Source organism: Stegostoma tigrinum, chromosome 18, assembly GCF_030684315.1.
Source record: "Stegostoma tigrinum isolate sSteTig4 chromosome 18, sSteTig4.hap1, whole genome shotgun sequence".
Lineage (NCBI taxonomy): Eukaryota > Metazoa > Chordata > Chondrichthyes > Orectolobiformes > Stegostomatidae > Stegostoma > Stegostoma tigrinum.
In genome coordinates this window covers 37,197,465-37,338,323 of record NC_081371.1, presented here as the reverse complement: position 1 = coordinate 37,338,323, position 140,859 = coordinate 37,197,465, and the positions used below count along the sequence as shown (strand labels likewise).

The following is a 140,859-nucleotide window of genomic DNA, read 5'->3' as shown; positions in this document are numbered from 1 at the left end:
CAAAATAACAAGATGTTTGGAAAATCAAAACTCCATCTATTAGAGTCATAATGGTATTATGAAGAATAAATCATGTTTGACTAATTTCTTAGAGTTCTTCAAAGATGTAACAAGAAGGTGGGTAATGCAGATCTTGTAAATGTCACACATCTGAACCTCCAGAAGGTATATGATAGGGTGCTGCACAAAAGGTAAAATCACGTGAGGTTAGGGATATTTTATTATCTTGGATAGAGGCTAACCAACAGAAACCGGAAATCTAGATGGCAAGATCTAACAAGTGAGGTGTCACAAAGTTTGGTGCTCGGGGCCCCAACTATTTGCAATTGATATTATTGACTTGGATGTGGGGATAGAAAGTACTATAGCCAAATTTGCAGATGACCCAAAAATAGATGGGAAAGTAAGTTGCAATGAAGAAAGAAATTTGCAAATGGATATAGATAGGCTAGGTAAATGGACCACAGTTTGGTAGATGAAGTTTAATGTGGATAAGTATGAGATTATCCATTTTGGTCCAAGGAAAAGGAAGGCAATTATTTGAAACTAGAGAGAAGTTTAAGAGTACATCAGGTCAGAGGAATCTGCATGTTTTTGTGCATGAATCACAGACAATTAGTATAAAGATATGATAGATAACAAGGAAGCCAAATGGAATTTTGGCATTTACTGCTGAAGGTGAAGAATGTAAAAGTCGGTAAGTGTTGCTGCAACTGGATATGGTATTGGTGAGGGAACATTTTCCTGTGTTTGCCTCCTGTCTTCCTCCTAGATTGTCTTCCTTCTGCCTGGTGAAAATTGTTTAATGAAGAATGCTGTCTGGAGACTGCCTGATGAGAACTACCCTCTAAGAATTACCCTAAGCTTTTTGCACATCACATTTCTCAGTGGCAGGTTATTTTCTGTTTTCTGAACCCTTTTGGCTAATGGCCATGGCAGAGTTACGCATGCCATTGGATGGCCATTGTCCACCTACATCTGAGGGTTCGTTTTCCACTCTTGCTAGGGACAAATACTACTAATGCTCAAAAAGAACACGTAATAAAATACACTTGGTGCTAGATAAATTATTGATGCTAGTTCAACGGGCATCATGACCTCTATTTTTCAGAATTCTTTTCTTTCATTTCCATATGCTGAATTCTGGAAAGTTAAGTACCTTAGTAAAAGCTGGTAACATTAAATCTCATGCTACCTGGTAAATACCGGGAAAATTTAGTTATTACAGCTCCCTAATATTCAGCAAATGGTAGCAGATTTAAAACCAATGAAGAAATGTTACTCCTGAAACGGTCATGAATCTGTGGAATTCATTACTGCACATAGTGGTGAATGCTGTGACATTGAGTAGATTCGAGGAGGAAGTAATTACATTTTTAATGAATAATGGTTTGAAGGGTTATGGAGAGTGAGCAGGAAAGTGAATATCTGATGAGATAAGCCATATTAGTATATGAAATGGTAGAGTAAGCTTGAGGGGTTGAACTGTGTACATCTGCTGCTAGTTCATTTTGTTTGTGGGGGAAGGAAGAGTGGTTAAGGCATAGTCCAGTTGCATCTTTGCAAATACTTTAGCCTCGTACATTGTTTTCTTCTGGGGTTCCAACACAGTCATCAAGACTTTATTCTTTTATTTGTTACCTGTTTGTCTTTCCCACTCCCAGCTTAACTATAGGACTCTAAACCTAGAAATTACAGCATTGTATGAAAGCATTTGGTCCATTATAACAGTGTGGAGCTACAGGAACACAGCAGGCCAGGCAGCATCAGAGGAGCAGGAAAACTAACTTTTTGGTTCAGGTCCCTTCTTCAGAAATCCAGACCCTAAACGTTAGTTTTCTTGCTCTTGCTCCCTGGCCTGCTGTGTTCCTCCAGCTCTCCACTGTATTATCTCTGACTGCAGCATCAGCAGTTCGTACTATCTTATTTGTTCAGTTATATCTGTGCCAGATGGAAAAGAGTTATTGGGCTTAATTTCAAATTTCAGCTTTTGGTCCACTATTATCGAGTAAATACACTGAGACTTTTTGAGTCGTTATTTTCAGGCAGTCAGCTGCACGCACCTAATACCCTCTGAATGCAAATATTTCTCCAGTCCTCTTTAATCCTTCTATCAGTTATTTCAAATCCATTCCTGTCTGCTTAGTGACCCTTCTGCTAAAGGTATTTGGCCAATCAATTTTATACATCTCAATTAACTTTCCCCTCAGCCACCTCTCTTGAAAAGAAAACAAACCAACAATTTTCCTTCAAAATTAAAGTTCTTTAGCCTGGCAAAATCCTAAAATCTCATTCTGTACTGTTTCTGTGCATTCAAATCCTTACTGTAATGGTGACCCAAAGCTGTAAACAGTACTGCAGTTGTAGTGCAACCAGTTCTAATATTGTTATAGCACAACCTCTTGTATATTCCAGGCTCAGCCAGATTTACCTACCTGTCATTCAGGGATCTGTGTATATGTATTTCAAGGCCCTCTGTATCTTTCAGTATTCAGCCACTTAGTGTATAATCCTTTGTTTTGACTTCCCAAAAACATTATCTCTTACTTATCTGGATTGAATTCCAGCTTCTGCCCATTTTACCATACTTTAATATTTTAGCCAATAACATTATTTCTCATTACAAAGCACAAGGGTGAATTTTGTATTGTCAAATGTCATTGACGTCTAAATTATTGAGCTATACCAGGCAGATAAGGCTTTGTGTTCTTGGATCTGAAGTCCTGTGGGAAACTGCCTTACAGTCACAAAAACACCATCCTAAGCATTGCTTTCTGCAAATGAGCCATTTGCGAATGTAACTTGCTACTTCCTTTTGGATCCCATAGGGATCTGATCTTCCGACCAACTTGCCATTTGGAACCTTGTCAAAGCCTCTTCTAAAATCTGTAGACCATATCAATCATGCCATTTCAGTGCATTAGAGCAAACGTAAGTTTCAATGTTCATCAGTAAGAGTACTTTGGCAGTTCTACTACTGAATGAACTCGTCAAGTCCTACAGAACATGATTGCTGGGTCTCCACGTGAGTGAACCAACAAGAGGGAAAACTTACTTGACCTCTTCGTCTCTAATCTGCCAGTTGCTGCCGTGCTTGTCTGTGACAGTATTTGTAAGAGTGAACATCTCATCTCCCATCTTCACTTTGAGGCGACGTCATGCAGAATGGACTATCACTGTATTAAATGATTTCAAATAGATCTGGAAATTCAGGACTGGGCATTCATGAGACACTGTGGGTCATCAGGAGCAGTATCATATTCCAGCACAATCTGCAAAGCCATTCTTCCATTATCATTGAATCAGGGTCAATCTCCAGGTTTAATGAATAGTGCAGGTGAGCATGGCAAGAGCAGCACTAGGCTCACCTAAAAATGAGATATCAACCTGGTGAAGCTACAACACAGGAACGTTTGTGTGCCAAACAGCACAAGCAACAAATCATAGACAGAACTAAGCAAATTCAAAATAAACAGATTAGAACTAAGGTCACACCCTATCAGGAATAACTGGGCAATTAAGCAACTCACTAGAAGATGATGATCCACAAATGATTCCATCCTTGATGGTAGGGCCCAGCACATAAAGAAAAGACTAAAGCATTTCCAACAATCCAACCAGAAAGCTAAGTGGATAATCCATCTTGGCCATCTCTAGATGTCCCCAGCAGCACAGATTCTTGTCTTCAGCCAATTCAAGTCACCCTACGTGACATCAAGAAATGGCTGGAGATGCTGGATACTGCAAAAGCAATGGACCTGATAATATTTTGGCAATAGTACTGAAAATGTTCTCCAGAACTCACCACACCTCTAGCCAAGGTAATAAAATGTGAGGCTGGATGAACACAGCAGGTCAAGCAGCATCTCAGGAGCACAAAAGCTGACGTTTCGGGCCTGGACCCTTCATCAGAGAGCCAATCTGTTTCAATATATTTACAAGACTGGTATTCCCTCGACAATATGGAAAATTGCTCAGGTATGTCCAGCACAGAAAAAGTTGGTCAAATTCAACGCACCCAATTGTCACCCCATCAGTCCACGCTGAATCATCAGTAAAGTGACGGAAGGTGTCGTCCACAGTGCTACCAAAAAGTGCTTAACAATGAATTGCTCACTGACAGTGAGTATGGGTCCTCCAAGGGCCATTCTGTCCCTGACCTCATAATGATCTTGGTTCAAAGGTGGAAATAAATTTGATTCCCAGAGGTGAGGAGACAATAACAGCCCTTGATATCAGTGGTACATGTGACTGAGTGTACTGCCAAGGAGCCCTAGCAAAAGTAGAGTCAATGGAAATCAGGAGGAAAACTCTTTGCAGATTAGAATTGTACCTGCCACATAAGAAGATGGTTGTGATCATTGGAGAGCAGTCATCAAAGTTCTGGGTCATCCCTACAGGTGTTCTTCAGGATAGTGTCCTTAACCTAATCGTCATTAACTTCATCAATGATCTTCCCTCCATCATAAAGTCAGAAGTAGGGATATTCACTGATGATAACATAATTTCCAATACATTTGCGACGCCCTCAGATAATGAAGCAGTCCGTGAAACAAGGTCTGAATGATATCCAGCTCTGGACTGACAAATGGTAAGTAATATTCACTGCAATGACTATCTCCAACAAGGGAAAATTTAACCATTGCCCCTTCACATTCTAGTGGCATTACTGCTGTTGGATACCCCACTAACCACATTCTAGGGGTTACTATTGACCAGAAACTGATCTGGACTAGCCATATAAATAAAGTGGTTACAAGATCAGGTCAGAAACTAGGAATCTTTCAGCAAGTAACATCTCCTGACTCCCCAAACCCTGCCCATCACCTACAAGCTACAAGTCAGGAGTGTGATGGAGTACTACCCACTTGCCTGGATGACTACAGTTCATTAAGGTTGACACTGTCCAAGGCAAAGCAACCCATTCAACTGGTACCTCATCTATAGCAGCCAGTCCTCCCAAGACCGATGCTCAGCAGCAGTGTTTAACATGTAGAAGATATACTGCAGAAATTCACCAAACCACCTTACACAGCACCATCCAATCCCACAACCACTAACATCTCGAAGAACAAGGGCAGCAGATACATGGTAACATTGCCATCTACAAGTTCCTCTTCCAAGCCACTCACTATACTGATTTAGAAATATATCATTAGTCTCTCAGTGTTGAAAGATTCCTTTGCAGGCCAGAAATTTTATATTATTGGGCTCCTCAAGGGTCAGAAGGAGAACCGTTGCTTTTCTTGATATGTAGTATCTACTGAGTGCAGTATATTCCAAACATTTCCAAATTGTGCCCTCATTTTGCTACTTCCATGTTGCCAAGAATGAGTTGGGAGGTGGATGGGAGTGGGAGTGGGCAGTGGGGGAAGGAGGTGTGTATGTCTGTGTGTATGCGTGCCTGTCTAATGCCGTCAAAATTGACCTTCCTCCAATTTAGAACTTCAACTTTTTGATCAGTTCTGTCCTTTACCGTAACTATTTTAAAATTAATTGAATTATGATCACTTGCCGCAAAGTACTCCCCCACTGACACCTCCTTAACTTGCCCTGCCTTATTTCACAACAAGTCAAGTATTTTTCTGGTAGATACATATTGAAAGAGAAAGTTGTTACTTCTACATACTTAACAAATTCCTCCCTTAACACTACAACAGTCCCAGTCTTTGGAAATTTAAAATTCCCTACCATTATCAATGTCGAAATGTGCACTCTGGGACCAGGTGTCAGATCACTGGCCACGTTTTACCACAACAGTACAGTTTCCCAAGGTTTCTATTTGGTCTGATCCCTTCTGAATGTGCTAAACTTTATCCTATTTCACCTTGAATCAAATGGTTCACTTATTCACACAAACAAATCCCAGATGGTAAAAACTGAAAGAACTGAGGATGCTGTAAATTAGAAACAAGAACAGAAATTGCTGGAAAAACTCAGCAGGTCAGGCAGCATCTGTGGAGAGAAATCAGAGTTAATGTTCGGGGTCGGGTGACCCTTTCTCAGTTCTGAGGATCCCAGATGATGTTCCATGAGAAGACGAACACAGATCTAATAAAGCTTATTTTTAAAAACAGAGCAGTTTAAAAATTGACTTTGAAGGGTGAATTCAAATTTAGAATTCTTAGATTCTGGAAAAGTTCCAGATAAAATAATGAGGGATATAGATAGGGTTAATGGTAGTTGTCTTTTTTCCTGGGTTGGGAGATTTCAAGACCTGGGGTACATTTTTAAGATGAGAGAAGAGAGATTTTAAAATAAACGTGAAGGGCAAATTTTTTACACAGAGCGTTGGTCGCGTGTGGAATGAACTTCCTGAGGAAGTGGTGAATGTGGTACAATTACAACGTTCAAAAGACTTTTGGATAAGTACATGATTATGAAGGATTTGCAGGGATCTTGGCAAGGAGCAGGCAGGTGGGGCTTGTTTAGCTTGGAATTAAGTTCAGCATGGATTAGTTGGACTAAAGGGTCTGTTTCTGTGCTAAATGGCACTGTAACTCTATAACATTGGAAAACCGTCAATGTAACACTTCTATTTGAAAAGAGAAGGAGATATAAAACAGGTAACTAAAAGCCAATTAACTTAATTCTCTTATTAGGAAAATGTTAGAGTCTCTTATAAAGAATGCAATAGCAGAGCATTTAGAAATAAATAGTATGATCAAGCATAATCAGCTTGGCTTCATGTAGGGAAAGTCATGCCTGACAAAATTTACTAGCATTCTTTGAGGAGATAGCAAGTAGGGTAGATGCAGTGGAATCAGTGGATTTAATATGTTTCAATTTTCAGAAAGCACTTGACTTGGTACACTAGGCTACTTAATAAAATAAGATTAATCCTGAAGTGTTGAGGTTTGATTAGATTTTCCATGAAACTTTGAAACATGAGACTTCCCAATTCAGGTCAGTTACCAGGTTCCACTTGGTGTTGTATGAATCAACCAAATCGTGTACCATCAACAGTTGAGACTTGTCATTATGTAGAGTGCAGAGTATATTTTGTTAGGAACTACAGGATTTCAGATGGAATACTGTGAATAGTTCTGAGTCCTTCATCTAAGGAAAGATATACTGACATTGGACGCAATCCAAAGAAAGTTCATTGGGTTTATACCAGGTATGGAGGGACTGTGAGGAGAGGTTGAGTAATTTGGAACAGTATTCATTTCAGTTTAGAAGAGTAAGAGACAATTGTATTGAAACATGTAAGATTCTTAGGGGATTTAACAGGGTAATCACAGACAGATTATTTCTCTTTTCTGGGGGTGGGGGGGTGTCCTCTCAAAATAAAAGGTTGTACATGAGGAGGAGTTACTTCTTTTGGAGGTTAGTACATCTATTGAATCCTTTACCACAGAGGGCTGTTGATGCTGGGTTGTAATGCATATTCAAGGCAGAGATAAAAAATATTTTAAATTAGTAAAAGAATCAAGGATTAATAGAAAAAGGCAGGAAAGTAGAGTTGAGGATTATCAAATCAGCCATGATCTCAATGAATGGCAGAGCAGAATCAATGTGCTGCTCCTACATCTTATGGTCTTTTGATCTTGAAGGGAGAATACTGCAAAATCATTTCAATGGCAAAAATTTAGCTATTGAGAATTTAGAGAAGGTGGGTATGTACTTTAGAAATTTTGAGATATATTTAAATATTTGGTGTTTGGTTTTATTTGCACCACTGGAGAGGCACTTATATTTGAAGTCAAGATGAACAATCCACTCACTAGCTTCAGCAAATGCTGTGTGAATGGTTATGCTGTACTGGGACTGGATTTCTCAGGGCAGGAGTTCAGTAAATGAGTGATGGTTCAACTTGGATGACAAATTTTAGCTGTTCCTCATATTCCAATGATAGATCAAGTGTCAAAATGTTCTTTGGTCTTCCTCAAGTGGTAAAGGAATGACCAAATTTTCCATGAAACTTTGAAACCTGGCTCATCACAATTCAGGTCAGTTACCAGGTTCCATTTGGTGTTGTTGGAATCAATCAGATGGTGTGCCATCAAGAGTTGGGACTCGGTGTGTGTGTGTGTGTGTGTGTATGTGTGTGTGTGTATGTGTGTGTGCGCGTGTGTGTGTGTGTGTGTATGTGTGTGTATGCGTGTGTGCGTGTATTGTATGCTTCACTAGCTGTCAGCCAGTGGTGTTCTTTGAGGAGGATGTATTTCCTGTGGGTATCAGGAGGTTATTAAATGTGCGCTTGCACAGGAAGACACTCAAACTGTGTTGGCTTCAACATCCCATTAATAATCATCATGACTTGACGCCAGAAAACAGTGCAGAAAATTGACTGCATAAACTCAAGCTGAAAGGCATGGAAACTGCTATGTCACCTGGAAGCAGTCCACCAACAAATACACCCGTATCCCAAAATCAATTCTGATGCTATTGTTTCACAGCTCCTAATAAACTTAAAGATACCGGGCAATAGGGAAGGTAAGTAGCTAATTTAAAAACATTGCAGATGCCATCTCTCAAGACTACACCACAGCAGACAGATTTTTCAAATCTTACACACAAGAGGAAGTAGTGTCCCAACAGTAACCAAGTCAGGCAAGGAACCAGACGTTGATTGGATTTACCCAGAATTCCTGAAGAACACTGGCTCACAGAGAAGGAAGTGGTTAGAAGAGCTACATATTAACATACACAGCACAGGAACCCTTACAAACATTCAGCAGCAATTCAGGACAGCAACCATTAGCAAACCAGGGAAGCCGCTCAATAAGCCACACTGAAATCACTCCACAGAGGCCAGTATCCCATCATCAAATCAGCATGTATTTACATGCGGAAAATCCTTGACACTGATCCAACTTCCTCAGAGCCAGCTCTCAGAGTGAACGGGATGCCTGACACTCCTTACCTGTCAGCCAGGCCTCTCTGAATGGACCAGGTTAACAGCCCTAATCAGGAAACTCATAATCTATAAGGTTAACCCCGCTGATCTCATCTCAGCTACCACTTCATCATCTTTGTCTCAATATTGTAAAACATCCTGGACTTCGTCCTGCCAAACAGGCAGAATTCCTCCCATATAGGAATGCCTCCCAGACAGGTTTTTGCACAGAATACAATTGCTCCAAGCAGGTCCTAATGCTGCCAGAAAATGGAAACTTTGATTTTGCTAAACATTGCCAAACCTATTGTTTCAGCCTTCTTACCTAAAACAAACTCAAAGGTCAGGCATGGGGAGGCAAAGGCCTAGTGGTATTAATGCAAGGCTATTAACCCAGAAACTCAGCTAATGTTCTGGGGACCTGGGCTCACATCCCATCATGGCAGATGGTGGAAGTTGAATTCAATAGGGATCTGAAATTATGAATTAATCTAATGATGACCATGAAACCATTGTCAGACAAACCCATCTGTTCACGAACATCCCTTAGGGAAGGAAAGTGCCCTCCTTACCTGGTCTGGCCTACATATGACTCCAGATCCACGTCAATGTGGTTGACTCTTAACTACCCTCTGGGAAATTAGGAATGGGCAAGGAATATTGTTCTGGCCAGAGATGCCCATATCCCGTGAGTAAACGTTTTAAAAAATTCATTTGGTGGTCGAGTAGCGATAACAATGTGGCATTAGTGCCGATAGTTGGCCCAGTCCATTTTTTTGACCAAGAAACAATCCAAAAACAACCAAAAGCAAATAGAATGTTGAACTAAAGTCAGAATATTATAGTACAATAAGCTGCAGTGCTCTGATTATGTTGTACCTTGAATGTAGCATACAACCTTCATCTCAACAAAAATAAGAGAAGTCTTCAAGTGCTGGAGGCAGTGGAGCAAACCCAAATGTGGGGGACCTGAGTTACAAGGGAAGGTGAGAGACCACTTGATCACACAGGACAAAAAGAAGTGCCTGAGCAATGATTTTATAGGAGTACATACCGAGTTGAGAAATTAACCAAAATAATTAAATCTAGGTGTAAGATACAATGAAAAAAAATGAACCTAGTAAAAGCTAATTTTAGATTCTCAGAATTCTTCTTGACACAGTGTTTTTAACACTCGGCACAGGCTTTTAGGTGGAGGAGAAAGCTCTGGAATATTTTGCCCAAAAAAAGTGCAGCAATGGATGAGGGCTGTTTTGATGAGAAAGCTAAAATTGGCTCATTGACTATGCTCACCCTGTCTTAAATGCTCTTTTGAATTAATGTAAAGTAATTTGCAGGAGACATTCCCAAACTTTCAAACTGTGGAATTCAAACTGTAGGAACCAGTGGAACAGTCAATTAGTTTAAATAGAGACCATGTTGACACATTGGTTATGCACATGGGAGATTGATGATCAAGTTTGGAGTAATTTTGAAACATCAGTTAAATTGGTAGCAATGAAGGTTACTGCAAAGGGTTAAAGCTATCACAGGACCATTGCATTTAAAAGAACAAATTTATTTCATAGTTGAACTAAATAGATAACAGGATGAATTTGATATTAGTACTGAAATGTGCTAATAGCTTTCTTTGAACTAACTACCCTGCAATAATGTCCTCAGTCAATCTGAATAGTAAACTGAGGGAATGTTGATATCTTGACACTGAAACATCAAGTTGCACTTTACTTTGTATTTAATTATTTTCACAGATGGAAAATTATAGACAATAATATGTAATTACTAATCAATTGCATATGGTTGCCGCTATTTTTTTAAAAAACATACCTATATGGAATTGAGCAATTTTGACAGGCATATTCCATAAATTATGCAATACCTAATGACAAGTGAATGGCATTATAGGGATTTATTTCACAAATCCACTGCTGGGGCATACAAAATCGGGGTACATTTAATCCTGATTTTCAATGTCTACTCAAATATCTTATGTTACTGAGTAGGACTCCCCGACAGCAGCACAGACTTGCATTTCTTTGTAAAGAACTGAATGATTTTACAATCAGACATAAGAACATGGCACAGTTTACTTGCTACAAAAATGGCATTTATTTGGGTGGGTTGTTGTAGGGGACTGAATGTTATGAGATATGGCAAGATTTGGTGCAGAATCAGATAAGAAGTCTTGCAAAGCCTTTCTTGGTGATGTGAGGAATTAGCTCCATCCTTTATGCTGTTTGCCAAGCCGCGTTACAAGTTTCCGATTAAGGGAAATTTAGCTTGTTAAATGCCTTATTAATGCCATAACTCACCTCATTAATATAAACCTTGCATTCTTTGCAAACACACCGAACAAGTTAGACATTGGCAATTCTCAATATTCGACATTTTCCAATACCTCACTAGTATCATGGAACTTCTCCAATCGATTGCAATGCATGCCAGCAACTTGCATTAAAGGCTGCTATAAGGAAACTTTGTGCACAAAGACTGGCATCCAATGGACAGATTAGATCAGTCTGCATCTCAAGGCTGCTCACTTGCCCTCTTAGCACCTACCCGCATGCTCACAGCACCCAGCCTGACTTGTCTGGCCATGTCCTGGTTGTTAACATTGATAATGCCAATGCACCATTAGTAACGCAGTATTGATATGTTCTTTGATGCAGGTGCAGAGCCAAGCTGCCTGTAGGGATCTGTTGGTGAGAAGTGGGGGCAGGGGTGGGTAACATCTTGCTTTACAGCACATCAAGATGCTGAGATGTCGATCTAACACCTGCAGCAAGTGCCAGTCGCCTGTGTAGCAAACACATGGCACATTTATTCAAACAATTGGCAATGCTGTAACTACTCTAACTGTTTCTGAGTGGAGGCCGGTTCTCTACCTAGTGAAGAGGAGGGCACTGCCTATACGTTCAGTCCAGGGCCTGGGCCACAGTCAATTGCCTGCTCAGACCACTCACAGACAGGAGATATTTCAGACTACAGTCTGGGGAGTTTTGCTTTATTCACCCGTGGGATGTGTGAGTTGCTGTGGCTAACACTTAATGCTCATTCCGAGTTGCCTTGGGAAGGTGGTGGTGAGCTGCCTCCCGGCCAATTTCCGTCCATCCCCTTCCCATCCACATCCTACCATGTGGAAGTCCATCATTTTGAACTTCACCTCCAACTGTGCTCCCTGCCTCTTGAGCACGGACATTTTACTTTAATGATGCCCAATCATCTGTTTCATAATCCTCCTGTGGAGGTCAGAATTCTGGTCACTGCCTAGAACCTCCCCATCTGTCCGTGTGCTATAAGTAGACCCACAAATGCTGTTACAGTAAGAGTTGCAGCATTTTGACCCAGAGACACTCAAGAAACAGCAATATACATCCAAGTCTGGATGATGAGTGGCTTGGAGGGCAACTTGCAGGTGGTGTTGTTCTCATCTATCTGCTGCCTTTGTCCTTCAAGATGGAAATGGTCATGGGTTTGTAAGGTGCTGTCTTAGAAGTCTTGGTGAATTTCTGTTTTGCACATTGCAAATAGTACATATTGTTGCTACTGAGCGTCAGTGGTGGAGTGAGTGAAAGTTTGCGGATGTGGTGCCAATCAAGTGTGCTGCTTTGTCCTGGATGGTGCCAAGCTTCTTGAATATTGTTGGATCTGCACCCATCCAGGCAAGTGGATTCCATCACACACTTGACTTGTGCCTTGTATATGGTGAAGAAGCTTTGGGGAGTCGGGAGGTGAGTTACTCATTGTAAGATTCCCCGCCTCTGACATGCTGTTATAGCCACTGTATTTATATGGTGAGACCAACTGAGGACGGATAAGTAAAGCTGTGAGATGCAGTTGAAAAGGTGGGGAAAAGGATAGTAATGGACATGTGATCTTAAGGTATATGGGGAATGTGTCCAACAGCATCAAAGGGCATGATAAGCAACATATGGGGGGGTTGCTGGAAATGGCCAGCACTATAAAGGAGATGGGTGCATGTCATTAAGGTATAACATCAGTGTTCAGGAGGCAGGGAGGAAATTTGGTAGCGTTTGATGTATTGGATCTCCTCATTGGTGAGAGTGTGGGAGGTGTGTTGGAGATTGGTGGTAACTTGTTGGGGTAGTGTAATGTTAAAGGAGACATGGAAGCTCTAGGGGTAGGGTGGGTACCTGGCAGCCATGCAAAACAGGGTGCTGATGGTGATGAGCTGCCTTCCCTGCCATCCACTTGCCATTCTCTAGATGTGAAATGCAACTGCAGAGTGACTGGGACATGGCACAGGATGGGTGAAGTGCTGTCCGTTTGATGGATGAAAGCACAGGATCCATGTCTCCTGCTCTCCAGCACTTGAAGTGGCAAATACATGAAGGAGGTGATTGCAAACTTCACCTACATTTAATTTGCAATTGCTTCTTTAACCAATGCAATGTCTGACGAATGAACATGCCTGGGCTTCAAATGCTGGTCAAAAGTGATTTGTGCCTCGCTATTGGTCCTTGCAAATGGAATATTGATGTCCTAGTGATGCAGAAGACAGCAGCAATGACTTCAGATAGAGGTCAATATTATGCAAGGTGAACCATTAATTGTGCAATTTCCAAACAACTTTCCTACTAAGCTGCATGGCTACATTAACATGTGCAGGGTCTGTGCACGCAGACTGCTGTGCTGGACATGTTAACTTCTGGTTTTGGTAGTTGCTGCCATTCACAGACCTTGGAAGTTTGTGCAACAAACAAATGTATTACATGGGAATATATATGCGATTCTTTGATAGGCACATGGAGGATAAAAAATGTAGGGTATGCAGGGTAATTTGATCTTAGTAGGATAATAGGTCGGCAAAACATCGTGGGCCAAAGAGCCTGTACTGTGCTGTACTGTTCTATGTTCTATATCTTCCAAAGGTTTAGTGGGAGGTACAGGCCCATCATCTATCAAATAAGTTTAATGATCATCCAAACTAGTGCAATGAAAAGTTGAATGGATGATGTGGGTCTGAGATGGGAAGAGGGTCAGAGCACATCCAGTGATCCCTTTTGTTGTAATGTGGCCACTCAACCATCTTTCATCAAGTTGAGGCTGAAGCTGAATGAATAATTGGGGAGCATCATGTCTCACTGTATCGAGAAGTATTTTCAGCCCTTCTTTGCAGGGTATGCCATAAATGGCTCTTGTGTTCCAAAACTAGGTCATTTCCTCTGAGTGTCCTGCGCTATGCGGTTTGTAGATTTCGGTCACTGTGGCTACGTTCCTAAGAAAGTGAAGGAGGATGCAGAAGGACCAGGGCCAACAGTGAACCTAGAAATAGCAGCAGGCCCCTGCAGTAAATGAGGAGCACCCAGCTTGGTGAAAGGTTATAGTAACAGAACCCCTTAGGATGCATGGGATTCATAGGCCTTGACACCTTTTCATGTGAATAATTGAGGCACAGTAATCACACAGGCTCTATATGTCCCGGGCTCACTGCTAGAGTGAGATCTGAGAGCTGCAGAAAGCCATCTTCTCCTGGTGAAAGTGACAGTCAATTTGAATTTCGGTATGACCTATTTGGGATATCTCAGTCGTGCAGCCACAAATGCATCAGAACATTGATGCCATCTGTGCAAGGTCACACCAGTTCATTTTGTTTCCTCATGATGAGGTTGGCGCTGCAGTCTGGGCAGTAAAATAATGGGAACACAGCTGCCTTCCCACGGGTGTCAGTGACTACACACATGTGGCACTGAGGGTCATGTAACAATATTTTGGAATTCATAAACAAGAATGGCTTCCACCTGATTAATGTTCAGGTTATCTATGATTACTGTTACCACTTCTGCAGGTGTTTATCCACTACTCTGGTAGCAGCCATAACTCCTACATCCTGGGGTACTCTCATGCACTTGGCATGTTTGAAGTTAGGTACATTACAAGTCTGGTTACTGGGGGGCAATGGATAGCCACTGTGACCATGGTTCATGGCACCTTTAGTTAAACTCCTGTCTGACGTGGAGCACAGATATAAAGCTTCAATCATGGCCATACTGGAACTGTCAACAGGGTTGTTCAAGATGAGATTCCACTGCTTGGACTGGTCTTGGGAAGAATGGGGTGGAATCCTGCAGTACAGTCCCAGCAGAGTGTGTCGCATCACCTAGTTATGCTGTGCTCTGCACAGCTGTAGCAGGCAATGAGGTGATGTGATAGAAGCTGAGGAACTGGAAGAATGGACCCAGCCTTCCAAGAAGGAAGATGAAGACAGCAGAGAGAAGAAAGCTGTCTTTGTCCATGACTTAACTTGGTATGTCAAGCACTACAAGCCCCACAGGACCTTTGACACCAGGTTTCAAGCGATGCGAGCTAAATGCAGAAGGACATCATTGATTGTAAATTAGTCATTGGTTATCATGTCAACATTTGGTTGTCATTGTTGAGATAAAACACAGTCTCTATTGGTGTTGGCTGTGTTTGCTCTTGCTGGCTGTAAATAAAAGCTCATCTTTGAAATTGTCAGATTGCTTGCCTGTATGTGATGTTCCCATATTGGATAATGACAAGAAGCAGGTTTCAAGTGGCCACTGGGGACCGAGTAGCAGTGACATAGAGAGAGAGTTAGATGAGATATAGCTACAGTCTAACTTTGTGACATGGGGTAGTTAAACTGGACAAGTACCACCAGCAGTGCTTTCACAAGATTCTGCAAACTGAGTGGCAAGAAAGACATAATGATAGCAGCATTGTCTCCCAAGCTAACATGCCCAGAATTAAGATGTTAATAATTCAAAAACAGCCCTGCTGAGCAGCAGAAATCATTGTATGCCTGACACGAGGCTCTCGAAGCAACTACTCTACTCATAACATGGTTGAGACATGAGAATCTCAGGAGGGAAATGGAATTTCTCTCTTCTTTAGAGACATCCTCAGAGCATCCCTGAAGAGGTCAAAAAACCTGAGCCTCATTTAAATCCCTGACTTGTAATTGACCAATGTGGAGAAGCTTTTGGAAGGTACAACTTACATCAGTAGACTTTATTGGGAACACAGACCCAAAGTTGAGGTCTTGGAGAGAGCATAGCACACAAACCTCCCAAATAAAAACTATTTATTCAACCCTCCAAACACAATCTGCCTCTTCAATAAGAGGTCTGAGTATTGGATTGGTGAATTTTGGAACTTATTTTAAGAGGACTAGACCGTAAAAGCAGGGATTTACTTCTGAGCCTATAAAGCTTTGGTCAGACCACGTTTAGACTATTGTGAGCAATTTTGGGCCCCATACTTCAGGAAGGATGTACTGGCCCTGGAGTAGGTCCAGAGAAAATTCACGAGAATGATCCCAAGAATAAGAGGTTTAACACATAAGGAATATTTGAGGACTGTGGGTCTATACTCGATGGTGTTCAGAAGGATGGAGGGAAGGTTCTAATTGAAATTGGGGTGTCATGGTGGCGGCTGCCTCACAGTGCCAGGAGCCTGGGTTTGATTCCAGCCTCGGGTGACTGCCTGTGTGGCGTTTGTACATTTTCCCCATGTCTGCGTGGGTTTCCTCCCATGGTCCAAAGATGTGTGGGTTAGGTTGATTGTCCATGCCTGTAGTGTTCAGGGAGGTGTCGATTAGGTGGGTTATAGGGGGATGGGTCTAAGTGGGATGATCTGAGGTTCAATGTGGACTTGTTGGGCTGAAGGGCCTGTTTCCATACTGTAGGGATTCTGGAGGAATACTGAATGGCCTGGACAGAATAAACAGTGGGAAGATGTTTCCATTATCCAGAGAGACAAGGACACAGCTCGAGAGTAAAGGGAAGACCTTTTGGAACGGAGATAAACAGAAACTTCTTCAGCCAGAGAGTTGTGAATCTATGGAATTCATTGCCACAGAAGGCCAGGACGGAGATAGATAGGTTCTTGATTGTCAAGGTGATCAAGGGTTATGGGGAGAAAGCAGGAGAATGGGGTTGAGAAATTTATCCGCCATGATTGAATTGCGGAACAGACTCAATGGGCCGAATGGCCTAATTCCTGCTCTTTCCGGTCTATGTAATGAAACGCTTGTTGAGTGTATGTCAATTTGCTCGCCAACCACAGGGGGCGCCCGAAGCGGCGCTGAGATCCGGAGGGAATCTGTTACCTCTTGACTGCGAAGGACGCGGCCGTTGAAGCGCGCGCCGATGAAAGTGGAGGTGTAGTTTTGGTGCTTTTACGGATCAACAGGCGGTAGTTTGTCGGCACTCAACATGTCGCAAGTATGGCAGGAATCACTGGACAGGTAGGAAGATCGACCTTTGTTTCAGCGCCCACGTGAGATGTGCTTCTATCAGAATTATGTCCAGGGCCTTGTGTAAGAGAGAGAGAGAGAGGAATCGGGGAAGATGGATGGGGGTGAAGGTGGACAGGGAAAGGAGGCGAAGGCGAGAAGAAGGGGAGGGAGAGTGGGTGTTGGAGGAGGAGGAAGGGACGGAGAAGAATATTGGAGAAGTGAGGGGAGGAATAGGAGGTAGAGACTGCAGGGGTCAGGAGTGAAGGGGGTGGTGAGAGAATGGAAGGGGTAGTGAAGAGGTTGTAGGTGGAGGGAAGGGATGAAAAGGTGTTTCTTGAGCTACTGAGCGAAATCTCAGACCCTGGCCTGGTGATTAGGAGAGTTAGATGTGTGGTTGAGGGCAAATACAACGTAGCAGGAAGATTTCATTTGAGGTCTTGTGGAATTTAAAGAATGTTTTAGATGGAGGTGCAATATATTTGTTATATGTATATTTTAAAATATTTAACTTGAATTTGATCTTTATTTTTCAGCTAAAAAAGCAAGTAACAAATCAATGGTTTAATTTCAGTCATGTTTAGAAGGAAGTTATTGAACAATAACATTAGTTTGAATTGTGTATTAATATGAGGTTTTGTAGCTACCTTTAAAATCTTAGCATTGGTTTCTAAACTTTTGGATCTTCTTATTTCAGACGGACAAGTGGAGATTTCCCATCTCCTGAAGTCCGGAGCTCTGAAACTAGTAGAACTTCTCTGAGGCGCAGTGCTACAAAAAAAGGTTCTGACAGTATCCTTTTCACTTTATGCCATTCTGACCAACGGGTCTCCAATGGTAACATTTAACCTATATTTTTATGTGAAATATTGTGTTTCCTTTGTTTTCTGCATTCTCTTGTAAGTTTACTAAGTTGTCTTTGTGACTCAGGAATATTGCTATTTTTAAAGAATGAAGTATGGAAACTATCTTTTTCATTGGACAAGAGCATTATGGTCTGATGTTTATTAGGGAAGGACTTGAAGATAATGATCAATATTTCAAAAAGAATAAACCCACCAAGAAGCCGCCTTTGGAACATGGAGCTGGACGCATCTTGTTCAAAGGATTTTTTTTAAAACGATGGCAGAGGGATGATCAAGGGCAAGGAGATCTTTCCCTCCCTGCTGTGAATTGAAAGACATAAATAGGCATTTTTTTCTTCCATGTATTCCAGACATTTATTTCTGTATTTTTGCAAAGATCAGCATAATGCACAATCGGTATCTCTGAGTCTACTTGTGGCAGAGTAAGCTTTATTGTAATCTATAACTTACTTTGGGGCTTTCATAAATCATTTTGTCCATGAGTGCACTCTTCATGGCAGTACCTCAACCAATTACAGTCCACTTGTCAATCACTCCCCACTCTCCTCAATATAGTATGAAAGTTGTTTTTTTTTCCTCATCTTTCTTGCTACATTCAAGGTAAAAGCTTTGACTAAATTTTTGTAGGCAATTCTCAAGTTCTGTACATATAATTAACTTAATTACTACTGAAGGAAGGAAAGACAGGAGTGATAAAGAAGAAAAGAGAATAGACAGTTTCTTGAATACACTGCCAGCAACAGTGAAAATTCATTATCACGTTTGAAGACATTCTTGGCTCCATGACAGAAAGGTTGGGGCTCATGGAGGTAAAATCCTCTGGTCATGTAACCACATGAAAGACTCAGAATGAAGCTGTTTTTGAGGAATCAGAAGAAATGAGAATTTGTTTGTTTTAGTAAATGGGATGGCTGACATTGGATTGATCCATGGCACTGCAAGAAAACAGGATATTGTAAATGCTGAACATGTGATCTGAAGGAAGTTGAATGAAAGATGGACAGAATCATTTCGTATAGAAACAAAAACTGGGGCAAAGAATAGAGCTTTGAGGAACCTCAAAGGCAAAGGCTAGAGGATGATCAAAACTGTTAATATAGCACGAACAGAGCACTTCTGTTTATGGGGGTAAGAATCTGCATAAAAGGATCTGTTTCTATGAACATAGTGTTGGAGGGTGACTTTTAAGAGAGAATGTTGGACTTGGAGAGAGTCTATTGAAATGACATTGTACCTACCCCTAATCTGTATGGTTGAATGACACGTTCGTAAAGTTGAAGAGCACATCTTCAAATGTGGGCAAGGTTTCCAGTGAAAAGACCATGCTGCTTTCATAGTTAAGGAAAATAGGAACAAGTCAAGGAAAATATAAACAAAAAATAATGGCCTTTTTACTTAAAGACACAAGTCATGTACAATCCAGAAGGAGAAGAGTTACAACATGTTAGGCAAAAATATCATTAAACCCATTGAATCCTTTGAAGGAAGAGTAACAGGTAACTCGGTGGATATATAAAGTTTGCAACAGACCTTAATTAAGATACTGCACGATATATTCTGACCTTAGTCACGAGTCTTTGAAATTGAGGTAGTTGGAAAAATAGATAGTAAGCTAGCTGTAAGTCAGGAAACGCTGAACAGGATTCATATCAGATTCAAAATAGTAACTCTAATTTTCCTTCTACAGATGCTGTCAGCTGTGCTGGGGTTTTCCGTATTCTGTTCGTTTCAGTTTTTCAGCATCCACTGTATTTTACTTGTACTTGAGGGCTTGTTTCTGTGCTTCAGTCTCAGTTAACTATTTGAGGTGATTAATAATTATGTCATGGTCGACCGCTTTTGAAAGTATTGATGCAAGGGCAGTGCAGCAGTTTTGAAGAATAGCAGTTTGAATATCACTTGTGTTTTAATTTGGGCAAACTGGTACTAATGTAGAACAAGTACTAATAAAGATTTGCTGGAAAGAAGTGATGACTGTTTGTGAACTATCAGATCCAACTTCACTTAACTTATTCTCTCAAAGTACTGAAGCACGCTAAAGGCCCTTCCAGCTTACATCTGCTATCAGCTACTCGAGCTACAGCTCATATATTCCAAGACTTCTGTAAGTATTGACTAAGATAACTAACCTTTGAACCAGTAAGACTGCTTATTGCCACTCTGTAACATCACTCGTTTCCACCCTTTTCTGAGTACATCTGCTGAAGCCTTGATGTGCCTCTAGACCTGACTATGCCAAGGGTCTCCTTGTTGGCCTCCCTCAGTATAGACTCTGTCAACCTGGGTTATCCAAAGCTTTCTAACTCATACCCCTCTCTAAACTCTCTGTACATTGGCCCTGTGCTTGCTAATCTAACAGTTCAAAAAACCTGAAAATTCAAAAATTTTCATTTTCTTTTCAAATTCCTTTATCCCTTACCCCTTCCCTGTCTTTGCAAACTCCTTCTATTCTGATCTCTTGTGCGGTCCTAATTTTAATTTCTCCATCACAATATTACTTAAATTTGTATATTCTCAAATTAAGATACAGATATTCGTGCTAGTTATTGAAGTTAATTTCTGGTTTGTATTTCAGACACACCACAGACTCGTATCTGTCCTCTAAAACAATCCGATGTGTCATCAATTTTAGGATCAGTTAAACCATCTCTGCTTGTACCTACAATACCAGAAACACATTTGGTAAGAATAAAACAATAACTCCAAAATTTATTCATTGTTTAGCCTCTTTGAAGCCAAATCAAAAATATAAATGGTTGTAGTAGCAAAGATTAGAATATGCAGATGGGATTGAAAGAGAGAGAATGAGAAAGCTAAAGTATATATTTTGCTATTTGTCAACTTGAATTTTCTATTGATGGAATAAACCTTGACACTTAAAACATTGATTTTAGGACTGAAATGATCACTAATATGTCATGTCATTAAAAGTTGACTTGTATCAGAATTCATGAGTCATTACATAGAACATAGAACTGTATAGCACAGTACAGGGCCTTCAGCCCATGATGTTGTGCCGAATTTTTACCCTAAACTTAACCTCCACCCCTAATTTCTACTATTGTCCATATGCTTATCTAATAGCTGCTTAAATGCTCTAACAAGGCCACCTCCACTACCCTCTCCAGCAATGCATTCCATGCCCTACCATTCTGAGTAAAGAACCTACCGCTGACATCTCCCGTATATCTACTTGCACTCACTTTAAAACTATGCCCCCTCGTACTTGCTGTCTTCACCCTAGGAAAATGTCTCTGGCTGCCCACTCTATCTATACCTCTGATTTTGTACACCTCTCTCTGGTGACCTGTCATCCTTCGTCGTTCTAAAGAGAAAAGCTCTAGCTCTCTCAACCTTTCCTCGTAAGACCTTCCCTCCATTCCAGGCAACATCCTGTTAAATCTCCTCTGCACCTTTTCCAACGCTTCCACATCTTTCTTGTAATGAGGCAATCAGAATTGGACTCAATTCTCCAGGTGTGGCTGAACCAGGGTTTTGTATAGCTGGAGCACGACTTCATGGCTCTTGAACTCAGTCCCTCTATTAATGAGAGCTAACACACCAAACGCCACCTTAGCAATTCTCTCCACCTGGGTGGCAGCTTTCAGGGAACTGTGGACATGAACCCCAAGATCCCTCTGCTCCTCCACACTGCCAAGAATCTTTCTGTTAACCTTGTTTTCTGCTTTCAAATTTGTCCTTTCAAAATAATCGCACTCACTTTTCAGGGTTAAACTCCACCTGTCACTTCCCAGCCCAGCTGCACATCCTATCAATGTCCCTTTGTAACCTAGAACAGCCCCCCGCACTATCTGCAAGTTGACCCACCTTTTGTATCATCCGTGAACTTGCTAATCCACCCTTCCACTCCTACATTTCAAATCATTTACAAAAATCACAATTAGAAGAGGACCCAGAACAGATCCTTGTACTATACCACTCGTAACTGAGCATCATGCTGAATATTTTCCATCCACTACCACCCTTTGTCTTCTAAGGGTCAGCCAATTCTGAATCCAATCTGCCACATTTCCTGCTATCCCATGCCTCCTTACTTTCTGCATGAGCCTTCCATGGGGAACCTTATCAAACACCTTATTTAAACCCATGTATACCACATTCACTGCTCTATGTTCATCCAGGTGTTTGGTCACCTCTTCAAACAATTCAGTAAGGTTTGCGGGGCATGATCTACCCCTCACAAATCCATCCAGTGCACATTGGAGTGGTGAAATGCAGTTTACTTTCTTTTTGATGTCTGTTAAATGAAACTGGAATGATAATATCCTTTACTTAGTAGTTAAAGTTCTGAATTATCATTAATGGCCAAAAAGAAAGATGATTTAAAAATTGCTTTCTGCTTTTTGATTCTTTAAACGTTTTATGTAGCAATATATCCCAGAAGATGCAGAGGACACTACTTCATCTATTCTCACTCAGCAGAGGACTGGCATGAAAGCCACAGCTGAATCAATGAGAAGTTTTTCAGAAGACTTGACTCTTAGTGCAGTCATGTTAAGGGAGGATGATCCAGGATTAACTGGTGAGAAATAGGCTTGATCTCATAAACTTGTACGTACCATTGATGCAGCAAATGGGGATGGGTAGCCTAGGAAATATAAATCTCCAACAAAAACGAAGTTGTTGGAAAAGCCCAGCAGGTCTGGCAGCATCTGTGCAGGAAGAAATAGAGTTAACTTTTCAGGTCCGGTGACCGTTCCTCAGCTTTTCCAGGGCTTTTCCAGCAACTTTGTTTTTGTTCCTGATTTACAGCATCTGCAGTTCTTTTGGTTTTCATTTAATACAAATCTCCTTTCTATTTGAAGGGACCTTGAGAGGAATCACTTTCACAGTGTCAGTCCACCATTGGTGTGGTATAGAATCAATATTTCTTTTCTTGAGCATTACATCTCAACTTAGTGAAATGGGGATAAGCGTATCAAGACCACTTTGTGCCTCTGTGTGAAATCCTTGCAAAGCACTTGCATTATGGCTATGCATTCTATAATATAATAAACATTTCAGTGATTTAGTTGAAATGCTTTGATTCTTGGCAGGTCCTGAGAATGTTTTTGTGAAAATTCAATTGAGATTATATATTGTTACTGTTTTACCAAGTTACCCTGCTTAGATAAAAACTGAAAGAACTGCAGATGCTGTAAAACAGAAGTTGTGGAAAAGCTCAGCTGGTCTGGCAGCATCTGTGAAGAAAACATCAGAGTTAATGTTTTGGGTCTGGTGACCCTTCCTAAGAACAGATGATAGCTGGGAAAATGTTGGCTTATGTGCAGAAAATAGGGGGTATTTGGGGTAGGGAGTAAATGATAGCATAAATGATAGAACTGGAAGGGAGAGAAGAACAGTTGAATAGACAAAGGAGTTGATAACAATCTGGCTGGGAGGGTGATAAACTCTTAATAGGGACTGTTCGTGACTAACAATAGGTAGTGTGTAATGGCAGACAAAGTGATAACAAGACCTGGTGTGTGGGGTAGGGGGCTAGGACACAGGAGAGTTTAGGCCCTAAAATTATTGAACTCGACATTGAGCCCGGAAGGCAGCAGGGTCCCCAAGCAGAAAATAAGGTGTTCTTTCAGCTTGCATTGAGCTTCGCTGGAACACTGCTGTAAGCCGGAGATACAGATGTTGGCCAGGGATCAGGGTGAGGTGTTAAACTGGCAGGCAACTGGAAGTTTGTGATTTTTTTTTCAGGTAGAACGTAGATGTTCTGTGAAGCGGTCTGTCAGTCTATGTTTCGTTTCCCCAATATAGAGGAGACTACATTGTGAGCAGCGAATGCAGTAGACTAGATTCTGGGATGTGCAGGTGAAGTGTTGCTTCACCTGGAAGGTTTGTTAAGGCCTTTGGATACTGGGGAAGGAGTAGGTAAACGTGTAGGCGTTGCACCTTTGCCGGTTGCAGGGCAAGATGCCGTGGGACTGTGGGAGCTGTTGGGCGTGAAGGAAGAGGGTGCCCTGAAGGGAACTGTACCTGCAGAGGGTTTGATTATATTAATTGCTTTTCTAAGGCAGTATAATTATCAATGGTTAGAAGGCTGGGTTGCATAATGGACTGGGCTGTATTTCATGACTTTGCGGTCTTGGGAAGAGTAGAAGGTAGCAAGTGTACTCTGGTGGGGACTTCACTATACATCAGTGAGATTGGTTCAGTTACATCACTGTTGATCTGAGCTGTTCAAGACTGACCAGGGCAAGTGGTGAGGGAGAAACTGACTTGACCACGTCCTTATCAGTCTCCTTGTTGGAGCAGTGATTCTCCATGATTGCATTGGATGAATGCTGTTGCACAGTCCTTGCAGAGATGAGGTCCTGCCTTCACGCTGTATTGTGATGCTATCATCATGCTGAATGAGGTGTGTTCAGAAATGGCAAAGGAACTCAAAACGGAGTTGTTGATGTGCTAACTTTTATCAGCAGCAGAATTATATTCCACTGTATTCTGTAACCTCATTGCTCAAGATATCCTTACTATCATTGCCATCAAGCTAGGGGAGCAAGTGTGATTCAATTTGGTGCATACCAGGTACACCAGCAAACAACTAACAATGAGATATTAATTTGGTTCTGCTATAACACAAGATTGTATACATATTAAACAGCAGAAACAGCATGCTGTGAAAGAGTAAGTAAAACCATAAAAAGCTGATCATGTAAAAACGCTTCAGTCTTGCCACATCTAGTTATGCATGGTGGTATATAATTACATAAGTAACTGAAAACTGAAATTCAGTGACCGTTCTCAGAAATCAGCATTTGCATGCGTGAGACCAGGCAGAATTGTTTCTCAGCATCCTCAGTGAGAAATTCCGAATGAATGAACCTCTCTGTGTCCTCATGAGGTCATTGGCAGTATAGATCTTAGTCTTCAGTGAATTTAGTTAGTTCAGCATAATACCAAGAAACAATTTGTGTGTATTAGATATACTAGATCCTGCCAATATCCTGGCTGATGTACTGAAGACAGTACTATACTGAAACCTGCCAAACCATGCTGGAAATTGGTCCATTATGTTCTGTCCATTAAAAACAGCTGCATACAAATAGCAGGACCAATCCAACCTATCTAATAATCGACACTTGATCATTAGAAAAGTGATGGATAGTGTCATAGACAGTATTATGAGCACTTTTGCAACAATAATCTTCAGTTTTGTCAGGCCTTAACAAAATTGAAATGATGGGAATCTGGGGGGATCTCTCCATTCGTTGATGTAATTCCCAGCAGAAAGGGAAATGGTTGTTTCTTACAGGCCACTTAGCCCGAGGACAATTCTGTGGTAGTTTCTCAGGATAGTGTCCCACCCTGACTACCTTGAGCTGATTCAGAAATGGATTTTCCTTTATCAGAAGGTTAGAAGAGGACACGTTCCATATAACTAACGTTCCCCGAAGAATTTAGTTGCTGTGTGCAGTTTCTGCAATTTTTGTTTTGGCACAGCTGAGCATACATATATATCCTGGAACAAGATCAGTGCGACATCTATTGGATTGACTCCACAGTTTAATGTTAGCATTTTTCACAACTCCTTAAATAATAAAGCAATCTTTGCCTACATGTCAGTAAAACTTGATACCCTTCAGGCTTGTGTTAATAAGTAACAAGTAATTACCCACTACTAGAAGGAAAAGGTGTGTCATTGCCTTTGAATAGAAACAACTGGACCAGCCATATATACTATTGAAGCCACCATATCGATCAGGAGCTTGAAATTCAGTGGGTATTAGCTCTGTCCTCTACAAGAGGGGATGTCAGAGGCAGGTTCTTTACGCAGAGAGTTGTGAGAGCATGGAATGCGTTGCCAGCAGCAGTTGTGGAAGCAAGGTCATTGGGGTCATTTAAGAGACTGCTGGACATGCATATGGTCACAGAAATTTGAGGGTGCATCCATGAGGATCAATGGTCGGCACAACATTGTGGGCTGAAGGGCCTGTTCTGTGCTGTACTGTTCTATGTTCTATGTTCTAAGTCAGGAATGTGATGGAATCCTTTTTATTTGCCTGGATGAGTGTAGCTCCAACAACCTGCAAGAAACTTGGTACTATTCAGGTCACTGATCTCTCACCCCAAAAACCATTCAAGCATTCGCTTCCTCCACTACCAGAACACATTGGCAGTAATGCTTCCCATGTACTAAATGCACAATTTTGATAAGTCTGCTTTTACAGAACGTGTGACCCGCAACAGAGATGTGGGAATTTCACTGTTGAGTGCTCCCTGCCAAGTTTTGTGCTGTCCTGTCTTTGAGCTATATTGCCATAGCTTCACTGACACATGGATTACATGTAGTGTAGGTACACCCATAATATCACTGGGAGGGAGTTTTAAGGTTATGGCCTGGTGTCAGTGAGGGTATGGCAATGTAGTTGAAGAAAGCAATGCACCATCAACACTCCCAGGAAAAAATGATGAAGAATAAGGTTGCCTGTGCCTGTCCATAAACAAATATTTTGAAAATATGTTGTAAAGACTGAATTCAATATCCTGATTTCTGTTTCCTTCAAATTACCACATAAACGCAATCCATCAGTTTTATTTAAATAGAAACATAGAAAATAGGTGCAGGAGTAGGCCATTCAACCCTTCAAGCCTGTGCCATCTTTCAGTATTGATCGTGGCTGATCATTCAATTTCAGTATCCCATTCTCAATTTCTCTCCATACCCCTTGATCCCTTTAGTCGCAAGGGCACTTCCAGCTCCCTTTTGAATATATCTAACAAACTGGTACCAATAACTTTCTGTGGGAGAGAATTCCACAAGTTCACAACTGAGTGAAGAAATTCTTCTTTATCTCAGTTCTGAATCGCTTGCATGTTATTCCTAAACTGTGAACCCCTAGTCTGGGACTTGCCCAACATCGGGAGCATTCTTCCTGCATCAGAATTTTATATGTTTCAGTGAGATCCCCCCCCCCCCCTTTATTCTTCTAAATTCCAGTAAGTACCAACAGAGTTTGTACAATCCAGTCTTTCCTCATATGTCAGTTTTGCCATCCAGAGAATCAGTCTGGTCTGCCTTCACTGGACTCCCTCAAAAACAAGAATGTCCTTCCTCAGACCAAAACTGCACACAATACTCAAGGTGTTGCCTCATCCTGTATGATGTTCCTGCTCCTATACTCAAATCTTCTCAGTACAAAGGCCAGCATGCATTCGCTTTCCTCACTGCCTGCTGCACCTGCACGCCAACCTTCAGCGACTGTTCCATGACACACAGGCCTCAATGCACCTCACCTTTTCCTAAACTGTCACCATTCAAATAATAATATTAGCCTTCTTGATTTTGCGACTGAAGTGGATAGTCTCTTGTTTATCCACATTCACCAGCCTGTTCAAGTCACCCTGCAGCCAGTTAGCATCTGCCTTACAGCACACATTGCTACTCAGCTTAGTGTTATTTGCAAATAATTTAAAAGTAGTTCAGTATTTGTAAAACAAGGCAATGTGAGAAGTTCCAGTGGTATTTTACAACTAAAATGAGTCTGCAGAATTGAATATAAAAGTCTGAACACACTTGGTGACAGCAACCATGTAATTTGCATGTATAGTGCATTATATTTCAAAGTCCAGTAACTGCTTTCCACATTTTGTACCTTTGATTTTGACAGCTTCAGCCAGCTTGTTTCCAAAGTTTTTGGAATCTTTCTTAGCACATTCATCTACTGCTATCTTTGATTTGATCGCACTTTATGAAGCTGAATGCAGGGAGCAGGTAAGATTTTTAAAACCTGGCTTTCGCAACTAGTTTATGGTAGAGTAGAAGCTTCTGTATTATGAATTGCAGCAAATAACGTGGTTTGTCTTTGTTTTTGAGAGTGCTATGTGTCATCTGAAGCCATAAGGTCTCTAATGCTGTTTGAAATCTTGGCAATGTTACTAGCTGAGCAGGTTATGGAGAAGTGGATAGTGTAGCCTGAGGTGAAAACAAAAATGCTAAGCAGGTCAGGCAGCGTCCATGGAAAAGGAACAGTGCTAACAGGGGAATTGCTGGCTAGGCCGTCATTTATTGCCCAGAGGCCAGTTAAGTGTCAACCACATTGCTGTGGGTCTGGAGTCATATGGAGGCCAGACCAGGTAGTGAACCCAGATGGGTTTTTCCAATAATGGTTTCATGGTCATCTTTGGTCTCTAATTGATATTTTTATTGAATTCAAATTCCACCACCTGGCATGGTGGGAACCAAAATGTTTCACAGGAACAATTGCCAAATAAAATTTAACACTGAGCCACTTGAGATACTAAAACCAGTGACCAAATACTTGATTACCTGTACTCGGGGCATTTCTAGAAAAGATGAGACATTGAAAAGGATGGTCAAACCAAGGAGGAATTTTGTAGATTTACATGGTTGAAGAGTTGATACACTAGGTTTTATGTTTAAGGTGTTTTGCAAAACAACTGAAAATGACCAGGAGTGTTCTGAGTAAAAGCTTTCATTATTTACATGAGAAGTTTGGATTCAGAGAGTTTTATCTAACAGGGTGATGCATTCAATTGTAGCTTTCTAAAGCAAAGTGGATAATATCTGAAAGAGAAAGAAATGCAAAGGAATTGAAAGAGAACCACAGAGTGGAATTATTTATTACCTTGCAAGGATCTGGTACAATCTTAATGGACTAAGTACCTTCTTCTACTCCTTTACAATTGTGAGACTCCAGATTGGCAGATGCTGGCTGACCTACACAGCATTTCCAGTATTTTCTGTTTTTATTTTGGATTTTCAGCATCCATTATATTTTGGTTCTGTCAAACTGAATTATCGGGCTGATAGTTTATTTTTGTTTCCTGTCAAACCACTCATGATCTTTGGCCACTTATGTTCAAAAATTGTTTAAAGTAGTGGTAATAAAATAATTACTAAATTTTCATAATCATAATTAAGTTGGACAAGAGGGGCTTCACATAGAAGACTGATATATACTGTTTGATTGATGAGAATTGTTAACTCCTGGGTTATTGTCAACTTAGTTAATTTATGAATAGCTTGAATTATTCATACTCTTCTAATTTTTCAAAACATTTAACTGTTAGGCAGATTAAGTATAATTTGTGGAAGAAAGTGTGCAAGTTGCTCTAGAGCTTGCCGTTTTATGGATGGATTTAAGATTTGATATCTCCCTTTTGAGACATTTTCCATGTTTTGTAAGTGATCTGAACTGACAATTGCGATTTTAATAAGTGGTAAACTACTGCAATATGCAATTGAACTAAAACAAACCTCATCATTGAATTTTCCCCAAAATGTATGTAGCAGTTCTTAACTCTTCAGAAAATGAATTAATAGTATACTTCAAACCATATGTATGCTACAACTACAAAATGAATTTATAGGAAATAAACAAGTAAAATTATTTCTTCTAAAATTAATTTATTAATAGCAATTATTAACACATTTGGGTGCCTTTTAAACTGTTTCAGAAACCACTGTGGTAAAATGTCGGCATTTGTAGCCATTTAACTGAATCTTTCATCATCCTGTGGGGTGAACTGAACAATCTAGGTGTATCTTTCAGAGAATTTCTCACTTTAGTGAATGTATAAGGCAGGATCATTGAAGGGTCTTCCCAGTCAAAGCAGCACTTTCCTACTGGACTTGTATGCACGTTGCTGATCATTATTTTATCAACAGGGCATTGGTGTTGGAATGGGATTTTCATCTTGTAATCATGGTCTTAATTATCCATTACCCTTTTGGAGTTTAAAAAAAACACTTGCTGTATTAATATTTCACAACCCTGGGATTCTTAATCAAACATTCTCAACCTGTCAGGCCCAAACTGCAAACGTAGAGGCAAATTGCTTTCACTTAAATGTAGGATATTGGTTTTCTGGAAATGATAGATACATTAATTTTATATCCTGCTTATGTGCAGCCCGTAATCCAAGTTTAATAAATTTACAGTATTTATCTTTGCTAATAACTCCAATTGAATTAACTGGTATGAGAATTCTGTGTCTTTGTAACTTTACTCCAGTTGCCTCTTATACTTTTCTTTACCAACATTGCTGGGTGGTGTGAACTGCTTGTTATAATTTTAAGACAGGTTGATTTCTCAGTAAAGAATACTGCATGTGTTCTGAGTAAGCATCACCGAAGCCGAAGCATTAATTCTGATTTCACTTCACAGATGCTGCTCGACCTGCTGAACTTTTCCAGCAACTTCTGTTTCTGATTTATAACAGCTGCAGTTCTTTCGGTTTTTGAGCAATGGTTAACTTTTAGCTCTTTATGGTCTCCAGACAACAATTGTGAATAGGTGATTTGTTATTCAAGGAACATGTAGCTTTGGAACTGGATAAAGAAAAGTAGCAACATTGTGATTGATTTGATTATTCCAACTAGGTAGTAGTTCAAGTTCTTAAAAATGTGACATGCAAGGAGAAACCTAACCTTGCATAACTGTATACATTCTACTTTGATTAAAGCAGTTGGGTAGATGTAAATATACAGAGATGAACAGTGCACATTTGAAAAATAAAGCACTTCTTAATGTTCAATTGTTTTAGGTAAATATACTTAAGAAGATTGTAAACCGTGCAACTCCCGGGCAACAGAAATTTTCAAAAACAGCTAGTGTTCTCTGGTTCCTTCAGCAAGAAATGGTTACCTGGCGTTTAATTGGATCTCTTTACAGGTACAACATTCAATGTTGATACAAAACTGTTATGAACAGAATGAATTGCATTTTCATATTGCTGCATCGTATTTCTCGTTGACTACTTAAGCTCATGTTACCCTCTTGCATTTATGATTTGCAGCCTTTTGCCTTGCTTGGTTGCACACAATTTGCATTTATGGAATAGGTATATATTTCTATCTTACTGCGCAGGATGCTAACAACCAATTAAATTCTGACAATGAAGATAAAACTGATAGTTCAGTCAGTTATCCTCCAAGGTCTGTCATTAAGGATTCTAATTTTTTAAATATTGTTTTTAGAGTTTCGGGATAAAAGCAGGAACAGTTACTTTTGCTGTGGTTTGTTGTACTGCACTTCAACTGGCATAATGCATTTTATTTTAACTGTCATGGATATCTCTATAATTTGTGCATGTATTTTGAATAGTTGTGTGATGGATTTCTGCCATGATGTTCGGTCTCTAATCAGGTTGTGCAATGAGAATCAAAAGCAAACTGCTTCAAAACCAGAAATAAATGCAATGGTAGAAATTTCACTTGCTTGAGAATCATGTAGTCTTTGGTTTGTTTAATCAAAAGTGAATAACAACCTTGTTTGCTCTAATGGATGATTATAATCATGGGAAACATGGTAGAGTGTGAGGTCATGCATTTTGTTGGGAAGAAGAGGGGCATAGACAATTTCCTAAATGTGGAGAAAATTCAGAAATCTGAAGTGCAGAGGGACTTGGGAGTCCTAGAGCAGAATTCTCTTGTGATTAACTTGCACATTGAGTCAGTAGTTAGAAAGGCAAAAACAATATTAGCATTTATTTCCGAGAGGACTGGAATATAAAAGCAGGGATGTACTTTTGAGGATGTATAAGGCTCCGGTCAGTATTTAAATATTGAGAGTAATTTTGGGCCTCACGTCTCAGGAAGGATGACTAGCCCTGATGCGCATCCAGAGGAGCTTCATTCAAATGATCCAACCCCAGGAATGAAAGGTTTAACGTATGAGGAAAGTTTGAGGACTGTGGGTCTGTATTTGATGGGAATTTAGAAGGATGAGGGAGGATCCAGTTGAAATGAACAGAATCTTGAAAGGCTTGGATAGAATGAATGTTGGGAAGATGTTTCTGTTAGTGGAGGAGACAAGCACCCAAGGGCACAGCCTTAGAGTAAAGGGAAGACCCTTTAGAACGGAGGTGAGGAGGAACCTGTTCAGCCAGAAAGTGGTGAATGTATGGAATTCATTGCCACAGAAGGCTGTGGAGGTCAGGTCTTTGAGTATACTTACGACTGAGATAAGGAGGTCCTTGATTGTCAAGGAGATTAAAGGTTACAGGGAGAAGGCAGGAGAATGGGGTTGAGAAACTTATCAGCCATGATTGAATGGCGGAGCAGACTCGACGGGCTGAATGTCATAATTTCTGCTCCTCTGTATTACGATCTTAGCACTTCTGACATTCCTAGCCATATTTAAACATGTTTTCTGCATATTTTCATGAAATTTACAAGATCTGCGTATTTCATATGGAATGACAAGGCCTCTAGATTCGTTCTCCATGCTTCAGATTTTATCTGCCCTCCAAACTAGAAAGAGAATTTTTTACTTCACCTTTCTATTTTAAATAGTCAGAAACTTGCATTTAAAAGAAAACTGCCAGATTGGCCTGCGTTTACAAGGCACTCTTTAGCATCTGTGTCCATTTATAAAGTCAGAATTCACATGACACCAGGGTATAGTCCAACAGGTTTATTTGAAATCACAAGCTTTTGTAGCAACTTCACCTGACCAAGGAGCAGTGTTCCAAAATATTGTGATTTCAAATAAATGTGTTGGACTATGACCTGGTGCCATGTGACTTCTGACTTTGTCCACCCCACTCCGACGTGGGCATCTCCACACCACACTTATAAAATGGCAGAAGTGGTTTGAGCAATGAATGAAATATTACCATGTCCAAGCTATACTACTTGCCTGCATTTAAATCAATAAACATTTTGCTGTCTAATTGTGAGCAATCTTTATATTTTTAAGAAATTGCTTTCATGTTCCGATGACCCCATTTCCCATTATCAGCTACTATTGATTGGAAAATTGTCCTACAAATTTCATTACTTATGGGGCAGATATTTTCACACAATAACAAATGAAAGAACTTTATTTGCACAGTGCCTTTGCAAGTGTTACAGAAGTACTTGACTGCTTCTGAAGTGTAGCGATTATTGTCATGCAGGAAATACATGTTTGTTGCCTTTTGCTGTGGAGGGTGTCAGTTAGCTCAGTTGGCTGAACGCATGGTTTGTGAATATACAGCTTGGGTTCAGATCCCACTGAGGTTATTATGGCTGACCTTCCTTCTCAATCTCTGTCCTCATCTGAGACCTGGTGACCCTCGAATTAAAACCACCACCCCTCTCTGATTCGGGAGCAGTCCTGGTAAGACTATGGCAACTTTACCTTTTTGTCTTATGTTTGTATGATGTAGTTCATTTTGGTAGTACTCTTGTCTCTGACTCAGTGATCGAGAGTTCAGGTCTACTTCAGGATTGTGAATGTTAACCTAGGTTACCACGGTGTAGTACCATTAGAGCTGCCGTGTCTTCCTGATGAGACATTTAACTGAGAAACTGTCTTTCGCTTTGGGTGCATGTAAAAGATCCAGTAACACTGTTTTGAAGAAGATTAGGGGAAGTATTCCTGCCGTCTTGGCCAGTATTTATCCTTAAATCAACATCTCAAAAAACAGATATTTTCATTTCTTTTGTAACGTGCAAATTAACTGATTTGTTTCCTTTGTCAAATCAGTAATTACTGCTTCAGAAGTAATTAATTGGCTGATAAGAGCTCTGAGACATTGATATTGTGCAAGGCACTATATAAATGCAGATAACAAGGTGCAGAACTGGATGAACACAGCAGGCCGAGCAGGAAAGCTGATGTTTCGGGCCTAGGCCCTTCTTCAGAAATTAGGAAGGGAAAGGGGTTTCTGAAATAAATAGGGTGAGAGGGGGAGGCAGATAGAAGATGGATAGAGGAGAAGATAGGAGGAGAGGCGACCGAAAGGTCAAAGAGGCAGGGATGGAGCCAGTAAAGGTGGGTAGTAAGGGAGAGGATAGGTCAGTCCAGGGAGGATGGACAGGAGAAGGGGGCGGGATGAAGTTAGTAGGTAGGAGATGGGGGTGGTGCTTGAGGTCGGAGGAGGGGAAAGGTGGGACGAAGGACAGGTTAGGGAGGCAGAGACGAGCTGGGCTGGTTTTGGGATGCGTTAGCGGGAGGGGAGATTTTGAAGTTTGTGAAGTTCATACTGATACCAGTGGGCTGCAGGATTCCCAAGCGGAATATGAGGTGCTGTTCCTGCAACCTTTGGGTAGCATCGTTGTGGCACTGCAGGAGGTTCAGGATGGACATGCCATCTGAGGAGTGGAATGCCTCATCCTGGGAGCAGATGTGGCGGAGGTGAAGGAATTGGCAATAAGGGATGGCATTTTTGCAGGAAGGTGGGTGGGAGGAGGAGGAGGTGAGGCATTCTACTCCTGAACATCTCAGATGTCGTCATTATTGAGGGACCGCAACCGCACCCCCCCCACCGCACCCTCAGTGGTCGAGAATGCCCTCGATCGTGTCTCCTGCATTTCACGCAACACATTCCTCACACCCCCTCCCCACAATAACAACCAAAACAGAATCCCCCTCATCCTCGCATACTACCCCACCAACCTCCGGATTCAACGCATCATCCTCTGACACTTGCGCCATTTACAATCAGACCCCACCACAAAAGATGTTTTTCCCTCCCCACCCTTCCCTGCTTTCCAGAGGGACCACTCTCTCCGTGACGCCGTTGTCCACTCCACACTCCCCTCTGGCCCCACCTCACCCGGCACTTTTCCCTACAACTGCAGGAAGTGCTACATTTGCCTCTACACCTCCCCCGTCACCCCATTCCAGGCCCCAAGAAGACTTTACACATCAAGCTGATGTTCACCTACACATCTGCTGATGTTGTATACTGTATCCGCCGTTCCCGTCGTGGCCTCCTCTACATCGTGGAAACCAAGCGGAGGCTTGGGGACCACTTTGCAGAACACCTACGCTCGGTTTGCACGAAACAATTGCACTTCTCAGTTACAAACCATTTCAACTCCCCCTCCCATTCCTCAGACGACATGTCCATTTTGAGCCTCCTGCAGTGCCACAGTGATGCCTCCCGAAGGTTACAGGAACAGCACCTCGTATTTCGCTTGGGAACCCTGTAACCCAATGTGGACTGCACAAGCTTCAAAATCTGCTCTCTCGGAACCGCATCCGAAAACCAGCCCAGCTTGTCCCTGCCTCCCCAAACTGTCCTTCCTCCCACATATTCCCTCCTCCCACCTCAAGCCCCACCCCCATCTCCTACTTCCTAACCATATCCTGCCCCCTTGACCTGTCCGTCCTTCCAGGACTGACCTATCTCCTCCCTAACTCACCTCTACTGGCTCCATCCCGCCTCTGACCTTTCTGTCTCCTCTCCTCCTATCTTATTCTCTATCCATCTTCAATCCGCCTCCCCTCTCTCCCTATTTATTTCAGAACCCCTTTCTCCTCCCCCATTTTTGAAGAAGGGTCTAGGCCCGAAATGTCAGCTTTCCTGCTCCGCTGATGCTGCTTGGCCTGCTGTGTTCATCCAGCTCTGCATCTTGTTATCTCAGATTCTTCAGCATCTGCAGTTCCTACTATCTCTGAAACTATATAAATGCAAGTAGCTTCCCTACCTCTGAGCTGGAAGAGCTGTGTTCAGATTAAACCAACTTCAGGTGTGCCATCACACATTTGAACAGGTTGATTTAAAAAAAATCTGTAACTGCAACAATTTATTTCTTTTATTATTGCCCATAAATGCAATGCTGTATATGTACCAATGAACAATTTAATGGCAAGTTCAGGGGTACACCTGTTTCCAATCACTCAGAAGGCTTTGACTCCTTTAGGGTGGTAGAAAAGATTTGAGAAAATGTAGAGTGAACGTATAGAACAAGAAATGTTAAAAAGAATGGTGAAATAATATAGCTTAAATCCACGTGTTTTTGATTGCGTTTGCTTTTGATTTCTGGGCTGGATCAGTAATACATGGAAATAATTTTAGTTTAATATTCAGTATGTATAATGGCTGTAGGAGGTTGCTGCACTTTAAAAAGAAATGATCTATATTTTCCCTAACTGACTTTGTTTGCTATGTTATTTCCAGGGACAGAATTGAATCCAGTGTGGAAGAAGGCATGATGTTTGAAGTAGCTGTAAGTATTAGTTGAGACATGATGTGAAAGTGCTGGTGTTGAACTGGGGTGGACATGGCCAGAAGTCACAACACGAAGTTATAGCCCAACAGGTTTATTTGAAGATACAAGCTTTCGGAGCGTCAAAGTGAAACAACCCTGTCATGGTAACGTCTGCAAGACATGTCAGATCTCTGACACAGGCACGATCCATCACATGTGGGAACACCACTCACCACATTCACAGCAGCTACTCATGTTGTCTATCTCATATGCTGCTGGCAAGAATGCCCTGAGGCATGGTATATTGGCAAAACCATACAGACGCTATGACAAAGATGAATGGGCACTGCGCAACAATTGTCAGACAGGGATATTCCCTCCCAATGGAAGACCACTCCCAACAGTCAAGGACATTTGGCCTCGGATCTTCGGATATATTTCCTCTAAGGCAGACTTCGGAATTCGCAACAACTCAGTTGCCGAACAGAGACTTATCGCCAATTTTGATACCCATGAAGAAAGCCTCAACCAGGATCTTGCGTTCACGTACCACTACAGGTGACCCCACTGCACTATACAACCTTTCTCACACGTGTGTGTGTGTGTGTGTGTGTGTGTGTGTGAGTGAGTATATATATGCTCGCTCGCACGCTTGCGCTCTCTCTCTGTCCACACGCACACTTTCTTCTTTCACCCATACACATGTGCGAGTGTACGCACACCCACACACACGTGAATGTATGGGGTGAATTTGTATTTGTAGATATATTCTATTTTGTTCAAAAAGCGCATAATTTATAGCTGGTCAGTTAAAATTCCTACTTTAGAAGCAAAACCAGCCTGACTCCAAACCAGAACGCAAACAAGTTCTGAACAAGGCCTCACACCTAACATACATTGTCTGACCTAAGACATAATCACTTTACACTGATAAAACCTCTAGTTCTCTCAGAACAGTGACTTAAAAGGAATCCAGGGATTTACATATACCTATTAATCAATTAAAACCTTCTAACTGATTAAAGATTTAACATCATCTCAGATTTGTTTAATACATACTGATCAGTGGTGTGAGCCTGTGATCGTTTACTTACAAATTCTATGTCTGATAAAGGAGGAGTGAGCGTCCGAAAGCTTGTATTATCAAATGAACCTGTTCACTATAACCTGGTATTGTGTGATGGTTGAGACATGTAATGAAGGTATTCATTGTTGACCATCAAACCATATTGATTGTATCGAAGCCAGTTACGTTTTGGGTTGCCTGTTTTCTCCCATGCCATAATTTACAAAAAGGACAATGCAGGCAAATGATAAAATTCTCAGCTTGACGTCTGATCTCTGCCTAAATAGTGGTTAGGTTGTTGGAGATTCTTCCCTCTCTGATATGGTTTTGGTTTTCATGGCCTACTAATTTAAATGGCCAGGTTCTTTAAATGGTTTCACATGACCATATTTGTGTGGTAACTTAAACGGGCCAACTTGTGCTCTGCACGCATGAGAAGATTGAGGTTGCCATCAATTTGGAGAAAGCATGGTTTTCAATCGTGTTCCATCTAAGCTGCATGGGTGCTTGATCACATAGCAATGATGAAGTTACCATAAAAGTCATTTATGAGCAGCCTTTCTAAAATACATCGTGTAGCAATTTCTGCTTTTGAATTCCGGCGTCTGTAGTTCTTTGGTTTGATTTTTTAAATGTCCAAGCCATGCACAATGAAGAAAATTAAAAGGGACTGGTTCTGTTAAATTATGTCACTTTTTTTGTACTTTTCTTCATTTGGAGCAGAAATATTAAACAAATTGCTGAAGAACCAGTCTAATACAGTCAGTATGTGCTATGCTGGAGATTGCCTTGGTCTTAGAATTGGACAGGAATTGATTCTAGCGAGTTTTGAGAAGATTTGTAGCTCAGGTTGAGGTTCTGGATGTGAGTTTGCTCCCTGAGCTGGAAGGTTCGTTTTCAGACGTTTCGTCACCATTCTAGGTAACATCATCAGTAAGCCTCCGACGAAGCGCTGGTGTTATGTCCCGCTTTCTATTTATCTGGTTAGGTTTCCTTGGTTGGTGATGTCATTTCCTGTTCTTTTTCTCAGGGGATGGTAGATTGATTTGGAGCCAATGTGTTTGTTGAAGGAGTTCCGGTTGGAATGCCATGCTTCTAGGAATTCTCCTGCGTGTCTCTGTTTGGCTTGTCCTAGGATGGATGTGTTGTCCCAATCAAAGCGGTGTCCTTCCTCATCTGTATGTAAGGATACGAGTGATAGTGGGTCATGTCGTTTTGTGGCTAGTTGATGTTCATGTATCCTGGTGGCTAGCTTTCTGCCTGTTTGTCCAATGTATTGTTGGTCTAATTGGAGAATTAAACAAGAGAGACTTTCAAAAAATGAAACCAGCTGGATCCAACACACCACGCTTCTACGGACTACCAAAAATTCACAAACCAGGCGCCCCCCCTCAGACCCATAGTGTCGCTACCTGGAACACCACCCTACAGATTAGCCAAGCAACCACACCAAAGACTAAAACACCTAGTAGAAGACTCCCACCACTCCATTCGCTCCACCCAAGAATTCCTGAACACCAAAGACACCAAGATAGAAGAGGATGAAATAATGGCCTCCTTTGATGTAACAGCCCTGTTCACATCCATCAACATCAACCTGGCCAAAGAAACACTGATGACACTGTTAGAAGAACAGAAGACACGTACACCAGACACCACCAACCTCATCAGCAAGGACAACATCATCAAGCTAGTGGACCTATGCCTCACCACCCACTTCACTTTCAATAACAAAACCTACAGACAAACCAATGGTACACCCATGGGATCTCCAATATCAGGGTCCTTAGCAGAGGCAGTAATGCAGAGACTCGAACAAACAGGTCTGCCAATCATCCAACCCAAACTTTGGGTCCGCTATGTGGATGACACCTTTGTCATCACTAAACAAAACAAATTAGAGGAGACCTTCAAGACCATCAATAATACCCTTTACTGGCATAACATTCACAAAAGAGGAGGAAAACAACAACAAACTGCCATTTCTAGATGTCACAGTAGAGCGAACAGCCAACGGGGAACTTCAAACCAGCGTCTACAGGAAAACAACACATACGGACCAAATACTGAATTACAGGAGCAACCATCCCAACACCCACAAACGAAGCTGCATTAGAACATTATTCCAACGAGCCACCACACACTGCAGCACAGAGGAACTACGCAGAGCAGAGGAAAATCACCTATACAGCGTATTCAAAAAGAATGGATACCCTATGAACACAGTCCGCCGATTCCTCAGCAATAAACCCAAACAAACAGACAAAACGGGCTCAGAAACTATAACCACTGTCCCCCCTACATCAAAGACATTTCTGAAATGACTGCCAGACTACTTGGACCCCTTGGCATCAGGGTAGCCCACAAACCCACCAACACACTAAAACAGCAGCTAATGAACTTAAAAGACCCTGTACAGACAACAAATAAAACAAACGTCATCTACAAAATACCTTGCAAGAACTGTGACAAACACTACATTGGACAAACAGGCAGAAAGCTAGCCACCAGGATACGTGAACATCAACTAGCCACAAAACGACATGACCCACTATCACTTGTATCCTTACATACAGATGAGGAAGGACACCGCTTTGATTGGGACAACACATCCATCCTAGGACAAGCTAAACAGAGACACGCAGAAGAATTCCTAGAAGCATGGCATTCCAACCGGAACTCCATCAACAAGCACATTGATTTGGAGCCAATCTACCATCCCCTGAGAAAAAGAACAGGAAATGACATCACCAACACAGGAAATGACATCACCAACCCAAGGAAACCTAACCAGATAAATAGAAAGCGGGACATAACACCAGCGCTTCGTCGGAGGCTCACTGATGATGTTACCTAGAATGGTGATGAAACGTCTGAAAACGAACCTTCCAGCTGAGCGAGCAAACTCACATCCAGGAATTGACTCTTTTAAACCTTGAGCCCATGCTCTGTACAAAAAGTGTTTATAAACTAAATTTTCCTTGTTATTTCTCAGTTAACTACTTTCTCCCATGTACTAATATTCAAAAAAGGGAGCATAGGAAAACCATAAAACTTGAGGCCTGTTGTCTTGACTTATGATCTCTGCTAGCAATCTGTCTATTAGAGGATGAGATGGGGTTATTGGAGACTTTCAACTAATATCCAACTGAGTTTTTTTATTCCAATTGCTGAAGCTGATCTTTTTAAATGATTTTCATGGCCACATCTATGTGGTGCCTTTCCTGAGCTGCTCAACTCAGGTTCTTTCTTGGCATATGCACAAGAAATTAAGAGGAGTATACACCATGTAAGTTTCAAGTTTCAGCAGTTTTTTGTACAGTGGCCTGACATGTTTCTTACTATGAACCATAGAGGCCCAGGAGCTGAGATACACCATTTAAAATGTGCAGGAACAGAACTCTTCTTCACATTATATAATTCAAACCAATTTTAATTTGAGGGAGTCACAAAAGATGCCTAAATGTATTGAACAGATATGACTGTGGCCATCCCACCAGTGCAGATCGGGTACAGAATCTCATTTGAGAAAAGGAACACATGACACAGTTTGTCATTCCTCACTGGGATAATGTGTTGGAAATCAACTCCTACTCTTCCTGAAGTCATCATAAAATTTAGATTTTATCAAAAGGTGCAAAATTCTCCAATTACCTGTAGTTTTCGATGCTGGTTAACAGAATGCATGGAGTGGTTTTTTGTATTTAATAAGAACTACTACTTATTACAATAATTGTTTACCCTGGTTAGAAGTCTTTACTTCTATTTACATTGTTAAACTTATGATGAAATCTATTTTAGGTTAGAAAGATTTACAGATTATTGCTGATAGGTTAATTTAAGAGTAATATTAATAAAAACTTAATTGTAACGAGATGCCAGTATCAACATTTGCTTGAACTAAGTAATACAAGTTCACTGCATAAAACAATTGAACCAAGCTCTATGAGAATGAATAAAATGTTCAATAGTAGAAGATTTATTTATTAGTTTTGTACATCATGCATGATATTTTTACTGACTACTTTGAAATCCTCATATGATTAGGACAATCAAATGTTGTGTCCTGTAGTAATTCAGACTCCTGGGGAAACATACAGCTGTGTTGTAGGTGAAATAATCCAATATGCAGAATGTTTAGTATTTTTTAAAATGTGAACTAATTTACGTTTCATAAAATACTTCTTGCAGGCTCCAAATGCCACTGAAAAGACCATCGTAGAAATGCTTTTCCAACGCGATTCACTGATACGACAGTGTCAGGTACTGCTGTTCTATTTACAAACCAGAAATGTTGTATCACTTGTGAATATGTGAAAAACTTATCCTTTAATTTAGAGCTTTTTAGAAAATATGAAAATATTTTGCACTGAATTATGAAAATAGTTAATGAGGTATTTAGGGATTGGAGTATTTTCATCAAGTTGAGTAAAATGTGCCTAAATACTTGCATCTGAGTAATGGTGCAGCTGTGACGTCCATCACTCTTACGTATAGGTCACAGTGTCTATGGCATGAGTGTTTTGTAATATACGTACTGTGATTTGCTGGGATTTCTGTGCTACTTCACCATTATCTCTTGGTAAGGAAAACAGCAACTGCTAATGCTGATGGTGTCCCTGAAGGTTCTTTTGCAAATCAGATGGAAATACTGCAGATAACTGAGTTTTGGCCAAGTTGCTGGCTTGGAATTTTGTCTCTGTTTTTTCTCTGCCTCTAACTTACACTTGCTTTTCAAAGAGGCAGCACCATTTTTTGGTTACAATAGGTATAGCAATCCTGCACAAACTTCTCCCATGACTCAAAGCTGATCATTCTAATTGAAGCCTTCTAGAACAGTGTGACCTTGTGGAACTTTTGATTGCCATGTTGGTGCACTTAACAATTGGACTGTCGAAAGAAGATGTTCTTTGGTGAGTATAATGCAATATAGGCTGTGTGATCTGCCTGTCTTCATATCATATGAATGCTTGACATGCCAGTTCAAATGAGCACCTCTCTCTTTTCCTGTATAATCTTCAGAAGCTTTTGAAGTCGGCTCAGATGGAATTAGTTGAGCTTCTTGACCTGATCCTGGTACACAGTTTCATGTTGCATACAACAAGTAGTATGGGTAGGACCGTCAGTATATGGATTTTCAGTTTAGAAGGTAGATTTCTTTTCTTGCCAGACTGATGTTTAAATTTTACCAAAGGTTGTACTTGCTTTGCCAATTCTTGCATTTGTTTCATCGTCAGTATAGACAATTTGAGATGGATTTATCTTCTGCTGTTAGGTTCTTGCTGTTCATGGGTTGCAAGTTTTGGCATGAGGTGAAGCTTTTCTGAAGCAAACTGGTATATAACTTCAGTTTTCCTGTTAAGACTGATATTGTTGCATGTTTTGGAGAGCAAGTCCATGCTGCATTGTCCATCCAGCACTAAAATGATGACTAGTGCACAGCCATTGGGAAGCACAGAAATGTGCAACATTGCATTGAAGATTTAGCCTTTTCCCAGGGACCCTCAAATTGAGCAACTTCAGTGGTATGAGTTTGATTCCAGGTTCACCATTGTGGCAGTCTGTATTAATAATTGTTGCGAGACAACCTTGACAATCCAGTTTCCACACTTAACTGACTTTGGAATCTGCCTGATACTATCTATGAGCTCAGCCTTTTTATAAAGTCGATAGAGGTCATTCTTTGCAAGTGGCACTTTAAAACTCTGCCCTTAAACAAATTTGTTACATGTCCCCATGCACAACTTGAGCTGTGAACTAGATAACTATCTAGGCCCTGATGTGGTATAGTTTGACACTATGTAACATACGTCATTGAAGTCCTGACTAGAAATGTCTCTTTTGTTGACAGTATAAATGTAGTGAGAAAAGGACCCAGTGGTCATAAAGATCTGTCAGAAAGAGTCTCTTGCAATTTACTGCCTTACTTTTCCAAATGCTTGTTTATTTTTGATGGGATTCTGGTTTACAAAATATTATTTAAAGCTTAAACATGTTGTCAATAACTTGACCTTATTACATTGCACTGTTGCTAGATTTGATAATTTGAATTTATAAATAGAGAATGGAGTCTCTGCTGAGGACTGCACCAAAACTTGATCGGTTATTAAAATTAGAATAATCTTAAAATTGAAATTGTGGATTAATACAAATTATTGTAGAAGCTAATGGGATAAGGCTACCTGAATCACAGTGGGATACTTCAACAATCCCTTTTTTTCGTTTGTAGTTATTTGTCCGTCTTGATTACAAAGACACAAATTATATTTAAACGGAATTCACACACCATCTAAATAGACATAGCAGAAGTAGGCTGTTCAGCCCATTGGGTCTGCATCGCCATTCAGTAGCATTATGGCTGGCCTGACAATCCTCAATTTGATTTTCATGTCTTTCCTCGTAATCCTTGATTCTCTTTTGTTTTATTTAAATGATGAATTCCAACCTCAATAGTCTGCTATGATAAAGAACTCAACAGATTCTTTACCCTTTCTTAAATGGTGATCCATTTTCTGTGATTATGCCTTCTGGTCCTTTTTTTTTCTTGATACGTGGGATGTGGATGTTGCTGGTTGGCCAACATTTCTTGCCCATCCCTGATTGCCCTTGAGAAGCTGCTGGTGAGCTGCCTTCTTGAACTGCTGCACTTCTCTTGCTGTAGGTTGACCCACAGTGCTATTAGGGAGGAAATTCCAGGATTTGAATGCAGCGACAGTGAAGGAATGGCAATATATTTATTTCCAAGTCAGATTGATGAGTGGCTTTCAGGGGAACTTGGAAGTGGTGGTGTACCTATGTGTCTGATGCCCTTGTCCTTCTAGCTGGAAGTGGTTGTGGGTTTGGAAGGTGCTGTTTGAGGATCTTTGGTGAATTTCTGTGTGCATTTTTCAGATAGTACACACTGCTGCTACTGAGCATCGGTGGTAGAGGAAGTGGAAGCTTGTTGATGCAGTGTCAATCAGGCAGTCTTCTTGAGTATTGTTGGGGCTGGACTCATGCAGGCAAGTGGGGAGTATTCCATCACACTCCTGACTTTTGCCTTGTAGTTGGTGGACAGGCTTTGAGGAATCAGAAGGTGAGTTACTTGCTGCAGTATTCCTAGCTTCTGGCATGCTGTTGTATCCACTCTGTTTATGTGGTGAGTCCAGTTGAGCTTCTGGTCAACAATAACCCCCAAGATGTTGATAGTGGAGGATTCAGTGATGGTAACACCATTGAGTCTAAAGCGACGGTGGTTAGATTGTCTCTTTTGGTGATGGTCTAAGCCTGACATTTGTGTGGCATGAATGTCACTTGCAACTTGTCAGCCCAAGCCTGGATGTTGTTCAGATCTTGTTGCATTTGAACATGGACTGCTTCAGTATCTGAGGAGTCAGGAATGGTGCTGAACATTGTGCAATCATCTGTGAACATCCCTATTTCTGACTTTATGATGGAGGGAAGGTCACTGATGAAGATGTTGGGCCTAGGACATTACCTTGGGGAACTCCGCAAATGTGGAGCGTTTGCCCCTGATACCCGTTGATTCCAGTTTTGTTTGGGCTCCTTGATGCACAGGTGGCCAAATGCAGCCTTGATATCAAGGGCTCTCACTCTTAGCTCATCTTTTGACTTCTGCTCTTTTGTCCCTGTTTGAACCAAGGCTGTGATGAGATCAGGAGCTGAGTGGCCCTGGTAAACCCAAACTGGGCATTGCTGAGCAGGTGCGGCTTGATAGCCCTGTTGACATCTTCCATCATTTTACTGATGTTTGTGAGTAGACTGATGCGGTGGTAATTGGCTGGGTTGGATTAGCTTTGCTTTTTGTGTACAGGGCATACTTTGGCAATTTTCGACATTGCTGGGTAGATACCAGTATTGTAACTATACCGGAACAGCTTGGCTAGTGGAGTGGCAAGTTCTGGAGCACAAGTCTTCAGTACTACGGCTGGAATGTTGTCAGGCCCTGTAGCTTTTGCCGTAACTAGTGTCTCCAACTGTTTCTTGGTGTCACGTGGAGTGAATCGATTTGGCTGAAGACTGGTATCTGTAATGCTGGGGACCACTGGGGGAGGTTGAGATGGATCATCCACTCGACACTTCTGGCTGAAGATTGCTGTGAATGCTTCGGCCTTATTGTTAGCACTGATAGGTTGGGCTGTTCCCTCATTGAGGTTAAGAATATCTGTGGAGCCGTCTCCTCCAGTGAGTTGTTTAATTGACCTCCTCCACTCATGACTGGATGTGGTAGGACTGTAGAGCTTAGATCTGATCCGTTGGTTGTGGGATGGCTTAGCTCGATCACTTGCTGCTTTCTCTGTTGACGTGCAAGTAGTCCTGTTTGTTGCCTTCACCACGTTGATACCTCGTCTTCTGGTATGCCTGTTGTTGCTCCTGGCATGCCCTCTTTCAGTCTCTATTGAACCAGGGTTGATCCCCAGGCTTGATGGTAGTGGTAGTGTAGGGGGTGTGCTGGAGTACAATTCTGCAGCTATTAATGGCCCACAGCGTCTGCACAATCTTGAATTGCTAGATCAGTGCGAAGTCTTTCCCATATAGCACAGTGAGAGTGCCACGCAACACAAGCAAGTTATTTTCAACGTGAAGGTGGGACTTCGTCTTCACAAAGACTTGTGATGGCCACTTTTACTGATACTGTCATGGACAGGTGCAACTGCACCTGGCAGATTAGTTAGAATGAGTTCAAGTATGTTTTTCCCCTCTTGTTGGTTCCCTCACCATCTGCTGCAGACCCAGTCTAACAGCAATATCCTTTAGGACCCACCGAGTTCAAACTGCAGTACTGTTGCCGAGCCTCTCTTGGTGGTGGACGTTGAAGTCCCCCACCCAGAATAAATTTTGTGCTCTTGCTATTCTCAGTGCTTTTTCTAAATGTTGCGCAGCAATGAGGAGTACTGATTCATCAGATGAGGGAAGCCAGTATGTGTAATCAATTGGGGGTTTCCTTGCCCATTTTTAACCTGAAACCGTTCGACTTCATGGGGTCCGTAATAAATGTTAAGCACTCTTACAGGAATGCCCTTCCTACTTTTTAACCACTGTGCCACCATCTCTGCTGGGTCTGTCCTGCCAGTGGGGTAGGACATATCCAGGGATGGTGATGATGGTGTCTGGGCATTGTCTGTAAAATATGATTCTGTGAGCATGACTGTGTCAGGCTGTTGCTTAACTAGTCTGTGAGACACCTCTCCCAATTTTGGCGAGGAGGAGTTTGCGGGGTCGAAAGGGGTTTTTCTACCATGTAATTTCCAGTGCTTTAGTCGATGCTGTGTGATCCATCCAGTTTCATTCCTTTGAGACTTCGTCGCGACTAGCACAGCTGAGCAGCTTTCTAGGCCATTTCAGAGAGCAATTGAGAGTCAACCACATTGCTGTGGCTCTGGAGTCACATGTAGGCCACATCAGGTGAGGGAGCAGATTTCATCCCCTGAGAACATTAGTGAACCAGATGGGTTTTGCTGACAATCAGCAGTGATTTCATGGTAATTTGTAGATTCTTAATTACAGACTTTTTTCTGTTTAATTATTGAATTCAAATTCGGCCATCTGTCCTGGTGGGATGTTAACCTGGATCCCTAGAACATTAGCTGGGTTTCTGGATTAATAGTCTAGCGATAATACCACTACGCCATCACCTACAACTTTTCTACATCTACCCTCTCATGTCCCATTAAAATATTATGTTTTATTCTTCTAAATTCCAATCAGCACAGGCCAAACCTGTTCAACTATTCCTCATAAGGCAATCTCTCCATACGAAGGATCAACTTAGTGAGCCTTCTCTGGACTGTGTCCAATGCCAACGTGTCTTTCCTTAGATAAAGATGCCAAAATGACCCACAGATTCCAACTGTGGTCAGGAATTCATTGACCAATAGTTAGGAGCCATCTGCTTAAAGTCACTACCTTGTACAAATGTATATGCAGATCTGTGATTTTTATTAAAAATTCATGGGATGTGGGTATTGCTGTCTGGGCTGGCATTTATTGACCATTTGTGGTGATGTATGGATGTTACTTGCTGAGTATAAGACCTAATCTGGATGTTGTCCAGTTCTTGCTGTATTTGGACAGGGACAGCATAGGTACCTGAGAAGTCAAGAATGGTTCTGAACATTGTGCAGTCATCCCCACTTCTGGCCTTTATGATGAAGGGAATGTCATTGAACCATCTTCAGCTGCTACATCAATCTAAGACACTACCCTAAGGAACTCCAGCAGAGATGTCCTGGAGCTAAGCTGACTGACCCCCAACAACTACAACCGTTGTACCAGCTATGACTCCAACCAGCAGAGAATTTTTCCTGATTACCCTACACTCCAGTTTTGCTCTGGTTCCTTGATGCTATGCTCTTGCCTCACCCCTCGATTTAGTTCCTTTTGTCTACATTTGAACCAAGGCTGTAATGAGGTCAACAGCTGAGTGGCCCTGGCAGAACCCAATCTGTGTCAGTGAGCAGGCTATTGCTGTTTGATAGCTCGTTGATGGCAATTGGCTTGATTGAGCTTGTCTAGCTTTTTGTGTACATGAGATAGACAACTTTCCATGTTGATAGATGTCAACAACATTGTAGCTGTGTTGGAAAAGCTTCATTAGGAAAGCAGCGCATTCTGAAGCACATCTTCAGTACTATTGCTGGGATGTTGTCAGGACCCATCACCTTTGCAGCATCCAGTGCATCCAACTATTTCTTGATCTGATAGAGTGAATGGAATTAGCCAAAGGCTAGAATCTGTGCTGATAACTTCTGGAGGAGGCTGAGATTTATTATCCACTTGACACTTCTGGCTGAAGATTATTTCAAATGCTTCAATCTTAACTTTTACATAAGGGATCAGATCATTGGATGTTAACCTATTACATTTGCTGTAAATCAGCATGCTGCATGTTATGCTTTTCTAGGGGATAACCAGAAAATACAACCATCTACAAGTTATTTGTAGTGAAATTCCATAGAAGATTTACATTGTCTTAAGTATGCTGCAGCTGTACAAAACTCTGGTGCGGCCGCACTTGGAGTACTGCGTACAGTTCTGGTCACCGCATTATAATAAAGGTGTGGAAGCTTTGGAAAGGGTGCAGAGGAGATTTACTAGGATGTTGCCTGGTATGGAGGGAAGGTCTTACGAGGAAAGGCTGAGGGACTTGAAGCTGTTTTCATGAGTGAGAAAAAGGTTGAGAGGTGACTTATTTGAAACATATAAAATAATCAGAGGGTTAGATAGGGTGGATAGGGAGAGCCTTTTTCCTAGGATGGTGCCAGCGAGCACAAGGGGGCATAGCTTTAAATTGAGGGGTGAAAGATATAGGACAGATGTCAGAGGTAGTTTCTTTACTCGGAGAGTAGAAAGGGAATGGAACGCTTTGCCTGCAACGGTAGTAGATTCGCCAACTTTAGGTACATTTAAGTCGTCATTGGATAAGCATATGGACGTACATGGAATAGTGTAGGTTAGATGGGCTTGAGATCGGTATGACAGGTCAGCACAACATCGAGGGTCGAAGGGCCTGTACTGTGCTGTAATGTTCTATGTTCTAAGTATGCATAGTATTTATCAACATATTATTCTGGTTTCATTTGCTTCTCTTAATAATTATTGGCTTCAGGTCCAGTGATCCTCCTTCAGAACTGACCGTAGGTGGGAAGAGACCAGTGTAAATGCTAAGGATAGAGGAGGTGGAAGGAGATCCACCTATCTTCGCTAATCATTTACTCCCTGCTCCCGTCCTCCCTCACTGCCCATCCTCAGCATATAAACTAACCTTTTTCTAGCTACAGTCAGTTGTGAAGAAAGGTCACTGGTCCCAAAACTTTAACTGCTTTCTCTCCACAGATGCTGCCAGACCTGCTGAGTTTTTTTCAGCAATTTCTGATTTTGTTTCTAATTTAAAGAATTTGCAGATCTTTGGCATTTTGTAAAATTGGAAATGTGCTCTATAGGTTTTCACCTCCTTTGTGGTAGTGTTTCAATCCATTATCTTACACTGACCAAGAAAAATGCAAGAATATTATATTTCAATGGGAACAAGTACTACCAACCAGTCAATATTGTTTTTCTTGTGCAGTCTAATTTGTTATTCTCTTTAAATTTAAATATTTATATGTCTGCCCTGGTGAATCAAGATGAATAGTTTTGACAGAATGTCCCTTTGTCCACCATATGCAGGTTCTGTATTGCCAAGTGGCCAGCCATGATTTCTGTTCAGGCATTTGCCCCATAACCAGCAAATGAAGGATTTACTTTCATTAACAAGCGCATTAACATTTTTTATTTTTAACTCCATAGATCGTTGTAGATTGGTTAGAGAGTACTGCCAAAGATGAAGCTGGAAGTTTTGCAGAAAACATTGAATTTTATGCAAAATCTGTGTACTGGTAAGAACCAGAGATTTTTGATTTTTTTTGAGGGTCGGTGAGTTGTAAAGAATGGGATAAAAGTTAGATGGCTAGAAAGGTCAAAATCTTTGTCTCGTATTTGAACATTAGTTGGATTTGTGTTACTCACCTCCTTTTGTTACTTCCCTATTAACTTAGGATGTTTGACATCAGTCAGTTTGCAAATATATTTATGATAACAAACGCACATGATAGCCAGCAGTGCGAACCTTGCATCATATTTACAGCACAGACAGAGACCATTCAGCCTGACAGGTCCTTGCCAATGCTTTTGATCCACGAGTTTTGGAGATCAGCATATGAAATATTTTCAACAGCAGGTTAACCTCTTTCTTGCTAAGATGCAACTGCATCTGCCTTGTCAAAAGTTGTACCAGTTTCCTTTTCCTCTGTTTTGTCACATGCTTTTGAAATTATTTCAACACTATTCTGGTTCAAGTACATACCAAATCATTGGACAGGCTAGATCGTTTCTTGGATTGTATTGGTGGGATGGATGTATTTGACAGAAATAATTGTTCACAGGTGTCTGGGCATCAGTGGCTATGGGAATGTGGATCACTGTGGAGAATAACCAATTTTGAGTCTTCTAGCAAAGGAAAGTGATGTATGCTTAAATAGCCTTTGGTGATAAATACAGAGAAACCCCAAATGCTTACTGTGTGTTTCCTAAACCCCATTTGCAGGGAAAATACACTACATGTGTTAACACAGCAGCGATCAGGCATTGCTGGATTTTCAAGGCAACTTGTGACTGAGCTGGTAATGTAGTTTTGTTCTGTTTTTGTTGAAATTGACACATATTTAGTGGAAGAAATTAATTCTGATTAACATATTGATTAACATGTTAAACAGATTTGTAGTATTAGTGGAACGAGATTTTCTGATGAGTTTTGAGTCATTCTGGCTTTGAGTGGACGAAAGCATTTGGAAATATAAAGAAACTAACCATCTCTAGTATGCCTAAACCTGTGTTTGAAATTCGTGGAAGTAAAAGCACAATTTTGACTAAACTTTTCTTCCCAATTTCTTCAAGGATCCAGATGCTCCTATCAGACAGAAAATGCCTCTTGCCGATTTGGATAGAGAAGATGATGCTAGATTTATGAAATATCTCTTTGCTCTTATACGAGCTGGGATGACTGATGAGGTAAAACAATTCTTTTCTTTCAGCCGATACTTCATAAATACAAACACATCCAGTGATTACAGGAAGGCTATGTACTTGGTAAATATTATTTAATACCCTCAGGCTCAGAGATTGTGCAAACGTTGTGGTCAGGCTTGGAGAGCTGCAACTCTGGAGGGCTGGAAATTGTATCATGATCCAAATCTTAATGGTGGTGAGTATTATTCTGGACTAATGTATACTGGCTATTCAAATCAATAGGAAATGGTTGTCTAATTTGTTGAAATTCCCATTTTGTCTGATTTTCAGGAACAGTTCTTGAACCTGTGGAAGGGAACCCAAACAGAAGTGTTTGGAAGGCTTGTTGCTGGAGGATGGCTGAAGATGTAAGCTACAACAGTATTGAAAACATTAGTGTAAAAGAAATCTTTTATGATGTGTTTCTGAGCATTACACCTCCAACTTTGTTTGAAAAGTTTAACTGCTTTTCAGTAATATATGCAGTAATATATTTTGCTTAATTAAAAATGATTTTTCTGCATAGAAAATTAGAGCTTTGTAGTAAATCTAATTTTGAGTTGCAGATAAGATATAATGGATTGGTCAGAATTTCCACTTGGAGTAATGTAATTTTATGTAAAAATGAAATGCTAATTGGGTAGCTTATATCTTTGGATCCACTATCTGCATTGTTCAGCATTAACGTGACATTAATCATAATCATTAGTGGCCAATTAATTTAAATTGACCAATTCCTGTTCTATCATTTAATACCTTATATAGACCAATGGAGAACACTAAAAACAAAATACTGCAGATGCTGGGTATCTGAAATAAAAACAAAAAGTACTGGAGAGGCCCATTTGTAGACAGTGAAAAAGAGTTAGTATTTTGAGACAAAGACACTTTGGAACAGAAAGGGTCCAGAAAATAGTATTTTCTTTATGCTGTTGACCAAGAGGAAGAGGAGCAAATGAATATATGATATGGGTACCCAATGTAAATGACAAAGGAAGTGCTAATTGTGGTAAAAGAGATTGAGATGTCGGTATAACGTAGGTGTTAATGGTAGGTTTGAATAGGAGAACATAAATGAGCTTTGCTGAGAGCAAAGACAGTAGGACACAAATTGAAATGATGGAACCAAAATGGAGGACAGTGCTTATGATCTGAAGTTGTTAAACTCATTGTTATGCCCTGAAGGGTATAAACTGCCTAACCTGAACTTGTGTTGACCTTCACTGCAACAGTGCAGCAAGCCTGGAATGTAAATGTTGGTAAGGGAGCAAGGTGGTTTAATGAAATATGGTAGGTTGAGTAGCCAAGGTCATTTTCTGAGCGTAGGGGAGTCCAAAACTAGAGGGCTAAGGTTTAAGCTGAGACTGGAAAGGTATAAAAGGAATCTTTTAAAACCTTATAAAAGGGTCAGCGTTTTCATGCAGAGGGTGGTGCATATATGGAATGAACTGCCAGAGGAGGTGGTGGACTCTCATGCAATTATCACATTTTAAAGGCATCTGAGTGGATGCATGAATAGGAAGGGTTTAAAGGAATATGGGCCAAATGCTGACAAATAGGTTTAGATTAATTTAGGATATGTAGCCACAATGGATAAGTTGGACTGAAGGGTCTGTTTTCGTACTGTGCAATTCTTTGAGTCTAAATAGATAGGGGCCATTCTTACGGACAGCGCTGGTGTTTTGTGAAACGGTCACCTGATCTGCATGTAGTTTCACCAGTCTAAAGGACCACATTGTGAGCAATGATAGAGAAAATCAGTCAAAATTGTGAAGACAGTTAGTTGGGGTTGCTGAAGAACTTCAATAACTTCAGCTGAGAATCATGCTTTGACAGTTACGGATTTATTATTCATTATTTCTTGCAAAACACTGTAAGGTGCTAATAATTATATACAGACAAAAACAATTGTAACCGTATTTAAATAGTAATGTTTGTTTTTGAAAGTGTTGTCCTATTGGCAGTATGTTGCTGTACTGTTGATCAGTAATTCATATTATCGCGAGGGAAGTATGATTGTTTCCTCCTGCAATATCACCACCCTCCCCCACCCCGCCCACCACTACCAGGCAAATCACGCAGTGCCCACCCCAGGAAAATTCGCACTTTAATTGAACCCAAAACAGAAAGTCACACATTGACCTTTGTCTGTTCAAATGTCACCTGGACCTTGGCTCTGGTCCCTTCCAGATTCCTCCTGCTGTCCCAGTGCAAGGCCCAGGCCAGTTGCCCCCGCTTACCATACCCTAAGGATGGTCTTGCCCCGGTATTCTGTACGCAAGACATTATAAGGCAAGTTTATGCAACCTATCAGCGTCATTTACCACTTAGGTGATAACTTTGAAGATGTAGCCTTAGTTTTGAATTGCTCCAATTCTTGCTGTAGAAGTTCACAAAGGTCACTGTTAAACTTGGAATTAAGTCGCAATGTGTCACCAGAAGGGAATGTAATGGATTTATTCACCCTGTATGTTGCCTCACATTGTTTCAGATTGACGTGTTTATGTTCCATATTCCAATGTTCTGAGCAAGTTCACTGGAAAACCTAAATACTTTTCGAAATGATCTTGTGTCTTGTACGTTTTCTTTTAAAGAAAATGTTCACAAGATCTGGGCTTTGTGAGGGGTAGGTCATGCCTTACAAACCTTATCGAGTTTTTTGAGGATGTGACTAGAAAAGTTGATGAGGGTCGAGCTGTGGATGTGGTGTATATAGACTTCAGTAAGGCATTTGATAAGGTTCCCCATGGTAGGCTCATTCAGAAGGTCAGGAGGAATGGGATACAGGGGAACTTAGCTGCTTGGATACAGAATTGGCTGGCCAACAGAAGACAGCGAGTGGTAGTAGAAGGAAGATATTCTGCCTGGAAGTCAGTGGTGAGTGGAGTTCCACAGGGCTCTGTCCTTGGGCCTCTACTGTTTGTAATTTTTATTAATGACTTGGACGAGGGAATTGAAGGATGGGTCAGCAAGTTTGCAGACGACACAAAGGTCGGAGGTGTCGTTGACAGTGTAGAGGGCTGTTGTAGGCTGCAGCGGGACATTGACAGGATGCAGAGATGGGCTGAGAGGTGGCAGATGGAGTTCAACCTGGATAAATGCGAGGTGATGCATTTTGGAAGGTCGAGTTTGAAAGCTGAGTACAGGATTAAGGATAGGATTCTTGGCAGCGTGGAGGAACAGAGGGATCTTGGTGTGCAGATACATAGATCCCTTAAAATGGCCACCCAAGTGGACAGGGTTGTTAAGAAAGCATATGGTGTTTTGGCTTTCATTAACAGGGGGATTGAGTTTAAGAGTCGTGAGATCTTGTTGCAGCTCTATAAAACTTTGGTTAGACCGCACTTGGAATACTGCATCCAGTTCTGGTCGCCCTATTATAGGAAAGATGTGGATGCTTTGGAGAGGGTTCAGAGGAGGTTTACCAGGATGCTGCCTGGACTGGAGGGCTTATCTTATGAAGAGAGGTTGACTGAGTTCGGACTGTTTTCATTGGAGAAAAGGAGGAGGAGAGGGGACCTAATTGAGGTATACAAGATAATGAGAGGCATAGATAGAGTTGATAGCCAGAGACTATTTCCCAGGGCAGAAATGGCTAGCACGAGGGGTCATAGTTTTAAGCTGGTTGGTGGAAAGTATAGAGGGGATGTCAGAGGCAGGTTCTTTACGCAGAGAGTTGTGAGAGCATGGAATGCGTTGCCAGCAGCAGTTGTGGAAGCAAGGTCATTGGGGTCATTTAAGAGACTGCTGGACATGTATATAGTCACAGAAATTTGAGGGTGCATACATGAGGATCAATGGTCGGCACAACATTGTGGGCTGAAGGGCCTGTTCTGTGCTGTACTGTTCTATGTTCTATGTTCTAATATACTGCAGGCAGCATGCTGTCATGTATGTATAGTAACTTTTTTGTGTGTTTTTTGTCTGAAACATTTTTCGTCTCTGCTGTCCATTCTACTTGCTTTTTAGTCATTCTATCCATTATTAAGCCAATTGCTCTATGAAATGTATTTAGAGGAAAAAATAATGAGCAAGCTTGATAATGTAGCCTCTGACTTGCCATGGTTGTAAAAACTTGAATGAATAGTCTAATAGGTATAGAGTTGTACAGCATGGAAACAGACCCTTCGGTCCAACTTGTCCATGCCGACCAGATATCCTGAATTGATCTAGTCCCATTTGCCAGCTTTTGGCCTATATTCTTCTAAACCCTTCATATTCATGTACCTATCCGGTTGCCTTTTAAATGTTGTGATTGCATCCGCCACTTCCTGTCATAATTTAAAAATAGAATGGACTCCATTTAGGCCAGAGAGTAGTAAGGGAATGGAACGCTTTGCCTGCAACGGTAGTAGATTCGCTAACTTTAGGTACATTTAAGTCGTCATTGGACAAGCATATGGACGTACATGGAATAGTGTAGTTTAGATGGGCTTGAGATCGATATGACAGGTCGGCACAACATCGAGGGCTGAAGGGCCTGTACTGTGCTGTAATGTTCTATGATCTATGAGGAGAAAGTCCTTCCATTCCATGCCAGAGGGCATTAGGTCCCCAATCTCTGCACATCTAAAGCAGAGGTCAACAAATTTCCAACCATTCATGGTACAAAGGGCAGTGTGGGAAAGGACACCGAGCTGTTCAATCAGCCATCTATGCAATAGATAGTGGAGTACAGCTGGTGGGCTGAATGGCTATTCCCACTTCCATGCTGCCACATTCCCGTGCACCTCTTCAATTCTTTTAAAAGTGGATGGGCAAACATCTTGAACCCTTAAGCAGACTCTTTGATTGTAAGAGATAGTAGGAACTGGAGATGCTGGAGAACCTGAGATAACAAGGTGTAGAGCTGGATGAACGCAGCAGGCCGAGCAGGAAGGCTGACATTTCGGGCCGAGACCCTTCTTCAGAAATGGGGGAGGGGAAGGGGATTTTGAAATTAATAAGGAGAGAGGGCAAGGCGGATAGAAGATGGATACAGGAGAAGATAGGTGGAGAGGAGACAGATAGGTCAAAGAGGCGGGGACGGAGCCAGTGAGTGTAGGTGGGGAAGTAGGGAGGAGATAGGTCAGTCCACCCACCTCCCTTGACATGTCCGTCCTTCCTGGACTGACCTATCAAGGGAGTTGGGTGGACTGACCTATTTCCTCCCTACCTCCCCACCTACACTCACCCTTACTGGCTCCATCTCCACCTCTTTGACCTGTCTGTCTCCTCCCCACCTATCTTCTCCTGTATCCATCTTCTATGCGCCTCGCCTTCTCGCCCTATACAATTCAGAACCCCCTTCTCCTCCCCCATTTCTGAAGAACAGTCTAGGCCCAAAATGTCAGCCTTCCTGCTCCTCTATTGCTGCTTGGCCTGCTGTGTTCATCCAGCTCTACACCTTGTTATCTTTGAAAGTTTTTGTTCTGCTTATTTCAATTAATGTACTATGTGCTGCCTTGATAATGATAAAATCTGATGGGTCTAGGCCCGAAACGTCAGCTTTTGTGCTCCTGAGATGCTGCTTGGTCTGCTGTGTTCATCCAGCTTCACACTTTGTTATCTTGGATTCTCCAGCATCTGCAGTTCCCATTATCACTTATTAATGATAAAATCTGTTGCTTTGAAAAATTTTCTATTTGATGATAATTTTATAAAGAGGGATCTTTACGTAAAGATTTATGTTAATGAGGGCCATAAACATTGAAGCAATTTACTACTAATGTTATTAATGCAATAGTTTTGAATTTTCAAATTTGGGTTTTATAGGAGCAGTTTAACAGATATGAACGAGCAATCTATGCAGCCTTAAGTGGAAATCTTAAACAGGTAAAATATCCAAACTTTCATCTCCTTTTTCTTATAATTCCAGTTCTTAAGAGAATCCTTAGAGTAATATCCTTACGGAGATGTTGAAAAAGTCTCTTACTGCACAGTTGTGATATTAGTTATGTTTTGTAGCTCCTTTCAGTGTGTGATACTTGGGAAGACTGTGTTTGGGCATACTTCAGGGTCATGGTGGATAGTCTTGTTGAACAAGAAATCCGTGCATTGAGTACTCCTGTGAGTGAATTAGAAGAATTGCCTAAAGAGTATACTGAAGCAAAGTAAGTTGAAACTCCCAAATTTTCTTTTAGAACTTGTGCAAAACAAATGAAATGCGTTGAATGATGTTTCTTCAGTCAAGTAAATGTGAATCTTGTACATTTTCAGTTGGACTTTAGAGGCAATATTTGAAGAGCTGCAGGCAACAGACAAAAAAGTAAGAGAAAACATTAATATAAAATGTTATTTTCCTGAATCAAATGTTCTGACATATTACTTCTGCCTTGGCATGTTCAGCAGCTAAGTATTTGTACAATCATCTTTCTCCATGCATTGTTCAAATAAATTTTAATCAAATTTTTTTTCCTTGTGCAAGTTAATAGGTGTCCCATAGGATTTCCTTTTATGTACAATTTAATATCTGAACTTTTCTTCTATCATTTTAATCTAAGAAAAAATATCCTGTGGAACTAGACTGAAAAGAGAAATTTAGTATGTTTGAAAGCTTGCTCAAAAGAAGTAGTTTAGAAGAGGCCTTTTACAAAAGTGGAGGGATATTTGAAGGAATTATGAAGTGTTGGACTCCGGCAGATATTTCTACCTCTTGTGATGGAATGAAAGCAGCCAAATCTTTGAATAGCACAGTCACTCAGTGGTTAGCACATCTGCCTCAGCGCCAGAGACCCAGGTTCGATTCCAGCCTCGGGTGGCTGCCTGGGTGGAGTTTGCATGTTCTCCGTGTCTGAGTGGGTTTTCTCCAGGTACCTGGTTTTGTCCCACAGTCCAGAGATGTGCAGGCTATGTGGATCGGCCATGCTAAATTGGCTGTAGTGTTCAGGGAGATGTAGATTAGGTTGGTTACATGGGAATAGATCTGGTCAGTGTGGACTTGTTGGGCTGAAGGACCTGTTTCCACACTGTAGAGCTTCTATGATTCTATGAAATGCAATTAAGGTTTAATTGGCAGTGTTATAGGATATCAAATTTAAGATTGCAGCAATAAAGTGTGCCATAATTTGTAGATGACTATAGGTTTTTTGAATTTATTTGGAAAGCAGGGAATGGCTACGTGAAGGTGTAACATGGTATGACATGGAGTATTGAGTCATTAGAAATGGTTGGTGCTGTTTTAGCTGTGCCATAATGTGGACTTAACGGATGTCCATTTGTTCTCCAACTTCAAGCAAAAACCCAAAGTGAAAAGTAGAGATTGTTCTAGTGGCTACCAACAGCTGATTGTTAACAGAAGTTGGGGGAAGGTCCTATGTCGGTTTAAATTGCTTAGTGAGACTTAAAGGAAAATAAGTTGTACCAACTTGATGAGGTGAAACCTCGCTGGAATCATGAGAAAACGCTTGCAATTTGGAACTTCTTTTTATTGCAATCTTTTAAAACCTGATCATTAAGCTTACTCATTTACGTGTGAGGACTCTCAATCTAAAAATAATGTAATTCTGAATATATTTTTGTTAGCTCTACATGAGACTATGTTTTGGGATGACCTTTTGACAGTAGAAACCTGTCATTGAAAGTAAACTTAAAGCCCAATTTTGTAAGTATGAAGGCAGGGCAGTTGTTGCTCGTTCTTAACTCTAAAATGGTAAAGGAAAAAGTTTAAAAATAGTTAGAAAAGGAAGATTGAGCAAAGACAAAATAAAATGGAATCAACAGATGTAGGTGTTTTAAACATAGGCATACACTAAGGCTTAATATCTTTGGTTATATTCAAATGAAAAACATACGTCAAAGTGTTCATCACTTACGTAGGTTTTGTATTTTTTTTAATCACAAGAGGGAAATTTTAGGTTTCCTTTTATTTTTAGGCTCTCTAACAGCACCTTCCAAACTCAGGCCCTCTACCATCTAGAAGAAGGGCAACAGATGCATGGGAACAACACACCACTTCCAAGTCACTACTTCCATTCAGACTTGGTGTTCTGCTGCTGCCTCACAGTCCTGGAACTTTCTTCCCAGCAGTACTGTGGATGTCCCTATGTCTTGAAGACTGCAGCAGCTCACCATTGCCTTCTGCAGGGCAGTTGGGGATGGACAAGAAATGTTGACCCAGTCAGCAATGTCCACATGCAATGAGCAAATTTTTAAAAATTCATTGTTGATAACGCTATTAAGAATGATACTGATATTTTACAGGAGGTCTTTCAAACTACTCTATCAGGGCCAACTCTATAAGTTATTTCTCTTGATTAGTCTCACAGAATATTATAACTGGTCATTGTTTTTCCTATAATATATAAACTATTGTTTATCCTCAGACTGGGTTGAGAGAGAATATTTGCTGGAGACATTACTATTCTCCCTGGATTGGTATATTTTTGTTGATCGACAAGACTTTTAGTGACGTTTGTGCAACTGCCTAATGTCAGACAATACATATATACATTATGTATATGACTGAGCTACTTGGAGGGGCAAGGATGGTCTGACAGTCTGTCAGAGGAAGATTGTGTCGAACAAATTTAATTTAAGTTTTGAAGAAGTGACAAGGTGTGTAGATGAGGTTAGTGCTGTTCGTTTGGACTTCAGTAAGCCTTTTGACATGGAGTCAAATGGGAGACTGGGCAAGAAGGTAAGAGTCAGTGAGATCCAATATTGGCTCAGTGGCGGGAGGCAGAGGTGTGGTCGAATGTGGGTTTTGTGAATGGAAGCCTGTGTCCAGTGAAACACTGCAAGGTTTGCTGCTGGATCCCTTGCTATTGATCTAGACTTGATTGTTGGAAGTTTGACCAGTAAGCTCACTGGCGACGAAATATTGGTGGGGTAAACCGCGTGGAGAAAAGCCTTTGACTACATGACAAAATAGACAAGCTGATCAGTTAAGCAGTGCAGTCACAAATGAAATTTAAGCCTCAAAAGTGTTAACGTGTTGCCTTTTGGGATGCTAAATGAGGCAAAGGAGTACTGAGGCTTGGAGGGACTTGGGTTTCCTTGAAAGCAACAGGACAATTGGTATGGTGGTTGATCAAGCATATTGGGTACCTGACTTTATTAATCGAGGCATTTAATATCAGACCAGATAGGTTGTGCTGGAAATATATAAGATGTTGGGTAAACCACAGATGAATTGCTGTGTGCAGTTCTGGTCACCATGTTATAAGAAGGAGCAATTGCATTAGAGGAAGGTGGATCAGATTCACAGGATATTGCCTGGGTTGGAGCATTTCACCTATGAAGAAAGACTGAATTTTTTGAAGGGGAAAGTCTGGTGGGAGACCTGATTGGGATATTTAGGCATGATTAAACATTTGTGCAATTATTAAAATTGTTTTTATTTAATATTTGCAGCAAGTGTTGGAGGAGAATAAAGCTCATTACCATCTAATCCAGAAGTTCATAATCTTGGGAGACATTGATGGTAAGATTTTTTTTTGTTTTTATTTTAAACTGAATGGAAGTATTCAAATATGTGTATTGTGAAATTCTGGCGTACATTCAGTAAATTGTACAATTCTGGAAAACAAAACTGCGGTACCTTGTTCATCTGATGCATTAGTCTTTTTGTTTGTGAATACTAGGTTTAATGGATGAATTTCAGGATTGGCTAGAAAAATGCAGATCTCTCCTTCCAGCACACCTCCTTCGATTCATGACTCACCTTGTGTTGTTTTTGTGGAGTTTGGGCCTACAAACAAAGGTAACCCTGTTTATTGCAACTGAATGTTGCCATATGCAGAAAATTCAAATCCGTACATGAGTTCAGCACGTTCGTAAACATAAAACAGCATTTCAGTTTATTTTGGATTACAAGTTCTGTGAAGCTTAGCACTAGATTTTGGATTAATTCCGTCTGGTTAATTGTCTACTAAACAGACAGTAAATCCCACTACTTCTCCTTGGTTTTTCATCAAACAGACACAAAAGTTGATGAAATTGTTCTGAGAGAATTAATTTGTTCATAGAAAATGAGAAGAGCTATTCGTAGCACCAACGTACTACCATTAGACATCCTTATTTCTTTTACTTGACTTGAATGAGAGAGCTGTAAATGTAATTGTTATCCTAAAACAAATCTGGATCAAAATTAAAGAGAACTGCCTTTTTTCTGTCAAATCCAGGTTGAAGCTGAAAACTCCCCTTTCCCCTGTCTGCTTCTCGACCAGACAAGTTAAAATCTGCTACAAATATCTTTAATAAATCATGTTTTTTTTAGGTGGATGTTTGTACAGACATTTTAAAAACTTATATAGAGGTAAGATAAATAAATTGAAATTTTCGTAAAAATAATATTTTTAAACAAACAAAATAATACATCACGTTTTTGTTTTAATGCTCATTCTTTGACAAGGTACTGTACAGGAGGTTGTGCAATAAGATAGGACCCCATGGTGTTCAGGGAAAGTTACTGGCATAATTAGAGGATTGGATGATTAGCAGAAGGCAGAGAGTGGTGATGAGTTTTTTTTCAGGATGGCAGCCGCTAACTAGTGGAGTTCCCCAGGGGTTGGTCTTGCGACCACAGTTATTCTCAATAACGATCTGGCTGAAGGAACAGAGGGCATTGTTGCTGAGCTTGCAGATGACTCAAAGATAGGTGGAAGTAGAGGTAGTGTTGAGGAAGTGGGGAAGCTGTAGAAAGACTTGGACGGGCTAGGAGAGTGGGCGACAAGATAGCAGATGGAGCACGATGAAGGAAAGTGTGAAGTTATATGCAGTTTGAATAATAGAGGCAAAGACTTTGGAAATCTGCAGTACAAAGGGAATTGGGAATTGAGTTCAGAATTCTTTTCAAGTTAACATGCAGTTTCACTTGCCTCTTGGGCAAACAAATGCATAGCATTTGTTTTGAGAGGCTAGAATGCAACTGCAGTGATTTACTGCTGAGGCTTTATAAGGCTCTGGTCACTGCATTTGGAATATTGTGAGCAGTTTTGTGCCCCATATCTAAGAAAGAATGTGCTAACGTTGGAGGGGGTCCAGAGGAGGCTTACAGGAATGATCCCAGGGATGAAGGACTTGTCATATGAGACTTGGTTGTGGTCTCTAGGTCTGCACTTGATGAAGCTTAGAAGGATGAAGGGGAACCTCACTGAAATTTACAGAATACTCAGAGGCCTAGTAGGAGAGACTAGGACTGGAGAGCACAGCTCAGTGAATGTGCAACCCTTTAGAACTGAGATGATGAAGAATTTCTTCAGCCAGAGGGTGGTGATTCTGTGAGATTCATTGCTACAGAAGGTTGTGGAGGCCAAGTCATTGAATGTAGTTAAGACTGAGATAGATAGGTTATAGATTAATAAGGGGATGACCCAGTTTCAGGGAGAAGGCTCGAGAAATGGGGTTGAGAAATGTGTCAGCCACGATCAAATAGTGGGGTGGACTTGAATGGCCAAATAGACTAATTCTGCTGTTATACCTTCTGGTATTGCTGATATATTGAGACATGTTTATATCATAAATGACGTGGCCTAACAGATTAATTTAAGTGCGCTAATTTTTTTCTTTTTTCATTTTATAAAAGCCTGTAAGATTGTCTACTAAATAATAATTTCACTGTTGTAATTTAACACAAGTAACTTGAGAACTGTTCAGATGCCTGCCTAGATATATACTACCATGTGCTTTCTTTAAACCATGGAGGTAATTTAACTTCTTTCTTTACTGCGGTATAATGAAATGTACCCTAAAGCATTATTAGCTTTGAACATTATTTTTTACAGCTTTTAATCCAAGCTAAGCACACACATTTAATAGCATTTTATGTAAGCCATTTGCCTCCGGAGCTGGCTGTCACTCAATATTCTGCATTTTTGGAAACTGTCACAGAGACGGAGCAACGGAAACTATGTCTAGATCTGGCGAGAGAAGCTGGTAAGGAGACAATCTCAGATGTTATCTCATAATGGTTGCTTGCCGTTAGCGAGGATGCTTTCTAAATCCCAAAATAACAATTGATCCTATTGGAATACTGTGTACAATTCTGGACTCCCTGCTATAGGAAGGATGTTGTGAAACTTAAAAGGGTTCAGAAAAGCTTCACAAGGATGTTGTCAGCGTTGGAGGGTTTGATCTATAGGGAGAGACTGAATAGACTTAGGCTATTTTCCTTGGACCGTCACAGGCTCAGGGGTGAACTTTATAGAAGTTTACAAATCATGAGGGGCACAGGTAGGGTAAATAGATGAGGTCTTTTCCCTGAGGTGGAACAGTCCAAAACTAGAGGGCTTAGGTTTAAAATGAGAGGGGAAAAGTTTATAAGTGACCTAAGAGGCAACTTTTTCAAGCAGAAGATGACGTGTGTATGAAATGAGCTGTCAGAGGAAGTGATGGAGGCTGGTACAATTACAACATTTAAAAAGCATCTGGACAGGTATATAAATAGGAAGGACTTAGAGGGATATGGACCGAATGTTGGCAAATGAAACTAGATTAATTTAGGATATCTGGTCAGCCTGGATGAGTTGAACTGATAGTCTGTTTCCGCACTGTACATTTCTCTGACTCTGAATCTAATATGGTTTTTATTTTAAGAAATATGTAATCCTGTCTGTAACACGTTCCTTTATGAATATTTCCAAAATATCTTGTAGGCCTTGATGTGGCAGCTGTGACCAAGTGTGTTGTGGAAAACATCCGGAAAAAGGATGCTGACGAGTTTACTCATCATGATCTATCTCCATCTCTGGATACTGCGACTACAGAAGTAAGTATGTATTTGTACATGGATCTGCTGCCATCTTAAATGACAAAATAATGATAAAAGACACTTCAGTTCATTGAATCTCTCTCCCACACACACACCTACATAGACACACACACCTCAACAGGCAGGCTAATGTTTGCACTCGCGCAATAACAAAATAGGATTTTGTGATGGCCTTGCACGACTGTCCAACGTTACTTGTTTATTTGCTTTCATGTGCTTTCTTTTATATAATTGTATTAGTATGATTTCTTCACTTGGTGAAGGAGTCCGGTTAATGCTGATGAGATATTAATTTCTGAAATATGTTGCTTTCAAGATATTGGATTGACTATAGTACACATTAGTATTGAAGAAAAGATTTTACAGAACCAAATTGCCTTATTTTGAATGTTATATGTTGAGTCAAATGAAAGATGACTTTTGCAGGAAGACCGTATGAAGATCAATGTAATTGAGTGGTTGGTATTTGATCCTACACAAAGAGCAGAGACACTGAAACAGAGCAATGCCATAATGAGAAAATTCTTGGGTATGTGGTTTTGTTTCCTCTTACAAAATTTTAAAAACTCAAACATTGTAATTATTTAGCTTTCTTTAGATGTGGAATTTGTTTTCATGATAGATGAAATTGAGACGATTTCTATTGTCTAGCGTCTATTAGATAGGCCTAACTAAATTATAAATAGCCATACATATTCTCTGGCTTATAAATTAAGCTCTGCCGTGCCCAGTTTTTTCAGGCAGTAACCAGCCTTCCAAAATGGCTGATGAGAGGCACACACTTATCACAAGTTAATAGTATGCTACATTTCAAGTTAGTGAAGGCAGATGCAGTGACAGGGTTGAACAAGTCTACTCTATGCATAATTATAGTTGAGATATTTTTCCTGTTCTCTGGCTGTGTTGTATATCCAAACATGTGCGACAATACCAACTTCTGACAATAATTTATTCTTGATGTGTTCCTTACCCGGTCTGACTTTCTCATGCTTGTCAGTTGCTGTATTAAGATGAGACTATTCATATTTTGCATTTCACATTTACACTTTGTTTTTGATAATCCTTTGATTAATTAAATTGTGAACTATGCTGAAATATAACTTCTTACAGAATACTGTTGCAAGTGTTAGTACATCAGTAATATTGACCAAGCATTAACATTATTAAAATCAGCTTTTAATAATTCTGAATTGCTTTTCCATAACAGGTTTGAATGATAAAATTCCATCAACTCATATTTTTTTTTACTTTTAAATGTTAAGCACTGTCTTCTAGTTACTGCAGCATCTGCTGTCCCTTAAATTAATTTGAAATCCCCAAGTACCCCTTTTAGTCCTTGTTCCTGCTATTGGTCATTCCATGTAAAGGCATACTTTGAGTTTGCTATGATTTGTTCGTAACTGAAAGTACTGTTTCAGGTTTACTTTCATTCCATTTTGTATGTACATTTTTAAAAAAAAAATCCTCTGAGGAAATTGTTGTAGAGGCTGAGGAGCTCTTAACTATAGCATCATATCTTGTAGACATGGATCCAGTAAGACATAAGTGATTCTTTGGTCTGTGGTGAAATAAGCAATTGCAGAATGCTACTTGTGTTCTGTAAATTAAATGCTTTAATTTTGTTTTTCAGCTTCAAAAAAACATGAAGCTGCAAAAGAAGTGTTCAGCAAAATTCCACATGATTCTGTAATTGAAGTGTACGCGAGCTGGAAAGAATACGGAATGAATTTCATGCCTCCAGCAGAGGAGGAAAATGCTATCCGGGAACATTTGTGCATAAGGGCTTATCTGGTAAGGTTACAAGAGGAAATTCCACAGTTTCAGCTGTGAAACTGTGGTTAGTGGAATTCGAACAGATATTTGGTTAGATTAATGGACTTTCAGTCCCATGTTCTCAGTGAGTGTAGCATTGCCGCTGCAGTTTTGGAGGAAAGTTCATCTTAAATCATCATAAATTAGAGTTATATGAATATTTAATTAAAGGTTAAATTTATGGTTTTTAAAATAGAACCTGCTGGGCGTTTTTGTATTCTGATGAATGTTTCTTCCTGCTTTCTTCTGTAATTGAATTAAATGAATGCACGTCAGCTATTTTTCAGATGTAACACCAATTGTCTCTCACCTGTGAAAATGTCCTGTTTCACCTTTTCAATTGTGTTAAAGAGGATGTGGTTTTCTGTATATTCTTGATCTTCTGTTCCTAAAAAAATTAAACTTTATAACTTATGCTGTTCTCCAGGAAGCTCATGAGACGTTCAGTGATTGGTTTAAATGGATGCAGTTAGCACCTCAGGAACCCACCATATCCGCAAGCGCAAGTTTCACAGAGACAGTGGCTCATGAACACAAACAGAAGAAATTCCAGGTTCAAAGTCTATACAATTTCAGCTGTTGCAATGTGTTTTACTATGCATTTGGTGTAAATGATTTCCTTTTCCCAACAGAGTGATTATGAGAGCTGGAGTGATGAATTGCAAAGTCTCACAAAAGGTGTGAAAGAGAAGATCTGTAATGTCTTGCTTTTTGTGAATGGAGGATGGTTGGTTGACATCAGAGAGGTAAATTCTAAATGGAATGATTGTTAATCAAAACTTCTGAAGAGCATTAATTAGTGAAGGTCAAAAAGAAAAAAGATTTTTCATCTGAACTTTCAGGCGTCCGTTAATAATCGATGGGTTTTGTTACTGTCACAATTTTTGTAGACAGTTAATTTTGCATATAGCACATAAGTAGTTAAGCAGCATTCAAGGTTGTAATAGCTGACTTCTGCATGACTGAATCTTGACATGCAAATAGTAAATGAAATTAATTGAATTAGAATAAGGAGCAGTCAAATTGATAGGTTGCAGCCTCATCCCATCTCGCCCTATTGAGCTTTTTTTTTTCAAAAACAGAAATTGGCATGAGCCATTAACATATGCAGATCAGGTTTTCATTGTATTTGCCAATGTTGTATGGCTTTAGTAGAATATTTTGAAAGCATATTTTTTTCTGGCTGCCTATACATTCTCACTGTAATACTGCTACTGGCAAAACCTTAATCTAGAGCTGATTTAGAAATAATGACTTCCCAAGTTTTGAGAGAAACCATACAGAAGTACTTCCCTACCAGAACTCCTCTGGTGAAGTGAATGGGGAAATGTCTAATTTAAAGGTCTCCATTAGAAACAATCCGAGAAATGACCTTTAAGTTTGATGGCTTCAGAGGATGGTGTGAATCAGGTAATTGGGTTATGCCTCAGAAGTATTCACACTTCTGCTGTACAGCCCACTTGTGATAATTTTGTACATTTTTCACTGTATACCTGTATTTACACGTGACAGTAGAACTTAATTCCTATTCCTAATTGCAATACTTGCAGGGAACCTACAAAATAATACTAAAAGTTTCTGTAGGTCTGGGAAGAGAAAAAGTATAGTGAAGTCAAATGCATGTCTCTTACAGTTAGAAACAGGGTAAATTAGAATGAGGAACAAAAAATGACAGACCAATTAAATTCATATCTTTGTTCCATCTTCGTTAAAGGGGAAACAATTATTGTCCTAAAAATTGTTGGGAAGCACAGCTTGAAGTGAGGGGGAAGATTTAAAGGATATCAGTATTAGTAAAGAAATGGTTTTGAGGAATCATGGGATTAAGGGCTGAAAATCTCCAGGTTCTAATAATCTACATCTCAGTATACTTTAAGAAAGTGGCTGTAGAAATAGTGGATGTAGTTGTACATATTTTTGGGATTTTATACAGTTTCTATGACTTGGAGGGTAGCTAAGGTACCCCACTATTTAAAAAAGAATGTAGAAAAAAACCCAGCAAATTAGAGACTGTTTAGTCCGACATTATAAAAGATTTAGTAACAGAGAACTTGGAAAATGTGACAGGATCTGACAGTCAGCATGGATTTACAAAAGAGAAGTCATGCTTAACAAATCTATTGGAATTTTTCAAGGATGTGATTATTAGCGTTGATTGGGGGGATGCCAGTGGAGGTCGTTTTATTTAGGCTTTTCAGAAGGCTTTTGGTAAGGTACCACAGAAGAAATTAGCACGTAAAATTAAAGTGCATAGCTTGGGATGTGGATGGAGAGCTGGTTGGTGGACAGGAAGCTGATTAGGAATAAAGAGCGCTTTTTCAGACTGACAGGCAGTATTTCATAGTTCCCACAGGGATTAGTGCTTGGACCCAAGCTTTTCAGAACAAGTATTAATACTATAGGTCAGGAAACTATATATAATATCTTCAAGTTTGCAGATAACACTGCTGGGTAGGAGGGTGAACTGTGGGGAAGAGGCGCAGAGATTCTTCAGTTTGATATTTGACAGGCCGAATGAGGGGCAGATGCACCCTAATTTGAGGTTTTCCTGTTCAGAAGGTAAAAAACAGGAAGGCAGACTATTATTTGGTGATATTTTGGGAAAGGGGAGATGTCATGAGTCCTGGGTGTGCTTGTACACTAGTTACTGAAAGTAGGTATGCAGATGTGGCAGGCAGTGAAAAAGGCAAATGTATGTTGGCTTTAGTAGTGAGAAGATTCGGATACGACTGACTTGAGTAATTTTTACCTTGATTGGACAGGACATTCAGTATAGGAGTTGAGAAACCATGTTGTAGCTGTGTAAGACATTGAGGCTTTTTTGGAGTTTTGTGTTCAGTTCTGGTCGCCCTGCAATAGGAACGATGTTGTTAAACTGGAAAGGATGCAGAAAAGGTTTACGAAGGTGTTGCCAGGACAAGAAATCTGAGTTTGCTAAGGAGAGGCAGGGACGCTTTTTAGTGGACCATCGGAGACTGAGCAGTGAGTGACCTTAGATTTACAAAATCATAAAGGTCATTAAGATGACTCACAGAAAAAAAAATTGTGGTGAAGTAGGGCTTTTGAACCAGGGGCTTGTTCACTCTGTCCACTCTTCGTTTCTATTTTTTTCCTCTTTTTTTATTTTCCTTTTTTTTATTGTACTTGCTTGGTGAAAATCTCTGACCATGGCAACAGCATCAGTGGCATGAGAAGGCCCAGCAAGGAAGACTTGTGGTTATGATGTCGGAGGTGAGCTTTGTGTTCCTGTTGGGATCTACGCCCAGTGCAGATTCACGGGAGCAGCAGGGGAGATGAGCTTGGGCCCAGTACAAGGCCCAATAGCATCAGTAGCGGCTGCATTGACAACATTCAGAGATGACTCCATCATGGCAGAGGTGTTAGTGGAGGCAAGATGGTGCCAAAGAGTGGCAGCCTATTTTTGTTCCAGTGAAGGAGACTTGGGCCTTGTTCCTGGCCAACATGGTAGACCACATCAGAAGAAGGACTGTAAAGTTGGATGCTATCTTTATTTCTTCTCTTTTCTGCCTCTATATTCTACATTTTAGTTTTAGTTTTCCGTGTTTTAAGATGGTTCCAGGAAATGGTCACACATGACAGCACTTTTTTTTTGTTTTCACTTTGTATTTTTGTGACAATAAGTATTTCAAATTAGAAATTCTGGATGGCCAAGATTGTTTCCCAGGGTTAGAGGAGCCCAAAACTGGAGGGCATAGGTTTAAGGTGAGAGAGCAAAGACATTAAAAGAGACTGAGGGGCAACTTTGTCTCACATATGGTGGTGCGGATATGGAATGAGCTGCCAGAGGAAGTAATGGAGGCTGGCACAATTACATTTAAAAAGCATCAAGATAGGTATTTGAATAGGAAAGGTTGAGAGGGGTATGGGCTAAATGCAGGTAAATAAGATTAGACTTGTTTGGGGAAACATGGTCAGCATAGACAAGTTGGACCGAAGGGTCTGTTTCTGTGCAGTATGACACCATGAGTAACTAGGGCAGGGATGTCTTGATGCAGTTGTACAGCACCCTGATGAGACCATGTGAAGCGTGTGCAGCTTTGGTCTCCTTGTGAGGAAGGATGTTCAGGCAATGGAAGGTTTGCAACAAAGATTTAACAGACTAATTCCAAGGATGGCATTACTCTTGGATGAAGAGTGACTAGATCGGTTCAGGCTTTACTCACTGGAAAACGAAAGAGATTCACATAGAAACCTCTAAATTCTAATAGAACTAGACAGAGTATATGCAGAAAGAATGTTCCTAAAGACTGTGGGGTCATAGTTTAAGGATTCAGGGGTAGTCCATTTAGTCTGAGAAGAAATTTCTTCACCCAGAAAATGGTGACCCTGTGGAATTCTTTGCTGCAGTAAGCAGTTGAGGTCAAAACATTGCAAGTTTTTGAAGAGTTTGATATAATTCTTGGGGCTAAAGGGATCAAAGGTATCTAGAGAATGTGGGAACAAGGTACTGCGTTGATCTTCAGCCATGATCAGAGTGAATGGAAGAGCAGGCTCAAAGGGGCAAAAGACCTACTGATGCTCCTATTTTCTAGTTGTGTCCCAGCAATAACTACGCAAATGTCAACACCACTCTTGTGGGAGAAAACAATTAAAATAAAAATAGGGAACTACAGTTGCAGTTACTGAGTCGCCCTCTGGGTCAACAAATTTGTAGTTCATTTCAAGAGTACCAGGCTGCTACATGAAGCACCTTTTGTTTTAAGTATGAAGCATTATACAAGTCCTGAAGTGTCTCAGGCACTAACATCTAAAGCACTCTGATCGCACTGGGACGTAGGAACAGGACTAGGCCATGCAGTCACTCGAGTTTGTTCCGCCATTCAGACGGATCATGGCTGATCTGTGGACTAACTCAATGTAACTGTTTGGCCCAGGACCCTTAATACCTTTTGCTTATCAAAAATTTATCTATTTCAGGTTTAAAATGAACAAATCCAGCATCTACTGCTGTTTGTGGAAGAGATTTGCAATCAGCTACCATTCTTTGTTTAAAGAAGTGCTTCCTAACATCAAACAGTCTGGCCCTAATTCTCAGACTATGATCCGTAGTTCTAGAATCCCCAATCCATGGAAATAGTTATCTTTATCTGGCTTGTCTTTCCCTGTTAATATCTTGAAGACTTCAATCAGATTAGAATTAATTAAAAAAACAAGAGTGAAAAAGTTGCATCCAATATAGTCTTCAGTGTGGATGTAAAATCTGTGTGTAAATGAATGTTAAAGCTGAGTCAGTGAAATACACAAAATAGAGCTATATAGTTACAATAACTGATTACAGAACTGTCATAACACTTAATTCTAAATAAGTACATAGGTTTGTCATATAATTTCAAAGAAAGTAATTGTTTCACTTTTTAAGATATTACAAATAAATTACATCTGTTATGTCTAGATTTTGGACGAATAAGAGATGATCTCATTGAAACAAAGATTGTGAGGACTTGACAGGATAAACAGAGGTTATTTCTCTTAATGGGTGAATCTAAAATGCGGAGGAATGAGTTAGGATATTCTGAGAAATGAGTTAAGAAATGTATTAATTCTAAGGGATATAGATGTTTAAAATCCTTACCGACAGGGTTGTGGATGCTGTCGTTGAGTGCAGGACATGGACGAGATACTGAACAAGTATTTGCATCAGTTTTTACAGTGGAGAAGGATATGGAAGATAGAGACCGTGGGGAAATAAATAACAACATCTTGTAAAATGCCCATATACAGAGGAGGAGGTGCTGAGAGTCTTAAAATGCATAAAAGTGGGTGAACTCCCAAGACCTGAACTATCCTAGAACTCTGTGGGACGCAGGGAAAGAGACTGCTGGTCCCTTGCTGAGATACTTGTATCATCCTTAGCCACAGGTGAGGTGCCGGAATACTGCAGGTTGGCCAAGGTTGTGCCACAATTTAATAAAGTTGGTAACGAAAAGCCAGGGAACTATTGACTGGTGAGCCTTCAGTGGTGGGCCTGTTTTTGGAGGGAATCCTGAGGGACAGGATTTTCATGTATTTGCAAAGGCAAGGACTGATTAGGGATAGTCAGCATGGCTTTGTGTGTGGGAAATCGTGTCTAACCATCTTGATAGAGCTTTTTGAAGAAGTAATGAAGATTGATGAAGGCAGAGCTATATGGACTTAAACAAGGCATTCGACAATGTTCCTCATGGTAGACTGCTTAGGAAGGTTAGGCCACACTGAATACAGGGAGAACTAGCCATTTGAATACAGAACTAGCTCAAAGGTAGAAGACAGTGTGTGGTGGTGGAGGGTTGCTTTTCAGACTCTAGACTTGCAATTAGCAGTGTTCCACAAGGATTGGTGCTACGTCCAGTGTTTCTTGTCATTTGCATCAATGATTTGGATGTGATCACAGAAGGGATGATTACTAAGTTTGCAGATCGCACTAAAATTGGAGGTGTAGTGGACAGTGAAGAAGGTTACCTCAGAGTACAATGGGACCTTGATCCGATGGGTCTGTGGGCTGATAACAGGTAAATGGAGGTTAATTTAGATAAATGTATTTAAATGCTTGCTTTTGGAAAGGCAAATCAAGACAGGACATATACACTTAATGATAAGGAGTGTTGCTGAACGGAGAGACCTTGGAGTGCAGGTTCATAGTTTCTTAAAAGTGGAATCGCAAGTAGATTGGATAGTGAAGGCGGCATTTGGTAAGCCTGCCTTTATTGGTGAGTGCATTGAGTATAGGAATTGCGAGATCATTTTTTGGCTATACAGGACATTGGTGAGGCCACTTTTGGAATACTGTTTGCATTTGTAATCTCCTTGCTACTGGAGAGATATTGTGAAACTTGAATGGGTTCAGAAAGATCTGCAAGGATGTTGCCAGGGTTGGAGGGTTTGAGCTATAGGGAGAGGCTGAATGGGCTGCGGATATTTTTCCTGGAGTGTCAGAGGCTGAGTGGTGACCTTTAACGAGGTTTATAAATTCATGAGGGGCATGGATATGGTAAATAGGCAAGGTCGTTTCTCTGAGGTGGGGGAGTCCAAAATTAGAGGGCATGGGTTTAAGGTGAGAGGGGAAAGATATAAAAGGGATTTAAGAGGCATCATTTTCATGCAGAGGGTGGTGCGTGAATGGAAGCAGTGGAGGCTGGTATGATTAAAAGGCATCTGGATGGGTATATGAATAGGAAGTGTTTAGAGGGATATGGGCCAAATGCTGGTAAATGGGACTAAATTATTTCGGATATCTGGTCAGCATGGACAAGTTGGACCAGAAGGTCTGTTTCTGTGCTATATTTCTCTATTGCTCGATATGTTCAAGTTTGTGATAAGTCTTAGATTTCTCAGGCAATCCAAGAATGTGGGTGTGAGCAGGAAGGTAGAATTGAGGTTATGGAGGTCAGCATGATTATATTAAAGAGTGGCACACGCTTGAGGAACTGAATGCTCATCTACATCTAGTTCTTGTGCTCTTAATACAAGTGAAATAGTAATGTTTGTACCTCTTTCCACTTTTAAAGAAGTGATTCTTGGCTTTAACAATTCAGAAGAATTTGCATTCAACAAAAGGAGCAAAAATAGCTCAATTTTACATAGCATCCCAGTGAAATATAGTTGTTTTGGAGCAGCAAAATTTCTAAAGTTAATTGAAGTGTTTCATGTGCCTCAGGATGCTGAAGAAGATGCTGAGCGCAGTCACCAGTTGAATTCATTACGCCAGCTCTGTCTACCAATGATGTGCTTCTTACTTCATACAGTACTGCACAGCACTAAACAGTACCAGCAGTGCTTAAAACTGGCGGATATCGTTGCATCAGAACAACATAAGCTTTATCAAGTAAGTTGTATATAGAAATTTGTGACCAATATAGTAGTTTTGATTGGCTTTATTTATAAAATTCCACAGTAAATCATTAAATTGTTTGAATATGTTAAAAGTAGGACCAGAGTGAATTTCTATCAGCCATGATATTTAAATGTGTAATTCAAATCAGGGTAAAACGTCTATTGCTGCTCCATGACATTTAAAAAAAAATGTTTAGGATACCTAAAAGCTTTTGAAATATTTCTTGCAGAGATTAAAAGGATTTAATCCATTATTATTCGTGACTGGTGAATATGCAGACTTGCTTAAGTGTCCATTTACCGTTGCACTCTTAAGCTTTTAAAATGGCTTTCGTCAAAAATATGATCATTATCAACAACATGAGGAATTAGCTCAAATTTCAGTGTTTAGTTATAGTGCTGCTGATTTTGGAAACATCAGATACTGTTTATTAATGCTGAATTTTGCAGGAACAGCTTTTTGCTCAAGTCAGTTTATTGCTGTAGAATCATAGAATGGCTACAGAAAAGGAGACCTCTCTTTTGTGTTAATCCTAGCTTTCTCTAAGAAGTCCTCAGCTAGTTCCGCTCTATTGTCTTTTTCCTGCTCCGTGCAGGTTTTTTCCTCTTCACATATTCATCAAACTTGCTTTGCCTTCCCAGATTTTCTGATAATACATTTTGGATCCTAACCATTTGCAATTTATCTAGATTAATTTCTACAAATTTATGTTTAAGATGTTTGATACAGAATGTAATCTATAAAGTTATAGTTTGATGGTACTGAGCAATATGTGTTTTAAGAACGTAATTTAAATTTAGCACCTGTTGACCAAATTACACTTTTTTGCATCTCATTCATTCTTGTGTATGGAAAACTGGCATCATTGATACAATGAAGGCCATTGCTCACAGTTCCCCAGACAGCAAATTCCTGACAATTCGGGACAACATTTTCCATAGGTATATAGAGATGTTTTTCATCCTTGAGAAGCACAGGAAAATTTCAGCACTATTGGGAAATTTTCCATTTTCCCCCTACCTCCAGCATGATGAATGTCAGGAGGAATGCTAAAAAAGTGATAATAATATCTTGTTCAATGACAGTGATCTTCTGGACAGTTAGCTCAGAAATCCTTGATAATGAATGTGAAACATGAAGGGCGATGTGCAATTAAGTATTGTGTAAAACTGTTGTAGAGTTTTAACTTAGATTTTCTTTTGTTTTTCTATATAAACAGGTATTTTCAAAAGAGGAACTTGCAAAATTCTTGCATTTGCTGAGAGAGTCATCACTCATGTTATTGGATCAGAATCTAGATCCCTTGGGATATGAATTACAATCGTAGTGAATATTTTAAAAAGTTGAGAGGCTTTAATTCCATCCAATAATAAGGATTAGGAATTTGCAAATTTCTTCAAAAACAATTTATTAATGTTCCTCCCCATCCATCTTGCCCCCAGTTTTTAACCCTCTTTCCTTTCTCAGAAGATTAAAGTTTTCATTATCAGGCAATTGATGATGTTTAGATATTCAATTTTGTTGAAAATGTATGTAATATTTTGTACAAAATCTTTTTCAAGTTTACTCAAAGTATTGTCATCTGAGTGCTTCTATTTTGTAATTGTTACATGCCAATAAAGTAGAAAAGTTTCTACATCATGTGCTGATGGAATTATTCTTCTGTTATTAAAATTATTCCATGAATTCTACAGATCGCATGTATCCTTTGCATTGAACATGCTGACAAATCAGCAAGAAATAATTTGATAATTCTATCGAGTGCGCCATTAATCAGCTTTCTGATTACTTAAATTTTAAATTACTGTAGCTGTCAGAATACTTTCTGGTGAAGCACATGATGTGATATCAGCTGTGGCTAAATTGATAGCTGTCAGTTTTCTGAACAACAAAATCTGTGCTGTGGTTTTCACTGGTTTTTAAGCACCGGTTGTGCTTAAATAGTAGTGGTCATTAAACAGGTCTACAGACTCCTGAACTCAACAGCAGTTCTACTTGAGATAGAAGTCACCATCTGCTCTATGTTAATAAATACCAGCGCTCTATGTTAATAAATACCAGCTTCTCATTTGAGGGTGCAGCAACCTCGATACTCATAGCCTAAGTGAAAGTGTAACAAGTGCAGCTATGGAGTAGTAGGCTTTTTGCATAATTTTAAGAATAAATTGCAGCTGTCTGTTTTCCCTTTGTTTTTATATTTTAATTTTTATCCTTGTGTTTAGATTATTTAGACTTTCCTTGGTTTACTGATGGCCAGTTTCAACCCTTCCAACTTTTTGTGTGCCATTGCATCAAAATCTGGGTGGCCTTTTGGGTGCTTAAACTCAAGATAAATGAACCTAGTATTTAGGGGAAAAAAAAGGGTTGGAGAAACTCAACAGGTCTGACAGCATGTGTGGATAGAGAAGCACAGTTAACCTTTCAAGTCCAGTGACCTTTTGTCAGAAATTTCTACTGCATACCTCTTTTTTTTGTTCTTGCTTGATTTCCAGCAACTGCAGTTCTTTTATTCTAGTATTTGGCAGTACTGGAGAAAGAAATATGATTTAGGTAGATTGGACATGGATTGTAGTCTGTGGTATTGTTGGTTAGTGGTCCTGGAGTTTGACAATTTGTGTCGAGGTTCTAGAATCTGGCAGTGTGGTATGGTACTTGGGTTCTGTGATAGCCACCGCTGTGGAGGGAGATGTAAAGGTTGAGAGGAGTATGGAAGGAATGTATAGTTACGTTATAAATTCCCATGTTTAACAAAATCATAAGATTTCCTCTCAAGTTTTATGTGGGAATAGTGTCATCTGTGATAAATGGATTTTGAGAGTGTTGGAGAGACTGGAGGACCATGTTTTGTTAGTGCTAACAGGAAGAATTTGTAGGTTTGGCTGAGATTGGTGACTTCTTAAGTGAAAATACCAAGATTATAAAATTCTCTTATTATTGGATGCCAGTAAAATTAAAGATTCCAAATGTGCTGATGGAATCAACTCTGTTCTTGTCATTAAAATTATTCCGTGAATTCTACAGATCACATGCATCCTATTCATTGAACATACTGGCAAATCAGCAAGAAACAATTTGAAAATTCTGTTGAGTGTTGAGTTTAATCAGCTTCTGATTGTCTAAATTTTAAATTACTTTCAAGTTGCTGAAACAAAGGGACCATGGTGTACAATCCCAGAGATCCCTAAAGGTATCAGCACTCGTAGACAAGGTGGTGAAGCAGGCATATGGGATGCTTGCCTTCATTAGCTAGGCTATAGAATATAGGAACAAGGTAGTCATATTACAACTTTATATAACATCAATTAGGCTATAGATGGAATGCTGAGTGTGGTAACCAGAAATGCACGGTTGGAAGGATGATTGCACTGGACATGGTGCAGAGGAGATTCACCAGGATGTTGCCTGTGATGAAATGCCTGAGTTTTAAGGAGAAATTGGTACACTGGGTTTGTTTTCCTTGGAACAGAGGAGGCTGAAGGGGTATTTGAGTAGATTAGGATTATTTACATTAGAAAGACAGAGGTTGAGGGGGGACCTGTTTGAGGTCTACAAAATCATGTCAGGTATGGACAGGGTGAATAGCAAGAAGCTTCTTTCCCCCCAGAGTGGGGGACTCAATTACTAGGGGTCACGATTTCAAGATGAGAGGGGAAAAGTTTAAGGGAGATATGCATGGAAAGTTCTTTACGCAGAGGGTGGTAGGTGCCTGGAAGGCATTGCCAGCGGAGGTGGTAGAGGCAGGCACGATAGTGTCATTTAAGATGTATCTAGACAGATTAATAAATGGGCGGGAAGCAGAGGGATACAGACCCTTGGAAAATAGGTGACAGGTTTAGGTGGAGGATCTGGATTGGTGCAGGCTTGGAGGGACAAAGGGCCTGTTCCTATGCTGTAATTTTCTTTGCTCTTTTCTCTTCTTTGATTGAAGCATACAAATAGCCCAGAGCAGATCATGAGAATCTCTTTCCCCACAGCAGATGTGTCTAAAACTAGAAGATGTATGTTTAATGTGAGGAGCAAGTGGTTTAGAGGTGATCCGAAGAAAATCTTTCTTCACTCATGTTGGTATATCGAATGTGCCTGATAGGGTGGTGGAGATAGGGGCTCCTAAGATGCTGCTTGGCCTGCTGTGTGCATCCAGCTCTACACTTTGTTATCTCGGATTCTCCAGCATCTACAGTTCCTATTATCTCTTTATAGCAGAACTACCTGTACTTGTAAAAGTAACAAAATGGATACCAGATATTGGCTAGGTTGAAATCTTGTGTGTATTTATTCAAATCATTTTCCATAATACAGTATGAAACATTGGTTTGCAGTTAAAATTATGTATTTTCAATAATCAAATATAACACTTTAAATTTAGCAATAAATGTATAATCAATACAGTTTGAAGTCTGAGTAGCTTGAGGTAGTCATTCACCTCTGAAAAACAACTGTTTTACCTTTTATTTAGAATAGTGATTGGAAACAAACCACACAATTCATTGAATTTCTGTGAAACAGAATTGTCAGTGATTTTTACCATGAAATTTCCCTCGCTTTGAAATTGATAAGCAAGAGAAGTTGGCTGTGTTTTATCAAACTTGCAATTTTAGTGAGGAGGAACATTCCCGGTTCGTTCTTGCTATTATGTCAAGTTTCACTATCTTTCCTGTAGGAGGAGGATTAGATCTACATGCAGTATACCTATAGTCATCTCACCAATGTCCTGTACAGCCGCAATATGATCTCCCAACTCCTATACTCCATCCACTCACCAATAGAGGCAGGCTTACCAAATGCTGCCTTCACTATCCCATCTACCTATGACTTTGCTTTCAAGGAACTATGAACCTGCACTCCAAAGTCTCTCTGTTCAGCAACACTGCCAGAACCTTATCATTATGTGTATATGCCCTGTCTTGATTTGCTTTTCCAAAATGCAGCGCCTCTCATTTATCTAAATAAAGCTTGAACATCTGCCACTCCTTGGCCCATTGACCCATCTGATCAAGGTACTGTTGTATTTTACAGTAACCTTCTTTGCTGTCCACTACACCTCCAATTTTAGTGTGATCTTCAAACTTACTAACCATAGCTCCTCTGTTCACATCCAAATCATTTATAAAAATGACAAAAAGCAATGGACCCAACACTGATCCTTTTGGCACACCACTAGTCACAGGTATCCAGTCTGAAAAGCAACCCTCTACCACCACAATCTGTCTGCTTCCTTTGAGCCAGTTCTGTATCCAAATGGCTAGTTCTCCCTGTATTCCTTGTGATCTAACCTTGGTAACTAGTCTAACATGAAGAATTTTGTTGAATGCTGTACTGAAGTCCACATCAATCTGTTCTGCCCTCATCAATCTTCATCAATGATGTCGGGCTTACCGGTCTATAGTTCGCTGGCTTTTTGTTACCATCTTACTTAAATACTGGCACAACATTAGCCAACCTCCAGTCTTCCAGCATCTTGCCTGTGGTTATTGTTTATTGAAGGAAATTTCTGTTCAACCAATATTAAATGTTACAAAACAATGGAGGTGACTAGAAAGCTGGTGCTGAGATATTGTTGATTATCATCAACTTAAGTTTGTGGAAAATATATTTTTGCATAATATCACTGAGGGTGAAAAGTGGGGGGTAACACTGTTGGAGCCGGAAGAGGATGGTGTGGTCAACCATGTTAAAGTCAAATCTCACGATACCAGCTTTATTTGAAGACACAAACTTTTGGAGTCTCGTTCCTTGAGGTGGCATCAGGCAGAATTTATAAGCAAAAGATCAAAGGATCATCAAACTGATGCAAATGTATTGATCAAACCTAAGATAGCTGCTAAATCTTTAATCAGGGAGAAAGGATTGACATGCAAATCCCAGGATTTCTTTCAAGTCACTGCACCGAGATAACTAAAGGTTTTAATACTATACCAAAGGTTAGACCGTGCATTTGAGGTGGGAGGCCTTGTTTAGAATATAGCTATGTATTAACTTGGGATCAGATTGATTTTATTTCCAAAGTAGGAATTCATAAAATGCCACTGTCTACAAATTGTGTGCTTTTCAAACAAAATTGAATGCATCTGCGATTACAGATCTGCAAATGCAAATTCATCCCGTAGATTTGTGTGCGCGTGCGCATGTGCCTGTGAGTCCAAGACTGCAGCAAGGATGAGGAGGGTACACAGTTTCTTATGGTCACAGTCTGTGATTTTGCTTAGGCAATTATGAAGTCATAGAATTATACAACATGGAACTGACTTTTTGGCCAACTTGGCCGTGCCAACCAGATAGGCTAAATTAATCTAGTCCCATTGGCCAGCATTTAGCCCAAATCCCTCTAAACCATTCCTGTTCATCCGGCTGCCTTTTAGATGTTGTAATTGTACAATTCTCCGCCACTTCCTCTGGCAGCTCATTCCCTACACACACCACCCTCTGTGAGAAAAAGGTTATTCCCTTGGGTGTCTTTTAAATAATCCTTCCCCTCTTCGCTTAAACCTGTGCCTTCTAGTTTTGGATTACCCCTTCCCCTGCCCCACTGGGGAAAAGACCTTGTCTGTTTAGTTTGTCCATGCACCTCAAGACTTGATAAAGTGACCCCCTCCTCCAGTGGCTTCATTTGAAGAATTGTTTTTTGCCTTGGAAGAGCGGGTGCACAGTCAGCCAGTGGGAGATGCTGGAGGAGAGAGTGTGAGGTATACGAGGAGCTCATTGTGATGTATGAACGGAAGGAGCGGTAGTGGAATCTACCATTAGTGGGTAGGACGGGGGATGCTAGGGACTCTGCCACTATTGGAGAGGGACGGGGTTGATTCCACCACATTCCGGCGGGGCCTGTATTTCATCCCCGTCACTGAGGTGTTCTTACTCGCTGAAAATGGGGGGGAGGTAGCGGAGCAGTTTACATAGTGCAGCCTTGCCTCAGCCGGGCCCAGGCTCGGGAGCACAGGGAGTTGGGGTTTCGGATCCGGAGAAGGATCGAGGTCGGGGCCTTTCGCCATGGGGCTCTCGGAGGCTCTGAGCCTGAACAGGCGGCTGTTAGCCGGGCTCCTGGTGAACCTGTCCGCTTCCATCTGCATCGTCTTCGTTAACAAATGGATTTACGTGGAGTATGCCTTCCCCAACATGACCCTCACATTGCTGCACTTTATCATAACCGGTCTGGGGCTCTACATCTGCCAGAGGCTTAACATCTTTTCCCCCAAAACTCTGAACCCCACCAAGATTTTGCTGCTGGCGCTCAGTTTCTGCGGTTTTGTTGTTTTCACAAACCTGTCCCTCCAGAATAATACCATTGGCACCTACCAGCTGGCCAAAGCCATGACCACTCCAGTCATTATCGTCATACAGACTGTCTACTACAAGAAGACTTTCTCTACCAGGATAAAGCTGACATTGGTAAGGGACATTAAGTCTAATAAAAGCTCTAAACATTTTGCACTGGGGAGGGGAGAGAAATGTTTGTGTAAAATTTCTGATATTTTATTTTGGAAAAGCTTGAAACTTGCTTGTGACTTTCACCAAACTTGCATCAGAATTTCAAAACAGTTGACAAACACAAATCATTACGTTACAGAGGTTAAACTACTTTTATAAATGTTTATACGAGCTTTCTACTTAAATAAAAACAAAATGCCGCACTCAGCAGCTCTGGCAGCATCCATGAGAAAGCTTCCTTCAACAAACTCATTGTATTTCCATCATTTTCTGTTATTTTTAATTTCTGATTTCCAGTGTCTCAAGTGCTTTGTTTTTCTGCAACTGATTTGATTCAAAATAACACTGGCCAAGTTGATTTGATGGTATTTGAATTTCAATTTAACATCATTATATGAAAATTGGTTCTGAATTAATGCAATTTCAATTTGACCTGGCTATAAGGAATATCCATTCAATAATGAACAGAAATTTAAGTTGTTTTCCAACAATTAGTATGCTGTATGAATCGAATGGTGGGTAACATGTCCATGCCCTGTGCCAGTACTGTCGTGTTTACAGTTCGTTTGTGTATGAGCATGCTCCTGATTCATTTATGCATTGATATCACTTTGTCTTTAACTAAAAGATTGAATAACGCCCCTATGACATTGGCAATACTGTGCATTGCAGGTAATGATGTTATCAGATGACTATTAAAACTTAGTTTCCAAGTTACCTTGAAGTTATATTATGCAGTCCCATTCTGTATGTAGTAGAATGTGAATTAAGTGCATCTGAAACGGAAACCTGCTCAACGCAGCTTCTGAAGGTCAGAAATCACACAAAACCAGGTTATAGCCCAACAGGTTTATTTGAGAACACAAGCTTTTGGAACATAGCCCCTTCGCCAGCATTTCACCTCCAAAAGCTTGTGTTTTCAAATAAACCTGTTGGACTGTGACCTGGTTTTGTGTGATTTCTGGCCTTCTCCACCTCAGTCCAATACCGGCACCTCCACATTGCAGCTACAGAATCAGAGCAGTATGTTTACCCTTAGATTACAACTTAAGTTTTCAGCTGGTTGGAGAGAGCAAGTATTTCTTTTTTAGGTACATAATGCCAATGAATCTGATTTAAAATTTTATCCAAAATTTAGGTTACATCTTCATAAAGGAATGTTAATGAATACTGTTTGTGAATATCCCTAGAGGTATTTTATAAACTCGTGCAAAAAGAGACTGTTTGTTAAATTGAAGCCCATAGAATTAGTAAATATGTTGTTGAATTGAAGGTGACTTATTGACCTGGTCAGGAAATTCACCGGGTGTTGTAGAGACTAGGCATAATGAGAATGTACTTTAGTTGACAGGATGTGACCAGTGTATCCACAGGACTTAAGATAACAAAGTGTCGGGCTAGATGAACCCAGCAGGCCAAGCAGCATCTCAGGAGCACAAAAGCTGACTTTTTGGGCCTAGACCCTTCATCAGAGAGGGGGATGGGGAGAGGATTTTGAAATAAATAGGGAGAGAGGGGGAGGCAAACTGAAGATGGAAAGAAGATAGGTGGAGAGGAGAGTATTGGGGGGGAAAGAGGTCAGTCCAGGGAGGACGGACAGGTCAAGGGGGCGGGATGAGGTTTGTAGTTCACTGCATTACCAATTTATAGATCAAAGCATAACATTACATGATATTGATAGGTTAAGTAAAGGGAAATACTGTGGCAAATTTATTTCAATTCACATGGATGTGAATCGTGGTCTTAAGGCAGTTATAAGTGAAATGCTAGAAATGATTATGGTCCAAAGTGACTTGAGAATCTAAGTACATTAAAAATAACTTAAATTTATACAGAAAATAATGAAATATCAATGGATCTAGATTATCAGAATATGAGATGGTAGAAGTCATGCCATATTGGGAGCACTGTGGCAGTTCTGGCTCCATGTTGTAGAGAGCATGTATTGACTTTGGAGGGAATGCATTATCAATTTATCAGAATGATACTTGGATTTCAAATGTTACGTTTTTAAGCTGTTAGGGACACGGTAAAGGTAGATAGATAATTGGAAACTATTTACACTAGTTGAGGAGTCCAAGTCCAGGTGTTGGATGCGATGCATGGCTTAAAAATTAGAGCCAGACGTGTCAGAATTGTGTTAGAAAATGTTTTGACATGGTTAGGAGGTAAAAGTACGAAATATTCTTCAGATCAGCTGGTTTCTGCTGTCGGTATTATGTATGGAATTAGGCTACAGATCAGCTACAATCTCACGAAACAAAACAGGCTAGAAAAGCTGAATGTCTCATAATGGGTTGCATGGTTCTAGATTGACAGCTCTGGACCTTTACAGAAATCTGTTTTAAGCGTTTGTCTGTTACTTCACTGTCAGTGGTGGTGGAGTAGCTTTAATGTTCACAAAATTAAACTCAATATGCAACCTTGATTTGCACATTTTTGTAGAAGTCTCAAATCTTAAATTCTCCATTGGATTTATTGAAATAAAACAGAAGTAACAACAAGGCCCAACCCTAAGCTTAAACATCTTTGGGTGCTTAGTGACTTCATAAGATTAGAAATGTTCACTAATGACTGTGTGCACTGTTCAGGACCAAACACAACCCCTCAGATACTGAAGCAGTGTCCAGAGGCAGCTAGACAGACAATATCCTGGTTTTGACTATGTGGTAAGCAACATCTGCACCACAAGTACCTGGCAATAACCGTCACCAGCAAGAGGGAATCTAGCCATCACCTCTAGGCGTTCAATGACATTTCAACTGCTAAATTCCTCCTGTCAACCTCTTGGGGTTACTGCTGACCAGAAACTGAACTGGACTAGCCATAGAAATATTGTGGCTGCAAATGCAGGTTAGACACAAGAAATTCTGTAAAATTCTAATTCTGTACTTGCCTGTCTCCCCAATACCTGTCCACCATCTACACGGCACAAGTCTGGAATATGCAAGTGTACTCTCCACCTACCTGGATGAGCGCAGCTCCAACAACATACAAGAAGCTTGACCTCATCCAGAACAAAGCTATCCACTTTGACTGGCATTCTGTCCATCACATTCCATATTCATTCCCTTCAACACCGATGCACAGCGGCAGCAGTGTATACCGTCTACACAATGCATTGGAACAACTGACCAAGGCTTCTCTGACAACACTTTACAAACCAGTGACCTCTGCTAAAAGGGAGAACAAGGAAAGCAGATGCAAGTACCAACACCTGCAAGTTTCCCTCCAAACCACACCATCCTGACTTTGAATTATGTTGCAGCTTGTTCAGAGTTGTTGGCTCAAAATCCTCAGACTCCCTTCTTGACAGCATTGTGGATGTCACAAGGACTGCAGCAGTTCACCACCATCACCTCCAGGCAATTTGGGATGGGCAATGAGTACTGGCCTAGCCTGCAACACCCAAGTCCCATGAACACATTTTTAAAAAGCAACACACAGTACTCACACAGTCATATAAGTAAATCGTTTGCAACCTTTGCATGCCGATGTTAAAAAAACACAAGTATTAGTTGCAGTAAATTTGAACTGATAAAATTAGCCAATAGTATCTAGATTCTACATACATACAGTAGTTAGCTCTGTAAGCATCACACCATTGGTATTAGCAAATCTCACCTTAATGTATCACTGTTACCAAGGAATGAATCAACAATGAATGTAATGACTGGAGTACTTTTGCCTAGAATCTTTTTCTAACTAAAATGTGACCAAATTTTATAGACAAGCTGTTTAAATATATATTTATTTTAATGATTTGTCAAATGTTTTAAGTATCACTACTGAAATAAGTCAAGATACAATGATTACATTGTAATCTGTAGTCAGAGTAAAACAGCCAGGCAACCAACCCCTAAAGCCATGAATAAGTCAACTGTTCTGCACAATCCCTGCCTTTTCTAATATGTATTCATGGACGAAGATATGTTTGAAGTTAATTTTTTTTATGACATGTAGGTCACATGCAGTGAATGAATGTCTATTTCACAGGGTTTTTTTTAAAGATTACTGCCTGAATCAACACTTCCACACAGCTTACTTTTTATTACATATTACAATTTTCATGTGTATATTATGACCCTGCAAATTTTAATATGAGAATCTTTGAAATCTGCATTTTGTAATTTGTTTCTTACTAATGATTTAGTAAATATTTAATTTTTTAAAATCGATTTTTATTTTTTAAACATCTAGAAACACTTACTATTTTTCGTCCAAACAGAAATTTAGATGTTTAGTGTGTTATATTTGGTTCTTCTCTTCTGGAAAATGTACTAGTCTGTATGGCTATAAATGTTAAACTGGAAATAACCATCTCCCACTTATTTCTTACAGATCCCTATTACTTTGGGAGTATTTCTGAATTCTTACTTTGATGTGAAGTTTAATTTTCTAGGAATACTTTTTGCAACACTTGGTGTTTTGGTTACCTCAATATATCAAGTGGTTAGTAATTTTGATTTTTCTTGCATATTTTTATAAGTACTAAACACAAATACTTTGTGTTCATCACAATCTAAACACCCTGATGTTTGGCGATAACAACAGGATCATCGGAAATGCTTGCATTAAACAATTACTTTTAATATCCTAATTGTTCCAACTGTTTAACTGAATACTTTTCTTAAAAGCTTAGTTTGCAATTTGAAAAGTATTTTGAGTAAGTGGTTCATTTTTTAAAATTGGACCGTTTTGGGATTATTTGTTCTTATATAATACATTTTCATTATAGTTTTCTAAGTGCTTGTTATGCTTTTGTTCAAATATTTTCTTATCTTTTACCTTGCCGATTGGCTTTAACTGAAGTGGCAACAAACGACCTTTTCCAATGTTGTAAGTGGTGCCACATTTTAATGTGGCCATGTTACGTTTGGCTCCTGAGACCTGATAATTTGGCCCAAAGTATTTATTATTTGTAGGTTAGTCCTGTAGTGTCATGGAATAGAGGTTTAGAAAGGGCTCATAGCTGAGAAATGGAGAAAATGTAGATCAGCCAACCAAGTTCTGTTAGTATCCGTAATGTGCATTATCTGCAAATTAATGTTACATGTAGCTAAGTTGCCTGTATTGTACTTAAGCCTCTGTGGTACACACTTGTTTTGATCATGGCAACAAAGTAGTCCCCTGGAGCTGGGGGACTAAATTGTGGAAAATTTCCTGTCTTGCACAAGGGTATTAACTTCTCTGACTTGAATGCACTATTTAACATGCCACATAAAACAGGAAGATTCTCCAGTTTAGTCTCTCAGCTGTTATGTTAGTTGACGTAAGCTCTGGCATGATTCCTGCTACTGATTGCTGTCAATCCTGAACGTCTGTTTCAACTTTCTGCATTAAAATATGTTGAAAGTGGGATTGTAAAATATTTATTATTCTGTGGCTACTTTGAAAACAGATACTTGGTTTCTGAGATAATAAAATGTGAGGCTGGATAAACACAGCAGGCCAAGCAGCATCTGAGGAGCACAAAAGCTGACGTTTCGGGCCTAGACCCTTCATCAGAGAGGGGGATGGGGTGAGGGTTCAGGAATAAATAGGGAGAGAGGGGGAGGCGGTCCGAAGATGGAGAGAAAAGAAGATAGGTGGAGAGAGTATAGGTGGGGAGGTAGGGAGGGGATAGGTCAGTCCAGGGAAGACGGACAGGTCAAGGAGGTGGGATGAGGTGAGTAGGTAGGAGATGGGGGTGCGGCTTGGGGTGGCAGGAAGGGATGGGTGAGAGGAAGAACAGGTTAGGGAGGCAGAGACAGGTTGGACTGGTTTTGGGATGCAGTGGGTGGAGGGGAAGAGCTGGGCTTTTGTGCTCCTGAGATGCTGCTTGGCCTGCTGTGTTCATCCAGCCTCACATTTTATTATCTTGGATTCTCCAGCATCTGCAGGTCCCATTATCTCTGATACTTGGTTTCTGGCCTTGTTTTGCAATGGCTGATCAGCATTCTTGTTTATTCATCCACACAGTTGCAGATCTGTTTAGTACTGAGTTTACTCATCTAATTAAATTTCCATGTAACACATCAGATGTTGGATATGTCGGATGTAAAGTTATGTTTTTCTGATATAAGGAATAGAATGAAGGGCTGGTTACCTTGTTGGGTGCTTTCTGCAAAGAAAGAGCATATTCTGCTTTGTGCCATGTTAAGATGCGAATCAGCAAATTCCCACCCGACACATGCTTATGATACAGTCTCCTGACATAGAATGCTGCATCCAGGGAATAGCCAAATAGTGATTTATTTTAAAAAATTGTGTTGGGTCAGCAAATTGGCTGTGGCGTTTTAGTGAAACGTAAATGAACAGATTCCACAAAAAGCAACCACGTTGAAGGCTATAAATTCAAACACTCATTGTTGAAATTATTTTTGAGTTGTTCCAGTAATAATTGTGATATAAATACATGAATATTTATTTTAAAAATAACTTGAGCCAGTAAAACTGAATATTTTCCCTTATGATCTCTAAACATAACCATTCAGTTGCCATTCTAGTGTTACTGTTCCTCTCTGGAGGGTTATCAATGGCTTCAAGTGTTCAGAATCAGTGATTTCTGTTTGTCTAATGCTTTGCTTCAGTTCTGTTATTGATCTTCCCTTCTACAGAGGCCCAATGATGCATGTGCTGGGTCTCTTTTCAGTGCAATTTATGACAACCCTGTCGATGTTTTCCTTTTGCTGCATTCCATTGAGCATTTCTGATCTCCTAGTATTAAATAATAATCATAATATCATTACAAGCTGTTAAATTACCACTTAATCATCTGTATAACATATTTTTCTTATTGGTTTCATTTTACAGTGGGTAGGAGCTAAACAACATGAGTTGCAGGTGAATTCTATGCAGCTCTTATACTACCAGGCCCCAATGTCATCTATCATTCTGATGTTCACTGTTCCTTTTTTTGAACCAGTGACTGGAGAGGGAAGCATCTTTGGAAACTGGTCTACTACAGCATTGGTAAGATTCTGAAATAGTTGTGTTATTCTTGCAAACTTTAATATTTGGGACAGTAAGTTGTATTCCAGTCTTCTGACTGTCATCTCTCTCATGCTGCCTGCACAGACACTAGATAATAAAGTTCTGTGTTCTTTTTATTTAACAGTGTACCTTAATCCTGACTGCCATTTTGTTGTATCAAGGTGAAATTTATAATTTCTTCTACCAGTCTTTCTTGTTAACTCTGAATGAAATAGGTATTTTGGTAAAAGTTTTGTTATTTGTGCACTTTTTTCAATTCTGTTCTGCAAATATCTGGATTATGAATTGTTTATTAGCAGACAGTGAGATCGCTAAATTAACACATATGTTTTAATACTAAACAAGGTGTAAGATCAATTTTGGCTTAGGGAAAAACTTTTTCAATTCATTCATTGGATTTGGGTGTCTCTGACAATGTCAGCATCTAATTACTCTTAAGAAGACAGTAGTGAGCTGCAGCCTTAAACCATTGTTTTCCATGTTGTGTAGGTACTGTAGAGTGCTATTAGAAAGAGAATGCGGGAACTTTACCCAGTGAACACCAAGAAACGTGATATAATTCCATGTCAGGATGGTGTTGAACTTATAATGCACAATGCAGACTTGATGCCAAACAAGCATGCCCTGGATAGTGTTGAGCTTCTTGAGTGTTGCCAGAGCTGACTTCATCCAGACAGCTCTCAGAAGTCCATCAACGCCTGATTTAAGTAGAGGGAGCAGAAGATTAAGAACCTGAGACACAAACAATTGCTTGCAAAACTGAACTTTTTTGTAATTTAGAAAAAAATAAACAAAATTTGAGGGGAGTATGATTCCAGTCTTTACAATAAAGGGAAAACAGATGGCAGCAAAGCATTGGGAAGTCAGGAGGTGAGGGTTACTTGCACAGACTAAACACAGGCTGATTTTGCATGTTTAATCTTTTGGAGCTACTGAACAAGTCCTGGCAATTCCTAATCACTCCAGTGTCATTTTTCTTAAAATTAAGAATAATGGGAGGCTTTTAACACTGCAGAATACTATTTGCATGCAAAATTCATATATTCAGTTCCTAGTTCCAGCCTTCATGCCAAAGTGCTACATCATCAGAGGAAATAGCAGATAGGATGGGTTCAAATGTAGATGGCTCCCTCCAACTAGGAATCATTTGACTTGTATTGTCAGTTTTGTAATTTTTAATTTTAAATCCAAGTATACTTTTATTAACAGGATTTGTTGAAGTACATAGTGTACATTTGAGAAGTAGTGGGTAATAATGAACATGCATTATTTTCTTATCTGTTTTATAATTTAAAAGCATTAAACACAATGTAAGTTTTATCTTTTATAGATGATGGTGTTGCTTTCTGGAATTATTGCCTTTCTGGTGAACTTGTCAATTTACTGGATTATTGGAAATACCTCACCTGTCACGTATCCTTCGGCATTTGGTATTGCTTTTAAGTAGTGACCATTTAATATATCGTTACAATTGCAAACAACAGATTTTTCTTTTTAGTGATAATGGGAACTGCAGATGCTGGAGAATCCAAGATAATAAAGTGTGAAGCTGGATGAACACAGCAGGCCAAGCAGCATCTGAGGAGCACAAAAGCTGACGTTTCGGGCCTAGACCCTTCATCAGAGAGGGGGATGGGGTGAGGGTTCTGGAATAAATAGGGAGAGAGGGGGAGGCGGACCGAAGATGGAGAGAAAAAAAGATAGGTGGAGAGGAGAGTATAGGTAGGGAGGGGATAGGTCAGTCCAGGGAAGACGGACAGGTCATGGAGGTGGGATGAGGTTAGTAGGTAGGAAATGGAGGTGCGCCTTGGGGTGGGAGGAAGGGATGGGTGAGAGGAAGAACAGGTTAGGGAGGCAGAGACAGGCTGGGCTGGTTTTGGGATGCAGTGGGGGGAGGGGGACGAACTGGGCTGGTTTTGGGATGCGGTGGGGGAAGGGGAGATTTTGAAGCTGGTGAAGTCCGCATTGATTCCATTGGGCTGCAGGGTTCCCAAGCGGAATATGAGTTGCTGTTCCTGCAACCTTCGGGTGGCATCATTGTGGCACTGCAGGAGGCCCATGATGGACATGTCATCAAACGAATCGGAGGGGGAGTTGAAATGGTTTGCGACTGGGAGGTGCAGTTTTTTATTGCGAACCGGGCGGAGGTGTTCTGCAAAGCGGTCCCCTAGCCTCCGCTTGGTTTCCCCAATGTAGAGGAAGCCACACCGGGTACAATGGATACAGTACCACATTGGCAGATGTGCAGGTGAACCTCTGCTTAATATGGAAAGTCATCTTGGGGCCTGGGATGCGGGTGAGGGAGGTGGTGTGGGGGCAAGTATAGCATTTCCTGCGGTTGCAGGGTAGGTGCCGGGTGTGGTGGGGTTGGAGGGCAGTGTGGAGCGAACAAGGGAGTCACGGAGAGAGTGGTCTCTCTGGAAAGCAGACAAGGGTGGGGATGGAAAAATGTCTTGGGTGGTCCACTTCACCAACACCTTCCACCCCAACCTTTAGTTCACCTGGGCCATGTCAGCACATCCCTCACCTTCTTGGACCTCTCCGTCTCCATCTCAGGCAACCAGCTTGTAACTGACATCCATTTCAAGCCCACCGACTCCCACAGCTACCTATAATACACCTCCTCCCACCCACCCCCCTGCAAAAATTCCATCCCCTATTCCCAATTCCTCCGCCTCCGCCGCATCTGCTCCCACGATGAGGCATTCCACTCCTGCACATCCCAGATGTCCAAGTTCTTCAAGGACCGCAACTTTCCCCCCACAGTGGTCGAGAATGCCCTTGACCGCGTCTCCCGCATTTCCCACAACACATCCCTCACACCCCGCCCCCGCCACAACCGCCCCCAAGAGGATCCTCCTCGTTCTCCCACACCACCGCACCAACCTCCGGATACAACTCATCATCCTCCGACACTTCTGCCATCTACAATCCGACCCCACCACCCAAGACATTTTTCCATCCCCACCCTTGTCTGCTTTCCGGAGAGACCACTCTCTCCGTGACTCCCTTGTTCGCTCCACACTCCCCTCCAACCCCACCACACCCGGCACCTTCCCCTGCAATCGCAGGAAATGCTACACTTGCCCCCACAACACTTCCCTCACCCCTATTCCAGGCCCCAAGATGACTTTCCATATTAAGCAGAGGTTCACCTGCACATCTGCCAATGTGGTATACTTTATCCATTGTACCCGGTGTGGCTTCCTCTACATTGGGGAAACCAAGCGGAGGCTAGGGGACCGCTTTGCCGAACACCTCTGCTCGGTTCGCAATAAACAACTGCACCTCCCAGTCGCAAACCATTTCCACTCCCCCTTCCATTCGTTAGATGACATGTCCATCATGGGCCTCCTGCAGTGCCACAATGATGCCACCCGAAGGTTGCAGGAACAGCAACTCATATTCCGCTTGGGAACCCTGCAGCCCAATGGTATCAATGTGGACTGCACCAGCTTCAAAATCTCCCCTTCCCCCACCGCATCCCAAAACCAGCCCAGTTCGTCCCCTCCCCCCGCTGCATTCCAAAACCAGCCCAACCAGTCCTTCCTCTCACCCATCCCTTCCTCCCACCCCAAGGCGCACCTCCATTTCCTACCTACTAACCTCATCCCACCTCCTTGACCTGTCGTCTTCCCTGGACTGACCTATCCCCTCCCTACCTCCCCACCTATACTCTCCTCTCCACCTATCTTTTTTTTTTCTCCCCATCTTCGGTCCGCCTCCCCCTCTCTCCCTATTTATTCCAGTTCCCTCCCCCCATCCCCCTCTCTGATGAAGGGTCTAGGCCCGAAACGTCAGCTTTTGTGCTCCTGAGATGCTGCTTGGCCTGCTGTGTTCATCTACCTTCACAGATTTTTCTTTTTAACTCAATTAACCCAATTTTATTTAATTTTGGGTTGCTTTGCCTGGGGAAATTTTGTCTGTGCCTAATATGCACACACATTTTCTTTTATTCAAGCATCTCCATAAAATAAGTTAACCAGCATTTGGAACAATTTGGTGATCTGCCCTTGGTGAACGTGGTTTGATATTTAAATCAGAATTTTTCTTCCAGCAGGAATTACCCAGCTTTCACTTGGCAGTTCCTTTGTTTGATATGGCTAACGTATGAGTTGACTGCATAAGGAATTATTCAGAGATCTACATTTTATATTTACATAAGCTTAGTATGTTACAGAACATTACACTGCTTATGCTTACTGTGTTTATAAATTAGTTCACTATGATGCTGTCTTGTAAATATATACCAGAGAATGATTGATTCAGGTATAAGAAGCTTCCTTATCTATTTCCTTGTCAAGGAGACCAATACCAAACAAACGTGAACTATACAGTTGAGCAGGTACCTTTTGAGGGATTGGAAAATTATTGAAATGTGAATGAATAAATAAAAGCAGTTCATATTGGAAAAGGTGCAATGAAATGTATTTGAGGAAAAAATATTGCTAAAGGTTTAAAAATGGTTTGGATGTGATTATTCACCATTCACTGAAATTTATGTTGGATGTTAATCTGTTGGTTTGTCAGATCATAGGATACATTTCACGGGCTAAGCTGAAATAAGTTTTAAGTTAAATTATCTTTGAAGCTACATTTGATGGTTACTGCCCAATTTCGAAACAATGTTAAAGAGGGAGCACAGAAGAATAGGACCCTGATTCTAAGACATTAGATTTTCATTACGAGGAATTGCTGGCATAAGTTAAGTATTTTCCTAATTTTAAGAAAATAAAATTTGAAGGGAGCATGATTCCAGCCTTTAGAATAAAGGGTATACATAGTAATATGTATGTGAACAATTGCTGCAGCTGGAAGCAGGTGAGATTTTATGGTTACAGTTTTCCTTCAGCAAGCATACGAATTTGAGGATGTTCTCTCACTTTGTCCCTTGTACACAAATCATAATCTTGAAGTAAAATCTAGCTGGTCATTGAAGATGTACAGATTTGCAGGTAGAGTGAGATTTTAAGTTGTGCTTTGAGTAATGAGTCTGTAATGTTGTCTTCAGTATTTCCGAAGCATCCACTGTTTCTTCATGTGATTTCTATAATGCACCTGTCTCTGACGACTTAATTCTTGTGCTTATATTTAACCAAACAGGATAAAATGCAGTCTTTTCTAGAGATTTGTTCCTTGACAAACAAACATTCAGATACAACATGTTTGGACATTTTAAGTTCTGCATTACCCTACTGGGAGGTTATATTTTGTTTAAAGATCCCCTTTCACTTAATCAAGGTCTGGGGATTTTGTGTACATTGTGTGGTATTTTGTTTTACACACATTTTAAACTCTGTGAACAAGAAGAAGGAAAAAACAAACTGGCTCAAAGGCCTTAATAATTCTTCTGAGTTCTACATATTTTCTTTCCCCAAAGTGTTGCTAGTGAGCACCAATTCGTAGGTACTTGCTAAGTATGGCATCTCTAAAATTGAAACAAATGCAATTAAATATTTCACTTCACTGCAGAAGATGTTTGCTGTTCGCACACAAGTTTATAAATTTGACCAATTTTCATGGGCCATGTTCTGCTAATTTTTGTAATTGCTTTTAAGGAGGTTCTTTGCGATTAATATGTTATGTCAAGTTCATTCAGCTTTAAATTTGAAAGCATGTCATTATAGAATTGTCCTACATGCATAAAATGGCTGATAAGTGTTCTGAATCTTGGAAACAAAATTAGACGTACAGATAATGTGAAAATTGGTTTAATCATGTATTTTATGAAAGTGGATATTTGTAATTTACGTGCTTTGCACATCCTGTATTATACTGGGCAATTTATTGTGGTGGGCGGAAGGATTAAAATTACTTTTTCATTGCTCTTATTACATGTTTAGAACATGTGGACAAGGAAAAGAATACAGAAGTGACAAAGTTCTGTTTTCTGCTGCAACAGATTAACAGTTTCCAGGACCACTTTCAGTGGGTCACTATTGGGATAGTGATAGTTTCTTGCAAGTTACATTGCAAAGCAGAGCCTTAAAATGTTTCTTGCAACATTTTCAATATAATTTTTTTTCTATCTTGAAACACGAATCCAAATAAAAATGCAAATAATTGTTGTAGAAAGCATGGATAAGAATACATGTGGCTTTGTGTAACTAATATCTATGTGCAGTGATCTGAATTAGCTTGTTCAGTAGCTCATGGTGGCAGACAACTTAAAGCAAAAATGTCGAGGGAAGAACAGAAGGCTGTATGAACACCCCCAAACTCAATGGTAAGTGGAACCTGGCATGAGTGCCAAAGACAAGACTGAAACACCTGCAACTCCATTCATCCACCACTTCACTTCACTTCACGTTCCACCATCACAGGAACTGGCTATTGGCCAATTTCATTTGCTCATTGTAATAACAAGTAATGGTGAAGCAGGGAGAAAATGGATGTGTATGAGCCACATTAACATCCTGATTACGTGCTTAAGACTTATGCTCCAGAACTAACCACACCTATAGTTGGAATATTGACGTCCATTTGGCAAATTAGAAGATTTGTCCAGGCATGCTGTGTCCACCAAAAGCAGGAAAGATCCATCTGATCATTGACAGCCTCGTCAGTTTACACTCAATATCATTAATGTTATGGAAGTCATCGTTGCAGTGTGCTATCAAAAGTGGTTACCAGTAACATCCTTGACTGGGATACCATCAGGACTGCTCAGCGTTCTGATCTCATTACAGCTTTGGTCCAAACTTGCATAGAAGTACTAAATTCTGTGGTTGAGATTAAAAAATGACAGCACTTGTCATGGCTGCCTCTGACAGAATTTGGCTGTTTTATTATTCACTCTTGGGATGTGAATTTTGTTGGCTAGGCCAGTTATTGCCTGTCCCTAGTTACCTTGATAAGGTGACGGTAAGTTGCATTCTTGAACTGCTGCAGCATGTGCTGTATGTAGACCCGCAATGCCATTAAAGAGGAAATTCCAGGATTCTGACCCACTGACAGTGAAGGAACTGTGATGTATTTCCATGTCAGGAGGGTGACTGGCTTGGAGCGAATGTTACAAATGATGTTTTAATGTATCTGCTGCCCTGCCTGTCAAGATGGTATTAGTTGTGGGCCTGAAAGGGGTTTTCTAAGTAGCTTTGGTGAATTTCTGCAGTGCATCTTGTAGATGTTACACGCTGCCACACCAAGCATTAGTGACAGAGGGAGAGGATGGTGTCAAGTTGCTTTAAGTGTTGTTGGAGCTGCACCCATCCAAGGAAGTGGGGAGTATTCCATCATACTCCTGACCTGTGCCTTGTAGAGGCTTTGGGAGGTTACTTGTTGCAGTATTCCTAGCCTCTGAACTGCTCTCATTGGTACTGTATTTATGTGGCTAATCCAGTTCAGCCTCTGGTCAATTGTAACCGCCCAAGATGTTGATAGTGGGGGATTCAGGGATAGTAGTGCCTTTGAAGATCTTTGTAAAACTGAAGTCAAAAGGATTTGGGAAGAATAGCAGGATTCAGATCCAGTGAAACTACTTTAGCCCTAGGAAATAGCTGCAGGAGTTCTTCAGGGCAGTGTCCTAGGTCCCAGCCATCTTTTGTTGTAAAATCTTATGTGGAGATGTTCACTGAAATGATGTTTAGTTCAGTTTAATATTCCCCAGATAATGAAATAGTTAATTTACAATATTCAGGAGGACCTGGACATAATCAGGCTTAGATTGAAAAGTGGCATTTAACCTTTACACAACTATCAGGTCATGACCATCTCCACCAAGAGAAAGACTAACTAACCATCTGTCTGTTGATTTTTCATGTCTTGTATCATCATCAACATTCCTGAGATTTATTATTGTTCAGAAACTAACTTGACCACCTAGCCAAAATTCTGTGGCTACAAGATGAATCAGTCAGGGTATTCTGAATTAAGTGACTTGCCTCCTGACTCCAAAAAGCCTTAATATTATTAACAAGGCAGTTAGTAGCTTGACAAATTACTCTTGCCTAAATGACTGCAGTTCCAATAACACTGAGGGACCTTAATATTATCCAGGGCAAAACATTTCCACTGCTTACCATCTCATCCACCATCTTAAGTGTGCACTCCCTCTGTTGCTGTCTGAAATGTGTCCCGTGTACAAGGTGCACTGCAGCAACCTGCCAACATTTCCTTGACAGCACTGCATGACCTCCCCATAGTCTGCAGCAGTTTAAGGCCCTAGCGCGCTCTCACTTCAATGCTGATATTGTCAGTAACTGGAGCAGAGGCAACTGAACGTTTGGAGCCTGTTAAAATGAATTTACAACTATATTCTTTAATATTTATAGAAAATATTTTTGTTCCACCGATTGTAATTTCAGCTAAATGAGATTGCTTACAAATAGTTTTGTGAGGAATAAAATAGAATGTCAAGTATGTTTTATTTTGGTCCTTTCAAAAGAGGAAAGATACCTTGTAGTAACAACCAAAAAATAAGATGCTGCCAGACAGTATTTCCAGGTATAGAAAGAAAGAAACAAAATTGGGCAGAATTTTCTAGACCCATGGGACAGACAGCATAGTTGTTGACCTGGGGGTTGGCCCACCATGTGACAGTGAGTGTGGAGGTTGCCTCTATGAAAATTATACTATTGATATTATCCAATCTTGGGAATCCATTGGTCCCGATGTTGGAATCTTGAAATCCAGGGACAAATTCAGCCTATTGTTTCAAGTCTGTGACTTTTCTCAGAACATTCTGTAGGAAAGATTAGCTTTCGCTTTTGAGAAAATCTCAAGTATGACCATTTTCAAACTGTTAATACAGGATTGATTCTTTAGTATTGTTACGTTTGGATCTTGAATCAGAGTCCTGTACAAATCAAGAGCAGAACATTTTGAAGACTTTTTAAAGCCTTGCTCATTACAGTTAAGATGCTAAGATTTAAACTGTCATCCATATATTTAGTTTATATTGTTCTTTAATACATTCTGGTTAGATGAGTTATTTTTAAATTTCAGTTTCTTATGTCAAGAATTCTACTTTCACTGTATGAAGAAATCTGGTTTACAGCATTGGTTAAACATCTGTTGGTGGTTTGAACTCTGCATACATATTAAATCATTGGGCAATGCAAGTTGAGTATTTGATATTATAAATGATTTTTATTCCAGGTTGCAACTTAGTTAAAACAACTTTTTTGTTTCATTTTCATGAATGCTCTTGCTTTTTCAAATGTTTACTTTGGTTAAGTGCTATATTTTGTAATGATATAAAACCAAGGGGATGAACTGCATTTTGTTTACAGTAGAATAGATAACATATGAAAACTTGACTGTATGGTGCTCAATACTTTTCCCATGGTACAGTGGAATGAAAATGTGCAGGTTTACAGCTATATCTATAAAATTGTATATTTGTATGAAGTGACTTCCATGTTTCCTTGTCTTTTTCTCTCCTAACTTTACTCGTATCATAGGGGGAAAAAGTTGAAAAATAAACAACTATCTTTGTGTAGCATTATAGATCTGAATTGCTATATATAATCATGGACATTTGCAAAAGAAAAGAGAGAGGTTATTGAAGACATGAAAGTGTAAAGATGGCACACTGAATCAGAATCCTAAATCAGGTACAAAACCAAGGTCTTCACCGTCACCAGTACTAGGATAAGGCCTGAAATGTCCTTCAGCTTTTTTTCTTCATGGACTCATAAGTATATTGGAGATTCCAACAGTCAGTTTGCAACTTGTAAAAAACCAGTACACAATTCTACATTTCTGATCATTTTAGTTCTTACATAGAAGAATTGACCAGATGACTGAACTATATAACAATTATAGTCAGTGTTCATATTACTAATGCCAAGTGGCTTGTTGTGAAAGGTAATAATGCCACCAGGAATCTGTGGGTCTCTGAGCAGGAATTCAGTGCATGGACAGAAGTGTGACTTTAATGGCTACAGTTACAATTTGTTATTCCACTTGTAGATCCAGTGACCACATTTTCCTGGACTGTTCTCAAGCAGTTGAAGGTTGTAACCTAGGACCTAACTAAGTGATAATCAGGTTGCAGTTGGTGATATTTGAAGTTAACAGGATATTTGCCATCAAAGGGTAATCCTGTCATCAGTTTATAGACTGTGAACTGTGTTCCAGTAGGAACTAAATAATTTGAAAAATGTATATTGTTTTTGAGGTTTTGTGTTAATTCTGTGTCAATAGACCATAAGACATAGGAGTGGAAGTAAGGCCATTTGGCCCATCACGTCCAATCCACCACTTAAATCATGGCTGATGGGCATTTCAACTCCACTTCCCTGCACTCTCCCTGTAGCCCTTGCTGATGGTATTCTTTGAAGATGATTTCCCTGCAGCAATAGCAGGTTCAGAGTGCTACCAGGGGAAGCCTCCTGAGCCATGTTGGCCGCCACCCCCCCCCCCCCCCCCCGTGTATCAAAGACCTGTCTTCCACCAGTTTGATTCAATCCATAATGAAACCAAGACTTGCCAAGTCACTGCAGATTATGAAGGCAATTATTCTGAACTAGACACATGACCAGCTAAGCTGTTCCACTGTATCTGCAACGCTACCATCTTTATGGCATTGCAAAATTGCCCATATGTTCTGTCCACAAAAACAAGACAGTTCCTTTCTGACCTCATTCATGCCCAGTCAACTCTCAAATGTCAGATAAGTGATGGATAGGGTCATAAACAGTATTTTTAAAAGTGCTACTTGCAATAACCTCCTCAGTTGATTTTCACCATCGGTACATAATTCATATCCAATCATTTTGAGTTGCTCAAGCAATGGTTGTGCTTTCATGACAAGGCCAAAAGTGGCAATGTTCATTGTGCAGTTCTTAATGTCCAGCATCAATTACCACTTTTCATACTAAAGCAGCTTGTGTCCACATGCAGCAAGAATCAGTCAACATTCATAGTTGGGCTGGCAACAAGAAACTAACATTGCCTGCCATTTGTGTGACCACCTTCAACGAAAGATACTAATCATCACCACCTGCTGTTCATTGCAAAGCTTCTAATCCAACATTAACTACATCTTGGGCGTTTGTTTTACCAGAAACTAGACTGCACCAATCGTCTAGATATTGTGCTAATGACAAGTCAAAGGCTAGGAATCCTGCAGCAAGAACTCATCATCTGACTTGCTAACGTCTGTCCAACAATTAAAAGGCACAATTTGGGATTGTTATGAAAGATTCTCCATTTGCCTTGGTGGATACAGCTCCCAGCAGTGATGAAGCTTGAAACCAGTCAGGACAAGCAGCCCCTTGATAGGCACCCCATTCACCCGCATGTACATTTACTCCCTTCAACACCAATGCTCAGTTGCAGCAAGTGCACTACCTACAAGATAGACTGCACTAATTCAGCAGGATGCCTCAGAAAGGGCACATGTTTGGAAGGTGCTATCACTGAAAGGGCCAAGGGTACAAATACATTCTACCTCCATGCTATTTTGCCTTGAAGCTATAGTGGAGTACACTTACTGCTGCTTGTCAACATCCTGGATCTCTTCCCCCCCCCCCCCCCCCCAAAAAAGCTTATTCCAACTTCTGTGATTTTTTTCATTCCCAACAAACTAATCTATTTTCTCATTCCCTTATTGATTGCACCAAATACTTGCTTGGGATTTTTTTAAAAAAATGCCAATAAAAAGGGGAGGCACAGTGGCTCACTGTTTTAGTACTGCTTCCTCACAAGATCTGGGTTCAATTCCTGTGGCAAGTTTGCATGTTCTCCCAGTATCTGCACCAGTATCTAAGTGTTCGAGTTTCCTCCCACAGTCCAAAGATGTACAAGTTAGATGGATTGGCAATGCAAAATTGTCCTAGTGTCCAGGGATATGCAAAGTAGGTGGATTAGTCATGGTAAATGGGGGCTTTGTCTAGGTGCACACCCAGGTGAAAACATTCAAGTAGATGCAGAAATATGTAAACACTTGACAAAATTTTTGCCAATAGATTAAATGGACAGGGTGAAACTGATCACCCACTGGTATTGTAAAAGAAGTCTAAGTTACTTGTGAAGCGAGGATGTTGAGGTTACCTGGACCACCAATGGTTGTGATGAAGACAAGGAAGGTCCATACAATGAAGTCATACAAACTGGCTATGCGAAAATTTATTCAGTCACTCAGAACTCAGATAGCAAATCAGAGTACTGAAAATGGGAATGTATAAGAGTTTGTAATATTACAATAAATATTAGTGGACTCATTGAATTCTTTAGTGCTGTTGATTGTTGCTTTATTCCATTATGATCAAATCAATTCTATCAGTCCCTCAAAATCATAACTCAAGTAGAAGGTAACAGACTTTTGACTAAAATATTAGTCTGTGATTTTATGTTTTCACATTTGCATGTCCTTTGCTTTTCACAATTTTGAAGCAGCATTTAGCATAATCTAATAAAGAGTTTGCTGGTTGTGCAATATTTCATGCAGTATTTATAATGAAAATCCTCTTGTTGGAAAATGAGTCTTATTTGAATTGTGGTTAATCTTTTATAGTGGCTGACTAAATAGAAAATGTAATTAGGATTGATAAGGGATAAAATTATACTTTGACTCAACATTTAATTAGCTGTAAAATGTAGTGGTGCATTAAATACCATCAATTTTATCCATCTTACTTTTTAACAGTTGAAAAAAAATGTTGGTGTAGAAATTGGTTTTAAAATCGTAAAATAAAAAAAATTTCACAGACCAAATATTCAGTCTTGTATTATAAAATAAATGGAAGCTCGTATACATGACCATCATGACTTTATAGACCAAAAAACTGTTGCACTTTACATTGCAAATAACCTGGCACATATGCAATCTTTAATCCAACACAATGTCAATGAAATAAATATTTTGCTAATCAACACCACAATTCTCTCAATGTTGTAAATTCTAAATTATACTTAAGCTCATAATAAGGCATGAATAACTTTCTACGCACAGATTAAATCAGTATTTAGGCTTGCAAATGGCTACATTCAAAAATACAATAGCATTAAAATATGCTTGCTAATTCATCAGGAAAAGTTGGTAAGTTGAGTAGTTGCAAATATATTTTCAGCAACAACATGTGAGTCTAAGAAAAGTCAGATTTCTATTAGAAAAGCACTGATCAGTCAGTTCTAGAACTAGGAATCTAAGTTGTACAGTAGGCTGTCAAAATAGTATTTGTATCCACGTGGTTGAAATATTTTTGGTAATGCTCCGTGGAAGGAACGTTAAAATCAATGTGTAATGGATAGATTTATCATGCAATGATCACAATAATCAAACTTCATTTTAATTTCTTAGCAGCTTAGTGAGGTGTTATTACAAAAATAGTTATAGTACTTTATTACTACTAACTTGCTGTGTCCCTTCTCTGTAATTATATTGGATTGTAAACAAATTTGACTATTAGTTTTAAGTAACATGCTTTGACATTTACTCTCAATGGATAGAAGAACCCATAATGCAAAGATAACACAACCAGGTTATCATCGACATCTCATTTACATTGTGTGAAAGGGTGAAAAGCGCAATTCATAAGAGATTGATACGCCTGTGAAAACTATTTTTGCTTTGGACTCTCGTTCTCTGCAAAATTGTAACTAAATTGATTATAAATACCGTTTGGCGACCAAGAGCAGCTGTGAAGTTTATAAGTAATTATCGGAAACAAAAAAAAATCAACCTCAGACGATAAACAGACAACCAAAACTGACTCATCTAAAAAGCAGAGAATCAAGCTTGAGTACACTGGTTAGAAATATTTAAATTGGGAATCTAAAAAATTAGCCCAAGAAGAGCATTAATGCAAGTACAAAGACTGAAGAAAAAGACCTTTCACTATCAACAGCCTAGAAGTTAGCAATGCCCACATACTTAGCTGTAAAAAATCATGTGGTTACAATAGCAGTCAATGGTTGGAAATTCTGCGCTAAGTAACTCATCTTCTGACTCACAATAGTCTGTTACTCATGTAAAAGGCACAAATCTGTGATGGAATACATCTTCACTCCCTTGGATGAACAAGTCTCTAACAGTCAAGATCAACACCATTTAAAGAAAAACTTCAATGACACTCAATCTGCTATGTTAAATATTCATTCACCCCACCATTGATGCAGTGTATCGAAATCAAGATACACTGCAGCAACTTGCCAACATACCTTTGACTGCACTTCCAAATTCACAACCTTGACTGCTTAGAAGAAAATTGACTAAAAAATGCATGGGTACACTACCACCACTTCCCAGCTACTGTCGAACTGATTTGCAACATTTTAGTGTTTATTGCAGGTTTCCAGTATCTACGGTATTTTACCTTTGAGCTGGGGCCCACTTAGTTAAAATATTTTTCATATTTTATGGAAGGATTACAGAAATATTTCCAATATATACACGTGCAAGCAATTCAGCCAAGCCCATTCTGTAATTCTTATTTCATACAAAATTTATATTTCATTTGTACCTTGATTCGATTTACCTGCCTTTACTTCATTTATCATATTCACTCCTTAGTTTTATTTAAACTGACTGACCAAATCCCTATTGAAGTTTATGTTAATCCGTCAAAAAGGCCTGGCTTCAAGTCCCACCTGTTCCAGAGTATGTCATAACGTGCCTGAACAGGTTGATTAAGAAATATCTATGAAGGCAGATTTGGCTGAACTGAACTGGGAAAATATATTAAAATATGATATTAGAGATTTAAGACTTCTAATAACTATCAGTAAAGATTTATCCTAATGAGAAAGCAAGAGACATCATCTGTGGCTAAATGAGGAAGTTAAGGATTACGTAAAATCAAAAGAAAAACTGTACAAATCTGTAAGGATCAGAAGATTGCTAGTTCTTAAAAGGTGACCAAAGAATAGCTTAAAAAAAAGTATGAGGAAAAAGGTAGCCTGTAATATATAAACAAAAGGTAAGAGTTTCTACATGTACTTAAAGGAAGAGTTTTACTAAAACTGCTGTTCTTTCTCTGCAAAGTTAGGGGAATTTAATAGATATTTTGTGTCTGTCTTCAATGTAGAAGACAAAGTTTCCAAAAGATACTAACACAAAGAAAGGGAGGGAAGACATCAAAACAATCAACATCACCGGGAAAAAAATGTGGTGGGAAAACTATTGGGATTTAAAGCCTGAGTAATACCCCAGAACAGATGGCCTCCATCCTAAGGTCTTAAAAGATGTGTTTGCAAAGGTAGTTAAGGTATTCATGATCTTGCAAAATCCGTTAAATTCAGAAAGGAAACCAAAAGGATTGCAAATTACATTTACACCTTTATACACAAAAGCAAGGAGACAGAAAGCTGGCAACTGTACACTAGTTAGCCTAACATCTGTCTTAGGGAAATTGTGAAAATCCACAATGATGAGGTTACTTTCTAAGTAGCAGCTATAATGTGTTAAGGCAGAATCAATAAAGCTTTGTGAAGGTGATATCATGTTTAATTATTAGCATTTTTTTTGAAGGAAACAAAATGGATAAGGGGGACCCTGTAGATTTGGTGCACTTACATTTGCAAAAGACACAAGGTTCTGCATCAAAGGTTATCCCACAAGGTAAGAATCTATGATATTGGGGGCTAACACACTAACACAGATACTTGAGAAAAAACATAACTGCATTGGAGACAATGAACCTTCTCCGAATTGCATTAATTCCAGAGATGAAAGGCTTGTCATATAAGGAGAGATTGAGCAGTTTAAGCCTGTACTCGCCAGAACTTACAAGGTTGAGGAGATTTAATTGAGATCTATTAGATGCTGAAGGGGATCAGCAAAGTAGATGTAGAGCAGATGCTTTCACTTGTGGGGCAATCTAGAATGTGAAGTCACAGTTTTAAAAGGTCAAGACAGAGATGAAGGCAGACTTTCAATTAGTATTGAGTTAATGGGTTAAGGGATCATTGGGAGTGAGCAGAAAAATGGAGTTGAGGCTGCGGTGAGATTAGCTTTTTTATATCAAATTATGGAGCAAGCTCAAGGGGTTGAGGTGCCTCTCACTGCTCTGAGTTCTTACGTTCTGGATAAAGGATTGATCACCAATAGGGAATAAATGCACCTTTTGGATTGGCAAACAGCAATTGGTGGAATGTCACATGATGCAGTGTTGGATCCCCAACAATTTACAACAAAGTGGACAAAAATATTAATTGTATAGTTGTTACATTTGCTGATGACACCAAAGGAGGCAAGCTGTTGACAGTTGGTAGAGAGTCTGCAAAGATACATAAATGAGTAAGTGAGCAAAAACCTGGCAGACTGAACGCAATGTCAAAAACCGGAACTTGTCCACTGTGGCAGGATGAATACAAAAGCAGGGTTTGAATAGAGGGAGCTTGCAAAACCCGGAGGGAACTGGGTGTCCTGATATGTGAAATTCAATGTTAGTATGTAAACACGCAAATGGTTAGGAAAGCAAATGGAATGCTGGAATTTATTGCAAGCATTATGGCAAATAAAAGGTAAGTTTTATTGCAACTGTACAGAGCCAGCTATAGAACTATTTGACAATTTTGGTTCGCTTATTAAAAAAAAATGAAATTCCATTAGAAGCAGTTCCTGGAAGGCCAATTCATCTTTCTCAGTTTTTAATTCGACTCATTCCTGGGATGAAGGGCTTATTTTATGATGATAGATTTTATACCAATTAGAATTTAGAAGAATGAGATGTGAACTTATAAGACACATAATATTTGAGGGGGCTTGACAGGGTAGGTACAGGGAGGATGTTTCCTTCAGGACACAAGAACCAAGAGATATAGTTTAATAATAACAAGTCTCAGTCTTAGGAAAAAGATCTCATCGCCTTCCTTCCCAATAAGGCAGTAGAGGCAGGGACATTTGAGTTTAAGGAAGAGCTAGATAGACACTAGATATATTTATGAGAGGTAGACAGGGAAGTACAACAAAGACTACAACCTGATTGACCACAATTGTATCAAATGGCAGAACAGACACAAGGTGGTGAGTTTCCTATTTTCAGTCACCTATGTCCAATTTAAGATACCTCATCTCACATTCAAATAACACTGACCAGAATAATGTGGCTATCAGAGATCCAAACTTTCTACTGTATTCTCAATAACATTTGTTGTGTCTTGCATCAGAGAGTCCAGACTTCATCTCATTCTGAAGCAACTGAAGAGATCTCTTGCAATGAATTATATACCTGTAAACAATATTAAAAATATTGCATTAAAAATAAATATTTAAAACATTTATATAATTGTAAATAGAATAAATATAACAATGTACAAACCTTTTTAATATCTGGTCTCTTATTCTTCTTTTCATTTAAACACTGACTTGCAGTTAAGTACATTTTGTCAATTGTCACAGAGTCCCAGTCCTGCATCTTTTTATCAGTGTAATCCTCAATAGACATTTCTTCATCTTCAATTTCTTCTTTGATATCAAACTTTAGTATTAAAGGTAAAGTTAGAAAAATCAGAACTCATCTGGCAAACTTCTCAGTAAAGAAACCAAATTTGATGCTTATAAACATTGTATTTCATTGATTACAAAATTCAATGATTGATCAAGAGATCTAAATCCTAAAATTAATTCATTTTTTGACAGTGTACTTTTGTTGTTAAATCTGATATCTTAGGCTAAAGGGGAAGAGACAAAGAGATAGTTGAGGGAGGACTGAAACTTGTTAAGTCTTCGCCAGCTAGATGTCAGTCGCATTGATACTTAGTTCCGTTCCACAAATGTATATATGAGAATGTTGCATTACCAGTAATTGTGGTTCACGAGATTCATCAACTGGTGGAAGTCCTGTTATTAATTCTAATAAGACCTATGGTGCAACAAGAGAAACAGAATAGTTATTCATATGTTTCACAAGTTATCCTGAATATTTTAAAACTACAACAGCTCACAATACCTGTCAGTGAATCTGAAATTCCACTTGGGAGGAGGATGTCTGATCATATTTAGCCTGAAAGTGTGATCCCTGGTAAGAGGGGGTTCATGGTGACAGCCTTCATCAGTCAGTTCTACCTCTTCCTGTTGCCAAGTCCCGCAATCAGACAGGGTGCCTATTTAGGGAACACCCAACGAGTGGCAAAACTGAAACGCTTTGGTGTGTCCACAGAAGAGTAATCAAAAAAGGTAGAGCAGCGGTGTCTAAAAACTTGGATTTTACATGCAGACTTAAAGCATGAGATAGAGACAAGAAAGGGTTAACAGAGGAAGTTCCAGAATGTAGAGGGAGGGTCACCAGATCAAAAACATTAACTCAGATTCTTTTCTTCACAGATGCTGCCAGACCTGCTGAGTTTTTCCAGTAACTTCTGTTTTTGGTCCAGAATGTAGATCAAGACTGCGAACTTAAAACTAAAGAATATTCAGTTTTTATATAGGTTGAGAAAAAGAAGAAAAAGACATTTAATATTAAAAAATGAGCATTGGAAAAATTACAAATCTCAGAATCTCATGATTGGCATGTATTGAAACAGATGGTGATAGAGATGGTGGATATGTTGGTTATCTTTTAAAAATTCTAATTCTGCAATGGTGCTTTCAAATTGGAAAGTTGCAAATGTAACCCCTCTGTTTAAAGGGAGAAAATGAGGAATTACAGACTTGTTAGCAACACCAGGGCAAATACTAAAATCTATTATAAAGGATGTGATTACTGGATATAGAAAACAATTGCCTGACTCAGCAGAGTCAACACAGATTTATGAATTGAAAGTCAAATCTGATAAACCCGATAACTTTCTTGTGGATGTTACTGATAGTCAATAAGAGGGGACTAGTGGGTGTGATGTATTTGGATTTTCAGAAAGCTTTCGATAAAAAGTGACACACACGTTAATACACAGGACTAAAGTGCATAGAATCAATAGTAATACTAGCACTGACTGAGGAATGGTTAACTGGCAGAAAGCAGAGAATAGAAATTAACAGGTCATTCTCCAGGTTGGCAGGATTGACTAGTGGACCACAAAGATGAGTGCTTAGACCCCTAACTGATCACAACCCATATCAATGATCTGGATGTGGGGACCAATTGTATACTGTAAAACTACGTAATTTGTGAAAAGAATACAAAGACGTTTAAAAGGGATTTAAACAGTCAGAGGGAGTGGGCAAGAACATGTGTTGAGACATTCATTATTGTGATTTTTATTTTTGATTTGGAACCGAGAGCTGAATTTGAGATGTAAACTTTAAATAACAGCTTGATTTTAGTTTTTTTTTTAAGATAAAAGAGCAAACAAACTGATATTTTCTTATGAGAACTGACCCTGAAAGTTAGTCACAGGTTAGTAATTGTTTTAAGAATAAAAGACACTTCAACACCATGATGTGTTATAGTCAAGAACTGGCAACTGTTGGATGTTGAATGGGTCAATCAAAGGTGGAACAGTGCTGACCTGTCAAACACAAAACATTGAAAAATATGGAAAACCATACTTCAAATTGGTTTATTCTGGGTTTTGGGCAATAAGCAGTCTGGCTGTGAAAGCTACAGGACAGAGTTTTTGGTTGCTTTCTAGTAATTCTCCAGTTCAAGATTTATTGAATGGTTTGAGAAAAGAATCCCAGTTATAAGAAATAAGTGAGTATTCCTTAGAGCCTACTGGAAGCTGTTTACGTTAACTGCTGACTTCAGAATTCATGCTCCTGAGTGTTGTTGGAAATGCACTCATCCAGGCAAGTGGGGAGCATCACAGCTGAGTTGGCTGACCTCCAACAACCAAATCATAATGAGACATGACCTCATAGAAACTTACAAAATTCTTAAGAGGGACAGACAGAGTAGATACAGTAAAGATATTTCCTCCGGTTGTTGTGCACACAACCAGGTAACACGGTCTCAGAATTAAAGTCAAACAATTTAGCATTGAGAGGACTTGGAACTTTTTCCACTTGCCACAGAAATTCTGTAACTCAAAGTGATGTGGACTTCCAGTAATTAAGTACGTTCAAGACAGAGTCCAATTGATGTTATTAAACTGAAATCTAACAATATGGGGACATGGGAAAATTGAGAGATGGATGACAGCTATGATCTAAAACAGCACAGTAAGGTAGAGGAGATGAATTGCCTACACCTAGTTCTACATTCCAAGGCAATTACAATTGTGATTCCCAACAGCCAGGAGATGGAAAAGTGACGACTACAGTGAACTAGTGGAATGTGGAGATGAATACAGTTGAGGATTTTTGGAGCAGGAAGGCAAAAGTAGGAGCAGAAACAGCAGAAATTGTGGTCTTTTTCATGATGAGTAAATGGAGCTGGAACTTCAGCTCAAGATTGAACATGATAGCAGAATTGCAAATAATCAGGTTTAGCCTGAGGCATGGTCAAAATGACAAGTGTACTAAATTTGTACTAAGGATGAGTATAATTGCTTCAGACTTCTCAATGTTCAATTGGAACAAATTACAGTCAGTCTTAAGATGATTAAAGCTCAGAGCTCATTAGTGTGCTGACCCTATGTGTGTGAATAACACAGCAAAGGGTCAGCTGTAGATAAGGAAGAGGACAACCCAAAATTTGATCTTTGGAGATCTCCAGAGGTAACAATGCAGCAGTGGGAAAAGAAACAAGTGCTTGGATTGTACAATTGTATGATCAGATGGGTGTGGTTGAAAATAAGCAAGAGTGATCCAGTAACAAAAGATGAAAGGAGTAGAAGAGGATGTTGTTGATAATTGGGTTAAGTGCAGTATGGAGTACAAGGTATAATTCACCACAGTCAGTTTGATCGTTTTCTCCATTTTTTCATGGGATATAGGTGTCACTGACGAGGACAGCAGGTACTGCCCATCTGTAATTGCCCAGAGGGCAGTTAAGAGTCAACCACGCTGCTGAGAGATTGGAGTCACACGTATTGGAAAAGGATGACAGATTTCCTTCCCTAAAGGACATTCGTGAACTGGTTTTTTTTAAATGACACAATGAACAGTGGTTATATAGTCACTATCAGGCTAGCTTATTTTTAATTCCTGAATTCAAGGTTCACTGTCTGCCATGGTAGGATTCAAACCTATGTTTGCAGAACATTAGCCTGGGTCTCTGGATGATTAGTTCAGTGACATTATTACAATGCCACTGGTACCCCTCAGTCCTTTTGTTGTAACTTAAATCGAGTGTGGTTCTAAAACTCCATGTTTACTTTGTGACAGTAGTCACTATTGAGTGAATATAAAATTAACACAGATAGAACGTGTGGGTTTCCTGAATTTTTCCAGAATTTATTTAGGATGGAACTCCAGCCCAAATTCCTGGGTTGAGGGTTATGACTGCCCCAACAGCCTGCCAAAGGCCCTCAGTGAAGGGCAAGGGAAAATCTATTCATATACATTTAAAATTTATAAATAACTTCAGTTTTCTGAGACGTATACTCTAACAGTTTTGCTAACTGAAGGAAAGTTGACTCATTCAATCTCTGGAGAAATATCAATATTACTTACTATGCCAAAGCTAAAAACATCTGACTTTGGAGTAATTTCCCCACGCATTGCCTCTGGTGCCATGTATGCAGTTGTGCCAACAATTTTCTCAGTCAACATTGTTTGCATTAAATGTGACGATGCTCGAGTAAGACCAAAGTCTGAAATCTTAGGAACAAACAGACCATCCAACAAGATGTTTGCACTGAAAAACAAAGCGACCAGCATATCATCTTTAAGGAGCTAAACTGTATGTAAAGACAGGTTGCGGTCTTGGCATTTGTGTATGTTATACCAGCTTCTTAGTTCATATTCCATGTTCATTGTATTATATTAAATACTTTGTCTAAGAAAGAAATATGAAATGGAAGCTTCAATGCTGAAAATTTATTGTTAAAATTATATATTTTTTCCCTACAATCTTTAGTAGAGTGTCAACTAGATGAATGAAAGAATCCACTGTAATGCAAGTGTTCTAATAATCAATAATCTTTGACTTTTATATAATGTAGGATTACTAGAATTAGAACTCATTCTTAGTACAGAACTGGAGTATTGCTGCAAAAAAAAAATTCATCTTACATTCATCAGGACAATTTGCAAGAAATAGCAAAGGGAGAACAAGAATGATACTGTATGTGTGGAGAGTGCTGATTGGTTAGCAATGGCTTTTGAATGTAGACAAGTGTTGCCATGGAAAATGGATCATTTAATGATAATTGACAGTTAACTGCCAAACTTTGTTTACATTTTAAACAAAGCAGGTTGACTCTAATCAATGTATTGTTCTGATAAATCAACATGAGAATCTCATACAAATACAGTGAATGTACATATTCTTCCTGTCTGCAAAGTATGTGGCCCTGTACATTAATATGTAGTTCCCAGGATATGCAAGCATACCCTATTACTCAATCCTAAACTGGTTATTAACAAAATTCTTCACAGACTCAGGTTTATGTAGCTTGTGTCATTGAATAGTGGAATCATATCTAATGTTGGACACAGTTGAGAGTTTTCCAAGTGCAGCCTGATTAGGAACAGTCAATACTTTGCTTGTGGCAAAACAGTGAAACGACAATTCTGCTTGATATGATCAGTCAGTCTTTGAGTTGTATTTTATACTCACCTAGCATCACACTGGTACTGAAATTCACATATCACATTATTCATTTACGTGGTAGGGAAAATATATTTTTGGCTAAGTCAACTTGCCTTGTTTAAAATTCAAACAGGGTTTGCAGTTAACTGTTGCGTTCTCCATGGAAACATTTCTAACAATATAAACTAATTAGCACTCCCCTCTCACCATTGATAATGGGAGGTAACAAAGTGTGGAGCTGGATGAACACAGCAGGCCAAACAGCATCTCAGGAGCACAAAGCTGATGTTTCAGGCCCAGACCCTTCTTCAGAGAGGGGGATGGGGAGAGTGACGCAGAATAAATAGGGAGAGAGGGGGAGGCGTACCAAAGATGGGGAGAAAACAAGATAGGTAGAGAGGAGAGTTTGTTTACTTTGGTATTTCTTGTGAAACATCCTGATGAATGCAAGGGTTAAAACTTTTCAACAAAACATGTCTATTCTCAGCAGTACTCAAATTATATATCCCGAGTACAATATATGAAGTGCAAAGAAGGAGTAGAAACATTTAAAAGATATTCTTTACCTTTTAACATCACGATGGATATGATTATTTTCATGTAAATATTTTAATCCATTTGCTGTACCTACAGCAATACTGCATCGTTCATTCCAAGAAAGTGGAGCTGTGTTATCCTGAAAAAGTTTTGGAATTAATTAACTTAATAGTAAAGAGAATATTATAAAATTCTGTTTAAAAAGTTCTTTAAAATAAATAAAACCACATTTTGACTTTTACGGAATATACTTGTACCTACCAGACATGCCAATCTATCCAGCAATGATCCATTAGACATGTAAGCATATACCAGGCAGGGATGTTCTCCATCATTAGAAAAGCCAAGTAACTCAACCAGGTTTTCATTTTTCAATCTATAAATAGGTCACATTATGGTTATCATTAGATTAAATAATATACTTTAGAATTATTAGTGTAAGCTACTTCTAAAAGCTCTACATACTTAGCCAAAGTTTTAATTTCTTGACTGAACTGAAGTTTCAGCTCCCCGATGCTGACATTATGCTGATCCAGTGCCTAAACATAAAAAATATAATTAAATGCTGAGTTTTATAATAACTGATTAAAATATACAAGTCATTTAATAACAAATGTTACTTGGTGCTGAATTATGTGAACTGCTTTGGGAAATTTTGATGGCATAGTATAAATCCTTTTCATGGTTGTTTATAAATAATGCAATAGAAAGTATATTTATGGTTAGAGATAATTTATTAGCTTGGCTAGAGGATCAGCAAACTAACGGAAAGCAGACTGTCGGGATAAATGGGACTTTATCCATTTGGCAAGATGAAGCATAGGGTTCAGTCCTTAAGCCCAACTAATTACAATCTTTACTAATAATTTAGATACAAGGATAGAAGCTACTGCAGCCAAATTTGAAGATAATACTAAAATAGGTAGGAAAGTAAACTGCAATGAAGAAATAAGAAATTTACAAATAGATATAGATAGGTTAGGTGAATGGGCTAAAATTCAGCAGCTGGTTGTCCATTTTGGTCCGATTAGAAAGGCATCTTATTATCTAAATGGAGAGAAACTTCAGCGTGCTTTGGTATAGAGGGATCTGGGTGCTCGAATCACAAAACTAGTGAGCAGGTACAGTAGGTGATAAGGAAGGCAAAGAGAATTTTGGCATTTATTACTAAAGGAATAGAGAATAAAAGTATAGAAGTGTCACAACTGTACAGTTTTACTTGTACTGTAGTTGCTCTGCAGGCAGTTTAGAGGAGATTTACTAGCATGATTCCACAGGTGAGGTGTTTGTCTTATGAAGCTACATTGAACAGTCTAAGCCTATACTCTCCAGGGTTTAGATAAATGAGAGAAGATCTAATTGAGATATACAAGATGCTAAAGGGAATTGACAAAGTGACTTAGAGAGAGGGTGCTTCTGGTTGTGGGGCAATCTAGAACGAGAAGTCTTAGTTTTAGGATAAGGAGTAGCAGATTTAAAACAGAAATGAGAAGTTACTTCTCTCAAAAGGGTTGTGAATCTATGGAAGATAACAAAGTGTGGAGCTGGATGAACACAGCAGGCCAAGCAGCATCTCAGGAGCACAAGATGCTGCTTGGCCTGCTGTGTTCATCCAGCTCCACACTTTGTTATCCTGGATTCTCCAGCATCTGCAGTTCCCATTATCAGTGAATCTACGGAATTCACTAATCCATACTGAGGCAGATGCTAGGACATTGAGTAAATTTGAGGAAGAGTTAGATAGATTTTTACTTAATACTTATGAGAGTGGGCAGGTTAGTGGAGTTGAGGCCAAGATTAGATCATCCGTGATCATATTTCATGGCAGAGCGGATTGAAGGGGCTGAAGTATCCATTCCTAGTTCTTGTATTCTAACGCAGAGGTGATCTGAATTCTAACTGTCTTGTTCTGTGTGGTATAGCAGCAATAGACAAGCCAAGTCCAACAGTTTAAAATTGGTTCTGTAAATTCTATGTTTGAATATTATAACCAAGTGCTAAAATCTATATAAGATCTTGAAGAGAGGTGGAAAGGAAGCACTGTCATAATCTAATAATTAAAAAAAATTGGCTAATTAACATCTTGACATGACCACAACATTTCCAATTTAACTGCCTATTCTCAAATTCTTTTTAGTTCAGGCTAAAAATTGATATGGCTTGCAACACTTACAAACCCATGTGCAGAGGGTGACTAAGGGAGAAACAGTGATCAGTGAAGCACGACATAATCACATAGCAACTTCTTTTTGCATATATGCTGAAAAATCATATGTTTAAATGAGTTATCTAATACTTTCTGGAATGTCATAATATGGTCCACCAGAAGTAAATTTTCTAATTCTCAAACGAATCAAACAGTACTAGGAAACACTAGCTACTCAAGTGATGTATGACCAGTTGGGCAACTGTGAAATACTTCCTATTCTTTGCATCAAACAGAGCCTGTCAGCCCCTCAACACTGTTCAGCTATTCAGATTTATTGTGCCTGATCTGTACTTTAACTCGACTCCACAGTTTTTGATAAGTATACCGACTAAAATCTGTCCATCTCAAGCTTGCAAACATCATTTATTAAGCAACTTGTTATTTATACAAGGGAGAAAAATATACTTCATGACCTTTGAATGAAAACATGCTTCCCTATTTTACTCCTGGAATGCCTAGCTCTAATTTCAGAGCTTCTTTAGTTTCCCAATAGAGAATTTTCTTTCTATGAAACTTAAGAATTTCCATTACAGTATCTCATCTAAAAGACATAATGTCTGACAATACTCCCTAGAACTATATTTAAGTGCTGACCTATAAAGAATAAAGGAGTGGAATTTGAACTCATGACCATGATTAAGAGGTAAGACAATTCACTGTTGAGGCAAGGTTGCATGCATTGATAATTAGAATCAAAAGAATAGATTTTACAGCTCTCTGCCAGCATCTTTGTAGGGAGGGTGGGGGTGAAAAAGAAAGCAAAATAGAGGGAGGGAGGGACTGAGGGGCAGAGGGAGGGTAAAAGCAGAGAAGAGACAGAGAGATGTTGTTGAAGTTAAATAGTTAAATCTTTATTTCTGATACCTGTAAGACCATTTCAAATAGTTCTCGTGTCATGGAACATTGTTTGTGATTATTAAATTTAGTGTGTACTAAATTTTTGTTCAAAGTACATGGACAGTCTCTTATGAATTTGTTCAGTGTCTGACCATCCCTTTCTAAGCATTGTAAATCCATTTATCCTCATTGTCAGGCTGCAAGAATTCAAACAGCTGGTTCATCTTCACTTTCTCAAAGAAATAAGTGATGAAAAGTAATTGCCAGCTTTGCTGGTGACACCCATATCCCTTGAAAGAATGAAACAAAAGTCTTGCCCTTAGTTAATTAACAGGTCGTTGAGCATATAGTGGCCACAGGGCTTTTTAAGTGGGCTGTCATTTGACAAATCTTCTAGTCAGGGTGTGTGCGCGTGTGCGTATGGGGTGGTGAGGGGCGGGTAATGGTTGAGGTGTGGGGTGGGGTCAGGGAAGATGGATGGAAGCACAATACAATTCAAAATTCAGCCCCACAGCATAATAATTAATGCAAGGCAGGAGGCAGCTATATGGTCTGTTGTATCCATGTTAGTTCACTGTAAGAGCAACTCAGCTAGTCCCATTCCTTTGCCTCTCCCCATACCTCAGTAATTTTTCTCTTCACTTCAGAAAATTATCCATTTCCCAATTGAAAACCAAAACGGAATCTGTTTCCAACATATTCTCAGATAATGTGTTCCTGAATCTAATCACTGTTAGAAAAGGTATTCCTCATGTTACTTCTAGTTCTTTTTTCCATCATCTTAAATCCACACTTCCCGCACTGTAATTAAACTGTACAGATTTCTTGCACAATTCCATTTTTTTTCTTGAATTACCAATCAGCAAGATGTCTAAATCAACACACAGCTTAGTTTCGTATAAAAAATAATATATAACAGAAAATAAAAAAATGCTTGCAGCTCACTTATACATTATAAATTAATACTCACTGCTGTCAATGTTTTCACAGCCACTATCCTGTTATTTATGTAGCCTCTGTACACAACTCCAAAACCCCCCTCTCCAATCTTACTACCACCAAGTGATACTGGACGCTCATCAAAGTTACCAGTCCTCTGCATCAATTCATAATAGTTGAAATTGTGAAGACCTGAAAAAAAAATTCAGAACATGTTATTAAACTACCAAAATGATAGAATAATTATCATGTTTTTAAAAAATCTATTAAATTTTGTTTCCTGAATTTCATATTTGAACTTTGTACAAGATATCAGCTCTACATATAAATGTTTAATATTAATTTTGATATTCATCTTAGCACTCAAAGGACATGCTTTCTTACAAACAATTGCTTATTTTAAACAGACATTTTAGAAAAAAATTTCAAAAACATTTTCAAAACGTATAAAATGACTTGAGTTTGGCACCATTATATATTGTTGTAAAACACTGGAGAGAATTTTATAGTCACTTTCCCACCACCCCATGAATTGCCTGAAAATGAAAAAAGGCCACTCCACAGTGATAACAGTAGACAAAAATATTTCCGAGATCTCCTAGCAAATTGGATTGGTTGGCAGTTCTAATGTCATAGAACTCAGTAATGGGTATGGCTGGGGCTGCAAGGAGGCCTACAAATTACATTGATAGTTGGGGAGGGATTGGACACTCATGCAGGCTTTGAAGTGGTGGGTCGGTGGGTTGTGGAAACCAAGCAAAAAGACACAAATGAGGGTGGAGGTGTCCCTTATTCCTCTGGATGCGCATTCTGTTCCTTCTTGCTTTTTCACTGCAGTTTAATTAAAGTGGAATTCCCATTCTCAGCTACCTTACCAAACCAAATTATGTTTCTTCTTCCTTAAAACAAACTGTTCAGAGATGCTACTGTACATACCTCTGGAACAGGTGGGGCTTGAGTCCAAGCCTCCTGTCTCAGTGGTATGGACCCTACCACTGTGCCAAGAGCCCTTACCAACTACATGGCTAGTGCAACATTCTGCTCAATTGGTTGATACCAAACTCACTGCTTGTTAATCATTTTGTGTTAAAAATCTGCCAATTTTGGCATCTATCCACTACCACAGTACAGGTTCACAATACAACATCACCACATGGGATTTTACATTTGCAAGGGTCAGCAACAATCTGGTTTGCAAATGTAAAATGACAGCTGTAATTTTCTTAACTTCTATCAGAAATTCAGCAGTGATAACTATTATTTGTCACTGGTAAACTTGTTTCAAAATTATTGTTAGTAGGTTGAACAGAAACATTCTCTACTGGCAAGAATTTAACCAGAGTAGCATTTTAGTTCACGAGAATAATGAGGCTAATTTTTTTTACGAGATGCCGAAATAAGCCACCACATTTCTAATTCACCAAATGTTAAAATGGAGTCAAACATTAAGTGTATAAATATGTATTTGGCAAAATACTGCTAGGGTTAAATAACACCCGAAAAGAGAGTATTACAAGTCAATGGCTATGAAGCAGATTGCTTGGTATCAAAAGTATGTTATGGATAATGATTGTCCAGCATATGTATTCGATCCAAGTCAAAAACAGGGCTATTACATATCCGATTTTGAAACAAGTAATCTTATCAATTCTTTGGTGCTTGGTATTCCATTTAAAGTTCTGCAAATTCTTTGGCATGACAATTAAAATTTACTTTGAAATCTTTAGACACATAGTTCATATGTCAGACACACAATGCTGCAAAAACAACTGACTTACATGTTTCTGAACAATCATAAGATGGACATGGTGGCACCGAACTGTTTGCCAGTAAGGCAGTTTCTTTCTCAGTGCTGCTGTCTGGATAGTGGTGGGTATGTTCATTATTAGAGACCTGTAGCATTGGCTTATAGGCTGAGTCACAGATAGGGTTATCATTTTTTCCAGCTAATAAATCAGGTGGTATAGCCAATGGTACTTTATCTGCTAAGTAAAATCATAAATCAAAGTCAACAAAGCATTAAATAAAGTCTTTAGGTCATGCTATTATCTTCCACTAAATAACCCCCTCTTCTCTTTTAGAAATAATGATACATGGATAGTTAAAACAACAAAAAAAAGGCCTCATTATTTCATCTCCCATGAATATTGACTGTAACAAGTTAGGGAATAAAATTTTCAATAATGACTAAAAGCTAGAAAAACTCAGCTCAGGCAGCATCCATAAAGAGAAAGAGTTAATCTGTTCTGATGAAAGATAAGTGAAGTTAAATATTTAACTCTGTCTATGAGAGAAGCATTCTGACCTACTGTATTTTCCATATTGTTTTCTTATTATTATCAGATTTCCAGCATCTGCAGTATTTTGCATTTGAATATAAATTTCCAGGGTGGTTGTGCCTTATGACTGTCACAACAAAAGACACGGAACACAAATATGAGGTTTCAGGTGGGGGCGGGGTGTTGCTGAAAATGAGGGGAAACCATATGGGCGGCACGGTGGCTCAGTTTTTAGCACTGCTGCCTCACAGTGCCAATGGCCTGGGTTACAACCTTGGGCAGCTGTCTGTGTGGAGTTTGCACATACTCCCAGTGTCTACATGGGTTTCCTCTGGGTGCTCCGCTTTCCTCCCACAGTCCAAAGATATGCAGGCTAGGTGGACTGGCCACACTAAATTGCCCATAGTCTTCAGGAATGAGTAAATTAGGTGGGTTATAGGAGGATGATTCTGGGTGGGATTCTCTAAGGGTTAGTGTGGATGTGTTGGACTGAAGGGCCTGTTTCCACACTGCAGGGATACTAAGAAACCACATTTGTAAGATTCCACAGCACATTTCTGTCACCAAGTAGGATTGTTTCCCCTATTCATTTGTAGGACGTCGGTGTTGCTGGCTGGCCAGCATTTCTTGTCCCTCCCTAGTTGCATTTGAGAAGGTGGTGGTGTGCTGCCTTCTTGAACTGCTACAGTCCACCTGCTGTAGGCTGACCCACAATGCCATTGGGGAGGGAATTCCAAGATTTTCACCCAGCGACAGTGAAGGAATGGAGATATACTTCGAAGTCAGGATGGTGAGTAGCTTGGAGGGGGATTTGGAGTTGTTGGTGTTCCCATATGTCTGCTGCCCTTGTCCTTCTAGATGTAAGTGGTCACAGGTTAGGAAGGTGCTGGCTGACGATCTCTGGTGAATTTCTATAGCTTATCTTGTAGACACTGCTGCTACTGAGTGTCAGTAGTAGAGAGTGTGGATGCTTGTGGACATAGTGCCAAACAAGGGGACGGCTTTATCCTGGATAGTGTCAAGCTTCGAGTGTTGTTGGGGCTGCACTCACCCAGGCAAGGGGGAGTATTCCATCACATTCTGACTTGTGCCTTGTAGATGGTGGACAGGCTTTGAGGAGCCAGGAGGTGAGTTACTCACTGCAGGATTCCTAGCTTCTGGCCTGCTCTTGTAGCCACTGTGATAATGTGGTGAGTCCAGTTGAGATTCTGGTGACTGATAACCCCAGGATGTTGGCTCAAGACTGGTATTTGTAATGCTGGGAACCAGTGGAAGAGGCTGAGATAGATCATCGGTTCAACATTTCTGGCTGAAGATTGCTGCGAATGCTTCAGCATTGTCTTTGCACTGTTGTGCTAGGCTCTTCTGTCATTGAGGATGGGAATATTTGTGGAGCCTCCTCCTCCAGTGAGCTGTTTAATTGTCCATCATCATTCACAACCTATGCTTCCACATTTATTCATTACAAGTATAGATGAAGGACAATTAATTATTTATTAGATTGTAAGACGACCACCACTGCTTTTGGTTTGGCAGTACTACAATTGATTATTTCTTGATGCAGTTGCAGTATCACATCACAAACATTCCTGTGAACTTCAAGTGTCAATGATTTGCAACTACTAACATTGCCAATTCAAAAATTTGATGTAAAGTTAATTAACTTTACAATGTCAAGTTATTCATACTTTTGAGATTATTTTAGGTTAAAATGTTACTCAGTTCATCTATCAATTCCACTTTGAGTTTGGATTGTTTTTTATAATTAGTTGTAATTTTTTTGCAATTAATTGCCAAAGTAATGAACTCAGGATATCTAGCACACATTATGAGCATGTAAAAATAATAATAGCTTCTTGCAACCCTATTTAAAATTTAATCCATTTTCTACAAGTGAAGTACTGAAAAGTTTGATGAGTTGGTAGCACCGATACTGCTTTCTTTCAGATAACAATGCTGCTAAAAATTTGTCCCATTCTATTTATACCATAGTATATCACAGTAAAGAAAAGAAACCTGGCAGAAAAGGAGAGACAAAAATAGGAACGAGAAAAACCATGAAACCACGAGGAGTAGAATTGCTGGGGTTCTACCCAAAATTTGTGTTGCATGATAGCTATGAAAGTCCTTTTGTAACCCACTTTGCCTATAAACATGTTCTATGTCAAGAAAATCCCAAATGAAAACAGGTAAAGTAGTAAATGTGGAAAATGACTATTTTCAATTTGCTCGCAGGGAGTCGGGTCTGGAAAAACTTTGAGAGATATTCTAGCATATAGTCAATGCAGTCAAAATTTTTTTTGGTTTTTGTGCTGCAGTGCAAAATACCACAGCATCTATACAGTCTTTGTGGCTTCGCCCAGTAACAGACGAGTGAGTAAGTAGATACTCAGACTCTTCAGGGTTATGGGCCTCCTCAGTTAAAAGACATACTGCATCTACAAACAGCTCATCTGTCAGTTCCATTGTGCAGCAAATGGTGTGTTCCACTGTGGGATACATTTCCTACACTGTCTTTGCTAGAACTTCCATCACAGTCTCCTGCAGGTAAATAAAAAGACCCAGTCTTGGGTTAGTTGGGGCATTAAATTTCTCCTGCTCATTCCTTGGCAATTTCCACATTCATATCCCATTTGAACCCAGCACGGAGCATTAATGACTGTGGCTTCCATCACTATTTTCCATGCCTTCACCATGAAGATGGCATCTATAACATTTGAATTGCGCTGCTACCTCTTAGAGATTGCCTCAATAGCCTGTGAGATCGACTACCATTAGAAAAGTGTCTTCAGGTCCTAGACACTCTTACATTGGCTGAATGTCTGCCATGGTGTTAGAAGGTAACAGTGTCAGCTGGACTGTCAAGACTAGCAACATCAGCATCTTGGGGCAGCTATCTCTATATATGACAAATTCCCTTTTCTTTCACTGGTATGGTCTGTCCAATTTATCAATCTTCAGCTCAGATACACTGGAGGTCATCCAGGCAGTTTTGTTAGCCGTATATTGCATGGGTTATGTCTTGACATTTGCAAAGCAACATGTTTTTTCTGGATTTTCCTATCATAAGAAGCAGTAGCTTTTGAAAGTGATATCCATGTTAGCGTAGGCCATAGCAGTGACATGTTCTTTGCCCTGCTTTTCATAATCACTTGTTTCATTTTTAAACTTTCAAATAATGGTCTGACAAGAGGACAATAAACAGTCTGCACTGAAAAAAAAACTTAAGTTTTTCTGGTCATTAACACACTGGATTGTGATAGCTCATTCTGTACAAATGCACGCCTTTTTTCTAATGTACAATATGGAAAACATTTCAAAAACAACTAATTAGCTGCAAAGCATGTTGGAATGCCCTGAGGTGCTGTAATGAGCTTTGTAAATATTTTTCAATTTTTTTTCCAGTCAATTTTTGTTGTGCCTCCACCATTGAAATGTGGTGAGTCAAATTCAGATAACCCAAAATTCCTATGGTGTTTATGTTGTCAGCTGTTTCTGCCAGTGAACAGTCCAATGTAAGTCCAATAGAATAATACCTTGGATTAGCCAAGCACATGCAAACTTGCCATGTGACTATGCCAACCAGTAAGAGCAGAGTTAGGCCATGCTAAATCATCATGACAGCAAGATTTACCTGTAGCAGAATGTCCAAAATCCATTCAAAACTTTTACTTATTCAGGACTACAAAACCAATTTGTCGCCAATCATCTATCAATACTACATAACCACTGCACCCTTCCAATGCAGAAGGAAATGCAGTGCACTGTCTTGAACCGGTCCAGCCATCCATCACAGCAGGTGAACTTCTTGGGGCCCAGCCTCTGTGCCAGGGCAACTTCCCTTTCCTGCAGAACTACCATTAATGGGGTAGGCCTCTTGAACCACATTAGCAGAGCTTCTTCCATGTCAGGGAACCATTCTCACCCTCTCTCTTGCTGGAGAGAATGCTTGCTCGTTTGCCTTATGCTTCAAAAACATTGACAAACTCGATTTTTAGCAATGCCTGCTTTTTGCTTTATTCCATGGGTTCTCATTTACTGCAGCAACTTCACTTGCTTTCCAATCACCACAGAATTTTCTCACAGGCTTTGCCACAGTTACAGGGCTTGAATGTTCTTTTGCAGGCAGATTTTGATATCAAATGATGATTTAGCATGGTCCAACTCTGCTGTAATGGGTTGGCATGGTAACATGACAATCTCACCTACAATCTGCTAATCTGAAGCTACGTTTGGTGTGCTTGCCTTTATTGGTCAGTGCATTGAGTATTGCAGTTGGGAGGTCATGTTGTGGCTGTACAGGACCTTGGTTAAGCCACAATTAGAACAGTGCATGCAATTCGGGTCTCCCTCCTACAGTAAGGATGTTGTGAAACTTGAAAGGGTTCAGAGAAGATTTACAAGCATGTTGCCAGGGTTGGAGGGTTTGAGTATAGGGAGGCTCAATAGACTGGAGCTATATTCCCTAGAATGGCAAAAACTGAGCGGTGATCTTATAGAGGTTTATAAAATCATGAAGGGCAATGGATAGGGTATATAGACAAGGTCTTTTCACCAGGGTGAGGAATCCAAAACTAGTGGGCATAGGTTTAACGTAAGAGGGACCTAAGGGTCATGAGGGTGGTGAATGTATGGAATGAACTGCCAACGGAAGCAGTGGAGGCTGGTACAATTACAACATTTAAAAGGCATCTAGATAGGGATATGAATATGAAAGGTTTAGAAAGATATGGGCCAAACGTTAACAAATGGGACTAGATTTATTTGGGATATCTGGTTTGGCATGGATAAGTTGGACTGAAGGGTCAGTTTAGTGCTGTATATCTCTATGACTCTATATCAAGGCATTCTTCTTTTGGATTGCTTTTGCTGTTTTGCTGGTGGGCATAGCTAACAATGTCAACACCTTTGGAATTTGGGTTATAAGAAGAATTTACTGAAAAAATTGAAAATGAGTTTATTTATATAGCTCATCACCTCAGGACACCATAAAATGCTTTGCAGCCAATCAAGTATTTTTGAAATGCTTTTCATGCTGTAGTGTAGAAAACACGACACAAACTTAGTACAAAATAAACACAAACAGCGTAATGACTACAGAAATTGTTTTACACAATGTTGATAGTGGGATAAATACTGGTCAGATTATTAGCGTTACCTCACATGGAATCTTTTGTATCTACCTGAGAGAAAGACAGAGTACCAATTTAACTTGTCAACCTGCAACATTACAGCTTTGCCTCAAGTTCCACACAGGAGAGCAACCTAGACTTTGACGCTCAAGTCTCAGGAGTGGAATTTGATACCACAATGCTCTGCTTGGGTAACAGGACTGCCAATCAGCCACAGCTAATATGGTTAAAGAGGAACCTGACTAGCTGTTGGTGGCTAAGTGAGAAAGCTATCATTGGGAATTATGAGATAGCACTACAAAATTTTCGAAGCAGCAGGACTCATAAATCAAGACCAAAATGGAAGATGCATACAGGATTTATGAAGTTCAACATTTACCATTAGTACATGCTTTGGCAAATCATCAAGATCACTCTGTTTCATTTATATTTGGTACATTAAATTAAGCTTGTATATTCAAATGGTAAATAAGTTACAATTCTCTGTCCATTAACTACGGAGCCTCAAAATGTCCCTGTTTGAGTATACTTACAATTGTGAATGTTATCTGGTTCTACCTCAGTACAAAGAAATAGAACGTGTGGAGTGTTGAACTTTCATTCATAATTTCATTCATAATAAATAATTTAAATTCAAGAATGTGCATGAGTGTCTAAACTCAGGAATGCGTGGAAGACAAAGTAGTATACATTGTAGAATTGACCTTATGACTGAACTGACAGTTTTCTTCCCTAAGAAAATCTTCCCAACAAGTGTACTTTGCCATCTTTAAGCTGTCAAATGATATTTCATTCTTTAAATCCATCATGTCATTGTGTCATACAGGTTTCTTACTTCTCATCAGACTTAACCCTACTTCTGTTCGATTCTTAGTTTTTAATGTCCCCACGTCTACATAGCTTTATGTTCTTCGAGCTGCATCAATGAAATAATGCTAGAATCTCTAACATCATGTTTGTCTGATCCTGCCTATTCCTTTTTCACCAAACTGAGCTAATATCTGCTACTGCACCTTTATCGAAGGCATCTTACTTGTTCCTACCCTAAAATTGCCACACTCAGCAACAAGGGGTAACTTTTTCATGCAGAGAATGCTGCACGTATGGAATAAGCTGGCAGAGAAAGTGGAGGAGGCTGGTACAATTGCAACATTTAAAAAGGCATCTGGATAGGTATACGAATAGGAAGGAATTAAGAGGGATATGGGCCAAATGCTTACAAAGGAGACTAGATCAGATTGGGATGTGTGGTTGACACAGACAAGTCAGATGGAAGGTGGCCAGGTGTGCTGTATGATTATGACACAGCCAACATACCAAGACTAACTGTGCAATTCTAACCTCCCAAAACAGTTAAAATATCTGACAGCTTGTGTCTGGATTCTCGCCCATTAACTCATCATGCCTGCCAACATTCTTGCCACCTGACAGTGGAAAATCGCATCCCTTGAGATCTAATTGGAAGAAGGTAGGTGTTTTACTTTGGAATCTTACTGGATAGAGGTCGTGGGGTTAAGAGAGTCAGGAGATCAGAGACAAGAATGGGGGTGTAGCTTTCAGAGGCAACCTTCTTCCCTCACATTTACTGACCCAACTGGCTCCAGATTGGTGAAAATGGAGGATCCTCCTTTCCCAACCTAGCAGGCAGGCTACCCAGCCAATTTTCTCATCTGCCGAGAAGACAGGTGATTGACTGGTGGTACTGGGGCAATCAGGGCTGTTAATTGACTATATAAAGGCTTCAATTGCTGGCAAGATGACAAAGCCCTCCATGGATATTCTCATTCAACATGTAACTGATGAAATGAGCAAGTGCAAGTATGTCATCAGGCCTAACTCACCCAATTATTTGCCCTTCTTACCACCTCCAGAGGGGGGAAAATTGCACTCAATGGCTCCTCCTTGCAAGCTCCTAGCCCATTCTTCAAACACCATCTCCAACAAATCTCCAACTTTCCAACACTGCTACACAAATTTCTTACAAATTATTTCTTACCTATATGAAACATTGTAATCAATAGAAATATATAGATAATATAATTTTAATTATTGTGAAAGTGGTTTTATGCAGTTTCCTTGCAACTGTTCACAATTATAAAACTAAGCCCAGAAATATCACTAAACCTTTCTATAAAAAATGCTATCCAACTTTAATAATTTCTAACCATAATTTCATGGGACATTCACTCACTAGACAAAAAAGGGCTGAATAAAAAAATTATAATTCTTTATTGTAATTTGATTTTGAAAAGACTACTTCAACTATTACAATACATATAACTAAAACAAAGTTAAAAGCAAGGATGTATGTGCTGTTGGAAATGCTGCCGCATAGAAGGACATGTTTCAATGCTATGAATTTTTCAAATTCTGGCAAAAGTATATTTACAGTAGTATTGAGTCATGGTTACAGGAAACTAAAAAAAAAACACAACAAAATTCCTTACCTGGAAGCACCAAGCTAGCTGCAGCTAGAAAATTATTTTGGATCAGGATTTCTACAAAATCATGAACTGTGGCATTGGTTGTTCCCCAATCAAATAGAAGCTCAGCAGTGGGGCTCTTGCCCATAGGAATTACTCCTTCAAATCTCCTGTAACACACAAAAATTGTTCTATTAAATTTAAAACTGTTTGGCTAAGGTCCACAAACAACTAATTCTTCCTCTTCAAGAAATCATAGGCAAAATTTTGAGTAAGCACCCAGATATCAGAACCGAAGAGGTAATCCTATCACTTGCGGTCGTCCAGCATCGACCTTCCATAAATTGGCCAATTGGTGTCTAATGAATATACTTAACATTCAAGAGGCTCTAGGGGTACCTCCTGTGGTACAGTGGTAGTGTCAGTGCCCCACACCAGAGGGGCCTGAGTCATGTCCCGTCTACTCCAGAGGTGTGCAATAACATCTCTGAACAGGTTGATTAGGAAAAACTAGGTCAAAAGGGCTCTTGTGATGCTGTTGTAGTACCCCTACCTTTAATCCAGCAGTGTCCCCTGATGCCCATGAATAGCCTGAAAAAAAGTCTCTATACTCAACATTCAATTAAAGGCAATGGGCAGGCTCTCCACCTGAAGGGGCAACAGTATTCTGTGTTTTGATTTATTTTCTGTATTTTAAGATGGCACCAGTAGCGACACTAAACAACCTCTGAAGAAGGGTCTAGGTCCAAAACGTCAGCTTTTGTGCTCCTGAGATGCTGCTTGGCCTGCTGTGTTCATCCAGCTTCACGCTTTGTTATCTAACATTTTCACTGTGTTTTTAATTAATACACATGACAATAAATCAGATCGGTGGTCCCTTTGGTTCTGATATCAGTGTGGAAGGAACTGCCGTGCAAGGCAAAGGATACATCCATTTTGAAGTGCCTTCTAAGCAATGTTTAAAAGATATATTTTAAAAATAGCTGCAACAATTGGACCAACATGTTGGAATCCTCACACACAGTCACAGCCATGGCCAAGTAGATATGTAGGGTGTCAAAGTCTGCCTGTTGCATAGGTATCCTCCCCATTGTCCCTCAAACCCAACCTGCCACCTAGAAGTCAAATCTGAAGACTAGCCTGTCCATGAAGCTACTTGGGTTTGGAGGTCAAATAGAAAATTTCAGATAAAATTTGATAATTGACCTTAACTGCCCTGTTACCTATTTTAATCCATCAGCTGCCTGTTGTGGCAGGGTAGTCCTTCCACATCCGTGTTGCAGGATGTTGCCAGCAAACTGGCATGCTGACCTCTGTATGTGTCCCTGTATCAGGACAAAGATTCAGGCCCATTACTGGATTGCAATGATTATAAAAACGCAAACCAAATGCTGCAAACTTCGAACCAAGTAAGATGTTCCAACAATGCTTAGTTAACAACTACAACAAACAAAAATCTATTATTGATAATTCAAATCTACACTGTGTACTAAACATAACAATCAAATAAACAGAATTACACATAAATAATATTGAAAAATGAAAATTACTAAAAATTGTAACATCATATATTACACTATACAATAAATTGTACTTTGAAATATTAATAATAGGTGAAATGTGGAAAAAGCACTACTGAATCCCAGTTTGTGTTACAAAGGACTTGTAAAGTATTCATTTAAATAACTGGAAAGCTGTTAGTTGAACTGTTAAGCTGATGTATATTCAACTAATGGATTCAAGTGCTAGCCTGTCAGAACAGATATTTGCAATGGTACAGTCATTAGCTTATGTTTGATGTTTAAGTGCATCACCATAAGAGCAGTAACTGGTGTAGTTCGTATGGCAATCTCTCAAGTGAGTTAAACAGCAGAGACTGATTGAGAGTTCTAAGCTATCCAGTGTACTACTATTGGTGGCAGAGAAGTGCTGGACATGGCAGGAAGGTTGGTGGGTTGAGGGAAAGTAAATTTTATTCCTTTCCTAGAAGAATATTTTCGCAGCTCTAAGTCATAGAGCTAGATGAGTCTACCCATTGGTGCTGGTTGATTTAGGGTCACCAGGCCATTATGGGTTTAAGGCAAGATTTCCACACCCATCTAAATAGAAAGTCCTGCCTCTGAGAGCTGTGGAACAATCTAGTGGCCAACTGCTCTCTAGTACCTGTAGCATTGCTGGAAGTGTGTATCACTGCTGGAAGTTTGTGGCTAGGAGCCACGGAACTAGAGTTAAAGGTAGATTTGGGGAGAAATTCCCCTTTCCCCACATAATGAAAGCTACTGGGGTTGGCAGGGGTCTCTCCTGCTCTGGCAAGAGTCTCAATTCACTCATAGGCAGACTTGCCTCTCAATGCATATGTACCCCTGGTAGAACTGTGGTAGGCAGGTAGGTGGTAGTCATGGAACAGGTAACATGGTGTAGATTTTACAGGCACCCTTTCCCCACATGTCCCATCCCAATACCCATGTTGGGAGGCATAAAATCTAGCCTTGTAAGTGAATGAAATGCTTAGTTGCTTTTCAATCAGATACCTTCTGCATTTGATCAGTTCCATGCACGGTAGTGTAAAATAATTTGTGAAATAAACTTCATCTGTATCTGCAGTTAATATTGTAGGGTTTAGATGAGACGTTTTGTCCTAATTAAAAGCTATTTGTTAAGTCAACTTTCCATATACGCAAATTGCTATCTTTAAAGCATTCAAGTAATTAAAGGGTGGCACAGTGGCTGTGTCTCAATCTCGAGTAAGGAAGCATGGATTTCAAGTCCAACTTGCTCCAGAGATGTGTAATAACAACTTCACACAGGTCAATTTGAAAAATAGAATAATTGTGTTTAGCCATGTGATCTTTTACATCAACCTGAAAAGTTTTAACAAACCGTTGTCTTTTCCTGATTTTGGTATGGTAATTGGTCAGTATAAATTAACTCTGGCTGCAAATTAAACAGTGAATGTGTGCCAAGGATCTTCAATGTATTTGGTGTTTGCTGGGATCTTCCGCAGTATTATATACCATCTTCAAGCAATTGTGTCCCTTCAACAGTCTTGCCTACCTTATATGTAACTGGCTGTATCTTAGTTCTCCAGTAGGCTTTTTTATGCTTACTGCTAGTTTCTTCCAACCATCTTGTGGATCCAGCATGTCTGACAGTTCTTGGATGAGCCCATGGTTCAGGTGGCGGATGTAGGATTTTGGAGTCAATGATTTATTCATTTTCCTTCATTTATTAGAAAATAAGTATAAGTATTTGCATCAATTTTACTAAAGGAAAACAGAAACATACAAATAAGACCAGGATGAGGAGACAAAAGGTCAGGAGTAAACAGGACAAATATTTGCACAAGATAAAACAGAGAATCAATTTCTCTCGCAAGCAGACTAGTAAACCTTGCAATGTATCAGAGATAATGGGAACTGCAGATGCTGGAGATTCCAAGATAATAAAATGTGAGGCTGGATGAACACAGCAGGCCAAGCAGCATCTCAGGAGCACAAAAGCTGACGTTTCGGGCCTAGACCCTTCATCAGAGGGAGGAAGGGTCTAGGCCCGAAACGTCAGCTTTTGTGCTCCTGAGATGCTGCTTGGCCTGCTGTGTTCATCCAGCCTCACATTTTATAACCTTGCAATGTGCCTGTCTGGAAGCAACAGCAGGTAGACTCAACCAATTTGGAAAGCCAAGCTTTGATCACATTATCTGTTGATCAAAGGAAACTGGCAGGAAGCTTCTGACTAACAGTTAAAATCAGGTGTTGGGAAACCAGCAGTAAGCACTTGAGAGACTTGGGTGCTTTTGTATAAGGAACTCAAAGTTAGCATGCAGGTATAGCAAGCAAGTAAGAAGACAAGGAGCATGTTTACCATCATTGTAAGTGGATTCAAGTACAAAGATAATCAAGCCTTGTTACAATTGCACAGTTGGTGAAATCATAGCTAAGAATACTGTGTGGAATGCTGGTTTCCACTTTTAAGGAAAGACACAAGAGGTACAAATGTTGGAGGTGGACAAGCAAAACAAAAAAGGAGGGGCATGATGGATGTCAAGTGAATTCTTTGAGTGACAACCAAGTCAAACACAATAAGAGAGAAGTGGAGAGTGTATTTGCAAAGATAGCTCGAGCGTGTAAAGACAGTCAACACATAAGGTGGTCCAAAAAGCTTGTAGCAAGTGCTAAAGGGATAGCGAGATATGGATTCAGTGCTATTATGGGCAAAAACAGTGATATATGCTTAGTACAGGGTAGACTAGAATACCTATAGGAGAACAGTCTGATAAAGTACTGGTAGAAATGGAGAAAACAGATAATGTGAAAACTGAAAAAGGAGGTGCTAAAAATGCTGGCTATCCTTAGGGTAGATCAGAAGCCTAGTCTAGATGGGTGGTAGCACAGGAGCTAAAGGAAGTCAGAGTAAAGATAATGAGAGGGCTTGTTTTCATTTATCAAGTTTCCGAAGATACGCAGAGAATGGCAAATATTACACTCTTCTCAAGTAAGAGAGTGTAAGGATAGTCCTAGCAACCATGAGATACAAATTATGGGAACTATGCCATTTGGCCTCTCAAACCCACTCCACCATGCGGTTAAATCGTAGCTGACATGATTACTCTTCATTCCCACTTAACTTCCAATAACTTCATACCCACTAGCTCATCAAGAATCCATCTACCACTGCCTTAAAAACAAACATTCAACAATGTTGCTTCCACTGTTTCCAGAAGAAGAGAGCTCCAAAGATGCTGAAATCTGAGAAAAACAAACAAACATTCTTCTTCTGTCTTTTTGGATAACACCTTATTTCTAAAGCAGTGATCCTTGGTTCTAGACTTGCCCACAAGAAGAAACATCCTTACTATGTTCACCTTGTCAAAAATTTCAAAGACCTTGTACTTCAATCAGGTCACCCACTTTAAAACTCCAGTGGATACAATTTCATCAGCCAACTTGTCTCTTCTAGCTATTAGTCTAGCAGACCCTCTCTGAACTGCTACCAATGCATTTACATCATTCCTTAACTATGGAGACCAATATTGCATATAATACACCAGATGTGGTCTTACTAATGCTGTGTGTAACTGTAGCATAAACTCCTTACTTTTGTATTCAGTTCCCTTCACAGTAAATGATAACATTTTATGAGATTTTCTAATCACTTGCTGTATTGGCATATCAACTTTTGTGACTGTGATATGAGAACACCAAATCCTTTTGCATGAGAACTCTACAATTACACATCATTTAGATCATTTGAAGCAAAATGGACAATTTCACATTTTCTAACATTATACTCAATTTGTCAGATCTTAACTCACTCACTTAACCTATTTATATCTTTTTGCAGCCACCTTATGTCCTCTTTACAACTTTATCTTCATATCATCAGCAAATTTAGCAACCTCACTGGGTGAATGGAAAGCATATTACCACAAACAACGATTGTGATACCAACGCAGACATGTTAGTCCAATCATAAATGCAGACCAGGGAACCAAAATAGCTCCTTGTTTTATTTTTTAAAAAATGACTATGGGATCATTTGCTTCCAGCTGAGGGCAGAAGGGACCTTGCTCCACATTATCACCACTGCATCAATAGGCTCGAAGGACTAAGCGTTTTACACCTATTTCAGTTTTGTTAAATTTAAGTGTACAGCCTTGCAACAGCAACAAGAGTATTTTACTATAATGTGCATGTCATCTTCTAAAAATGAGATGCACATTATGGTAAAATACTTTGTTGCTGTTGCAAGGCTGTAGACTCAAACTTGACAAAAAAGAAACAGGTGAGAGACATTTAATGCCTCCAGCCTATTTCACCATTCAGTTCGATAATGAATGCTGTGCATCTCAAAGTCCCCGATCCAGCAGCAGCACCTCAAGACAGTGTCTCAACACAACCAGGCGGACCCCCCCCCGGGATGCGGTGAACCTGCTACAATTCGATTTCAACCCGGATAAACCGTGGAAAGCCGAAAGTGTTTACCAGAGATAATGGGAACTGCAGTTGCTGGAGAATCCAAGATAACAAAGTGTGGAGCTGGATGAACACAGCAGGCCAAGCAGCATCTTGTGCTCCTCAAATGCTGCTTGGCCTGCTGTGTTCATCCAACTCCACACAGTGTTTACCATAACTCCACACTTCATGGCAAAGCCGGCGCGGCAAGACAGACCTGACCCGTGGCCGGCCGTGAATTTCCCGAGGGCTGGGCTTCACACCGGCTGGGTGACGGGGGAAGCCAAAACCAGGCCCACACCTCTTCCCGTTACTACGGAAACACACGACCTCTCACTCACCCGCTCGCCCCCGAACCTCGATCCGGGTAAACACACGGTCGGCCTGCGTCACTTCCGCTAGCCAAGCCCCACCTTTTCTGTTTCCTGGTAGTTACTGCTGGTCGTGGTTCTGCTTTTGGAAGGTTCTGTTTCTTCGTGCTCCTTCCTCATTTTTTTTAAAGTGAAGACTGGAATACTCTTCGTTGCTTGAGTACGTGATTTTTGGTGGTCGAACAGCCTATTTTTTTCCCCTCTCTGATGAAGGGTCTAGGCCCGAAACATCAGCTTTTGTGCTCATGAGATGTTGCTTGGCCTGCTGTGTTCATCCAGCTTCACATTTTGTTATCTTGGATTCTCCAGCATCTGCAGTTCCCATTATCTCTATTTTTTTTCCCGTCGTCTTTGATTACCTCTTGGGTTACTGGCATTCGTGTGTCCAAGAAGTTAATCTTTGATTCCTGCAGTTTCGAGGATAAGACCAAGAGGTTGGCGGCCCTAACCACACACTTTTCAGATCTCCGTGAATTTGCACACCCCTATCAAATTTTCTAATGTTCCGTCCTGTAAGAATAATGGTTCTGACTTCTCCAATCTCTCAAAGTAACAATCATCTCATTCTCTTGAGAGCATTTTTGTAAATCTTTCTGATACCATCTCCCATACATTAACATCCTTCCCAAAGTGCAGTGCTGAATCAGTATTCTGTACAGATTCATCATAACATTCTTGGTCTATGTGCAACTCAAGTACCAAACAATGACCACTCCTAAGAAAAGAGAATCTAAACATATCGCATTGATGTCTGGTGTGGTAACGTCCAGTCAGCATCAACACCTGGGTACCATTGAATGGAAACTGAACTGGAGTGGTTGTTCAGATACCGTGGATAAAGGAGCAGATCAGACTTTGCAAACTGTGGAATGAGTAAACCCATACTACACATAAGATGCACTGCAACAACCTAGCAAGTCCACTTTGACACCTTCCAACTTTTGACCTGCCCAGTAGAGAAGGACAAAGGCAGCAGATGCATAAGAATAACATACCTGAAAGTTCCCTTTTAGGCCACACATTTTCCTGATGTGGAACTGTATTCACTTGCTAGATCAAAATTCTGGAATTCCCTTCCAAACAGCGCTGTGGTAATACCCATGCCATGAATATTGCCATGGTTCAAGAAGTCTGCTTATTGCCATCTTCTTAAAGACAGTTGGGGTGGGCATCAAATGCTGACATTGTTAGTAGTGCTCGTAGTTCATAATAGCACTCTACCAGTTGCAGCTTGTGAATCTGAAAATGACCCACTTATTCATACATTCTACTCCCTGTTGGCTCGCCAATCTTCTATTGATATTTGCGACCCCTACACCATGACCATTTATTTTATGTAGGAATCTTTGATATGACATCTTATAATTAAAAGCTTTTTGGAAATCCTAAAGCATCACCTTTATAGGTTCCCCTTTATTCATCTTGCCTGTAAGTTCCTTGTAAAAGCTAATAAATGCGTCAAACATGGATTGCATTTCGTAAAACCATATTGTCATTGACTACCTGATATGTTTTTTCAACTTACCACTATTACCACCTTAATGGATTTTAGCAATTTTTCAATGATAAATGTTAGGCTAACTGGTTTATAGCATCCTGCTTTCAGCTTCCCTTTCTTGGTAGAGGTATTACATTGTCATCTTTAAATATTCTTGGGAGGTTTTTGCTTCTTCTGTAGTAAAGACAAACGTAAAATTCTTGTTCAAAGCTTTTGCCAGGTTCTTGTTTCTCGTTATTCCCTGTCTCACCATGTAAGGGACCAGTACTCATTTTAGTTACTCTTTTCCTTTTTAAGTATTTGGGAACATCTTTACAATCTGCGCTTATATTTCTAACTAGTTTTTTTCTCATGTTCTGATTTCTCTCTTTGCCTTGGCTATTCCTTGCTTGTTTCAAAGATGAGTCTGATCTTCTGATCTAGTATGTGCTACGCATGGATTAGCCACCCTTCAAAATATATCAAGAAGATAGCTTAGATCCTTACTTTTTCTTATTTTATAGGTTGCCTCCCAGATGCAATTCAATTGGTCAAACTGCTAAACTTTAAGTGTTAAAATGCTTAACAAAAGATAAACTACTACTAATTGACTGTCCCAATAAAGTAACATCCTATAAACACACCCTTGCCAAAGGTAAATTCTGTAAAATAGATTGTCTCACATGCAATTCTAGCACCAAGAAGAGAGGAATAAGAGCTTCCACATCCAGCTTCAAGACCCTAGCAACTGCTACTGAAAGCTAAAGGTGAAAAAAGCCCTGTCAGATGGTAAGAAAGCTACAGGCAGTGATAAAACCAGTGCATTTGATGCCAATTCCTGCAATTGAAGAACTTTTTTGTGGGTTATAATTGATTGTCCCTCCCTAAAACCAAAATTAGGAACCTGTATTTCCTAACTATGCGTTTACCAGGTTTCCAGAGGCAATTCCATTATGGAATGTCAATGCAAAAAAGGTTGTGGAGGAGTTGCTTGCTTTCTTTACTAATTATGGATTACCCACAGGTATCCAGTCAGACCAAGTGTCCAGTTTTACTGCCAAACTATTTGAGAAGGCATCACTTTAAATCAAGTGCATACCATCCTGAATCCCAGGGAGCATTGAAAAGGTGGCATCAGACCCTAAAGACCAAGCTGAGGGTATTGCCAGGATTACCCAAATGATTATGATAAAGGTATCCCATTTATATTATTTGCTATTAGACATTCTCCATATGAATCGACTCAGTTTACTCCATTTGAATTGATATTCAGACACAAAGTAAGAGGGCCTTTTAAGTTTAGTGGTCCCTATCAGATTGAGAAGACATTAAGTCAGGTGAATTATCTGGTAAAGATGCCAGATAGGAAAAAAAACTTATTGGGTATGTCATGTGAATATGCTGAAACCTTATTATGACAGATAAACAGGGTATTAATTATGCTACTCAGAGTGAAGAATCAAATCCAGGTGATATGGATTTTGATGTGCCCCAGAATAAACTGAATAATGAGGAAGTCCTTAAGGAATGGGATCGGGTAGTGAGCTATCTGACTGAGGAACAGGGAACTGAATTGAAAGACTTGTTACATTGCAGTGAAAACATATTTAGAAATAGAATAGGGACAACTAATACTGTAATACATGAGATTGATATAGGGACTGTTGTTCCAATAAAACAATACCCCTACAGGCTTAATCCTTTCAAAGCAGCGCAGGTTCAGAAGGAAGTGGAAGAAATGTTCCAAGAAAACATCATAGAGCTGAGTCAAAGTGAGTGGAGTTCATCAATTGTGTTGGTTCCCAAACCTGATGGTACTCAACAATTCTGTGTAGGTAATTGGAAGGTCAATGTCAAGAACAAATCTGACAGGTACCCAAGTCCAAGGCTGGAAGACTGTGTGGAAAAAGTAGGACAAGCTACTTATATCAGAAATTTGGACTTACTTTGGGGCTACTAGTGAGGACTTTTGTTGGAGAGAGTGAAAGAAGTTTCTGCTTTTATAACCCCAAATGAGCTATATCAATTTAAAGTAATGCCCTTTGGAATGAAAAATGTACCAGACACTTTTCGAAGACTTATGAACACAGTTGTTGTGGGATTGACCAATTGTGCCGTTTACATAGATTACTTAGTGATCTTGAGTCATTTGTAGAAAGATCACATGAAGCACTTGGCAGAGCTCTTTGAGAGATGATGGGAGGCAAAGTTGGTCATGAACTTAGCAAAAACAGAACTCGCGAAGGTAGAAGTGACGTTCTTAGCGTACAACATCAGATATGGACAGATGACAGATGAACATGAAGACGAAGGCCATTGAGAAATTTCCAAAACCATCCTCAAGGAAGGAAGTTGTACGATTTTTAGGATTGAGCAGTTTCTACAGGAAATTTGTAACAAACTTTAGTAGCATGGTGGCACTGTTGATGGCTTTGTAAAAGAAGAACACAAAATTTCTGTGGTCAAGCCAATGCCAGGACACATTTGAGAGTTGTTCATTTTTAAGAGTTTGAATTTTTGTACCTTTCAAATTAAAGTTACATTTAAACATGCAGTCTATTTTTATTGAGAATAAGTTATTCTCATACATATCCTTTTGGGGCCATGTATGACACTAGAGGTAAGAGTAGATGTTTTTGACTTTGGGCAGTGCTCAAACCAGCTGTCACTAATAATGACCAATAACAATCAAATTATGATTTTTTTTACTGAAATTAATCTATTAGAAGAGTTCTGTGTTTCTATTTAAAATGTATATGCACTTCAAAATTTTCAACTGCAGTAAAACATTGATTCTGATTATTTTTACTTTCAGAGATGCCCAAGATCACTTACCCAATAAATTGTTAATTCATGCCCTGAATCTCTAGTATGCTTAGTAGGAAGCAAAAGTTGCCACCCTCGTTTTTATTCTTTCATGAGTTATGAGCTTTGGTGGCAAAATCACCATTTGTGGCCCATCTTTAATTTCCCTTAAGAAGGATAGAAGGATCTGTATTCTTCAGCTGTCGCCATCCAACTGGTGCAGGTCCATGGACAGGACTGTTAGGAAAGGAATTCCAAGATTTTGACCTAGCAACAGTGAAGCAGTAGCAAAATATTTCCAAATCAGGATGGTCTGTCTTTAGGGGTGGAGGGGCTGACTTGGCAAGTGCTGTGCCTATTTTAGATAGTCATCCAGGAATTATAGAGGTATACATTAGTACATTTTCAAACGAGGATCTAGAATTTTATAAATGAAACCTGAATTTCTCTTATTGACTACAATTCTAATGCTAACTGGAAACAATACGAACCATGTGAATGTGACTGTTCTCCACTAGAGGGCATCAGTTCATCAACTGTGTTGCATTGCTGCAGATTCAACTCAATAAGACAGGCAACAGCGAGGTTTAAAATCTGCACTGATGTGAACTTTACCTGTTTTGTGCTAATGATAGTTATATTATTTACTATTGCAAAAAGATACTGGCATTGTCAGATGTGCCTCATTTTTATACCTTGCAGAATAAGTACAAGGACTGATGCGTTTGACAGCATGAGTTCGTTGCAAAAGCCGATAGTTCTCGTGGCCTACATCTTCAACTTCCTTACTGTGGTATCATGACCGAACTCAGCCATGGGGAGCGATCTATAGTCAAGGACACACTAAAAATGAATAAAAATTATTTTTGTTGTGCCCAAATGATAACTGGAATTTAATATATTCTAAAGCAAATCCTATGGTTACAGGCATAGGAGACAATTTGAACTCGCAAAGTGAAAAACCCACTGGATTAGGCTACAGAGATAGTAGGAACTGCAGATGCTGGAAAATCGGAGACAACAAGGTGTAGAGCTGGATTAACACACAGGCCAATCAGCATCAGTGGAGCAGGAAAGCTGACATTTCGGGTTGAGACCCTTCTTCAGAAATGGGGGAGGGGAAGGGGATTCTGAAATAAATAGGGAGAGAGGAGGAGGCGGATAGAAGACGGATAAAGGAGAAGAAATGGTTCGCGACTGGGAGGTGCAGTTGTTTATTGCGAACCGACCGGAGGTGTTCTACAAAGCGGTCCCCAAGCCTCCGCTTGGTTTCCCCAATGTAGAGGGAAGCCACACTGGGTACAGTGGATGCAGTATACCACATTGGCAGATGTGTAGGTGAACCTCTGTTTGATGTGGCAAGTCTTCTTAGAGCCTGAGATGGGCTTGAGGGGGGAGTTGTAGGGGCAAGTGTAGCACTTGCTCATGTTGCAGGGAAAAATGCCGGGGGTGGTGGGGCTGGAGGGGAGTGTGGAGTGGACGAGGGAGTCATGGAGACAGTGGTCCCTCCGGAGAGCAGATAAGGGTGGGGAGGGAAAAATATCTTTGGTAGTGGAGTCAGATTGCAGATGGTGGAAGTGTCGGAGGATGAAGTGTTGGATTCAGAGGTTGGTGGGGTTTCCCATCTAGCATGGTCCTTTGATATTTCCCCATAATTTACATTTGCACTACTATACCAAATAATTGATTGTCTTTATTATTAACCACAAGCTGTATTTATACATTTCTGTAAAGTAGGCTTGTAATTATATTTTTTTCCTTTTCATCAGAACTATATATTCAAAATAACAACATCCTGCAGTCAAATGTAAATTTGTAAGAAAAAGTTTATGATAAAATCACTTTATCCAGTCAAGCATTTATTCAACCACACAGAATTTTACTGATATCGTAATTTAAGTATTTAATTAAGCTGAATTTATGCATTTGTCAGTTGAAATTTTGTAAAATATGCTGAAATATTATTTAATTTTTCATATAGCAGGGGTCAAAGCTCCTTACATAAAGATCTACATTAAGCAATCTGTGACTAGTAAACTTTGCTACTTCATATTAGATGTGGATATAAAGAACATTAAAGTGCATGATGCATCATGAGATGTTAATGGATTGTTTCATCCACATTGATTGTTGCATTTGGGCATTCTATAGTTTATGAGAAAATGGAGGCTTGCAATAACTGCTGGTAGATGTTACTTATAGATTAAGCATAAAATCATGTGCTCAAAAATTCAGAAGTTGGGGTCTACAACAACTAGGTGATACTGGTGATGCTCTGCAGTTCCAACTATTGAATCATTCTTTGGTTGAAGTTTTAGAGCAATGAAGGAGATCAGATTGAAGTATTCAAGATGATAGAAGGCATAGATAACACAGCTATGGAGTAGATGCTCCCTCTTGTGGGTCTTTTTAGGACAAGAGGTCATAGTCTTATGATTAGCAAATTTAAAACAAGTTGAGGAGAAACTTCTTCTCCCAAAGAGTTGTAAATCTGTGGAATTCATTACCCCAAAGTGCAGTGGATGCTGAGACAGCAAGTAAATTTAATGAAATGTTAGACAGACGTTTAATTGGTAAAAGTTATGGGGAGCAGGCAGGAAAATGGGGGTGAAGAGCAGAACAGCCATGATTGAATGGCAGAGTAGACTCATTGGGCCACATGACCTAATTATGCCCCTATTTCTTATGAACTTATGGTCGGATACAGCTAAATTGTGACCTTGATGATGATGACAATGCAATCATATTTATTGTAAATGGAACTGTTGACCACGCCAGTTGTGAGTACTACCTGTTGTCGATGCTTCAGTGGTCTAATGACAGTCCCTCTTAGAGGGAAATAAATTGGTCTCTTTAGAGTTAAGGTGGTGGCCTCTAAATTAAATACCTTTAGTGCCCTTGTCCATTCTGTCCAGATATCAGAGACAGGTTAAATATGAATACAAATATAAAATATTACATAGGAAGAAAATCATTTGGAAGAAAAATTGGCAGCATGTGTAATAGGTACACATTCCTTAACACTGACCCCCAGGGCACAGGAAAGTTTGATTCTTATTTCTTCCTATGTAGTATTTTGTATTTGTATTCATATTTAACCTGTCTCCAGCCACTTACACATTTGGTCTAACATAGTTTGCAATTGCAGGGCTGCATTCTTAGCTTCAGTTGCTCCACTTCCCAAATTGTCATCGTCTGTGTAGTTTTTTTTCAGTTGGTCTCTGCTAAAATGACATTTGCACTTTAAATCTAGGTATTTAATTCTGTTGCTGGAATAGATAAACAAAGATTGGTTATGCAAAATTAAGGAACTGAATAAATAATATCTTTGGAACGCAGATGAAAGAAAAACAACCCAAGTGATGGAAATTGGATATAAAAGCATTTGGATCAGTAATCCCTTGGACATTCAGCACTTGCCCTGTTTTAACTCCTCTCTTCCAATAAGTGTCTGTTTTTACCTTTGTCTAATTTCATATATAGTCCAAGATTTTAGCTTAAATTGTGATTCTGCTGTTATGTAATTTTTCACTATAGGTTCCTTCTGCATGTAACTTTTTACCTATCAACTGTATACGTATAAAAGCTGCAGAAAATATCTCTAAGCATAAATTTAATTAAGTTCAGATTATTTAGTAGGGCACGATTGGACTTTTTGGCAGGTAGATATGTAGCTAAGAACCTCTAGAACTCTATTGAATAGAAGTTGGTTTCAAGCAGTGATCCAAATCGATTGTATAGATCATTTGTTTACATTCCAGTACAGACGCCACTCGGTTTAATTCGGAACTGACTATCAAGGCTTTGTGTATAATGGCAGCTGAATTAGTACAGCCTGAAATAAGTAACTGCCCAAAATTAAATTCAACGCCTGTGATAGATTATAGTAAAGAATTAACCTCAACAGCAATAATGATACAGGCTTTTTCAACTTTTCCAAAATGTAATTAATTCATTTTTAGTTTGCTTTTCTTACAAATGTTTTAGCAATATGCTCAGAGTTTAGAATGGAATTATTTTCTTCTGTTAGGCACAGATCTATTTTCAGTAGTTTGTGAGATCAATTTATTTCATTCATAATTTGAGTAACAACTGCTTTTCAACAAATTGGTCTTGAGAAATAAATTAACATTAGGAAGCAAATTTAGAACAAGAGTACTAATATTACACAACAATGTGATGTATTAGGAGAAAAGCAATTTTCAAGCAGTTGAAGACATGAAAATAGCCAAAAGGATAACTTCATTGATACAACAGATTAATGTAAACACTGCAACTACAATTAGAAACAGTAATAAAACTTAAAAATTATACTGAAGGTAGCATAGGGACGAAAAAGATTGTGTACATCTCTCCAAAAAACTTTCAAGAAATGAACTGTTTTTCAGTTTATACCTTAAGAAAATAATTCTCTTTATGAATGTCCTCTATGGTCCCTGTATGACAGAAACTAACAGTGGGGTGTTGGGAGGCAGCTTATCTGTCATTAGAGATAACAAGGTGTAGTGCTGGATGAACACAGCAGGCCAAGCAGCATCAGAGGAGCAGAAAGGCTGATGTTTCAGGCCTAGACCCTTCTTCAGAAAATCTGTTTCATTATACTGGTCTCAATGGAGTTCATCTTTTTTTTATTCATGGGATGAGAATGTCACTGGCTACACCAACATTTATTGCCTATTCCTAATTCTCCAGAGGGTCTCCTTATAAAACCAATTAAGATTTTTGTTCCTTGTAACTCCCACAAAATATTTATTATTGTTAGCAAATATTTCTGTCTGTGTCTACAAAACCACCAACTTCAAATAAGGCACAAGTCTTATTTCCAGTACACCAACTCAGCACAGTTCCTACCAGAATTGAGCTTTAGGTACAATATCAAAGTCCATTGAAATGCAAGAAAATGTTTATTTATAAAGATCTAAAGCAGATTATCTACTATCTGCAAAAAATTTAAGAATTCAGCCTGATAGTACATACTCATTCATTTGTGTGAAGCATTTCTTTGTGTTTGCTGTAAATTCCCCTTTACCTGTGAGACTGATGCTGTAGTCTGTGATATTTGCATGACATAAGATGTTACTTTGGTAGTTGTAACTAAAGGTTTTGTTTTCATTTTAGTGAAACTTGATAAGTAATTCCTATTTTAAAAACACAGTTGACAATACCATATATTGTGAATCAAATACATCAAATTAGCTAAATTACAGAAAAAAAAACATACTTTGTAATCAGCACAAGGATATTAGACACTTATTTATTTTGGACTTCTTTGCCACAGAAATACGTACTTGCTATAGAGGAAATACAGCAAAAGTAGTTCAATTAAGTAATTCCTGGCAGGATTTCCTTACGAGGAGAGATTGAAGAAACCACATTTATATTCTACAGATTCCAAGAATGAAAAATTAATCTCAATGAAATTTACATATATTTTATAGGGTAAACGTGGATGTTACCACTTATTGGTGAGTCTAGAACCAGGGAACAGAGTATCAGAATACGATTCAGGATATTTAAAATGGAATGAAGAGGGACTTCTTCATTGTCTGACTCAGAGGGCTGAGAATCATTTATATTTTTCACGAAGAGATTGATCAATTTCTACGTATTCAAAACAGCAAGAAATATTTAAGGAAAATTGTATTAAAGTAGGTCAGCTGTGATCTCATTGAATGATAGAGTGGGCTCAAAGGGTTGATGGGCCTGCCTATACAGGATACTTCTGTTTCTAATGTCCTTATAGCTTTCTGGGATTTGTCCAAAATTCATACATTCTACATAAAAATGAAGTTTTATCAATTTACTATTATTCTTGCCGTTCAATCAGTAATAAAGCTATTAGATTAGATTAGATTCCCTACAGCATGGAAACAGGCTTGAAATCTTGAAACCTTGAAATTATGCAAGGTAAAAGGCAGGATATTGGCAACAAGTCAAAATATTCCAAGAGCTGCTGCAGATAACAGGTGGAATAGCTTGCTTTCTGTACTGTAACAATTCTGAGATTCTGTCAATACATTGAATGGACAGTTGCAAGACTGAAGCAGCATGATGGAGGACAAAGATCACTACTCATAACTGAACTAAAACTCAAAATACACAGAAGTGCATAGCAAGATCATGAGTGCAATCTTTTGCATTCTTACTTCCATTACTTTTTGAATTGCAGACTATGCAATAGGTACAGACTTCAAATCATTATATTGTGACAGCATCAAAATATTGTGAAAATTAAAAGTCCAGTTAGAAAATTC

At 39.7% G+C, this 140,859-nt stretch overlaps 3 protein-coding genes across 10 annotated transcripts; 2 read left to right on the top strand and 1 right to left on the bottom strand.

Annotated features, from left to right (window-relative positions):
* Nucleotides 1–16,945: 16,945 nt before the first annotated feature.
* On the top strand, nt 16,946–74,377 carry nup107 (nucleoporin 107). The gene is made up of 28 exons (XM_048548733.2): nt 16,946–17,075; nt 17,761–17,855; nt 19,953–20,033; nt 20,505–20,611; nt 22,319–22,472; nt 27,556–27,659; nt 30,455–30,582; nt 35,804–35,852; nt 41,092–41,163; nt 49,189–49,277; nt 49,985–50,060; nt 50,335–50,448; nt 50,551–50,641; nt 50,737–50,813; nt 56,200–56,259; nt 56,392–56,537; nt 56,644–56,692; nt 59,779–59,848; nt 60,009–60,127; nt 60,644–60,682; nt 62,151–62,301; nt 63,021–63,133; nt 63,563–63,665; nt 64,767–64,927; nt 65,376–65,501; nt 65,581–65,694; nt 72,603–72,770; nt 73,999–74,377. Exons 1-28 carry the CDS (start codon nt 17,044–17,046, stop codon nt 74,104–74,106), a joined length of 2,796 nt encoding a protein of 931 aa, XP_048404690.2. The 5' UTR covers nt 16,946–17,043; the 3' UTR covers nt 74,107–74,377.
* A 4,831-nt stretch (nt 74,378–79,208) lies between these two features.
* On the top strand, nt 79,209–96,534 carry slc35e3 (solute carrier family 35 member E3). Of its 3 annotated transcripts, XM_059652455.1 has the most exons (6): nt 79,218–80,165; nt 84,546–84,656; nt 87,000–87,158; nt 88,510–88,592; nt 92,335–92,393; nt 92,436–96,534. In XM_059652455.1, the coding sequence occupies exons 1-6, from the start codon at nt 79,767–79,769 to the stop codon at nt 92,519–92,521; spliced, it is 897 nt and encodes a 298-aa protein (XP_059508438.1). In that variant the 5' UTR covers nt 79,218–79,766; the 3' UTR covers nt 92,522–96,534. The 3 variants fall into 3 exon arrangements, with proteins under 3 accessions (XP_048404697.1, XP_059508438.1, XP_048404695.1); XM_048548738.2 differs by having other exon boundaries at nt 79,361–80,165; nt 92,335–96,534; XM_048548740.2 differs by lacking the exons at nt 88,510–88,592; nt 92,335–92,393; nt 92,436–96,534 and adding an exon at nt 87,304–88,461 and having other exon boundaries at nt 79,209–80,165.
* Nucleotides 96,535–99,851: 3,317 nt separating this feature from the next.
* On the bottom strand, nt 99,852–130,353 carry irak3 (interleukin-1 receptor-associated kinase 3). 6 transcript variants are annotated; one of them, XM_048548734.2, is made up of 12 exons: nt 130,294–130,353; nt 127,056–127,220; nt 124,026–124,171; nt 115,946–116,152; nt 114,199–114,359; nt 110,648–110,721; nt 110,444–110,558; nt 110,212–110,321; nt 108,565–108,748; nt 104,870–104,932; nt 104,390–104,548; nt 99,852–104,299 (listed from the first exon to the last, which is right to left on the bottom strand). In XM_048548734.2, exons 2-12 carry the CDS (start codon nt 127,214–127,216, stop codon nt 104,255–104,257), a joined length of 1,425 nt encoding a protein of 474 aa, XP_048404691.1. In that variant the 5' UTR covers nt 127,217–127,220; nt 130,294–130,353; the 3' UTR covers nt 99,852–104,254. The 6 variants fall into 6 exon arrangements, 4 of the variants coding, with proteins under 4 accessions (XP_048404691.1, XP_048404692.1, XP_059508436.1 ...); XM_048548735.2 differs by lacking the exon at nt 130,294–130,353 and adding an exon at nt 130,170–130,283; XM_059652453.1 differs by lacking the exon at nt 130,294–130,353 and adding an exon at nt 130,170–130,283 and having other exon boundaries at nt 115,946–116,149.
* Nucleotides 130,354–140,859: the final 10,506 nt, after the last annotated feature.

What these genes read in the sequence shown, in the direction of transcription:
- slc35e3 (XM_048548738.2), top strand. Translation starts at nt 79,767, where the DNA reads ATGGGGCTCTCGGAGGCTCTGAGCCTGAACAGGCGGCTGTTAGCCGGG. An exon ending in CCAGGATAAAGCTGACATTG is followed by an intron (nt 80,166 to 84,545) that starts GTAAGGGACATT and finishes TATTTCTTACAG; the next exon opens with ATCCCTATTACTTTGGGAGT. An exon ending in TTACCTCAATATATCAAGTG is followed by an intron (nt 84,657 to 86,999) that starts GTTAGTAATTTT and finishes TTCATTTTACAG; the next exon opens with TGGGTAGGAGCTAAACAACA.
- irak3 (XM_048548734.2), bottom strand. Translation starts at nt 127,216, where the DNA reads ATGAATAAATCATTGACTCCAAAATCCTACATCCGCCACCTGAACCAT. An exon ending in TTATGATTGTTCAGAAACAT is followed by an intron (nt 114,360 to 115,945) that starts GTAAGTCAGTTG and finishes TTTTTTTTTCAG; the next exon opens with GTCTTCACAATTTCAACTAT. An exon ending in CTGTGAAAACATTGACAGCA is followed by an intron (nt 110,722 to 114,198) that starts GTGAGTATTAAT and finishes TTTTATGTTTAG; the next exon opens with GCACTGGATCAGCATAATGT.
- nup107 (XM_048548733.2), top strand. Translation starts at nt 17,044, where the DNA reads ATGTCGCAAGTATGGCAGGAATCACTGGACAG. An exon ending in TTAATTGGATCTCTTTACAG is followed by an intron (nt 30,583 to 35,803) that starts GTACAACATTCA and finishes TGTTATTTCCAG; the next exon opens with GGACAGAATTGAATCCAGTG. An exon ending in GTTTGGGCCTACAAACAAAG is followed by an intron (nt 60,128 to 60,643) that starts GTAACCCTGTTT and finishes TGTTTTTTTTAG; the next exon opens with GTGGATGTTTGTACAGACAT.